The 144,179-nt window shown below is 32.5% G+C and overlaps 13 protein-coding genes, 1 long non-coding RNA gene and 1 pseudogene across 17 annotated transcripts; 10 read left to right on the top strand and 5 right to left on the bottom strand.

Annotated features, from left to right (window-relative positions):
- Positions 1-6,240: 6,240 nt before the first annotated feature.
- On the top strand, positions 6,241-18,239 carry LOC124849225 (Insulinase (Peptidase family M16) family protein). Of its 3 annotated transcripts, none has more exons than XM_047327134.2 (19): positions 6,241-6,818; positions 7,065-7,140; positions 7,499-7,545; positions 8,281-8,393; positions 8,968-9,041; positions 9,167-9,262; positions 9,377-9,496; positions 9,926-10,156; positions 10,675-10,823; positions 10,940-11,096; positions 13,334-13,486; positions 13,803-14,185; positions 15,061-15,210; positions 15,317-15,499; positions 15,965-16,168; positions 16,255-16,361; positions 16,707-16,860; positions 17,314-17,435; positions 17,735-18,239. In XM_047327134.2, the coding sequence occupies exons 1-19, from the start codon at positions 6,261-6,263 to the stop codon at positions 17,976-17,978; spliced, it is 3,321 nt and encodes a 1,106-aa protein (XP_047183090.1). In that variant the 5' UTR covers positions 6,241-6,260; the 3' UTR covers positions 17,979-18,239. The 3 variants fall into 3 exon arrangements, with proteins under 3 accessions (XP_047183090.1, XP_087972283.1, XP_087972284.1); XM_088116157.1 differs by lacking the exon at positions 6,241-6,818 and adding an exon at positions 6,934-6,991; XM_088116158.1 differs by lacking the exon at positions 6,241-6,818 and having other exon boundaries at positions 7,065-7,163.
- A 612-nt stretch (positions 18,240-18,851) lies between these two features.
- LOC124849228 (agamous-like MADS-box protein AGL80) lies at positions 18,852-20,025 on the bottom strand. The gene is made up of 2 exons (XM_047327136.2): positions 19,800-20,025; positions 18,852-19,537 (listed from the first exon to the last, which is right to left on the bottom strand). Exons 1-2 carry the CDS (start codon positions 19,876-19,878, stop codon positions 19,041-19,043), a joined length of 576 nt encoding a protein of 191 aa, XP_047183092.1. The 5' UTR covers positions 19,879-20,025; the 3' UTR covers positions 18,852-19,040.
- Positions 20,026-25,270: 5,245 nt separating this feature from the next.
- On the top strand, positions 25,271-28,183 carry LOC124849227 (SNARE-like superfamily protein). Its single transcript, XM_047327135.2, has 4 exons — positions 25,271-25,596; positions 26,079-26,158; positions 26,936-27,104; positions 27,826-28,183. The coding sequence occupies exons 2-4, from the start codon at positions 26,099-26,101 to the stop codon at positions 28,020-28,022; spliced, it is 426 nt and encodes a 141-aa protein (XP_047183091.1). The 5' UTR covers positions 25,271-25,596; positions 26,079-26,098; the 3' UTR covers positions 28,023-28,183.
- Positions 28,184-38,358: 10,175 nt separating this feature from the next.
- LOC124849226 (expansin-A8-like) lies at positions 38,359-40,709 on the top strand. The gene is made up of 3 exons (XM_088116221.1): positions 38,359-38,569; positions 39,276-39,588; positions 40,120-40,709. The coding sequence occupies exons 1-3, from the start codon at positions 38,440-38,442 to the stop codon at positions 40,421-40,423; spliced, it is 747 nt and encodes a 248-aa protein (XP_087972347.1). The 5' UTR covers positions 38,359-38,439; the 3' UTR covers positions 40,424-40,709.
- Positions 40,710-51,780: 11,071 nt separating this feature from the next.
- LOC124849223 (putative serine/threonine-protein kinase WNK4) lies at positions 51,781-57,418 on the top strand. The gene is made up of 7 exons (XM_047327130.2): positions 51,781-52,640; positions 53,958-54,223; positions 54,504-54,727; positions 54,817-54,974; positions 55,064-55,367; positions 55,547-55,879; positions 56,758-57,418. Exons 1-7 carry the CDS (start codon positions 52,557-52,559, stop codon positions 57,219-57,221), a joined length of 1,833 nt encoding a protein of 610 aa, XP_047183086.1. The 5' UTR covers positions 51,781-52,556; the 3' UTR covers positions 57,222-57,418.
- Positions 57,419-61,579: 4,161 nt separating this feature from the next.
- On the bottom strand, positions 61,580-62,955 carry LOC124849224 (transcription repressor OFP4-like). Its single transcript, XM_047327133.2, has one exon. It carries the CDS (start codon positions 62,851-62,853, stop codon positions 61,708-61,710), a length of 1,146 nt encoding a protein of 381 aa, XP_047183089.1. The 5' UTR covers positions 62,854-62,955; the 3' UTR covers positions 61,580-61,707.
- Positions 62,956-68,918: 5,963 nt separating this feature from the next.
- Positions 68,919-70,564, bottom strand: LOC124849229 (protein GRAVITROPIC IN THE LIGHT 1-like). The gene has a single exon (XM_047327137.2). It carries the CDS (start codon positions 70,335-70,337, stop codon positions 69,021-69,023), a length of 1,317 nt encoding a protein of 438 aa, XP_047183093.1. The 5' UTR covers positions 70,338-70,564; the 3' UTR covers positions 68,919-69,020.
- Positions 70,565-81,342: 10,778 nt separating this feature from the next.
- On the top strand, positions 81,343-82,428 carry LOC148198714 (EPIDERMAL PATTERNING FACTOR-like protein 6). The gene is made up of 3 exons (XM_088114929.1): positions 81,343-81,466; positions 81,565-81,611; positions 82,166-82,428. Exons 1-3 carry the CDS (start codon positions 81,367-81,369, stop codon positions 82,409-82,411), a joined length of 393 nt encoding a protein of 130 aa, XP_087971055.1. The 5' UTR covers positions 81,343-81,366; the 3' UTR covers positions 82,412-82,428.
- A 9,242-nt stretch (positions 82,429-91,670) lies between these two features.
- Positions 91,671-92,459, top strand: LOC148198713 (secreted RxLR effector protein 161 pseudogene; annotated as a pseudogene).
- Positions 92,460-100,475: 8,016 nt separating this feature from the next.
- LOC124822054 (CBL-interacting serine/threonine-protein kinase 11-like) lies at positions 100,476-103,157 on the top strand. Its single transcript, XM_047294015.2, has 2 exons — positions 100,476-101,404; positions 102,171-103,157. Exons 1-2 carry the CDS (start codon positions 100,828-100,830, stop codon positions 102,935-102,937), a joined length of 1,344 nt encoding a protein of 447 aa, XP_047149971.1. The 5' UTR covers positions 100,476-100,827; the 3' UTR covers positions 102,938-103,157.
- Positions 103,158-105,780: 2,623 nt separating this feature from the next.
- LOC148198712 (uncharacterized) lies at positions 105,781-111,733 on the bottom strand. The gene is made up of 2 exons (XR_015779961.1): positions 111,278-111,733; positions 105,781-106,082 (listed from the first exon to the last, which is right to left on the bottom strand). It is a non-coding gene; the product is annotated as an uncharacterized LOC148198712 (long non-coding RNA).
- Positions 111,734-113,567: 1,834 nt separating this feature from the next.
- LOC124835093 (P-loop containing nucleoside triphosphate hydrolases superfamily protein) lies at positions 113,568-121,336 on the top strand. Its single transcript, XM_088092081.1, has 11 exons — positions 113,568-114,617; positions 115,588-115,706; positions 115,819-115,938; positions 116,062-116,149; positions 116,519-116,610; positions 116,717-116,821; positions 120,038-120,147; positions 120,317-120,404; positions 120,491-120,526; positions 120,631-120,721; positions 120,948-121,336. Exons 1-10 carry the CDS (start codon positions 113,837-113,839, stop codon positions 120,715-120,717), a joined length of 1,626 nt encoding a protein of 541 aa, XP_087948207.1. The 5' UTR covers positions 113,568-113,836; the 3' UTR covers positions 120,718-120,721; positions 120,948-121,336.
- Positions 121,337-122,228: 892 nt separating this feature from the next.
- LOC124835086 (uncharacterized) lies at positions 122,229-122,969 on the top strand. The gene is made up of 2 exons (XM_047309962.2): positions 122,229-122,508; positions 122,589-122,969. The coding sequence occupies exons 1-2, from the start codon at positions 122,332-122,334 to the stop codon at positions 122,688-122,690; spliced, it is 279 nt and encodes a 92-aa protein (XP_047165918.1). The 5' UTR covers positions 122,229-122,331; the 3' UTR covers positions 122,691-122,969.
- A 7,510-nt stretch (positions 122,970-130,479) lies between these two features.
- Positions 130,480-132,886, top strand: LOC124835085 (Excinuclease ABC, C subunit, N-terminal). Its single transcript, XM_047309960.2, has 4 exons — positions 130,480-130,705; positions 131,109-131,247; positions 131,778-131,911; positions 132,016-132,886. The coding sequence occupies exons 1-4, from the start codon at positions 130,539-130,541 to the stop codon at positions 132,719-132,721; spliced, it is 1,146 nt and encodes a 381-aa protein (XP_047165916.2). The 5' UTR covers positions 130,480-130,538; the 3' UTR covers positions 132,722-132,886.
- A 6,306-nt stretch (positions 132,887-139,192) lies between these two features.
- LOC124835087 (SOS3-interacting protein 1) lies at positions 139,193-142,002 on the bottom strand. 2 transcript variants are annotated; one of them, XM_047309964.2, is made up of 2 exons: positions 141,919-142,002; positions 139,193-141,250 (listed from the first exon to the last, which is right to left on the bottom strand). In XM_047309964.2, exon 2 carries the CDS (start codon positions 140,827-140,829, stop codon positions 139,435-139,437), a length of 1,395 nt encoding a protein of 464 aa, XP_047165920.2. In that variant the 5' UTR covers positions 140,830-141,250; positions 141,919-142,002; the 3' UTR covers positions 139,193-139,434. The 2 variants fall into 2 exon arrangements, with proteins under 2 accessions (XP_047165920.2, XP_047165921.2); XM_047309965.2 differs by lacking the exon at positions 141,919-142,002 and adding an exon at positions 141,718-141,854.
- Positions 142,003-144,179: the final 2,177 nt, after the last annotated feature.

Here is a 144,179-nt window from a genome sequence, read left to right as displayed (position 1 = left end):
ACAAGTAGGGTGAGCTAACATGCAACAAATCATTTATAAAACATGTATAATTACCTTGATATAAACATCATATAATAATTATGTTCGACACCCTCATACCACAATTCCTATTAGATACTCGTCTCACAATACCCAATAGACACCCCAATACCCAATAGACACTCATCCGGATGATACGTTGATGAGCGGTCACGGGAGGTTATGCACTTGTAATGACTTCTACTTCTTTTTACAAATACACTTCCAAAATACTTCATACCATTCACAAGGTTAATCCCCTCACTATGTCCAAAACCGGCACATAGACCAGGACCTCCTGCTCCTCTCACCACATAATTCATCCCTCTCTACTTGAGACTAGATGATTATTAGAGTATCAGGATAACCTCCAACTACGGGACCCTCAACATCAACATATACACAAATACCATAATATTACTGAATCTCTCCACGAGACTCATGCCATACTCATATTCCTCAACTCACATTATACCCCTACAAAATCTCCCCATAATACTCATAACATGTTCAGATGCATAAATTCAAATGCAATATAATAAAATACAATCATCGCATAAATCACACAAACTCAATATATTGCATAATAATTTAACAGTACTCAATCTGTTCAATAGGATTTAAGTTAAAAACTTGTCGAGTAGACTTCCAGGAAAGAGAGGTGCGTCACAATGGACAACTTAAGTACCAAGTCTTTCCTTAGCCAAAGTGTTCCTCAACTAGTTTTTAACAAATTTCTTATTTACAGATTCAAAACAACAGCATATAATATTAACACTGAATTTCAATATAGATTAACATACAGTAAGCATTAACAGTATTCACACAGCGGAATTTCAATATATGAATAGTAATAAAACAATACTAAATCATAATATAAAAGCATAGAACTATTAAATCATAATATAAAAACATAGAAAGGTTAGCTCCCCTACCTCTATTCCAGACGTCTCTTGCTCTGAATTTATTTCTCCGAAACCTTTCAGAACCTCTACCCTTCTTGCAACTAAAAATTTCTCTCTAACTTTCTCTCACTTGATTTCTCTTCTCTTGGTGCAAAATACCCTTCCCTCCCATGGCTATTTATAGTAAAAAAATTTACTATTCATTAATATTTTAATATTATTTATTATTTTAATATTATTTAAAAATAATATTTCAATCCTTTTCTCACCAAATCTGATCCTAATTTCTACCTACTACTTTCTTCCATGCTAAGGAATCCAAATGCTGAAAATTTATTTTTACTATTCACTTTTTACTATTTACTATTTACTATTTACTTTTTACTATTCAATTAAAAAAAAATTTACTAAATAAGTTTACCAAAAATTTGCACCTCTCCTTCTAAAATTACTATAATTTTATATCCAAAATTTACATTTTTCTATCCATTAAAATTATTATTACTAACAAAATACTAAAATTTACCATAATTATTTTTCATGGATCTTACATTAAACCACCATCACAAAATCTTCTATCGCCACTAATAGACCACTATGTCATATCAAATATCCGTCATTGTTCTCCTTCATCTTCAAAAACATGCAGCACACACAAACATCGTGAGGAACATTGTGCCACCGCGAGAAAGAACCCTAAATCGTGAGATCTTCTCCACCACTTTATGAACCTCAATCTCCATCAACCTCAACGCACCTCCATATCCATTATCTTATTAGTTCGTTAATTAAATCCACAACCCAAATCAAAATACCATCATAGAAGCCACCAGGTTAGACCATCTCCAAATCAACCGCGAGTCACCCATCACCTAGCTTGTTCAAGAAAGCCAGACCAAATTGCAGAAACCCAACCTGTGAGAAACCAAAATCGAGAAAGCCCCAAACCGCGAGCTTCATCACGCCATGAAAACTCAATTGTGAGAAACCAAAATCAAGAAATCCTTACACTGCGAGCTTCATCATGCCATGGAAACCCAACCTGCAAAAATTGATTCCTTAATTTTGGGTGAAAGATGAAACTACCACGTGGTAGTCTTTCATTGAGCAATTACCACGTATGTCAAAAGACTTGCACCTCATTCAGTAATGGCTGACGTGGACACTAGGTCGTTAATGATTTAGACGTCATCACGGAAAAGGATCAAATTGAACATAAATTACAAAAATTTTGGACCACTTTGAATGTCGAAAAAAATCGTGGACCACTTTAAGAAAAACTAACGAAAATAGGTATATTAAGCCTTTTTTTTTCTTCTATTTACAACATTTGATATATTTCTTGCATGAGTATGACACATTCTCTAGTCAATGGACTAGTCTTGCTAAAAATGAATTTTACACTACTCATGCTTCTTATTCTTTTGTTAGACGTTTTAAGAGGTTTCTCTCTTGTAATCATGGATAATTTTACTTTTACTTATTTGGGTGTGCCAATTTTTACTGTGGCTCCTAAGGTACAAATTTTAAATATTTGGCTGATAAGATTCGTAATAATTCTAGGAAATTACTTAGTATGGGGGATAATTCAACTAGTAAATTCAATTATTGTTGGTTTGTTGTCTTATACCTTCTAGGTTTATAAATGACCTATTAAGTTTATTCTTAAGGTGGAACATTGGATTCAAAAATTTGTTTTGACTGCGAATACACAAAAACAGGGACAACTAATTGTTAAATGGTATATCTTGTTGAAATGATTGAAGATAGTTTTTCAGGATTTACAACTTTTCTATTTGGATTTAGTTGTTCAAATTTATGAAGTCTCTTTGTATTTCTTTGCTATAAGTGATTGAAGTTGTTGTCATTATTATGGTTATCTAGATTATTTGATGGATGAAAAATGATAGTAGATTTTAGGTTTCAATTCTGTTTACTCATGCTACTTTTCAAATAAAAGAGTTAATATATATGATTAAGAATAAATCTAAAAAACATGAGAGTTATACTATCTCTAATTTTATTTTTTTGTTGAAAATTTTCAATATTCAAACTAAGGAAGATAAAATAATTTTCATTTATGTTTTTCCAATTATTATTTTTCATGTTGGTTTGACAAGGGGTGTTTATTTTCAAGTAAATATTTAAGATTGAGTAAAAAATATGCCCCTAATAAATTCACTCACCATAAGTTTAATATAAATAAATGACTCGAATTCTAGATTTACTCTAATATGTATGTTTTAAAGATATTGTGTTTTATAGAATTAATTTAATCAAATTTATTATGACTTACACGTAACATTTTATAAACATTATTTTATTTTTTAAATTAAATCGCTACTTAAAAATTATAATTTATTATTATTATTTTAAATTTTAATCTAATTGATAAAACTAGTGCTATTAAAATGGGTTAGAATGTGCGGATCAACTTAACTCATAACAAGTTCGGACCGGGTTGGGTTTAAAAAAATGAAATTTTTTTTACGGACCAATTTTAAACTCGGCACACTTAGAACCCGGTTCACCCGGGGTGAACCCGTGGTTTGCTGGGTTGGCTCACCAACCCACCTAGTTTAATTTAATTATTTATTATTTTATGTTTCAATATTATTACTTAACATTTTTTTTATTGTATAGTAAATGATAATAAAAAAAAAGAGGTTTCAAGAGAGCAAAATATTATAAATTTATCCATTCAAGACTCAAATCTTATAAGTGACGAAAAAATTATCAATATTATAAACTTATTTATTCACTTATTGGGTTTTCTTTTGGATTATATTTGAGTTGTATGCTAATTTTTTTTATTTTGAATTGTCTTTGGCGTTTAACATCATTTTAGAGTAAAATTATTTAAATTTGAATTACAAAAAATTGTAATTTTTTAATTTTAAAAAAACTTGTAATTAAGTGAGTCAATCCGTTTGACGCATCAACTCGTGATGGGCTGTTGGGTTCGAAATTTTTTAGCTTGTTAATAAATGAGTCGGGTTGAATTGACTTAAGTAACCAATTCACGTGGTGGGCCAGGTGGTCCATTTTGACAACACTAAATAAAGAGTGTTGCTCCCTCCACCATCACGAAATACTCCATACACCACCCCATACCCAATTTACCCTTGCTATAAAACGGATGTCAACATCCGTTTCACCTTTAACGAATGTGGACATTCGTGAACGGATGTTGACATCCGTTTACATATTTTAACTTTTTTTATATTTTAGTTTATTGTTTTTATTTTAGATTTTATTTTAATAATATTTTTTTATTTACATAATATATTATAAAAAACAAAAAAAATTAAATACTTTATAAATTAATTTAAAATATAATAAAAATTTAAATAATATTTATATATTAATTTAAAATACAATAAATTAATAAACTAAAAACTAAATAAAAAACCTTAACGGGCCACGTCTGTTTAAGTATTTATATAAAAAATATTTAAACAATTAATTAGATAATAATACATAAATTAAATTAGTAATAATTATTTTATTAAATAAAATGAAATAAATTTATATATAATTAAAGGTTTCACCTTTAACAGATGTTGACATTCGTAAAAGAATGTTGACATCCGTTTACATATTTTAACTTTTTTTATATTTTAGTTTATTATTTTTATTTTAGATTTTATTTTAATAATATTTTATATTTACATAATATATTATTAAAAAAAATAAATACTTTATAAATTAATTTAAAATATAAAAAAAATAAATAATATTTATATATTAATTTAAAACACAATAAATTAATAAACTAAAAACTAAAAAGAAAAACCTTAACTGATGTGCCGTTTAAGTATTTATATAAAAAATATTTAAATAATTAATTAAATAATAATACATAAATTAAATTAATAATAATTATTTTATTAAATAAAATAAAATTAATTTATATATAATTACATAATAAATTAAAAAAATAATATTTATATATTAATTTAAAATAGAATAAACTAATAAACTAAAAACTAAAAAAATAAAACAAACCTTAACGGGTGACACATCCGTTTAAATAATTATATAAAAAATATTTAAATAATTAATTAAATAATAATACATAAATTAAATTAATAATAATTATTTTATTAAATAAAATTAATTTATATATAATTACGTAATAAATTAATTTATTTTATTTAATTAAATAACTATTATTAATTTAATTAAATTATAAATTTTTTTAATTAATTATAATAACGGATTGCCACATACGTGGCCACATCCATTTAAGTTTTGTTTTTTTAATTTTTAGTTTATTTAAATAATATATTTTAATTAATTTATAGATTATTATAATAAATTATATAAATTAATTTTATTTTATTTAATTAAATAATTATTATTAATACAATAAATTAATTAATTAAAAACTAACAAAAACATAAAACTTTAACGAACGTGGACACATCTGTTAACGAATGACATCCGTTGAAGAAAAGAAATGAGAGTGTAAGATTTTTTAAAATATAAATTTTAGTTTTGAAATTTTTAAAAAATATGAAAGTACAACAATCTGAAATGGTGGAGAGAGTAACCCTCATAGATAAACTTAAGAGTGAATTAAATTTAACATTAAAAGAATTACAAGAATCTCTCTTAACATCATCACCATAAGAAATAATTAGTGGAAACACATATGCATATATGTTTTTTTATGATAATAAAAATAATTTTTATAATTTTGTTACAAATTTAAATAATTTTTATAATTTTATTTTAAATAATTTTTATTTCCTTTTGGATAATTTTATAATTAAAATGATTAACTTTAAAAAATAGTTAAATTAAAAAAATAGTTACTGTAAAATTAATAAAATAATTATTTTAGTTTAAAAACATTTATTAAAAAGATAAAATTGAAAAATAAATATAGATATCAAAAGAAACAATATATATATATATATATATATATATATATATATATATAAGTATAGATAATTACATATTTTTAAAAATAAATGATTTTAAGAGACTTAAAATGAAATATTAAAACTTTTCCAGAAACATTTTGAACTTTTTTTTCAGTTTCGAAGATTAATAACATGACACCGAGACACAATTTTTTTAGATTAAATTGTCCATTTATTCTTTTATATGTTGGTTTTTACACAATAATAACACAAAATAGGTTTGTTCAAGGTTCGGAAATGAAAATCCAAAGCTATTTAATATTTTGGTTTTGAAGTTAAAATTTTGAAGATTTGTTTGATTTTACTTATTTTCATAAAATCAAGTGGATTGCGTATTTTGTTTTCCCTGAAAAGGTGGCCCAATTGATTTAGAAGCAGTTGGTGTGAATGGGGGTGCGTAGATGAGATGAGCAAAGAATCAAGATTGCTTCTTTATCCTCACCAAACTACAAGAACACTGGGCTTACTTCCTCCACACCCCTTCCTTCCTGCTCCAATCAAGACTACGCTTTCCCTTTCGCAGTTCACACTTACAAATAACGCTCACAATACATTCTTTGCTGCCAGACCACGCTCACTCTCACTTCATTCCCACTTTCTCTACAATCACAAGAGGAAGAAGCAACCTTTCATAATGGGAATGAACGGTGCTTCACACCACGACAACCTCGTTCTCAAGTCCCCAAATGACCGTCGTTTGTACCGCCTCCTCCATCTCCCCAACGGCCTCCGCGCTCTGCTCGTTCATGATCCCGAGATTTACCCAGAGGGGCCTCCCAAGCATGCTCCAGAGGAGGATGAGGTTGAGGAAGGAGAGGAAGATGAGGATGATGAAGAAGAGTATGATGATGATGATGATGATGATGATGAGGAGGAGGAGGAGGAGGAGGAAGGTGATGATGAGGGTGATGGGGGAAAGGATGGGGTCAAGGGTGGTGGTGGGGCTGCTGCCCAGAGCAAAAAGGTTGCTTTTTTATTGTGTTATGCTTATTTTGGGAATGCGCCTATTTCAATTTTAGCTTCGGTTTACAGTGTGCTGCTGTTGTGGCTTTGTTGGTTGGTTGTTCTGGTGTAGATGGGATCTGGGTTCTGTGCGGAAATGTGGGGATGTGAGCGGGGATTGGGAGCGGTTATGCTGTATGTGATTTGGTTTGTTGCTTTGGTGTTTTTCAATGTGAATGAATGAATTATGTATTTTTGTTTTTTGCAGGCTGCAGCAGCTATGTGTGTAGGAATGGGCAGCTTCTCTGACCCGAATGAAGCTCAGGGACTAGCACACTTTTTAGGTTTGGATATTTTCCTCATTTAGGTACTGTTTGGATAAACTTGTTCCTAAGTGCTTATATGAGAAGGAACTGGGAAGGTACAATGAATTAAAATGTTTTCATAAGTTAGAATCAACTTATGTATTGAGGCTTTTTATAAAAGTTCTCTCATCGAATACCTAAGCAAACTAAAGTGTATAAGTTGGCTTTTACTCAAGTTTAATTCATTTTACTTACTTGTTTTATTCTTTTATAAGTGTTTATTGGGAAGTTTATACAAATAGGACCTTAATTTGTTTTCCTATCTTGATTTATACTTGTGTGGCCTGTTTTAGATATCCTGGATTAAAATTGAGAATTTGACGTATTTGATTTGCAGAACACATGCTCTTCATGGGGAGTGAAGAATTTCCGGATGAGAATGAGGTATTTTTTGCTATGTGATGTGCGGATTATTCATGTCTGTTGGAAAATGATTGAATTCTTATGTACTATTGAGAAAACAATTTATCTATAACATGTTTGCTTTGGTTTAGAAGCATGGTGTAAACAAGTGAAAACCTGAACCTGAAGATGTGCTGTTATGTCATGATAGTACTTAGCATGCCTCTAATTGCTTTTTCCTTAGCATATGTGTGCCTGAATTCAACTTCAGGAATATTACCTGTCTTCAATAAAGAAAATTTTCACTATGTGAAGCCTTCGATGGAAATGTATTACATGTTTCCTGACTTCATGTTATGTTGGATTTTGTAGTTATGTGAGCATTCTTGCATTCTTTCACTGAATGCCACATTGCCACCGGAATGTCTTTCTTAAATTTTCAACTTTTTGTATAGCCACTGATAGGTTAAATGATAAATTTCTGTATCCTTTTACTATTATTAACTATCATAGTTGTAATATAAGTGGTTCTTCACTTCTTCTGTGTCAGATTCCACATTGTGGTTTTATACCCAGTTTAGTTAAGTTGTAATCCCAACTGATTCTCCATCCTATTCTCTGATGAAACTTAAAATTAATAAAGATAGATTAGATTAATTTCTTTGTATCCATGGTATGAATTCTCACTTTTCTGAGGTTGATTGTATTCCTGCTGTATGTGCTAGAAGCATAACATAAGTTAATTGGCGTAGTGTTTGACACTCTTTTTATTGTTAGTATGATAGCTATTTGTCCAAGCATGGTGGCTCATCAAATGCATACACAGAAACGGAATACACCTGCTACCATTTTGAAGTGAAACGAGAGTTTCTGAAGGGTGCCTTGAAAAGGTAAACTCTTCTGTTTGGTGGTTTTACACATTACTTATTACAGATAGGTTCTGCTTTCTACTTTTGCGTCTACATTGCATTTAACTTCAGACTTGTCTTTTGTCACTGGTTACTAATATAAATCTGTATAGTGTGTGATGATCATTCATATTTTGGAGCATTTTAGCTACTGCAGTTGAGTAGAAGTAATTTTTTTGAAAATATTTGTCTGTTCATCAGATTACTAGCCAGTAGCAATGTGTTATATTGTAAAACGTAAAACATAATTAGTATATGTTGTACAGCATAAAACAGTTTTTAGATTGTTAATCCAGCAAAATAGTCCCATCCTATGTCTTTGTTATGTTTAGTCATATTAGTTTTTGGTGAAATACAAGACCAATAGATCATTAATCCAGTCCAGTGTATTTGATTGTAAGTATTAATTATTTAATAATCTCAATATCTGTTAGGGAATCATGTATCATAAATGATCTGTTGGTAATATTTTAATTATCGGAGTTTGTTGTTGGCTAGATATCATTATTGTGCTATATTTCTGTTGAGCCTTTTTATTGGTTTCTTTCATCATCAGATTTTCTCAGTTCTTTATTTCACCTCTTGTAAAGATGGAGGCAATGGAGCGAGAAGTACTTGCAGTAGATTCAGGTAGATTTTTTATTTATTTATTTAAATAAAGAACTTTAGAAAGTGCTCCAACTTTCTTATCTTCTAGTTTGCTGATGAAATGTGCTTTTGGCTTACAATGATATACCATAATGGTGTGTTCATAGAATTCAACCAGGTTTTACAAAGTGATGCATGCCGTCTTCAACAACTTCAGTGCCACACTTCTTCTCATAATCATCCTTTAAATAGATTCTTTTGGGGTAAGTTGGATTTTGTCAATCCATTTGTTGATCAATTAGCTTTTCAGCTTATTTTGTTTGCTAAAGCTATTTGACAATAATAAACTATTTTATTTCCTTTTCACATACATGAAGGGAATAAAAAGAGCTTGGTTGATGCAATGGAGAATGGTATTAATTTGCGGGAGCAAATATTGAAATTATATGGGGATTATTACCACGGTGGATTGATGAAGCTTGTAGTTATTGGTGGAGGTGAGGTTCAATTTCACTATTTTTGTGTATTATTATTCTATTTATTTAGAACCAAGAAGTTCTACAAAGTTTATGATAGTAATATTTAGGTCCAAGCAATAGTGTGTCTACTGTTTCCTAAGGTAGCTTAACATGGGACGGTCTCTATCTTTTGTCACACATGTGGCTAATTTGAAAATAGAGCAAACTAACGAAAGGTTGTATTTAGGGCAGAGAAAAAAATGTACCCAGGACTTGTTCTAGTATAGCAAATACTAATAGGTGGGCAATACATTCGGAGAGTAGCTAGTCAAGTTGCATCCTGTTGAGGTTGATAACATTTTCTTTTATTTTTTGTTTTCTAATATTGAATAGTTGCACCTGTAGCCAGTGATTGTCAACTTAGTATTTAGAATGTAAATAAATTTTTTGATGCACTATTTGTAACAGAGTCTCTCGATGTGCTTGAGAGTTGGGTTGTGGAACTGTTTGGTGCTGTCAAAAAAGGTCAAGCAAACCCCGTGTTCTCAGTGGAAGGTCCTATCTGGAAATCTGGTAAAGTTTACCGCCTAGAAGCTGTCAAAGATGTCCATATCCTTGACTTATCATGGACGCTGCCCTGTCTACATCAAGAGTATTTAAAGAAGCCAGAGGATTATTTAGCTCATCTCCTTGGGCATGGTAAGATTTCTCATTCTGGATAAATCCTAAAGAGTTGAATGATAATTTTCATGTATCTATTATCATGCATTTTTATGCATCATATTGTATATCTCTTTTTCAAATTAATGTGATACATTTTCATGTCAATTGACATTGGAGAGTTTATCTTTAGCATTGCTGTCCATTGTTTTCTTTTGGTATTTCAAAATTTGTCTAAAGTTTCCTGCACGGTAACTGCCAGTTATCATGTTTTTTGTTGATAAAAATAACAAGATAGATTTTATTTCTCAAACAGCTACATGTTTTCTTCCCGCCTGCCTGCTGATTTTTTTTGTTTTTTAAATACTTTTGTCCCAACTTAAAATGCTTGATAAACTTCTGAAACATCATTTTGTATAGAATACTCTCTTTCACGGATAACAGTAATATACATTGTAGATTCATATGCACTAACTATTTCTCATTTAAATCTAAAATTTCAAGATTGAAAGTTTTATGTGGGATTTTCATTAACAATAGCTTAATTAACCTTTCAGAAGGCAGAGGAAGTTTGCTCTCCTTTCTCAAGAGCAGAGGGTGGGCTACTTCTCTATCTGCAGGTGTTGGGGATGATGGAATTTATCGGTCATCTATAGCTTATGTCTTTGTCATGTCCATACACCTCACTGACTCTGGTATAGAAAAGGTAATCTCATTTTGTTAGCTTCTAGAGGCACATCAGATGGAAAGTGTGTAACTTTGTGTTTATAGTGAGCCATCACTTGTCAAGTTGTAAAGTTAACTTTTATTCCACTTCCCCAGATCTTTGACATCATTGGCTTTGTCTATCAATACCTTAAGTTATTGCGTCAAGATTCACCCCAAGAATGGATATTTAAGGAACTTCAAAGTATTGGCAACATGGATTTCAGATTTGTGGAAGAGCAACCTCAGGATGATTATGCTGCTGAGCTTGCAGGTTTCTAAATTATTTTCTTGGTAGTATAGTCAAACTTTTTTTTCTGGTATGAATTTTTCTTAATGTTCGGGCCTTTTGAAAATCTTGGTGTTTGAAATGATGCAGTTTTGGTACCAGAACATACTTTAAAGAGTATATGCGAGGAAGATAGATTGAGAGATCATAACTTAGATATCCCTATTGATTCAGATTCACACACACACACACCTAAGGATAAATGTCTTGCAACAGAAGCTTAAGGAAAGAGAAAGAAATTTGCCTCAGGATTCTAGGTTACAAATAGATACAAAACAAACAGTTTTTTCTCAGAAGATAATATCAACTATTCTAACTTTTTCTCAGAAGATAATATCAACTATTCTAACTTTTTCTCTCAAGCTGGAACATACATTTATCTTTTGCAATCTTTGAACATATAAATCGAATCTGAGCTCCTCTTAGGGATTTTGTCAAAATGTCTACAAGTTCATCATTGGAGCCAACAAACTCAGGGTCAATTTCCCTGGACAACAACTTTTCTCTAGTAAAATGCATTCAATTTCTATAAGTTTTGTCCACTCATGAAACACATGGTTGGAAGCAATGTGAAGAGCTGCTTGATTATCACAATACATCCATATTTGTTGAATTTCACATGACCTCAAGTGATCTGAGCCATCTTTCAAAAAGATTTACATGTTTTGAATGCTTTGAGGGTCCCTAATATATTAGGTTCCATAGATTGCCAAAGCAAAGCACAAAGTTGGATGTCCAACTTATTCCCTTGTTCAACACTTGATGATATTTCACTATGATATTTTTCCAAGGGTTTATGAAAACTGTTAGGTTTCTGTAATTGAAAACCTAATTCCCTTCTCTCGCAAATCACAACAAGAACACAAAGGAGAAGAATGAATGAAACGTATTGATTTATTTGCACATTAACAGTATTGAAAGTCAATGTACAAGTATGGATGTAAGTATGGGCATAAGTATGGGTAACTACGGGAGCCTAATCCCCCTCCTCAGGCCAATGCCCTGACTGTACGAGTAAAAATATCCCCCCCTCCAACAGACTGACGATTATTCTATTTATAATAGGTTCTGTCCACCCAAAACCGTTAATACCGTTATGCTTTCCATTGTTCAACCGAATGTCTCTTGTTCCACCGAACGACTACTTCCCCCTCTCCCTTAGCCGTTCGGCATTCACCTTATGCTCCCACCTCGTTTGACCACTCGTTCCCTGTTGTTCCTCCTGCATTTGACCGATCGCTCCCTGCTGCTCCCCCTGCATGTGAACACTCGGTCCCTACTTTTCCCCCTGCAAATGACCGATCGGTCCCTGCTGCTTTTAACCGTTCGGCTCCTTCCCCGTCCCCCTTAGCAGTTCGTTTCTTTCTTCTCTCATAAACTTTCCAGCTCCTATCAAAAACCTTGGCCAAGAAACCAAAGTTCAATAGAAGCAGCCCAAGATAAATAATTTTTACCTTTAAGTTTTTCCAAAGTAATTGTTGGACTCAGAAACAAGTGGGCTGGTCCAATAGATACATGTTCCATAGCGCCAACAGAAACCAAAGTCCCATAAGAGGAGAAAAGCCCTCTAGGGATTAGATTGGAATAGGAATAGAAGAATTCGATGAAACTGCTAGTGATGGCATGATGGTGTTCCGGTGACAGGAAGGCAGCAAGTGGGCTAAGTGTGCCTAACTGAGCAGCCCAGAGAAGCAATGTGTGATGGAGCATGAGAGAACTAGCCTTTGTAACCAATCAGGTTGGGTGTCCCTTGGAGAGATGCTTCAAATTCAGTGGTTGCCGGAGAAAAAGGTGGAGTCCTGTGATGGTGGCAGAAGATGTTTTCTTGTCAGATAATACAGGCAGAGATCCAAATCATTGGTTTTTTGAGTGGAATATGATGTTAATTTATGTAGGATGATTCTTGTAAAAGGATAGAAACAATGTTTTTATATACATAGGAGTTAATTGAAGAACTCAATTGGTCTATAGTATTTTGATAATCATAAACATGAAAAAAGGCTAACATACCTAGAGATGAAAGGAATACTAGTCATTTAGAAACTGTAGCAAAAACTGAAGATCTATTTGTTATGCTCTCAACTCAATTATATGAAAGAGTCTGCTGGTCCTTTCATGTTCTGGCTGTTTCCCTTATGTAGGTATTATTGCTATTTAGAAATATGATATAATGTTTTTACAAATTTATTGCCCTTATTGATTTATTCATTTTAATTCTGCAGAAAATATGCATTTTTATCCACCTGAGCATGTCATTTATGGTGACTATGTGTACAAGACTTGGGATGAACAATTGTTAAAACAAGTTCTTGGTTTCTTCATTCCTGAAAACATGAGGGTGGATGTTGTTTCAAAGTCTTTCCTTAAGTCAGAAGGTGAGTTATTTCTTCTCCTTTATCTAATTGGCAATTGCTTGTTGGCTTTTTCTCTTTGCCTGAATCCTTGATAACATTGATTGGCATAGGTCTAGGCCATTGACTGTTGCCTATCATTATGCTTTTAAATAATCCTTATTCAATAATTGGGATTGAGGCTGGGGTTCTTTTCAATGATGTTTATTTTGTTTCTACTATATGTGCCTATTGCTTTGAAATATTAGAAGATAATGACCATTATTTCACTGCTCAAAGATTAGTTCTGGAAGTTATATTTTCACCAAGACAATTGGAAGTTTTGAATTTTTTTTTTCAGATTTCCAGAATGAACCTTGGTTTGGTTCACGTTACGGGGAAGAAGATATTTCTCAAAAGATGATGGAGTTGTGGAGAAATCCTCCAGAAATTGATGCCTCACTGCATCTTCCTTCCAAGAATGAGTTTATTCCAAGTGACTTTTCTATTCGTGCTGGTGACACATGTGCTGACGATTTTGCAAATTCAACTTCTCCTAGATGTATAGTTGATGAAGCATTGATAAAATTCTGGTACAAGCCTGATTGCACTTTCAAAGTTCCTCGTGCCAATACGTATTTTCGAATCAGCATGAAGGGTGGATATGCCGACGTGAAGAGTTGTGTATTATCTGAATTGTTCATTCACCTTCTGAAAGATGAGTTGAATGAAATCACATACCAGGTTAATTATCTATTTATTTACAAGAAACAACAGGCAATAAAGGAGGATGGAAAATTCACCTACAACATGATAGAAGTACAAAACTTAGAAACAAAAGACAACTTGGGCTTAGATACTGTTTTTCTATCAAGTATATACACATACACACACATACATATATGCATATTCATGTATATACATACATATATATTACAGAAAAATAAGCACATCTTAAAAAATGCTCTCATTTTTCGCTAGATTCTTCACCATATATAAATTATCCTTTCAAATGTTTCTGGAGATCTTCTTAAACTAATCATCAAACCAGATAACCATTAGCTGACTAAAAATGCTCCCATTAATATATTTGTGGAAACAAATGAGTATTCAAGAATACCTATATATGACATTCTAGAGCTCACTTTTTATTCTTTTCCTATTGATTGAAATTTGGTTTAATTTTCATTTTATTAAAGTATATTGCCCCAAGAAACTGGCCTGATATTACTTATAGAAAATAAATGACAAAATATCTTCATGAGATTTGAAGGTCCTTAAACCCTTGTGTAGTATCACCAATGTTGTGTTTGTCTTTCATTGTAATAATGTTAATAAATAAAGTACACAGTATAAAGCTTTAGTATTGAACACTAATTAAAACCCTTATTTAGTATTCCTTAAATAAAGTATGCATATACCACAAGTCATTCAATAGAGAACAGTACTTTACGGTTGGGGCTATTTACGCCCCCAACCAACTTCTTCAAATTGTAGTTTCCTTTATTGAATATTTGATTGCAATTTAGAAATTGCACTTATAAGTGATGCAGGTTATGCCAATAGTCCCATCCTATTTTAGATATTTTTTGTAAACAAGCTTTTGTATGTGGATGCAGGCTAGTGTTGCCAAGCTAGAAACTTATGTCAATTATGTTGGCGACATGCTTGAGCTGAAGGTCTATGGTTTCAACGAGAAGCTTCCTGTTCTGTTATCTAAATTCTTTTCAGTAGCTAAATCTTTCGTGCCAACTGATGATCGGTTCAAGGTATGTGATATGTTTCTTTTTATTTTTATTTTTTTCAGTGTTAACCATATTTTAATTTTTCTGTATTCTGTCTTTGCTTGTCATGAACCAATGATTATCTGAACAGGTCATAAAAGAAGATATGAAGAGAACTTTAAAGAACTCCAACATGAAGCCACTAAGCCATTCAACATATTTGAGATTGCAAGTTTTGTGTGAGAGCTTCTATGACGTTGATGAGAAGCTGCATTATCTAAATGATTTGTGTCTTGATGATCTGAAGGCATTTGTCCCTGGACTTCTCTCCCAGGTTGATATAAAATATATTTAGTATTAATATTAGTATTTTCTATTATACTTTTGTTCAGATTTTGTTGTCTTTTAAATTCCAATTATGATGGATGATGACGAGTGAGCAACATGCATCACTGCACCTGAATGTGTTGGGCCAACTACCAAGGGGTACATGATTGAGTAATTGTTATTGTGCTTATAACTTTATTATTTGTGCTACCAAAATTGCTCCCTATTTTGACCTTAATGTGCATGTAGAAGTCCCATGCCCTAGGTTGTAACACTAACAACTGCAAGAAAGCAACTACTCCTCCTTTATATTTGTCATATATTGTTGGTTTTTAGTTGATTTTTAAATGAGTTATATTGTGAATATGATAAGTCAACATAGGTTAATTGTAGGATTTTATGGTTTGTTGAGTTCTGTCTTTTGTAGTTGTGATGTTGGAGATTTATTCTTTTATATCTTAATCTGGTACAGTTATATGTGGAGGGCCTATGTCATGGAAATCTTTCGAAAGAAGAAGCAATTGGCATATCAAATATATTTAAGATGAATTTTCCTGTAAATCCACTCCCGACTGAGTTGAGGCATACTGAGCGGGTTATTTGCCTGCCATCTGGTGCCAATTTAGTTAGAGATGTCAGTGTGAAGAATAAGTCAGAAAAGAACTCTGTGGCTGAGGTAATTTTAGTTAGATTGGTTGTTTTTTTCAACTCTGTCCCTGATAAATTGTTTTTCTTCTTACTTCAGTTTTGGTTTTTATGCAGCTTTATTTTCAATTTGAGCAAGATTTTGGTTTGGGGTCAATCAAATTGAAAGCTTTGATTGATCTTTTTGAGGAAATCGTGGAGGAGCCATTTTTTAATCAGCTGAGGTGACAATCTATTGCTCAGTTTCGTGTATTTGACTTCTGATATTTATTAATGACCATAGGTCCTCTCTTCTCCTATTCTCTCGTGATTGACATTCCATGCCAAATAATACCTCTCAGAATGACAATTTGTTACCCATCTTCTCAGTGCAAAATGAACTTGTACTTGCATTTATGTGAGCAAGCTACTCTAATTGTTGATATCTCTTAAACTCAAATTGTTGTAAACTAGCTCAGAGCATAGGTTACTGACTATGCTTGTGTTGAGGTTGCTGTTTCTTTATCTTTCTTTTGCAATCCTGCCTATTTTGTCTCTTTGAGGACTAAAATTCATATATCTGGATACAGGACAAAAGAGCAGCTTGGTTATAATGTTGAGTGCAGCCCTAGAGTAACATACCGTGTCTTTGGGTTTTGTTTCTGCATTCAGTCATCTGAGTACAACCCAGTTTACTTGCAAGGTAGAATTGACAACTTCTTAAATGGCCTGGAAGAATTGTTGGTAAGAGTTCCTCATTCCTTCAACCTTCATGTTCTTAGGCTATCTGCTTCCTTGTGAGCTGCAATAAGGCTAACATGACTTGGGTTCTTAAGAAGTTATAATAGGCCAACCCTATTATTACTGAGAAAGAGGGAAAATGGATGCAAATAGTATAATGCTATGAATTTGTCATCAAAAACTTGTTCCAAACAGTTTTTAATAATGTCTAAGTAGTCTATTTTGGCAAGAGCTTTAAAATCCAAAATATAAACTATTAGCTGCTTCAATTTAACAGCACTGTTGGCCTGATATTAACAGGATAGCTCTTTTATTGCCATTTACATTGATGTACTTATTTTACCGCAGGGTTTTCTGTTTCTGACTTGATTTGTGGATTCTTGTCTAAATGATTTATCGAAGTGTTTATTTTCTGAATGAAGACTTATGTTTTGGAGAAATATATTGGGATTGCAGGATGGACTGGAGGGTGATTCCTTTGAGAATTACAAGAGCGGGTTAATGGCAAAGCTGCTAGAGAAAGATCCTTCACTCACATATGAAAGCAATAGATTATGGAACCAAATTGTTGATAAAAGGTACTTACATATTTTGTTGTCTAGATAGTGTTAGGCTTAGTTATTAAAGTTGTCACTTATTGAAGTCTGGTAACCAGCAGCCTCTTATTCCATGTGGCTCAGCTGTTTGATATCTTTTATGTACATATTTATGCTATGTCTTTTTACTACTGAATCCATCTTGGTACAGCAGGAGCAATTTCTGCCAAGTCATGATATAGTTTAAGGAGGAATAAAAGGGCTTATGGGAAATATCATTATTTGGTGCATTGTGTTGCTACAATGATGGTGTATGTGACTATAAACATTATGTTTTTCAGGTATATCTTCGATTTCTCAAAGAAGGAAGCAGAGGAATTGAAGAACATAACCAAGCATGATGTTGTTGAATGGTACAAGGCTTACTTTAAACCGTCATCTCCGAAGTGTCGGCGTCTACTCATTCGAGTATGGGGTTGCAACACAGACTTGAAAGTGGCTGAAGCACCACCAGAATCTGTGCAGGTCATTACAGATGCAGCAGCTTTTAAGAAGCAATCCAAGTTTTATCCAAGTTTTTGTTAACTTTAGAGTGTTCAACTGTTGGAAGTTAAAGCTTTACTAGAACAATAGAATCTTTATTTCTCATTTAGTGGTTGTAGACTCGAGGGGTGCCATTGATATACTTAAAATGAACTAAGTTTATGCAGAAGTTAAAAGGAGGAGGGGAATACAAAATGTGTTACTGGAATCAGATTTGTTTATGTAAATTACATTTATTTGAGAAAATATTAAATTATCAACAAGTTATTATAGTCCATTGGCTATAAATTTTTGTCCTTTGTATATTTGTTTACTTGCACTCTTTAAATGACTTTCTCTTAAAAGCCATTTTAAGGTTTAAACCAAAAGCTTTAGAAGTAGAAATTATTTGGTCACTTTTATTTCTTTTACCTTGAGAAACCAAGGGGAGTCGGAAGGGAGGAAGAGAGCAGAGAGCAGGGAAAGAGAGAATGGTGAGACAGACAATTTTTTTGTTTTTTCTGATAAATGGTATAATGACAAAAGGTAATAAAATATAGAAAATCTTACTCTGATGGGACACGATGTTGAGTAAAAGTTCCATGTTTGTTGAGTTAGTTCCTACATTTTAACAATAATGTGTATGACTTGTTCAAAAATTTTACTTATTGTGAAACTATGAACACATTATGAGTCATGGTTTTGAAAATCTTACTGTCTTTCTTTGAAACTATCTATGAATACAATATCTATATATCTCAGTTTGCAAAATGAATAGTCAAAAGTATGCTTACTTATAACCTTGCAAAACTTCTTCTATTACGTTTCAGACAAATCGAAAATAGTTTTGGTTTACAAAAGTAATTCGAACGTGTTAAAAATTGGTGATTCTTTTTGTTTTCAGAAATAATAAACTCAACCATCAAACGTGAAGATAATATGCATGCATTACTCAATTAAAAAAACATCCACTAAAGAAACCAAAATAAAAACATAGTACGAAGAAAGACATTAAGCTAAGAATTGCTAGTTCCAATGAGAAAAACCATAGAAACTCTCTTTAAAGGAGACATGGTTTTGGCCAAAGGCTTTTTAGACATTAACAACTGAAAAGGATTCCACGAATCAATATTGGTTCTGAATGGTGTCGGTCCTGTTCTCTAGCCCTTGAGCATGATGCATGTGTCCACGTTCTCCTCCATTTTCAGTCACTGGTGCCCCTTCTTGGATTTGGATCATAGTCATCTTCTTTTTTATTTCATTCAGGTTCTGATCAATCAGCCATGAGAGATCATTCAAATCTATCAAACTGGGATTGTCATAAACCCTCCCAACATTCAAGTACTGAAACATGAGATGAGTCATTTCTTTCTTCCTGTTGTCATTCCTTTGTCTTGTCAACTGCTGTTGGCCTTTGATGATTATTTGCTTCAACAAGCTCTCCTGATTCAACATCTTTCTGCATTGTTTCTGCTCAGACATTTCCATGAACTTGGAAAGCACCCTTTGTACTTCTGGCTCAGATGGCCAAACCTCTGGCTGAGGATCATTTGGAGAATAGATTATGGCACATGCCTCAATCCCACAAAGGGTGCTAATTTCATTCATTTTCTTGATCAAACCTGTCAATAAAACATAATGAAGAAATGAGAAGTGATCTGATGTTTGAAATTTTAATATAAGTGTGGATGTGTGTGTCTGTTTGTTTGAATTTCTCTGTGTGTATGTGTATGTGTATCATGTACATTTCCAGAAGAGAAATATATAAAACAATAAAATAAAATAAAACTCTATAAACTAATTTATAGAATATTTCTCATATAGATGATATAAAGTTAACAATAATAGTTTATGTCTGAAGAGAAATAGAAATCAAGCACTAACCATGTTTCCTTTTCTTTAAGGTTGTCTTTCTCTTTGAGTCATTGGTGATGTATGTCAGATCCAACTTCTTTCTGGCCATAACAGTGATCAGAAGAGAGTTTAGAAAATATTGTTAATGTGAAGTGCTTTTCTCAGTTTCACTCTTTTGCTGTTTATATAAGCATATTTTAAGATGCAAGTATATTCAAATTAGGGAAAGCTCACTAGGTGCATCAATAGAAAATCTCAATTACCAAATACATTTACGCAAAAAAAAAAAATCATAATTAAATTCCTGTACAATCAACAATTAGAGAAATTTCACAGATTAAAAAAGTGATTACAATGAATGTAATGATTATTTTTAAAAAGGTATAAACTAACTTATGTTTTTAAAAATACACTTTTAAAAACAACTAATTTTTATGATGAGTTATTAAAAGTAGTTTTAATAATCAAATTTTAGATTTAGGTTTTTTTTTAATAGCCGATACAAATTAATAAAAAAATAAAAGTAATTGTTTAATTATTTTTTTCTTGTATAAAAAAACTTCTAAATGGATCTAAAAAAGCTACCATTTTTGGATGATAAACAAAAATTGGGATTTTCATGTTTATATATTGAGGATAAGTGAAAAGAGTGGTCGTGTGTTAAAATTGTGGAGTGAAATTCTTGATATTTATAAATTATATTTGATAATAATTAATTGAAGTAGCCTTATTTAAAGGGAAAAAATCTTTTAACGTGATTTCTTTTTCATTATATAACTAAAACGTAAACCCATTATGAAAAGGAAAAAATGGTGAACCGTGTAAGACTGATTAAAACGTGTATATTAAAATAAGATTTAATACTATTTTCATCTTATTATTACAAAAACTTTCTCTGGTTGAAAGATACTTCAATAAATCATTTACTTTTTAGGTGTGCATTAAAATATTCTAAAAAAATCCATTCATGTATACAAAATTGGATAAATTATTATTTAAATATGAAGTAGCAATACTATAAATCTTAAGTCATCATTAATTATTTATTATAAAATGAAAATGTATCAATTATCTATTTATCCAATGCACTGAATATGTGTTATTCACTTTTAATTACATCTATATGGGAATTTCTCATACTATTGTTGGGTAGATCATCCACAGTATCAAGATGTCACCAACAAAACCGGTTTTTAGTTAAACCATTTAGTTCTTTTATTATTTTATTAATTGTGCTATTTATTAATTACAAATTTAATTATCATTATATTTTTAAATGGTAAGAAATATTTTAATTTAAGAAAAACTAAATTAATTAATAAAACATACTTGATATGATAATGTTTATTTGTATTTAGTTTGGTTTTAGTTTTTGAAATACTTAACAATCTATATGAAAAAATTTGATATGGAATTCAGGAGATAAGTAGAATATAATTATACCGTATGTACGTATGGTTTATGTCTGTGGACAGGAATAAACAAGACTCAACGGTTTGTAGTACTAAGCAACTTTAAGTACAACTTCTAATTAAGTTTATTCGTAAGTCTTATTTATTAGATGGTTTGTAGTACTAAGCAATTTTAAGTACAACTTCTAATTAAGTTTATTCGTAAGTTTTATTTATTAGATGTTGGACCGTGATTACGAGGTTGCTAATCATAAGTTTATCTAGAAGCTTATAAATACAGGTTAAAGGTAAAGAGGTAGGTGATTACATTTATTGCGAATTTAAGATTTTACTGTGACGCATGTTCAGTTAGACCATTGACTTAAGCGTCGAAGTGCCTTTGATAAGTACTCGCTCATACAGTTTGGAATTCAGACATTAAGAATTCATAGGAGTTTGACCAAGCGTGCTTGAGACAACGTAAATAGACAAGGAGAAAAGTGTGAAGGAGTGTTTGACAGAGATTCTCGAAGTAGACTCAATGATGACTATAAGAAACATGAACTTACACGACCTAACCGAAATGATCAAAGCGCTACAACGACAAATGTTGAAAATGCAACAACGATACGAGGAAGAACTGGCTACCGTAAAGATTGAGAACATGGCCATGGTCGCTTGAGAGGAAGACATGATCGTTCACGTGGAGCAGACGACACAACATTATGGCCCGATAGGAACAGACCAAACTATTGGCACTAAAATTAAAGATGGCTCGATAAGGACTGCACCGGGAGAAAGCACCACAATTAGCAAAGAGCGTCATCCAGTGAAAATGGAGCATATACCGTCGAGATGCTGCCGTTTGTCCCAACAATCATGGAAGCACACATCTCGGGACAATTTGTCCCACCCAGTTTCAAGATATATGATGGGTTGATTGATCCGGAGGAGCATCTCAAGATGTTCGTCAACCCCATTTTACACGGCAAGCGATGTCATTTGATGCAAGGCCTTCTCCTTATTCTTGGAGGAAGAAGCTCTAGAGTGGTTTAACTGTTTGCCATCCAACTTAGTGGAGAATTTCTTTAGCATAAGGAACATGTTCAGTCAGTAGTTTGTAGGTTGTCGAACTTAGGACTTGACTACTTTGGCTCTAGTGAGCCTCAAGCAAGAGAAGGAAGAACCCCCTGAAAACCTTCATGGACCGCTATCAGAAAACTATTCGACGGATTAAGAACCTTAACCCTGAGTTTGCCCTCCAGCATGTGGTGACCGCCGTTAAACCTAGGCCCTTCGCAGACAGTCTATGCCGAGTTCTTCTTCACCAGCTCCCCTTTCTCTCTGAGCAGCTCAGTGTTTTGGTCGGAGACTTCATCCAGAACGGTCTTTAGCCTCCGACACTCCTCAATAACTTTTTCGCTCTTCACTTGCAGCGACTTGGCCTTATCGACAATCTCCTTCGCCGCATAGTAAGCCTCTTCTAGAATTAACTTGGCATCATATTGATTTTCCTCACACTCTTTGTGCGTCACGGTTACCTCATTCTGTTCATCACGAAGACCGACGAGGGTCTTCTCAGCCTCTGCCAGTTTTGCCTGGACGTCCTCGATCACCTCCTATCTGCAAAATTGGCCAAGTACCAATTCAACATCGAGGCTCGTACCATCAACTCCAAAGTGGCGTTCACCATCTCCTTCTCATTCATTTGGTCCAAGAGATTTTGCTCATCTACATTCATATGAAAATTGATCATCCCATGAAGAGGCTGAGGTGTGCTCCATTCGCGACGACTCCTCTTGTGAGAAGACGACTTCTCCCCTCCCGATGTGATCATTTCTTTTCCTTGTCCATCGAGGGAGGGGGAGGAGCCATAGATACAAGGGAGGGTTGATTGAGCTCCACTACAGATAGAGTTGGATGAAGAGTCCCATCATGAGGGACGATTTGGAGAGGAACGAGATAGTTGGTCTTCTCAGAGATCTGGGCGGCTTGATTGGATGTGGCCGAACGAGGATCCAAAGTCTTTGGAGCCTCAATGCTCCTCTTCAACTTAGCTACAACAGCCATTTCTTTAAACACACTCCTCTTCTTTGTAGGTGGAAAGGCAACCATGATGCTTGAAAGAAAATAAAAAACTTCGCCAAATTAAGACCAAACGCCTAACAAGAATGAAAAAAAGGAAAGACATCATACTAAACGCCTCAACATTAAACTCCTCTGTACCGATGCACTCAATGAGTTAGCGTGCGGGAAGGCGAAGGGTTAAGCTGTCGATGACCCCGATCGCTTCAATCTCGGTCGGCGTCATATCGGCTCACAACCAAGAGGTCACCTTTCAAGGACTCTTTGTCCAATAAAGGAGGGATTTTGGACGCCTGACATTATAAAAAAAACTCTGACCGGCCATAATCTTTTATTATAATCTTAAAATACTTTGTCTTAAACCCTTTGAAAGAGTTTGAGAATGACTTAAACAACCATTTCTTCTCCATGGAAATTAGAGACACCCAACCTTGCTTGGCGATCGGGCGAACTTAGAAGTAATTGAGGAAGATGGTAGGAGTGAGAGTTAGTTCCAGGGTAGTGCATACCACCGTAAATGCTTGCATGCACGTTCAACCGTTTGGATTTAGCTAGGTGAGAGCCATGTTTAGCTCTCTCAGCACCGCCGCTTGAAAGTTGGTAAAGGGAACTCGAACGAACATCTAGACGAAGAGATAGGTGTATACAAAGAAAAAGTTCCCAACACTATCTCCCTTTCCATGATATACCAACTCATTTCCTTTACAGACTACCAACTTTATTGTAGTAGCTTCTTCCACGTTACGGAAAATGCATACTCGTTCGGCCCACTCCACTAGGTATTTCTTCAGACAAAAGCAAGTGACATATTCACCCACTTCACGAGACGACCAGTCGTAACCTAGGATAACCGGCAGAGTCTGTTGGAACTCGTTCCCCTTATCCTATCCATCGACCTCCACTCCCCTATAGTGAAAACCGATCTCTATGCTAGGAAATGCCTGATCACTATATATAGTGGTTGAATCGTTGACTAAGCTGTTATGCCGCTCTATTGTCTTGAAGATTGAAGAAGACACATAGCTTGAAGACTAAGACCGTGAGTCATCGCTAGCAAACCCCCCGTCGTCCCTTCCCATCGACTCCTTAGACGAAGACAAATGAATGATAAACATTTTATTATCTAAAATTATGAATAAAATCGTACAGTTGGTAGAGCGAGTGGAAGAAAATGGTGAAAATGAAAGTCAAACCCCACCCCATTTATAGGAAAAATCTTGCGTAACCGCCAGCGTTGATCCATCGTTGGATTTAGCCACGATTAACGGACTAGATGACGTGCATCTGCCACTCCCTCAAGGCACACATTTTTTCGCCATAACTACGATTCAAAATTAAACCGAACAACGCATCAACCGGTCGAATGAGAGGCAAATACCCCCACGATCACAAGCCATCATGAAGGGCCTAAAATAACAAACCTCAGCGTCAGGTAAACCTGGCTCGAGCTTGGGGGGCCTGTGTACCGTATGTCCATAGGGTCTATGCTTGTGGACAGTCAGACATAGGAAACGATGAGACCGAACGATTTGTAGTCCTAAGCAACCTTAAGTACAACCCCTAATCAAGTTTACTGGTAATCCTATTGAGCCGTGATTATGACTTTACTAATCATAAGCTCATCTTAAAACCTATAAATAAATGTCAAAGGTAAGGAGGTAGATGATTATATTTATTGCAAATTTAAGATTTCATTGTGATACCCATTCGTTTAAACTACTAACTTAAGCGTCAGAGTGTTTTTGACAAGTACATGCATGTACGATTTTGAGCTTGGACATTGAAAATTTAGAGGAGTTTAACCAAACATGCTTGAGTTAGCCTAAATAAACAAGGAAAAAAGTGGAAAGAAGTGTTTGACAAAGATTTTCAATCCTACACCCGAAACAATAATGAAAAAATATAATAAGAAATATTTAAACCAAAACTTTTAATTTATTAAATATTTAATTTAAAAAAATCATTAAATACTTAAAATTAAATACAACGATCTTACGGAGGTCGGGCATTTCAGCCCGATTAGGCTTTTCGAATAACCCGTAACCCGTAACACGTCACTCTCTCTGAAACTGCAAACAAGAAGGCAGAGCAGCAAACACAACTCAACCACAGGAACGAATCGCCTTCTCCCTCAAGCTCGCGGCGCAGCGGCGACCGGCAACCGGCAACCTAATCTCTCACGAGAAACGAATCTCATCTCCAATCTCTCTTCCCGCCGCCGCAATCTCATTTGATCTCCTCCGTCGAGTTCACGACGGCGACGGCGAGGCAAAGGCAAGGCACCTCACGCAGACGACGTTGACACTCCTGTCCTTCCCCTTTGTTAGGTTTTCAGGTTATCTTCCGTTAAGGTATGAGTTTTTTTCTTCTCTCCTCAAGGGTTTTCAGATGATAAGATATTTCTGGATCTGGTTCTGTGTTGTGATGAAATTATGTTCTGGATTTGTCTGCTAAATGAATGTTGATATCTGAATTTAGGTATAGTACCGGATTTTGTTCTGGACGCCGCGTCCCGTCCTCATCGCATTCATGCTTCGTTTGTCTAATGAATGTTTTTCTTTTGAAAGAAGTAAAAAGTTGGGGTTCTGAATTTTTTGTTGTGGTACTTGTAAATGTAATGGTATTGTTTGCTGAATGTCGTTGGCTGTTCTCTAGGAGCATTTGGATGCTGATACATGTTTTAATTATTTATTATCAATTATTTTCATTTAATGTTCACGATAATGTTAGTTTGTAACTGGTGCTGTAAATCGGAGACTATGTGATTGTGGTAAGTACAAGAGTTTAATTTTGAGAAGTTCGCTGTTAAATTCTGTCATCATCTTCGTTTCAGATTCTGGAAAAGTTTTTGGAATGGCAGCAATTTACAGTCTTTACATCATCAATAAGTCTGGTGGATTGATCTATTATAAGGTATGGTTGTCTTTACTTTCTGTTGCTCACTAATTCAAACTTCAAATTATTTATCTTGGGTTTCTAAGAGATTTATTGTCTATTCCCTTGATATTGATGGCATAAAGCTTATTTATTGCTTGTACAGTTTTTTTTTTTTTTTTCTAAAGTGACAGAAAGCTAAAATTTTAACGGGGAATAATTATTAAGTTATGTTAGTGTAATCAGTAGGACTCGGGAGTAGTGTGATGGGTCATCTCTTCTTATTGTACCTAGTTCTGTGTCTAGCAGTCTAGGACAGTCCCTTGATCTTTTATCTCCCTATTGTATCAGCTCTTCATCAATATAAATAGAAGAACATGAGAAGAGTCCTTAAAGCCCTCCAAAAATATATTTCTGTTTTTAATCTTAAGTACCTTATCATGGTTTCTTTTGCATTGTTAATTAAGTCTCGTATGTCTGATCAGCTTGTATATTGAGCTTCAGCCTCTAAATTCTGTTTATGAAATGACCAAGATACCTTTTACATTTCATTCCACTGGTTCCTCGGTACATATGTCTGATATTTGGAGTTTTGTTTCTTTCTTAGAATCTAGTATATTCAGTATGTTTAAGAAGTATGCTGAATCTTACTAATTTGGATATGGACTTGCTGGGAAGATGGTTAGCGACAATAGCTTAGTTTTCTTTCAACCTTTTGTTTTAAAAAATCAATTTCAATCTTTTAGTTAGAGTTTTAGTTAAGCTTTTCTTTTTACATGGAATCTATCAAAATTACGTTAATTCTTTTGCATTTAGGATTATGGGTCTGCTGGACGAATGGATACCAATGACAGCTTGCGGGTGGCAAGTTTATGGCACTCAATGCATGCTATCTCTCAGCAGTTATCACCTGTATTAGGCTGTTTTGGAATTGAACTTCTCCAAGCAGATACGTTTGATCTTCATTGCTTTCAGTCGCTGACAGGTAATTAGTCTTCAACCATTATTGCATTAGCTTTGCAATTTACTCGGTAAATAAAATTATTAGTTTGTCTGGTAGCTAGCCCCTTTTTTTTTCTTTTTCATGCATGCCTTTAAGGCCTTGAAGGTAGCTGTGGTTTGAGTATATCTGAAGCTCTAGATAGTTATTAGTAAACCTCATTATAAATAAACCCCATTATAAGGCGAAGTCCACTTAATACTTTGACACTTTGACAATGCTATTTATGTTGCAAACAGAAGTGAATTATTTTCTCGAGCACCTGATTTTTGGAGTAAAAAAACAGAATCGTTAAGTTGGAAGGCAGGTTGGGTTATTGTAGCAACAAATATAACTTTTTGGTGACATGACCCAGTATATTGACTGTAGTTGGTTTTTCTCAGCACTGTCATTTTTGTGCTAATAAACACCCACTACTCCATTTTCGATTCCTCTTGGTCACACCTGCATCTTCGGATTTGGATCAATGAACTTGAATTCTTGAGAGTAGACATTGTTCTAGATATTTGGCTCTTGTTTAGCTGTTTTCTTACCCTACTTTGGCATTTATGTTTTGCACTTGTTTTTTTATTGGAACTGTGTTTTTATTACTTAGCAGTTCTATATTCGGTTAAATGTCACTGGCAAAAATAAGCATGCTAGATTTCTCACTTTTATTTCTTCATAATATTGGTATTTACAAAAAAATGTTTCTTCTCCCTTGCAGGGACAAAGTTTTTTGTGGTGTGTGAGCCTGGAGCTCAACACATGGAAAATTTACTGAAATTTGTCTATGAATTGTACACGGACTACGTTTTGAAAAATCCGTTCTATGAGATGGAGATGCCTATACGTTGTGAGCTCTTTGATATGAACCTAACACAGGCAGTTCAAAAGGATCGTGTTGCATTTTTGGGCCGATAAATTTATATCTTACCGTTTTCACATTTTTACATTTTGGATGAGTACATAATCTAAATATTGTCATTCAATTGCTTGTAACGTATCGTACTACTGCTAGCCTTTGTTGCTTTTCAGGCACAGGCAAGAACTATGATTTCTGAGATAAGATAAATTTTCTGACATCCGAGATTCATTTTTTTCGAGCATTGCTTTACGTATGGGTAGTAGTTAGAAATTGCCTCTGCCTACACATTATTTCCTTGGCTGTGGTTTCAGGTTTGTAATGTGTGTGGAATTTATTTTCCCTGGGCGTTGGGTTCTTACGTGATTGGTTACTGCTGTAATGGGTCAATAGTCAGTTGCAATGTTTAGTGTTCTCAATCAGTTAACTGTTTGAGAACAGTAAACTGGATTCCTCTGGTTACTGGATTCCAATCAGTTTACTGTTCTCAATGATCCAAACATGCATAATACTAAACAGACACACATAAAGATCACGTAATATCCGAGCACTATTCGTTAATATCTGACCATAAATGGTTCCAGTTCGTGGGAACACTATAATTTTGATTTCGTTGCCTCATTTTATTGTGTAATTAAGTGAGATTATTAAGTGTTTGGCTAGAATCGTGAATGATGTTTTGGGGTTTGTATAAGGTGCTGCCCAAGTTTCCTCGTTGTAAGGAAAACTTCTGTATAATCTCTCCACAGTGCTTGCGTAGCTCTGGTGAGTGAGCTCCTCCTTCTGTCGTTCCCTGTGTGAAAGGGCAACGCAATTGCAGTTATAATCCCGCTCTCTCTTGCTTGTCTCCTTTTGCAGTTTTTCCTAGCAGGTTCACACTTTTGAGTTCCTTTACATATGGAAAGAGCACAAGGACTAAAGTAGAATCAACCAAGTTGTGTCGAAGGAAGATTTTGATAACTTACCTCATGCACATCATAAAACACAAGCCCAAGAAAACCGAAATTGTCCTGAAATCCAGGAATAGAGATATCACTGGTAATGTCCATAACAATGTCAGAAAGGTTAAGGTCAAACTTCCGGTCTTGTAGGATCAAATTAGTGTTGCCACTTTAAATTATCCTATCTCCTTGGAAAATCAAGAGCTTGAAGTTAGGTTTACGCCTAGTTATGCCTTCTGGGTTGAGAAGGCTTTTCGGAAAAAGAAATCTAGGATTCAATGGTTTGCTAACTGAGATAGAAATTCCAAGGTTTCTTTTGCAGTGTGGTGAAGTTCAAATATTATTCAATCAAATTTAATGCCTATGGATAGGGATAAGTTTCTAACTTTCCAATCAGACTTGGATGCTCATATCTTTTAGGTTACTTTTCTTCTCTCTATGATTAGGGAATGACTTCTCCGGACAATGACCTGGCCCAGAATGTTATTCCTCACTCCATGCTCCATGAAGATAATGTCGAATTCACCAAGCCTCCCTCCTTCGAAGTGGTCCAACAGGTCGTGTTCTCCCTAAATGGGCATAGTGCCCCTAACCTTGATGGTTGTGGTGGCTCCTTCTACCAAATTTTCTGGGATATATCATTGGGTTAGATGTCTATTACTTTGTCTCAATTCTTCCACTTTCATTAGGGTTAGATCCTTGACGTAAATTGGAACATTTTTTTCCTTATTCCTAAGTTCCAAGAGGCTGACCACATTAACAACTTTTGGACTAGTGTTAGCTTTAAAATTTAATAGACCATCTTTATTGCCTACAGGATTACATCTCCTTAACAAAGGCACTTCGTTAAAGATAGAAACATTACTGATGGAATTTATGTTGCCTCTTAAGTTGTTAATATGTTCAACCATCAAATTTGATATTAAGTGGGTCTAAGCTACGTTGGACTCAAACTTTCTTAATGTTAGTGCTCAAGGCTTTTGGTTTCAGTGACAGATTTTACTCCAGGATATCGGAGTTATTCTAAAAACTACTCAGCTTTCCTTTATCGTTAAAGGGCATATGCTGGATTATTTTTCCTTTTCGCTTAGCCGAAGAAGCTTTTAACTGATACATCTTTTAAAAAGACAAAAATCACATCTTTCTAAGAAAGATAACCAAAACCATAGTTCACCTTATTATTACTTGAAATTGAGTTAAACATAAATTTTAAAACTTTATTAATAAAATTGAGTTAAGCTTATTTTTTCTTTAATTTTATACTTTACCCTTTATGATGACATTATCGTTTTTTTCAGGCTACCTTCATAAGCTTAAATCACCTCATATGACCAAGTCATAACAAGTGATATTTTTATATTATTGTTGGAGATTTCACATGAATTAAAGACAAGTTTGAAGGTAAATATAATTTTACAAATTAGTTATATAAAATTAAGTTAAATTTATTTATTGTTTGTTAGACTTATATTATTTACTATTGTATTATTCATTAATTTATTAATATTGGAATGATTAAAAACAAAACGAGTCTATAGTATATAAAAAGATTTAAATTTTATATTACAAGTCAGCTTCTTTATAAGTTAAACTTAATTTCACTTACTAAAAAATGTGTTAATATCTCACCCTTATGTGATTCTCATGAAGCACCTCTAGGCTTTGAACATGGCTCCTTGACCTTCATGTACCTTGGTATCCATTTCTTTAAGGGTACTCCTCACACTCAAGCTAGTTTCATAAAATGGAAAACTACTCTCTGTAATGGGTATGGCCCTTTGTAGCCTTGAAATGTAGCCAGCTTGTCTCTTTAACTAAAGTTCTGGATATCTGGATCAAGAATTCAGTATGGTCTAAAGACATAATTACTGAAATCCAAAATTAGATTTAAATATTAACTTTAAGATTTAGTATATAACTTTTGTTCTTATTTATGTTTATATTTTGTTGCTTTGTATATTCTACATCTTTTGTTTGATACTTTTATAATCAATTTGATGTATTAATGCTAAAAAATTAATGTTTCTTTGTTAGAAGATGCTAACGTGACATCCAACTATAAAAATCAATTTTTATGATTAAAAGATATTGGGAGATATATATGAGATTGATTTTATGTTGTTTTAAAAAACAATTATAACCTGAAATTAAGTCATATATGAAAGCTCTAATTTATAGATAAGGTCATTATAAATTAAAAAAAAGTATTTTTTGTTTTAGAACATGTTATTTAAATAATTCACAATATAGTTTATTTAAACTCGATGAGGTTTGTTTCCATTTTAATTTTATTATAAGAGATTCTGATATTATTTTAAGATAAATATTAAAATTTAACTCATTAAATAATATAAGTAATTTGTTTTTTTAGTAAATCTAAGATTTTCGACACTGGTTTAAGTTTCCTTCAGGAAAGAATGATGTAATTTGGTTAATAATAATATTTTAATCTTGATTAAGTTATTCAATACATATTTTCTCTTGTCTAAAAATCTATGAAAACGACAACCAGATAATGTTTTTCCTTTTCTCAATGGATAATTGTTTTGAATTGTGAGATGTTACTTAAAAATAATCTATATCCAGTCTTTAATATGAAAACAATGTTAACCAAATATGAACTCAATTCTCCACAGATTCTTATCCAATGCGACAAATGGAAAAACTCTGCAGTCCAATTCATGATTGAAATTGATGGGTAGCTTCACAAACTTAATGAGTTGATAATTGTCTTACTTACCAACCATGCACAACATGTATTATTTTACATAAAAGAATAAACTTGCATGCATTCAAAATGTAAATAATTGTTGCAAAGTTATTACATATAATTTGTTGACTTTTATTTTAAAAACAATATTCTGATTAACTAATAGTATATTTTATTTTTCTGGCATATAAATATTAACTTCTTAAAATTATTATGTAACTATCTTGTAATCTTAATAAATATATTTAATCATGGGTTTAATTAAATTTTAAGTCTTTCATGAATTTATACATAGTTTCTAATAAATTTGTTTTGTTTATTGGGTACTTAAAATTTTATATTTTTTAATTAAATTTATGTTGATTAGTTTGTTTATTAATTATATAAAGTGACCTATGCCTTATCTTATATTTTACTTGTTTGTTTTTTAAGTTTTTTATGATTAATATAAAATAATAAATAATATTTTATTATTTTAATATTAGTTTATATTAATTACAAAAATTTTAATTAAAAATTAAAAAAATATAACAGGCATATAATAGTCATGTAATTCAAATAATAAAAACATTAAATATCAGGAACTTAATTTTAAAATATAAAAATCATGAATATAATTTTTTTTAATAAAACTCAATTAAAAGTAGACATATTTATGAACAATTTGAAAGTTAATTAAGTCTAAAATAAATACTAAATGAGTAAAACTGATATTTGATATTTTCAAGAAAAATGTATGTGAAGTTATAATACGTGTCTATTTTTATTTTTAGAGGATTATATATGCCTAATTTGAATGCTTACTTATACTTTGAATTAGTATTTTATAGGATTGAATGCACAATGGTTTTGTTTTGTTTTTTCTTTTATATTTCTATGTAATTTATAACCAATTTATACCTCACATGTGTCACATGGTATAATTCATTAATGACTTGATAAAAATATTGCTGTACTTTTTTGAGAAGGACCATTTCAAATGAATAAATATTTTGAATGTGAATATATTAAATTAAAAATGTTTGTATATTTTTAATAATAATTACAAGAGTGCATTACCATAATGTTAGTTTATTTATTTTTATTGATTGATTAAAAAATATAACAATATCAAACTAAACACATTAAATGCTACCTTGCTATATCTTAAAATTGATATATATTTTTGTCACCGTTGAGGTTTCCTTAAAGGAAAACAATTCTTTGATTTGTTATGTTTATTTGATAAATTTGAACCAATCATGGAAAAAACTCTACCACAAACATTTAACAGAAATTTGGCAAGAATTAATTCCAGATTTTTTACTAAATTTTTCTGATGATGCTGTCGGTTGAGTATTATAATAAATGATGTTAGTACTTTAAAACATTAAAACTATATAATAAAACTTGACAAACAAGAATTAATAGGAGTCTAAATTTTTTATTAATTTTTCTTGTGTTGTTGTCAGCTGAGAATTAACATATGTTAGTATTTTAAAAATCTTTTTAATATATTTTAAAAATCAACAAAAAAATATAAATTCAATCCAATCCATTTTCCCTCCCCTCTATGAGAAAAATGACTTTTTTTTTTCTTATTGCAGACATCTGGGTTACTAATTTGTGGACATAAATTATGTAAACTTTTGGATTTCATTTTCCCCAACCTAGACAAAAGCATATATACTTTTAAGCTCTTTTGTTAAATTTCATCGATGGCTTGACTATGACCCATATATTATTGCTACAATTTTCATAAGGTTAAAATGTATACACATTTTAAGTTTCCTCAGACCCCTACCCTTTGTACAAGTGGCCATTTTGGATCCTTATATGTGTTCATAATTCAACTGTCCTTCACAAAAACACTGCCTCCCAAGGTCATCCACAAGTTCCTTTGCCATAAAATTGGGACCAAATCAATTGGACAATCCCTTGTGAAGGGAACTTTCATTGGTCCCTAAACCAACAGCAGAAACCAAACAAATCTGGTATATCTTATACTCATCACTTTCCTTTTCAAAATAAATAAGAAAAACTTTCCTGTTTCATCACTTGTTTGGTTACTGAATTAGCCTACTTTTTCCCATGTTGGTTATCTTTTACATTCATTTTTTTGCACTTTCTCTTGTGGAAATTCCCCTTTATGTCTCAAAATTGTCCATTTCTATGCCTTACACTAGGACTAAGAATTAGCATTGAATCATCATAGAAGGTTCATTTCATATACTGATAGGCATGTGATTTTATGGTAAGCTCCATGCCTTTTCAAGTACTTTTACGCGTATGTACTCCTTAGGGAAGGTGTCAAACAAGATCCAAACCTATTAGAGAGGGTAGATTCCTTTGGGAGTGTGACAAAATTGGTTTTTTGAGATGGAAATTTAAAAAAGTTAGTAGTATTATTCTAACTGATAAGTGTAGTTCAGTTCACAACAACGTTTATTAGAAAAGAAAAGATTTTGTTCAATTCCTATATAGTACATCTTTATAAAGAGCCAAGTTTAAGTGTGAATAAGTTTCAGATAGAGGATTAATATAGTAATCTGTCTGAATGATTTGCAAAAAGCTCTCCTAGAAACTAGAGAATCTAATGGTGGTTAAGATAAAATATTACTTAGACTCCAAAGTTATGTTAGGAAGGATTCTTTCTCAAGTTCTTTTACATATGTACTAGTCATTAATTTATGATGGTATATGATTGATTGGTACATAAAATCTTAGAAGAAGATAAGAAAAGAAAAGGGAAAATGATAAAGAAAGACAGGGATTAAGATTTAAGAGAAAGCTCAACCGAAGCTTGCATGTGCTCCTAACATGGTAGGGTCAAGTATAATTTCATCAGCTACTGTGGCATTTTCTTTCTCTACTTTAGCTAGGAATAAAAATCACAATTAGCATGGTTTCTTCCCAATCTATTCTTAGCTAGACTTATAATAACAACATGACAAACTAATCTCTATCTGTTCTGTCACATAAAGTATACTATTTTATGGCTATTAATGATTATAAGCCAGAAAATGGTGACATGAAGATTTAATTGATAAAGGGCCTAAAAGGAATTTAGAAACCAAAAGTATAGAACAATAAAAGAACTAAAACACCAACATGGTTTTTATTGAAATTATAGTTTTCTATGAGATTTTAGGAGATTTGATCTTTATGTATGTAACAACAACAATACCTGAAATCTCATTGATAACAAGCATGGATCACTCAACTATGATTGTAAAGAATGGAAAAGAAATTGAAGTCACTTTTTGTTTTGAATTAATTAGTCTCCTTATCTCCTAAATTTAGCTTCTGTATTTTGACCAGTTCATTTAAAAGAAACTGGAGCCTTAATTCATTAATCACTTGGATTTATGAGATAGAAGTTGAAGTGGACCTTTTTTATTTGATTCATTTACTGAATAAGTAGATCATCACTTAGTTTTTATCATGTCGTAATTGCTATAACAAAAGTGAGAAAACTTTATGGGAATGTCCAAAATTCTGCAGAAATAGCTTGTAGGTTCACATTAAGGGAGTTTGGTTTCTAATTATACTTTCTTTACTGATTTCTGCAATTTAGAAGTTCATTAAAAGAAAGAGAAAAAGAAAAAGAAAAAAAAAAAAAGAAGCACGAGATGAATAGACTTTTGCTACTTGCATTGTTGATGAGTGTAAGCATCCATGTGAGATTAATTCACTTCTCTTCTGTCCTTGTCAAAGAAGGTTGTTACCTAGAAAATGATATGAAAATGAATAGACAAATATGTAAAAGGGTTCTCATATAGTCGGTCATAAGCTATTTTCTCTTTTATTTGATTTGAAAGGAAATATGACAGTCTCCAAAGCATTTTGTGCAATAATAGCCATTGCACTGTCCTTGTCAATGTCATTTAGAACAAGCAAGAAAGAATTATGCATCATACTTTATTTTCAAATATATCATGTGATCCTGCTCCCATATTTATAATAAATTTTGTAGCAGTTGAAAGTTTGAGACTTTGGTAATCAACATGGTTTACAAAATGGTTACCTCATTATTAGGTAAGTCATGCTAACTACTATTAGTAGCTTATTTTAGTTATGAACAGAATAGCACAGTTTAACCAATAAAATAACCGAATAAATGGATCAAACAAAAAAGAAAAAAATAACCCTTTTGAGATACACATGTTTTGTATTCTCAGAGGAAATTTCTAAACATAGTTTTTTTAAGAAAAATTACCCACTGGTACTTGGTCGGTCGTTTATTATATGTTATGAATTATTTTTGTATTTGTGTGAATAGTTACATGGTGTGAATACATAGGAAGTAGCTTGGAATGATCCTATTATTAACTCAAAATGTCCTGTAGAATATAATTAACTGAACTACCTAACTAATAATTGGAGAAGATGCGTTTGAACGGCAACAGTTAAATTATACAAGGTTATGGATTTGGATGTCTACTAGCTTTTCAACACTAAGGCAACAAAATTCCATTTTTTGAATCATTTATTTGTGTCATTTCTTTTTTGTCAGGTCAAAATAATGTTTTGATTTAAGCAATTTGAAAATTTTGGTTAAACCCAACAACAGAAGCACAAGCTAGTTTTAATATAAAGTGTATATGTGCTTTACAGGGTGAGAGAAAATTGCAGAAGAGAGTAAAGGAAAAAAATAACAGATTGTGTTGAAAACTGATAAATAATGAAAAAATAACAGTTTTTCTATTGATAAGCTTGTATTCTTTTGAAGCATGTTTCTAAGAAATTCTACAATACACCTTTAAGGGTGTGTCTATGCACCTTGAATGTGTTATGATTGAATATGAACAAAATAAGCACACATGCACCAATGATAGCATTCAAAGTTCATGGATGAACATACTTTCCCATGTAGAATCTTTTATTTTTCAAAACTCAAACACTCCTACTCACAGACATTGAACGTGAATCTTCCACAGAAGAGAAGAAACATTTGTTAAGCTATATTTAAAAAGAATATAAAATAAGAAAACAGATAATGGGACTGATATTAAAAATACCATGTTATCTTGGTTTGGTTTGAATCAATATTGCATTGGTAATGTATGCTTTCAAGTATTAACCATATACTCAATAGTCAATACTAGTTTTCTGACCATTGCATTGCATGTGATCAAAGCACCCACAAAAAGTCAGCAGAACATATCCACAATGTCTGTCTCATCCCATGTGTCAAATTATACATTTGATTCATCACTTTACTATGAACCCTCTAAGAAAATAAGGAAAATAAAAGAAAAAAATTTGTTGAGGACGAATAGCAAGAATCAAGATCCTTAAATATTCTTCATCTCTTGATTCCTATGTTAATTTAGTTTTCTCTCATTAAGAAATCACTGACACCAGATACGAGGGTTACACACTCGTGAAACAAGATCAAGAATACCTGCTCACAATATAATGATAAAATTTTGAAAGAGTCTAAATTCAATTTTCCTCCTCTGAAAGCATATATTAATGTTAATTTTGTTAATTATTAAACTTTTGTCCCCATGAAGGGAGAAAAGGAAACAGCAACATTAACTTTCAGAACATACTGTGGTTGCTAAAACAGCTATTAGTGTCGTTTATCACTTTTAACTACCCTTCTTCTTTTTTCCTCTTAATTTCATTGATTCCTATTCAGTAAATTCCTATGATGTATTTACACACATATATGACAACTTTTTTCAAGAAATACTTGTAAGACTCCACATAATGGTTTTGTCCACATGTTTTGTGTGTCAAACACCAGATCAATTAGTGAGTGTAATATATGCAGCACCTAATTTGGACATGATCTTCCACCAAATAGAAGCTCCTTCTTCAATGTAATTAAAAAAACTCTCAGAGGGAAGGGTCAAGTAGTTAACTTGCATTTGTATCTATGAAAGCACACCAGTTACCATGCACAGTTTGTCCAACTGTAAGCAAGGCTGTTTCTATTAAAGTATATACCAACTCTTTATCATATTCAAGAACTGAAAATACTAAATGCATCAATAAAATAAGGTAAAATAAAATAAAATGACCAGGCCCTTGAAATCATTCTTATGTGGTACATTCTGAAGCACAGAGAAGATACTATACCATCCCCCCTCTTGACCCTTGAATATAGGAAAAGGGGAGCTGCACCATACAAATGTCCTAAGTAGCTTCTCTTTTTGATTTTGCCCAGTTATACAGATACTTCTCCATGTGCTAAGATACTGTTCATTATTTCTCAAGACCCTACACATTTCAATTCAAAGTGCAAGTCTTTCATCATTGGGACTCTTCACACCATGCAAGAGCTATTCATACTTCAGCTCTTATCCATTTATCCATTACATAAAAGGCAAAAGAAATTCTGTCAGATATATAATTTGTTATCAGTTAAAATTTAATAAAGCTGCAATTTTGTTCTGGTTGTATGAAGTTGTATTTTCTAGATTTGAACAAGTCATAAAAATTGTAAGAAAGAATGACTTAAAATGTGTGCTGCTAAGGGGAAAAAAGGGAGAAATGCAGACTATACTATAGGCCACAGAAAAATATTATTGGTCTATAAAGTTGGGGAGAAAAGATAGTTGGGGTTGCATGTGCAGAGGTGTGGCCCACAATATTAGCGGTTGGGAACCCCAACCAGAACCAGCGCATGTGCACTTCATTTGTCACTTGTTCAGTGGCTTCCGGGAAAAATAACACTTTTGTGGAAGTTAGTAATAAGAGAAAAGAAAAAAGTAAAAAGATGTTACTTATAAATAGAGGCCCCCCTTGAAGCACTTGACCTCACAGCATAGCAAAAGAAAGTGCACATTCCTCTGTTTTGCTCCCCTGTTTAGGCCTTATCATAAGCTCACAATCATGCCTCTTCTCACTCTCATTGCTGTTCTCTTTCTTAACATCAATCTCCAAGGTGTTACTGCTGACTATGGTGGTTGGCAGGGTGGTCATGCCACTTTCTATGGTGGGGGTGATGCTTCTGGCACAATGGGTGAGTTTAGCCTACTTCTTCATATATGTATTTATCTTTTTTCTCTTTTTGTGACATCATACCATATATTATGTCTACAATTTTTTACTTTTCTCCATAATTATCAACTAGTATGGATGTTCATGCATATTTTCTGTTTTGATTTCAAATGCTAAAGATAATGGAATAAAATGAATGAAAAGAAATCAAGCAGATGAAATGAAGTTCTGACATTGCTATGATAAAATAAAAATAAAAAATAAAAAAGTGGTTTTGTCTTACACTTTTAAATTGCATGAAAGTATTGCCTCAAATTCTATTCCATGCATCTTACTTTAAAAAAGGCAAAAACACTGAAATCTATTGTCATTTTATTACATTTCACTCTATTCTATTTCTTTTCAAGGACCCGAATATTGGAATAGTGAAACTGTACACATATTTTGAGCAAAGCCCGTTTTTTTACTTAAGCTACTCTTTTAGCACTTTTTTGATGTGCCATGTTACCATTTACTCTTGCCGACACTAGCAATAGCAACACATTCATAACTAATACTATAATGTGCAAAACATGAAAACGTTGTCACATGACAGATTTCAGTTATGTGAAATTCCTTGAAACACTACTCTTTTTAACATGATCAAGAAACTCCTTTTAATTACTATCATTACTGTTATATTGAAAGTTGAGATGATGGGGTTTATACTTTTTATTTTATACATGTAGGTGGAGCATGTGGGTATGGAAATCTGTATAGCCAGGGTTATGGAACAGACACTGTGGCTCTAAGCACTGCTTTGTTCAACAATGGCTTAAGCTGTGGATCTTGCTATGAAATGAGATGTGATGATGACCCAAGATGGTGCAAACCTGGCTCTATTATCGTCACTGCTACTAACTTCTGTCCCCCAAATCCATCTTTGCCAAACAACAATGGTGGTTGGTGCAACCCACCTCTGCAACATTTTGATATGGCTGAACCTGCCTTCCTTCAAATTGCAGAATATAGAGCTGGAATTGTCCCAGTGGCCTTCAGAAGGTAAATGAAGCCATAAATTTGACAATGCTTTCAAGCTTAAAGGTCACATTTAATTCCTTAACAACTATATTACCTAATTTATGAATTTATGAATTTATTAAATGTTGAAAACGAATTACTCTCTCATTAAAAAGTCACATAAAGGTATAACACTTATTTTCATTTTAGTAAATGGCCCTTATTCATGAACGTGTGAAAATTGGTGTAGCCATTAACAAACCTCAACTTCTAGCTTTCATGTCAAACTGATCTCAAATTGAAAAGACTTGAATAACATAATTACCTTTATCTATGCTAACCATATTTCTTAAGCTTATAAAGTGAGTAAAGACAAAACTAGTAATCTCAGATGCTGATGAAAAACTCAAACAGCTGGTGTTCAAACACATTCATGATTTGTTCATGCAGTTAATTTTCTTATCTATGACTGATATTGCTTACTTTATCCTGTATGATGTTTATGGTTCAATTGGTCATATGTTTAACTAGTGCTAAACTAAAGTATACTGCAAATTTGGGTGATGATGGCAGGGTTCCTTGTGTGAAGAAGGGAGGAATAAGGTTCACTATCAATGGTCACTCTTACTTCAACCTAGTTTTGGTCACCAATGTGGCTGGTGCTGGGGATGTGCATTCAGTGTCCATCAAAGGGTCCAAAACTGGGTGGCAACCCATGTCAAGAAATTGGGGCCAAAACTGGCAGAGCAACTCCTACCTGAATGGACAAGCCCTTTCTTTTCAAGTCACCACCAGTGATGGCAGAACTGTGGCAAGCTACAATGTGGCACCAGGCAATTGGCAATTTGGGCAGACCTTCCAAGGAGGCCAATTCTAGAGACCTTATTGCAATGAGGGTAGAAAACAGTACAAAAAAAAGTTTGTATACCTACTATTGTTCACCTCACTGGAACAACCATAAAATGTCATAATAGGTATTGATCAATTCTTGTAACTGATTCTGAAAGGCCAGTGTTTTATTTTATTGGTCTAGAAAGTAGCTGAGGTGTTTATATGGCACCCGCTGGTCACTTCACATATAACATACATATATGGAGAGAGAGTTATGTATTATCTTGTGTGTTGTGCTGCTTTTCTTCAATCAAAGTTAATAATTATATTCATCAGAGAACTTTTATTTGCATGAAATATTTGTTTCACCTATCTCATAATGATCAGTTGTTAGATCATTAAATCAATTTAATTAGTGTTACTCTCTTGTTTCTTGTTTGATTCACAACTCACTCATTACTCTTTTTTAAGTATGATATATGACAGAACAATGTCTTTATTTTATTCAAAATGTATCAGTAACACAATTTATAACTTCATTTTCTCTGTACTTCACGCTTATCGGTTATCGATTCAAATTCATGTGTTCCGTTAGTTTGAAAATGAAGTCCATCTCATGGAGAACTACGCAAAATCCACATTTAAAGTGTCAGAAAAAAGTGTTGTTAGCTTTCAATGTAATTTGTAGAAAAGAAAAAATTGAAATTCGGTGTTCATGATTTGATGAATGATATTTTGTTTGAGAAAATTGAGTTTTCATGCAACAGGTGAAGCTTTACGACGTGTACATTTCAAGGCAAACAACTCTTTCAGTGATGAATTTGGCTTATTTCTGATCTGTGCTAATGGATTAATATGCAGAACATACCTCAACAACAGTTTCACATTTACTTATTTTCATATGACAGCTTGAACTTTTGGAATTTGCATGAAAAATAAAATCATGGATGAGTAATATCCTAAACAAATGCTGAAGCTGAAGTTGGTTTTAAGATGTTAAATCTTCAACAGAAGAGTCTTTGGTCAAATGATATGTTGAAGAAAAGGAAGGAAAGAAACATTATTTTCCAAGAAATATCTTCCTATTGTGATGTCTACATTGTTGATTGAAATTATAGGCAGAAGCCAAGGACCTGCTCCTTGTGTTAAGGGTTGTTTGTCTGTGGTTTCATGGTTTGTAGTATGCAGACAATATCATCATTTATGGAGGAAACTATGTGGGAAAGCTCCTTCTCCTAAACAAGTGTAAGCTATTCATTCATGTGGCAAATTTGTATTATGTTATATGCCTGCAAAATCTTGCATTGTGTCTATGTGATGATCATGTTCGTCCAATAATCTTGTCTTGTATCACTAGTTGAGATCTAACACAATTTATATACTTTTTCCTTCTCTTATTTATATAATTTTTCATCTTTGGTTTATTGGCTCAATTTCATAATCTTATTTCTATTAAACATTGTCATATCTTAACTATTTATTTAAACTTATATAGGTTAGCATTTTCAGATTAAAAGAGCACTTCCAGTAAAATGCGATTTAGTATTTGTTTTTATAAAATAGATTTAAAAGACATCTTGTTTCAATATTTGCGATTTGGTGGGAACATACTATTTTTATTGAAATTTTGAAATCAAATTTCAATTTTTTTTACTAAAATATTTTTTCAAAATCATTGTATGTATTTTCAATTTCAATTTTGTTTGTTTGATTAAAAATAATAAAGAATGTTGGTAGTTTATAATACAATTAATTCCTTTAATAATGATTAATAAAAGTAAAAGAAATCAAATAAATTAATTATTTTTCTTGGTATGTGTAATCTTATTCAAAATGTTTAGTAGACTAACATATAAGAAAAATACAGATAGAAGGAGAAATTAGATATTAACAAACTGAATATTTTGTATCAATAATATTAGCTTCAATTAATCAACGTTCGTTTCTAAAAAATATTGTGGAAGACGTTTGTTAGCATTTATTTTTCTTTGAATATGCTTTCAAACAAACAATGAATTGAACTTTCTCAATAAATTCAATTCAATTTATACATTATGGTATTTAAAAAAAAGCATAATTTTTTATAAAATTATATTTATAAACTAATGTTAACTTATAAAAATTATTTATTTATTTACTGTAATATAAACATACAGAGTGAGATAAATTTATTGAAACGAATAAACTATATTTTCTAAGAAACTGGAGTTCCATTGCGTAATTTAGAAAATTTTGTTGATCGAATCCCCTTCGTTTAGAGATGGAAAAAAAATGGATAGTATTCATGATTAATGGAAAAAGATTGCAACTAAATATAATATTTAAGAAAATCGACACATGATTCCGAATATAATTCTATCTATTTTTTATTTACCCTTTTTTAATAGCTAAAAAACAAGATATACCAAATTAAAGAATACAAGTTTTTGTTGCAAAACATACCAAAGTTAGGTCTCTTACACCAAACGTTTTGTTGTTCCACTTTGATGTTTATAAAACATTTTACTTTCCAAAAGGATACCTTTGTCTTTCAATAAAATGCATATTTGGTCTCATATATATGTTGGTAAGATAAACTATTTAAGAGCAAAAATATTATACCTAACATATGGATAAGGAATTTTAACAATTCTAAAAATTAAATATATTGTATTTGAATTATTTATAATTGAATTCTCTTTATTTTTTAAATAGATTTTTTGGAGTAATTTGAAATATATTGAATTTCATTTTTTATAAAGGAAATTAATTTCTCTTGAGGTAAAATTCCATTTTAAAAATATTTGGCTGGACTTTTAGATTAGATTGATTCGACTTGACGTTCGACCTAAGTTGACTTGTTTTAATCTTCAACTCAAGCCAACTCATTGAAACTCTCAATAATGGTCGAGTCTGCTCATATTCATCTTGGACTGAAACAACTATACCTTTAGTGTCGAAGGTTTAGTCAAGTTAGTATGAGTCGAGGGGTCGTGTCAAGTCAACTAAGGTAGAAGGTCAAGTTGAGATGGTTCTAGCCAAAAGTCAAGATTAGTCGATCCTAATCAAAAGTTGAGACCTCTCTACCCTAACCGAAGGTTAAGAATAGTTGATCATGACCAAAGGTTAAGACAAGTTCACCTTGACAAAAAATCAAGATGAGTTGACCATCAAGATGAATCACATTAGGATGAAGGTTGAGAAGAGTCGACACAGACTGAAGGTCAACCTGAGTAGGCCCAAGTTAAAGGTCGAGCATCAGGCTTAACAAAGTTGACTCGGGAAAAAGGTTTAGCCAAGTTTGCCCAACCGAAGGTTGAGACAAATCAACCCTGACCGAAGTTCAAGATGGGTAAGTTTTGGTCGAAGGTCGAGATGAGTTGGCCTTGGTCGAAACTTGTGATGAGTAAACCTGGTTTAAAGGTAGAGATGAGTCAATCCTGATCAAAGTTTAGAACTAGTCAGCATAGGCCAAAGGTGAGCTGAAAGTCAACCCGAGTTACTTGGACTGAAGTTTGAGCTATGTCGATTTGTGTCGAAGGCCGAATATAGTTGCCTAAGTCGAAGGATTGATCCAAGTCAACTCGAGCAAAAGGTCGAGCTAAGTCAACCCAACCAAAGCTAAATACAAGTTAACCATAATTGAAGGTAGAGACAAGTCGATCTTGGCCGAAGTTCGTGACAAGTCAACCTTGATTGAAGTCCAATACGAGTCAGCACGTGCCAAAGGTCGAGTCTAGTAGTCCCACACTAAAGTTCAAGTTGAATAAGATTGGACCAAAGATCGTGCCAAGTCACTCAAATCTCAAAGGTCGAGCCATGTAAGTCTAGGCCAAAAGTCAAGCCTAGTCAATCGGAGTCGAAGGGTCACACCGAGTTGACTCAGGCGAAAGTTTGAGCTGAGTCGACTTGACCAAAGGGCAAAACAAGTTGACCTTGGCTGAAAGTCAAGCTAAGTCGACGAGTCAATCATGGATGAAGTTTGAGATTATTTGACACTAGTCAAAGATCAAGTTAAGTCGAAGGTTGAGGCGAGTAAGCTCAGACTGAAGGTTAAGCTGAATAGGTTCGAAGTCGAGTCAAGTTAGTATGAGCTCATACTCGAAACGATTTAACTCAAACTAGATGTCGAAATGACTCAACCTGAGTTGAAAGTCGATTTGAGTTGACTTTTTCGACCTACGAACTTTTTTTATCCTAACCAATAAGAAACTTCACACATTGTGAAATTTCAATTTCTTTCTTTTCTATATGAATTCAAATTTTATTATTTTAGTTATTTGAAATACCTTCTTAAAATTACTAAAATTCAATTTTCTTTTAATTTCCTCATCCAAACAAGTCATTTTACTTAAAATAATTTCAAGTTCTCCACATAAATGAATTAGTCTCTCAAATTGCCTCATTTAAACACAACATAAGTTACTTTCCTCTTTTTTTAAGTTTTTATTTAGATTCATCAAAGGTGTAGAAATTTTTCTTTTTTTTCCTCTTTTTTACATGAGAGAGTATGTACTTGTATACACAAAGATCGTAATACAAACAAACGTGACTCTGTCCTTAATTATAATGAACAATATAAAAAAATAATTGATTTTGATGGCAACATATTAAAAAAAATCAAATCATATCATAATATTATATATATATATATATATATATATATATATATATATTAATTCTAATTATTACAAAAAATATTGTCTTTACTTATTGTACCGTCCGGTCCTCCCCATTCATGAACCGAACGTCCACCCGGGTCGAACACCGAGACTGACCGTCCAAGTTAACGCTGCCCGACCACACATGGACCAAGTGACCCTCCAAGGTCGGCCATTCATGAACCGAACGTCCACCCGGGTCGAACACCGAGACCGAGCGTCCAAGTTAATGTTGCCCGACCACACATGGACCGAGTGACCCTCCAAGGTCGGCCATTCATGAACCGAACGTCCACCCAGGTGGGCAATCAGGACCGAGCGTCCAGTGTGACCGGATAGCAGAACCAGGTGGCCGCCCACCCAGGTTGACATCCCTGGCCGACCATCCTTCCCAACCGACCCGCACTTGGTCGACTACACGGTTAAACGCTAATGACTCATTAAAGCCCTTAACGAACATTAAGGTATGATTGGGTCGTTATCAGGCCATGAAAGGTAAAAGCTCATTACAATCAGTATAAATAAAGGTTCCAGGTATGAGTTCTGGACAGATTGCTTACAATGCAACATATACATGCATTACAGACCACTTGGTCACGTTACTGACTTAAGCGTCAGAGTGCCTTTGACAGGTACACGACCGCCCGACTTGGAAAGCGAGGAGGGAGAGGACGAATACTACAACCAGGACTTGAAGACGAGAGCCCGTTCAGCCCTTTCCAGCGCGTCCAGCCCTCAGCCAAGAGCAAGTGAAAAGGCGTCCGTCCGATCCGTACCATGCGATATCATCCGTCCGCCAGTCTTTACCATTTGTGAGTGTTTTAATAGGGTCCCCAGATCCGTTCGAAACACTTATTAAAATCCTATATTTTCTAACTTATAATCCTGAAGTAGCATACCCATAAATCAAATTATAACTTAATATCAAACATATTGATTCTACTTATTATCATGGATATTGTTTTTTATTATGGAAGTTTTTGAATGAGGAGTATTGTGAGAGGTGTAAATAACAGGAGGGAGGTAAAGATAATCCTTGAACTAATGGTAAGGAATGTCAATTAAAAAAAGACATTTCTCTAATTAAAAAGACAAAAAGTTTCAAAATATCTTCTTATAACATGTCTTATATAAAGAGTATAATCAGATGTAATAAATATAAACTCTTAGAACTCATGATAAGGATTGTAATAATTAAAAACATATTGGACTATTCCTTTTCTTTTTTATGCTAAAATTAAATTTGAAAATCTAAAGAAACTTATTTAACCTTTATTTTTCACCTACCATTAATTAAAAACAAATTTATTTTCAATAGAACTATTTATAGCCTATTTCCTGTATGTTAAATTCTGTAGTAAAGTCATTATACTATCAATTTCCACTTTTTCTTCATGCACTTCTATAATTATTAATTGCAATCCCATAGTGCAAGTGAAAGGAGTAAAATATCGGTAACTTTAGTTACAAACTTAATTCTTAAAATCTAGTTTTAGAAAGTATTATGTATATTTTGAAAAAACTTGTTTCAGAAATTTTGCTTCATAATCTATTTCGTATATTCTTAAAATTTTGTTCTAATAAGTTTGGCTCTAAAAGTACATTTTGAAAAGCACTTCATGTTTCACAAACTTGTTCTTTAAATTTTGTTCTGGAAAACTTGTTTCATAATGTATTTTATGCGTTTAAAAAATTCTGTTTTAAAATAATGTTTTTTCTGAAAGATTTTCATAACAAGTAATTCGAAAGTCACCTTGATGAAGAATAAAATCATGATATTAAAAGGTATGTGGTGCTGTTAGAAATCATGGTGGTGTAGGGAGAAAAGGTCTCAATTGTATATTGGGCAAGAAGCCTAGCTCACGTCCAAGAAATATTAGCTCTTCACGTTGGATCAAAAGATCAAATTGTATAATCTGAAAAAGAAAACTTTCTAAAAAATATTACCAAATTACACAATTTGGAAACTTTTATTTTATGAAAAAATTATTTTCAAACTAGTTGAAAATTTATATTTTATTCAAAAAAATGATTTTGGAATTATAAAAAAAAAACAATTTCAGATTGAAAATAAAAGTCACATTTAATTATAAAGTGAGAAATTTTCCATTTAAGAAATTGCAGAAAAAATATATGGAAATGTGACAGTAGAGACCTAATTTCAATGCAACAGTAGAGACCTAATTTTAATTAAATTTCATATTATTAAGATAGAGTAGTTATTGAATTAAAAAACTTATTAATTTACGATTTTTTAATAATTGATTAAAATGTAATTTTTGTTTTTATAAGTACCATTACGTTTAAATTTATTCTTATTTTCTTATGTACGCCATTTAAAACTATTTTTTTTATTCGTTGTTAGTATTTAGGGATTATAAAATATAATATATTTGCTGGATTCATAAAACAATAGAGATATATAGATTAATGATTTCACCTACCAATTCATTTTTAATTTATTGAGCCTTTGTGTCAACATATTAATTTATTCATGAATTAATATTATGTGTGATGTATTGATAATTTTTTAAAGTATTTAATTTATTAAAAACTATTATTTCCTTTTGTTTGTGCACTAAAAAAAGTAATTTTATCATCAAGTATCATTTTAATATTTTATTTTATCTTTTGCTTGTTGAAATTGTAAAGATGAACACATTGAGATAAGTATTTAATGCAGTTTAATGAAATTATTTTCTAAGAATTAATGATTATTAAATAATTCATTTTTCTTGTTTTGACAGTGTCATAAATAAACCCATCAACTCCTGCAACAATCATGGTTGGAAAATGTTTAAAAGTGTGTTTGAACAGTCAATTATGCACTGTTCATTGAACTTCGAGAAGATTAAAAAAATGGTAAATTGACATCTAACAAAATACAAGCACCTACTGATTAATTCAGGGTTGTTCAATTAAAAATGCATTTGTTGTCAAAATTTCATTATGTATAATTAAATTGGATTAGTATTAATCAATCATTTATACGATATATTTAATTATTTTTTATTTATATGTTTTGTTTTAAGGTTGTGAAATATTATGAGACGGATTTCATGTCTAAAAACATGAGTAGTGAGTTGGGTCATTCAAATAAAAAGTTAATAGTTCATTTTCACTGTTGGGAGATTATGGCAATATCAATATTTGATAGTATTTTTGGAGATAAATGAAAAGTTTAGGGTTTTACATCAAAATGCTCAATATAATATATATTAAAATAAGGGTAAAGTATCTTTTTAATTTCTATCTTTATATGTGATATTGAAATTAGTCTCTATATAAAAATTCATATAAAACTTATTTATATAAACGAAATTAAAATTTAACTTTTTAAAAAATTCATATAAATTTATATTTGTATTTTAGTAATATATAATATACTCTCCAAAAAATATGTATTTTTTTTTTAAAATTACATGTGTGACATTTTAATCCTGTTAACATGACCGTTAAATATTAAAATTTAATGTTGTTGATTCTAAAAGACGTATTTCATACATTAATAAAATTAATAAAATATAAGATGAATTTTATATGAACAGTGGAATTTCAATTCATAAATACAAAACCTAAAAATATATTTAATTCTAAAATAATTTAGTCTCCACAATTATAAACAAAAACTTTTAATTTTATTAAAAAGATAAATTCTCCTTTATATCTTTAACCTTTTTTAAATATTGGACATAAAAAAACAATTTTGACTCCAAACATCTAGCAACAAGTTACAACAATAATATTTTTCACAAAAACATACCTAAACTACTTATATATAAACATTCATATTCCTAAATGAAGTCCCCCAAAAGCAATCTGTTGAAAATTAACAAGAGTTTATTTTCCATCATGTGTTCCATGAATGTGATTTATTCAAAGTCATTACTTTTTACTATGATACCCATTTTCCCATCATCTTTGATAATGTTAAAAAAAAATCCCACCACGCCACTACACTAACTAATGTTCATAGTATTTAACCGTTCATCCGCTTAAATATAAAAGACCTAACAAAATTTATAAATGTTTTTTAACATATTTGTTATTTTGGAGAATATAAGAAATACTAAAAATTTTAGAAAATGGAAATTTATATTTGCTATGAAAATCAAAAACATATTCGTGTTAGATTTTTATACAAGGAAGATGGACTTATATCACTTTCAACATAAAATTTTAAAATTTAATATTTATGGGTTTTATTTTTCTTATACATTATTTAATTTTTATTTTTTCTTAATGTGAAAACTTTTACTTTGCATTCCTAATAATTTGATTTTATATATATATATATATATATATATATATATATATATATATATATATATATATATAATAGTATCATAATTTTGTGAATTTTATAATTAAAGTTTGTTTCCTGCGTATTCGATAATGTTTTTCAAATTTCATATATTTAACTGATAATTAAGTGTGATAGTATTGACGTATTTTTATAAAACAGCGTCAATTTATTACAAGTTTTTTTAAAAACCTAGTTTTATTATCAAAATAATGAAAATATTATATATATATATATATATATATATATATATATATATATATATATATATATATATATATATATATCAAATGACTCCTTAATCTTGTTAACTATATTTTTTAAAAGACAAAGATATGATATTATTTGTCGAATACTTAATGTTAGGTAATTTGTAATTAATATAACTGATAGATAGACTATAGGTACTTTAGGAAGGATGAATCACTTAGTTGGATATTAAGGATTGACAACTAAATGAGTAAGATGTTGACTAACTAACTACTACGAATATCGGATACCGAGTATTATGTTTTTCATACTAAAACCTGCATTTATTATTTGATAATAAAGTTGCTCAACAAGTTAAGAAACGCCTACCGGTAGACTCTTGCATTGGATAACTTAACTAAGAAACATGTGGAGATTCTCACAAGTAAGCTAGTCATTGGATCCATAACTGTGGTCCATTCATATGTGGACCCATGGTCAACAAAATATACATATAAAAATTATTTTAACTGACTTTACATTTTTACATTAATCCAAAGAATGAAAGAAGCTTAGAAGATGAATACAAAATAGTAAAAAGTTGGTAGAGTAGAAAGAGATTTTATAAGGTACATTCAATTCCTTAATAATAAATATATAAAAATTTCTTTTCCAATTGACTTTTAACGTCGAACTCTTCCACTTTTTGACTTTCCGAGGTCAAACTCTTCATGAACATTCCTTTTCCAACTAACTTTTTTAAATGTTTAAAAAGAATATGATGTTAGTCCATGTATTATTGGACGTTATATGTGTACAAAAAATGTATTTTCAGTTAAGTTTTTTAACCATAAAAAAATTTATATAATGTTGGCACCCATATAATAAACATCTAAAGTATATATGACATCAATTACATGGATAGTCCGATGCCTAATTGTTCATTTTATTTACAAAAATATCATTTTTTACGTTGAGTTTTTTCTAAGTTAACGTTGAATGCTTGACGCTAAAAGCTCATCTCGTATCAGTGTTGGTTCTCAAACTTTAAAAATAAATAATATAATTTTTTAATCTAATTATGTTAATTTTTTATATGTTAATGTTTCGTGTTGAGATTTGAGTTCAACGTGTCAAATTGCATAAAAAATTTATAGAACTTAATTTGATACTTTAAAAAATGTTAATATTATTAAGTTAGAAAAGCTATATTAATTATTTTTAAAGTTTGGAAGTCAAAATATATTAATTAATCTCTTTATTTTAAAAATCATGCACGCCCAACAATATTTTAGAGCATTTTACACAGAAAGAAAAGCCGAAAGAATTGTAGAAATAATTTTGAAACAATTATATTTTCATGACGAAATCATTGAACCCTTTATATGTTTATATATAAAGCAAATACTTGTGAAACTAAAAGAGTATAGGAAGTTGTTTATATAAATAAATGAAATGAATTTTGTTCAAGTTCAAACACTCATACAAGACATGTGAGTCTGAAAAGTAAGAATAGATATTTGAAAACGATAGAGTGGTATTTCATTTGACCATCGATTAAACAATCTCCTGTGAAAGCATATCTAGATATGGTGGCCATAGACTCTTATTAAGATAATAGTTGAAAACTATTTTTGGCTACTAAACTATTCAATTAATCATTATCATCTTTTTCTTCATCTCTCACTTAGAAAACAACTGGCTGGCTCCTACCAGCCTTAGATTGTGCTTTCCTTTATGCCATAAAAAACACTACAACTCCATACCATCCATACCAAGCAATACATTCTCAAAAAATTATATATTTAGGGCATATTTCAGAGAAGGTTTAACTTTTATGATATATAAATGACCAATAATAAATCGGGCCAAAAGAGGTGAAATTGACCCGTTTTTTCACCATATAATTATACCTATTTATGAATGTATAATTATTGATGTTTACTTAGATGAAAATCTGTGTTTACTTGCACTGGGCACCAAATATGACCTATACATCTGAAGCCAAAATTTCCATAGACAACGTAAATAAAGGTCAAAGATCAGGATAAGCATAGAAAAATATCAAAGATTATCCACACCAAAAGAAGACAAAACGAAAAACAGTATCACGAAACAAGACAACCCAAAGTCAACCTCGTCATCCTTCAAATTCCAAAACACATGACACAATCACCAAGCCTAAAACGTTGCCACCTCATCTCAAACTGGGGTCCACACCCTGGCCCACACTATCACCACCACCTGATATACATACCCCCCACACATTCTAGTTTCACTCTGTTCTGAATTCTCTTTCTCAATCTTCTCCACTGTTTCCAAGTTCAATTCTTTTTATCTCTCCCAACTTTCTTCTTCTGTTTCCCTTTCTGGGTTTTGTTTTCTCTTTACTTTCTTTTCCACTGACGTTCTCAAATGGTTACACAAAAGTTTTGCCATAGATTCTTCAAGTTCCGTGTACTGTTTCTCATAACCACTTCCACTTGTGAATGGTCCCTGTGAATGGCCTAAACTGACCCTTACCAAAAGCCACGAGTATCTTATGCGCCTTCAAATTTTTTGACACACGAAGGGCAGTGACAGGAACATGTCGGTTTCATAGGAAAATTATTATCAGTTTATTCCCTTCTTCTCACCTGTCTTATCTTGTCAAATCTTGCAGCTCCACTCCCTCTCTCTATCTCTCTCTGCACTTTTCTGTTTTCAAAACGAACGAGCAAACTTAATCAAATGGTTGCTAAGGACTATGATCCCTTGACATGCGCGGTTGGTGTGAAAATGGGTAGGATAATGCAGTGTGTTGATCACTCGAGGCTTTTTTGGCTGTTTTTTGGGGTCTTCTCCCACGTTTACCACGAGGGGAAACCTCGGATTTAGGATTCTGCAAGTACCTTGGAGAATAGAACGAACCGCTTTTTTGTTTGTTTTTTGTTCTTGGCTTTTCAACTTTCTTTGCACTGAAGTTGTTGTCTGCAGACAATAGCTTTCGAAGTTTTGGTGATTGTTAGTTTAGTTACTTAGTTGGAGTGTATAGTTAAGAATTCAACATGTATTCCAATAAAGGGTATAGAGATGATCGCAAAGCTGAGCCTCGTTACATTGAAACCGACCCAAATGGTAGATATGCTCGGGTAAGTTCTGAATCATATAATTTTGTGGCTTTTCATTTGCAAATATGTTGCGAATATTTTAATCTTGTTCGAAATTGGATTGATTTTTTGTTATTTGAATGTTAAAAAGGTACTTTTTTTGTGTGTATAAAAGGGGAAACAACTTCCTGGTATTTCTTTGTCTCTAGTGAGCTCACTGAGCTGTGATACTGTGTTACTAGATTTTAGTGAAATCTTAGATAGCTGATGGAAAGAACTGATTCAAAAAATAACGTGGGTAATCAAATGCCAAATGATTAGACATCTCAGGACAAAACTTAGATGCTTTTGTTATTGTTTTCTAAATAGAATTTAAGTTTCACCTATCTGTATAAAAACTATAAATTCTGATTAGGAAATAGTATCAAAAGCGACTAAGGTCCTGCGTATAAATTTGTCAAGCTTGTTATTTCTTATGACTCATTATTTTGTCTCAATTTTCATAGCAGAATCCTCTGGAGTTGAACTTCTATTACTTTTGGGCAATCTGTTTGAGTGGTTGAATAACTTTACAGGATATTTGTACGTGTAGTGTGAGTCTACTTTAAATAGCCATCGTTCACTGCATGCTTACCCATTTACAGCAGATTTGTGGCATTTAAGGAAGGATATTTGTGTAAATTCAATATGCAAATGATTGTTTTTGAATGTGTGCAAGTGAAAGCATTGTCATCCTAAGAAATTTGATTTCTGCATCAAATATTCCCGGCTTAAATTACTGGGATTGTTTTGCACCAATCCTTTACTTGAGGCAGACAAATTAACAATTGAAAATGAATCTAGAATAAACCATATCCGTTTGTAGATTTCTTAAAAAAGGGATAGGCTTGTGGAATGCTATCTTAAAAAAAAATTGATCACTCACTTCCCTTTAATATCATCTGAATTTATCATAATTGTGAAAATATATTGCAAATGTGATATAACAGATATTGAATTACCAAAAATTGTGGATATATGGGACTATGTAGGACTGGAATTTTAAAAGTGGGACTTATATATGCATTAATTACTGAAAAAGGAAGTATTTAAATTTTCTTTTGATATTTGCAAGATTTATAAGCAGTGATGTCATGGACGTTATGCTGTAAAACTATGTGGTGTTGACTGAGATCATCATTTCAACAGTAATTTATTTTCTCCTTTTCCTGGTTTGAGCCAAGTCTAAACAATTTCTAAATTCTATTTCAAGGAGCTATGCATAGAATTTCTGTTAATTCTTTACTTCAAGTCTTATGGAAATTTGGATACCATCACAAAGATGATTTGATGTAAAAAAAGGTGTTTTTATGTGATTAGGTTGGAGATATTTTAGGAAAAGGGGCAATGAAGACAGTGTATAAAGCAATTGATGAGGTTCTTGGAACAGAGGTTGCATGGAGTCAGGTCAAACTGAATGATGCATTTCGAAAACCAGAGGACTTGGAGAGGCTTTATTTAGAGGTTCATCTCCTCAGCACCCTCAAGCACCAATCCATCATGAGATTCTACACCTCTTGGATTGATGTCAACAATAAGACCTTCAACTTCATCACAGAAATGTTTACTTCAGGGACTCTAAGAGAGTAACTTCCTTTCTGACTAAAATCACATTCCTCCTTTCGTTTAATCTTCACATTTTAGTATGATGGTGTTCAGAATCATTCTATGTTAATGTGTACATCGATGGAATACTATATATTAAACTCCATATGATAGGGATATGTAGTTTCATGACCAGCACATTTAGTATTGTTAGATTACTTGAATTATTTTAACTTTACATGATATCCATGCATGATTGCAGAATTAACCTTTAAATCACTATAAAAAGTACTATAACTGATTAGTTTGTGACTTATGCAGATACCGGAAGAAATATAAGCACATAGGTCTGAGAGCAATAAAGAGTTGGGCTCGGCAAATCTTACAGGGTCTTGTTTATCTGCATGAACATGATCCTCCAGTAATTCATAGGGACCTCAAATGTGACAATATATTTGTCAATGGCCATCTTGGACAAGTGAAAATTGGTGACCTGGGTCTAGCAGCAATTCTCCATGGTTCCCAACCAGCTCACAGTGTTATAGGTATTTATCTCTTTCCTGCCAATAAATGTTGAAAATATTGACTGCTGAAACTCTTCAATTGTTGTGTTGAATTTTTTCCACTGTCCTAGGCACTCCCGAGTTCATGGCACCAGAATTGTATGAGGAAGAATACAATGAACTAGTTGATGTGTACTCATTTGGCATGTGTGTTTTGGAAATGCTTACATCTGATTATCCATACAGTGAATGTACTAACCCTGCACAGATATACAAAAAAGTAACATCAGTAAGTTCTCATCGTGGTTTAAGGTTTGAAAATGTCAGTAGAGATATGTAGGATTTTATATATACGCAACTTTTCTGGCTTATGCTCAGGGGAAGCTACCAGCATCGTTTTTCAGGATTGAAGACACAGAAGCACAAAAGTTTATTGGCAAATGTCTAATAGCTGCAGCAGAGAGACCATCTGCAAAAGAATTGTTGCATGATCCATTTCTTTTGTCTAATGATGAATCATCCATGGCAAATATTAGAATTCAGAAGCCGTTTCTAAATTACAGCGAAATGGAAAAACTTCAACTGAGTGATGATTTACCAATGACTAAAATGTCAATAACTGGGAAGCTGAATTCACAAGATGACACTATCTTTCTCAAAGTGAAAATTTCTGAGAAGGATGGTATCGATATTTACTTGACTCTTGATATCCTCTTTCATTCGTTATAGAGAAAAATCTATTCTGAGCTTGTTTAAATACATGTCTGCAAGCACACTTTCACCTTAACATTTACTTTTGTTTGGTAAATGAACTTGATCGCTTAATTGAAGTAATGATAAAATCTTGTACAATTTTCACAGGTTCCTGTAGGAATGTATACTTTCCCTTTGACATTTACACAGACACCCCTGTTGATGTTGCAATAGAGATGGTGAAAGAGTTGGAAATCACAGATTTGGAGCCATCTGATATTGCACGTATGATTGAAGGAGAGATATCTGTGCTGCTGCCGAAATGGAGGAATAGTAACTGTCCAGAGAGCTGCCATACACACAGTTATAATGATGACAAGGACAATGAAGATCCTCAGCATCATTTCCACTCTATTTCTTCTTGCTCATCATCCCTAGAATCAATACTAGGCTCAGTCAACAGAGTGGATGACTTACTGAATGGATATCATTGGCTCAATGGTATGTCTCCATTGTCCCTACCCCCTACAACAATAGCTACTTGTGAAGTGTGCAAGTGTGAATAGGAAGTCAAACATTGAATAGAAATAATCAATTTGAGCAACATATAATTGAAAAGGACCTACAAATCTAACATGATTTGGAGTTGAATGTAGTGTGAAATTCATTTGTGTGATTCAATCTTGATCCACTGATCTAGTGTACCTAAATGAATTATATTACTTTATACTTTTCACAAGATTCATGTAATAAACAATGAAAACTAGAGTTTTTTTTCTTTACTTGCAGTTATTCACTCAAATTTCCAAGGATAAAATGGATAGATTGACCACCCCTGAGATATAAGTTGTCCATATAAGAGACCTAACACCAATTCCAACATAAAACCTTGAAGCTCAATGTTTATGGGTCCTTTTTTTTCTTATATACCACTCAACCATTCAATGAGACTTCCAACTCTGAGATATGAGTTGTCCATATAAGAGATCCGGCACCACTTCCAACATAAAATCTTAAAACTTAATGTTTATGGATCTTGTTTTTCTTTTATACCACTAAACTACTCAATGTGAGACTTTCAATTCATACTTGGATTCCTAACATTTTTATCTCTGGGGACTTAAATAGCAATGAGTTGTTAGAAACTTCACTTTGGGAAGGAGCAAAAGCAAGACTGTAGGCTTGGTGTCATGAAATCTTTCACGTAATTGAAAAGGGAACCATGATATCTTAGTTAAGTTTTATGGTGGGCATGAATTACTTAGGAAGTCCTGATGAAAATATAGTGTATTTTAGAACAATGACATTGAGGAAATGAACCATACTGTTTTTAACTAATTCTAGTTTCTGTGGTAACCTTGGTGTACTATTATTTGCAGGTGATATAGTTGATGATGGAAGTTCAATATGCTCTCCACATGGGATATGTTCGAACTCAAACATGTGTTCAATGGATGAGGAGGAGGAACATCATAAGGGTTCTAGAAGAAAAGATAAAGACCTCATCATAAAGAGTCACATGTGTACTAGATTTCACCCTAATGAAGACCACAAAATTCTGGCAGGACCACAAACACCTTCTACTGGCAAAAGTAACAGGATGATAGACAATCGCAGACTAACTAGGAACAAGTCATTAATTGATACGAGAAGCCAGCTACTGCACAGATCACTGGTTGAAGAGATAAACAAAAGAAGATTCAAGACAGTTGGAGCTGTGGAAAATATTGGATTTGTGACACCTTATCAGGTTACAAACAAAATTTCAAATCCAGCATGTGCTGCTTTCGATGTGAACTCTTCAAGTACGAAGGGAAAAAACTTGAGAGAAAAAAAAATTTGAAAGTGACTCTGTCTTCAGCTTTCAAATCAAATAAGAAAATATGGATAAATTCTGTGTCATGGATAAGAGCAAATGATATAGAGTCTGTTGGAATGATGGCTACAAACATCCACAAAATATGGTAATTTCAAGAAGTTAAATTATGAATTTGTTAATATAACTTGTAAATAATATAATGAATATAAACTATTTGGAAATTGTTTTGTATTGTAAAAATTACTAACAAATCTGCATCTCACTTTACTAACAAATATTAATAAAAAATATTCATTTAAAAGTATTTTAAAAAAACAACAAAAATAGTAGAGATTTCAAACGCATCATAAACTATAAAAAGATGTCTCTAATTATAAACAAACAATCAAGAAAATTTCCCAAGGCAAACTAAATAATAAATTAGCCATCATGGCAAACACGAGACAATTACTCTCAAATAAGATGTTAATTACATGAGATGATTGTGCATTAACTTATTTTCCTAATTACTAATTTCACACGTAAACTTTACTTACAATGTATGATTGAATCTTAAACAATATACAATTAGTTATTTATATACTTTAGTGTGTGATTGAATCTTAACCAATATACAAATAACTATTTATTGACTTTATATTCAACTCATTTTCACCTATCAAAACACCAAGAAACAATTTGCCATACTATTTAATTTATTATTTCAAGAAGAAGAAGAAAAAGTTACAAAACTCAAACTGTTAAGTTGATTAAATATGTTTGCTAAAATCTTCAGTTAGTTGATATAATCAATTAAATCATCTTTATAATCAATTAAGTTGTAATATAATTTACTAATAACTTATTTTAGTAAATTAAATGCACATTTAGTGCCTATAAATAAATTAATCCATTTTAATTTATTCTTTATTATTTAAAATGAAATAACATACATTTAATTATTGAGATGATATTTCATGTTCAAGGAAGACTTGTTAAAAAGTGATATAGATATATATATTTCTTTTTTTTTATCTACATATATTTTTAAAATTTATTCCCTAAATAAATGCTTTTTCAAACTAAAATAATTATTTTAAAAATTTTATTTGTTATTTTATTTGACCATTTATTTTAAATTTAACTATTTTATTATAAAATAAATAAAAACTATTTATAATAAAATTACAAAAAATGTTTTAATTTTTTTATTATAATGATAACCATAATAATAATAATTTTATTAATTTGTATTATCATAAAAAATGTAAAAACATGTATTCCATGTGTTTTTATCAGTATTTAACCTGGAGCATATCATTTAATAGGAAGGAAACTTTATCTTTTGTTTTTTTTTTTATAATTTTCATTTTAAAATGTTTAATAAATATTTGAGAAAATTTATTAGTTTAAATTTTTTATTAATAGGCACTAAACATATATTTTGTTTTTACTTTACTCTCTGTTTTAGAAAGAGAGTATTAATGAAGTTATAAAAGAAAGGAAAAAACAAAAAAAAAATAATAAAAATATGTCAATTGAAAATGAAAAAAGAGTATCATATTCATATTTGATGAAAATAATAATCGACTTTATCTAAAGTAGACTGGCATATATATTGACGCGAATCGTTTCATAATAAATAAAATTGTAAATATTTAAATGATTTGAAAACTGTTTCTCTCTATCTGTCAACAAATCGTAACAGGGATTGTGTGTTTAATTCTTATAAAAACAGATAAAAGACATTTTTTTTAGCGGAAAAATTATAAAAAAATGAAGATAAACGAAGAAAAATTTTCTGAATTTAACTTTATCTTCAATATAAATTAATTTTAACAACTAAAATTTTATGTTTTTTGTTTTTTTTTCTACTGAATTATTTGTAAATAGCTTTATCATGTACGATACTGTTTGGTTAAGAAGAAGCAAGTATTAAGCTTTTTTCAAAGACAACAACATCATAAAGCATATGAATTCATCATTGGCTTATTGAATTTGGATGTGATATAATTGCTAACTCAAGGTACACTTCCAAAATTAAGCCAATTACTTAATATTGAATCCAAGAAATACCATAAAAATTTGACCCTTTTGATCTACTCCAAGAATTCACTAATAGTAAAATGAGATTTATAGCAATGGACCCATTTACACCAGTGAATCCTTATCATGAAAGCTGTGGAATGACTCATTTGCTACATGCAACAACATACTATTTTGGCTATAATTGACATTCATGCTAAACTAAAATTATGACACACAAATCCCTTGTTGATGAAGTTTAATAATTTCAGTTGAACACATGTTGGAGTAGGCTAGGAAGTGAACAAATTTTCTATTTGAGGTTGGGGTTGAATGCAACTTTTTCTATGTTGACTAGTCATGAACTTGTCCCACAACACTAAAATTTGAGGCCATCTAAAATCCAAACTTTCTGTCTCTACTGGATTTTTGAAAGAAACATGACCTCAAACATTAGGGTGTGTGTAAAGAGACTGATCAACTTTTAGCAAAGAAAAGTAAATTAAAGAGAGTGATGAAATGTGCAATTATGATACATTTTTCACCTTATAACACTGTCTAGTTGGCTAAGTGGACTTTTTTGCTCACTCTAATGTGGTCCTCCCACACCTTTGATTATTTCTACTACAGCCTGTGTTGTCATGATTTTGTGGTCCTCATCTTCTGCTGCATTAACTTTTCTTCCTTTTTTTTCCCTTTATTTGCTTCAACACTTCCCATTTCTACACAACTCAACCCATGTTTACAGTTTTTACATCTTCCATTTTTCTCCATTGGCTCTGATTTTCATGACTAACGTTATCAGTACTAAAACAAAACGTAATTGATAATATGATTATGCTTCTAAGTTGTAGTTACCTTTCTCACTGTGATTGAAACAGTTTAAGTGAGTTGACAAAGTTTTATCTAAACTACAGTTTTTCTCATCGTCAACATGATTTACACAATCTTAAAGTTCACAACTAAAATTAAGAAGAAGAAAAATCCATAGTGTCGGCATGTGTGTATAAAAGAACAACATCCTTCTTGTGTCAATGTTACATACGGATATCAAAGGAGTGTCGGTGTTGGAAGCGACTACTTCAGGGGTTCATAAGACAATGTTTTCACCTCTGTTAATATTGCTTCTTAAGTTCTTTTAGATTGTTTGTGATTCATTTAGTTAGTGAAATGAGACTTCTGTAGTGTATAAAGTAACTAATAATTGTTATCATGTTCAAGTATAAAGTTATTATCCATCAATACGTGACAGATGAATAGTAGATTCATAGATAAATGTAAATGTCACAGATTCATCTTTATTCTCTGTTCCCCACCACAAACAATGCCATCAACATGTTATCTTCTTGCCCACATATTGATTCCAAATATTCCACATATTTATCCCAAAAAAAATCTAAATAGTTCAGCAAATATATAACTTGCATTCCAAAAATTGAACCAAAAGATGAAGAAATTTACAATATGGTAAAGTTCTGATCAGTTACATTTGTAATGAATTAATGGGACCTATTCAGTTCTCCCAATATGGTAAAGTTTTGATCAGTTACATTTTTTAGGAACTACCTATACTTGCACATGTATTTGTGGTAAATATTTGAGTCTACTAGGGTTGACTAGGAAAAGAGTTAAGGCTACTGGTACCAAACTACCAATCCAGCATAGTGTTTTTAGTTGGCCAAGGGCTAGTGATGATGTACTATTCAAAGTTTCATACCTTTGAGGATTGTTAGTAAGTTACTATAAAAGAAGAAATATGTTTGATGTTTTTTCTGGTGTTGTGTTCTTACAGGAACACTGGTAATAAATCTCATCATTTGACAGCAAACATTCACAAACGGACTAGTTAAGGGGAAATTCTTGAAAAATAGTGATTAGAATAAAAATCTGTTTCTTTGGTTGTTAATTTCTTTATTTTCTGAAGGAACACTTGGTCATGTTAATTCTAAGTAAATTCTGCTATTTATTTTGCAGAAGTAACATTTGTCTAATTGCACCAACTTTTCGGACACTGTGAGGGATACAAGAAAGATGACTGTTTTCTTTTCTTTTACCTTTTTTTTTTCTTTTGCAACTAGTAATTTAAAAAGACTTTAATATAGACACAATCAAGTCTTCAAAGGACATCTGATTGGAATTTGACATGATAGATGAACACAAGCAACTAGAACAACAAAACCCACATAAGGAAGTGGCAGGGCCATTCAGAAAGTATATTTATTTATTTATTTATTTTTGTTAGCAGATTGTTGCTCATCATGACATATGGGTAGAGAATGGATCACAAACTGGTGCTTTTATGATGTTATCAATCACAATTCATCCATAGCTAGTTGTGAAGTAAGTGAGCTGATAGCACACTCTTGAACTCAAATTCCTTTTGGCAACTACATTTTTTAATTTGTGAAAGATTGATACAGCATTATATGAGAGTTCAGAACAAAAGTTGGTCCAGAGAAGTGTTACTTACAAGACTATACACATGCATTGGATAATTCTAAAATCTTTACATTCCAAGTAGAGTCATGTCATACCAAATTTGCTCAAATGCTTTGACAATGAGATCATGGTATTCCCTTGAATTCAGTGAAAGATAGCATGCAAGCAAGTTCTCCAAATCTTTTGATGCTCGGATATTGTTCTCCACTATCATCTCCACCATTGATTCCCTGAAGTCTCTTTGTGGATCAAGTGAGGACTTAACAACAGCAAATCCCTCTGGAAACCCTGTATCCACTGAGGCCTTGCCTGCTTTGGATGAAACACTCCTTCTTGAATAGGCTTGAACTTTCTTGCTTGCAAGTTTGGGAGAATTGACTCTAAGTCTTATACCAGTAGAATTAGCAGAGGAAATTCTAGATATTGGACTGGTTTTTCTGTCTCTCTTAGTTCTACTGCTTTCCTCTTTGCTAACTTTAACAGCTTGAGATTGATGAGAATTTACCTCATCAAATTTAGTTGATCTTCTCAACTCAATGGTTTCAATGACCTTATCATCAAACTTCACTGGCTTTGTCAATATTGGAGGAAGGCCTAATTGTGAAATTGTGTCAAACCCATCAAGATTTTGAGAATTTCCAGTGAGTGGTTCATTTTTCATGTCAATGATGATGTCATTGGTGGAAGAGCTAATTCTACAACTGCATTCAGAGGCTACTCCATTAAGCAGGTCAGGAATAGTGAACTTGTCACACTCAGACTCAGATGAAACATATTCATGGAAGTTTGATTCATAAGAACTCTGGGAGGAGGAGAGGTAATAGTCAGAAGAGTGAGGTGGATTTGGCTTAATCCAATTTGTGGAATGAGAACTAAAACTTTCTATGACTGGTGAAGAGACAACTGTGGGAGAAGGCTTATAAATGGTTTTTCTCTTGGTTTTTCTTTTAGATGATCTTCTTGGTGAATCAATGAATATGTTGTCTGAGTGCTTAGTGTAAATAGGAGAGTTGTATAACTTACCAGCTATGTTCGGTTCAATGGAGAAACAATGAGAGTATCTCGGTTGTGACCTTTGGGAGGTTGTTGGTGAGGTAACTTTGTTCTTCGTAACATGAGGGCCATTTTTCTTCCTTGATTTGCTCATATCTTTGAGCTTATAGAACCATGCATTTGGCATCATATCAGACAATCTGAACCTGTTATTACCCATCAAGGATATGCAACAAGCACAGCCTTGCCTTCTCTCTTCTCTCACTGTTTCTTTATTGTGATACCTCAGAATTGTTCAACTTCATGAGAAATGAAAGATTAGAGAAGAAGAAAACATGGTTTATAATAGGAAAAAAATAAAGTTGGTGGTCCACTGCATAAGAAAAGTTCCAAAATAAAAGCAAGGGGACCAGGTATGTCCACCGAGTTACTTTTTCTCATCATTTCTTCCAGCAAACATGCACAGATCTATGTTGGTCTGTAGATTACAACAGCATTTAGCTTTTGCTTTTTTTCTTCATATCTACTACGTTCATCTCAGTTACAAAATCCATGGTAAAACAAGAAGATTCTGCCCAGAACAAACCTTTCCTAAACTTTATTCGTTTTATGCAAAGGTGATGCCTAAAGATATTTGGAATCTTAATTTCTGCATAGAAATTTACAAAAGAATGATAAACAAAACCAGCTCATTGTTTAAGAATTAACCATCAATCTAACAGCTCATGTCTAAATGGATTTCACTTTAAGTTGAGATAACATATTCAGAATCTCCATTCCAGATATTCCCTGTTTGAATATGAAACTCCTTTCACCATTTTATCATTTAAAAGATTAAAAAATATATAAATTTAAATTAACTTTAACCTGGAATCCAAAGTAAACTAGGACTATTGACTTCCTGTTATGTATAGCATTAGTTTAGATATTTTTCTGTCTATCTATATATTTGGTGATTAAATATTAGAATTTAATTTTAAAAAAATCACATATTTACACATAAAAATAGTTTTTTATTTATAAAAATCTAGCATTTTATTTTTTTTAGGTTTGAATATGTTTTTTTTCCTTAACTTTCATTGAAAAATAGATTTAGTTCCTCGTTGAAACTTTGGACTAATTTAGTCCCCAACAAATTATGAATTTAGTCTTTTTAACTTAATTTTATTAATTTTATTTTAAACGCATTTTTCAGTTAATATTAAAGCAAAAATGTGTCAAATGGTGTAAATAACTCAAATGCTATCATGAAACGCACTTGAAACATCAAATAAATCTAACAAAATTGATTTAAAAGGACTAAATTCACACATTTTCTAAAATTTGGGAACTAAATTAGGCCAAAGTTTTGAGGAGAGATTAATTTCAAATTTCACTTAAAGTTAAAGGATAAAAACATATTTAATTTTTTTTTATTGTGATCCTTTAATGCATTTGGTGTAATTTATTGTAGATTTTACTAAGTTAAATACATCAATGTGTTAATAATATAATGTTAAAAAGCTGCATGCTAAAAGCTTATATGGAGCATAGGCGTCTAAGTAGCTTGTAGGTTGAAGTCACTTTAAATATCCTAAAAGCAACATGATTACCGTCCATCACTACTTTTGAATTTCTTTTTAAGTTTTTTTTTTAATTTCATTTATCATTTTAGTTTCATCAATTTCATATCTCATTATTTTAAAAGTGACTAACACTTTTTAAACATTTAATCCATTTACGTTATATCGTAATTTTTTTTTAAATATTACATAATTTTACCCGTTTATTTTTTTTATCGGTACGAATTAAATAGATGTTTATATTCAGATAATATTCTAACTTTCATTCTGATTATTTAATATTAAATTTAAAATTAAAGGAGACTAAATAATTAAGATATTTTTTGAACATTTATGAGGTGTTGTGATTACGAACATTTTGTTGGTAGTTGAAGGATTGAAAGTCATAATCAGGTTCTCCACGCTTTGTTTGGACTATGCATGCATTCAAAATTAAACATGTAATAATGAATTTAGCAAACACTGGCCAATGCTGATTTCATTTATTCCCTAATTCCTGGCTTTAGGAATCATTACTTAATTTGCCTTTTTATCCATAAACATGTCTTAAACAATTGCATTCCTTTTATTTGCTTTTTCTTTTTTTATAATACTTATTATGTATCTGTCATCGCATCATGAAAATTTTATTACAGAAAAAAACAAAAAAAAAACAAAGACAAAAAGACCTAACAAAAGCAAACCCATATACAACAAATGAAAAAAATTCTCGAAAAGTCTATACAAATCTGAGAAGAAAAAAAACACTGGCAAGAAATTGAGAACATAAATTGAAACCAAAATTTCATATAAAAAGAAGTAAAGTTTTATTTTAACCTAGAATAAAATTTAATTGAATTTGTAACTATTTGAAAATTATTAAATACATAAATTTTTAGGTAAAATTGGAATTTATTTTAGTATCAAATTTTAATATATTTTGTTCTTCAAATTTTAAAAATAAATTAATATAGTATTTTTAATCTAATAATGTTAACCTTTTAAATATGTTATAGATTAACATTTGAGCATTTTATATAATTTAACACATTTAAACTTAAATGTCAATTTGAAATACTATTATATAATTTAACACATTTAAACTTAAATGTCAATTTGAAAAACGTGTAAAAAAATCAATATCTTTGAATTAAAGATTACATTTATTCATTTTTAAAGTTTGAGAATCAACATTGATGTGAAATGGACTTTAATGTCTAACATTCAACTTTAGCTCAGAAAAAAGTCGACATAAAAAATATAAGTGACAATTTTGTAAATAAAATGAACAATTGGACATCGGACCATCCACATAGCCGATGCCATATACACTTTAGACGTATGTTTTATGGGGTGCCAACGTCAAATGATTTTTAGATTATTAAAAAACTTAACTGAAAACACATGTTCTGTATCATATGACATCGAATAGTCTAGGAAATGACATTATATTCTTTTTAAACATTTAAAAAATTCAGTTGGGAAAGGAATGAAGAGTTTGATGTGAGAAAGTCAATACGTTGACGTCATAACCCACTAGACGTAAGATAGTCAAGTGACCGACGTCTAATGGTTTTTAAATCATTAAAAAACGTTTCCTGAAAACACCTAAACGTAAGATAGTCAATTGGCTTACGTTATAATGATAGTTAAACACTGAGTGAACCTTAGTTTTCGTTTGAGATTTAGTATAAATGATTCTTATAATCGTTTCTATTAAATCTCGAATTGTTCGATTAGACAATTCAGAATAATTATTTTTCATAATATGCTATAAAATGTACATTGAAGTTTATGCATAAATTTGATAAAATTTTAGTTGAGATCATTTTGTATTGTTCTCCGGGCATACTTGATTGTGGTTATGAGTAATCACTTTCATTTCATGTATTTTAGAGATCAATGCAAAATGCTGTCAAAACTTTATCAAAATAATGATGTTAAACTTCTTATGTGTTAGCAAATTATGAAAAATATTTTTTTCGAATAGGTAAGGTCTAACCTTGTGAGAGTTAAAAATTCAAGATTGATACAGTTTGTTACAAATATAGTATGGATCAAAGTTGGATGAATGAATGTCGCATCGGTGAAGAGTATGAAAAGAGAGTTTATGAGTTCTTGCAATATGTTCAAGAACACACAATCTCTATGAATATGACATATTTTTGTCCTTGTGTTCATTGTCGTAACAAATACATCAAGACTTGGGCAACATGTGTTTATTCATCTTCGGTATAATGAGGAGTTATATAGTTTGGACTTGGTATGGAGAAGTACTACACAAGCCTATAACCTCAGAAGGAACAAATTATATAGATGAATGAATTAGTGATCATTTAGAGGACATGATACATGATGTTGGTGAAAATCATTTTGGAAGAGCTCATTTTATCTAGAGAGTCTGGGGATAGGCATGTTTGTTTCTTAAATTTGTTTATAGCCACACGAGGTATTCATTTGTGATTTATAGTTGTAAATTTATACGGTGTGATGGGAGAAAAGGATGATAGCCCATTAAAGTCAAAAGATTAATGATGCACCACACGTATTCTCACGAAGTGGCTATGCATTATTAGAGAGACGAATGAGAAAGTCTCATGCAAAGACTTTAGGACTTGAGTCCCCTAACCTAATACTTGCACCTACTAGGTACGTGGTATGGAAGGCTGCTCAAACTAACTCTGACAGACATATGACATCACAATCAGCTTAATTAATATCTGAAAAAATTGTAAGCACAAACTTTAAACCTAAAGCCATATTTCATATTAAGTGCTTTATGTCACAAACTTGATTATGTGGTATAGGATGAGTTAGTTGAGCAAGATATGAATATTTCAATAATTCAACTATGATGCATGTTAGATTTTAGATTGACTTCCATATTTAAATCTTAGAATTGTGACTTTTTAATATATACTTAACTTTCTTGTTACATGTACATGGACACAATCATTGTGGACCAAGGTCGTGCTTTTATGTATGTATTTATTGAACCTCGGAGCATTTAACCTTCTAGAAATACACTTGATCACAAGCAAACATATTTGCAAACATGGATGTTTCATTAAAAAAGAGAGATGTACCTTGTGCCATATATTGATGAGTATGTGTTACTAAATGCAATATTTTCTAAAGGTTTACTTAATTAATCAAATAACTATTTGATTCATGATAGGACACACTGGCAACTAATGGTCATCATACCAAGACAATGCACAATTGTATGGTTTTTTTCCTTACACAAGAAGATGAAACTTGACTTGAAATCCATTTTACAAATGTAAGTGCTACTTTTTTCAATATCATATACTTAGTTATATTAATATTAGCCTGTGTTTCAAATTTAATTAGAGTTGTGGGTAAGCCTAAAACATATCAAATTCAAGTACTATATCTAAATGTTGGAATTCATTGATCTTTAAGTTATTAAATTTTGCATGTCAATTTATGACCTTGATATGTGATTATTTTCTTTATCAAGTTTAGTATAACAAGCAACTAGATTCATGGACATGTGGCTATTATGTCATGTCTTGGATCAAAACCATCATTCGAGCAGAAATTATAGATGATTAGGTTGAGATAATAATGTATATATTTCACATATTACAAATCACATTAAACTACACTAGTATGCATACATAATGAAGTTGCGTTATTTTTGCAGTGTTTCAAGAATGTATCACTTATAACAAATAACACAATGAAGAAGATATGATAAGAGTGAGCAACATATATTTTGGAATAATGGAGTTAAGACCCACAATAACAATTGTATTTTGCTTCAGGACTTTGATTAGTTTAATTTTGATAGTTTTATTTTTGATAACTTTAGTTTTAGTGTTAGTTTTGATTAGTTCATAGTTTTAGTTTTGAATATGTGCTAGAAACATTCAAAACTACTCTAGAAGTTTTTTGTTTTTTAGGTTTAGAAAAATTGTAAAACCAAAAAAATATTTAAAATAAAGGTCGCATTTGACATTTGTTAGTGCACTAAAAAACATCATTTAATGTCAAATTATACCATAACCGACATCAAATGTTTCCCATTTTTTGTTAGAGGTGGTGTCATTTAAACGTCATGTGTTGTGCTATTGGTCGTCAATTAATGTTGGACTCCTCTATGACTAACATCCTTCAACGTCAGTTTTTTAATTCTAACATCAATTTAACATCTTTGGCTAAGACATTAAAGTATCTTTTGACGTTAAATATCGAAAATAACGGATATCAAAAGTCGATTTTGAGATAATGCAAAACATATCAAATTTTGGGATAATAATAAATTCTAATTTTGCATTTAAGAATTAAAAATATACTAAATTCATAAATTTATAAAGTGTGTTTAACTGTAGCCTTTATAAACTTTAAAATAGTTTAGGACCATATTATTATTTGAGAATGTTAAATTAAGTATTTTGTATTTAACAAGTTTTAATTTAGTTACAAAGTTTTAAAGCATAGGAATAAACTTTTTTCCCTTAAAAAAGGTAAGGAGTAGAAATGTTCAAAAGGTTTGAGTTACACCAACACTGGTTTCAAGTTTCAACAAACACTCTTAAGGCCCAACACCTTCTTCGCTCTCCATCTAATGGTTGAGAACATGGTATTCTCATATGGATAACGTTCTGGTTTGTCTTATTACTAAACATACATATACAATTCATAGAGAAATTTAAACACTGGAGACAGTAAAAAAACTAATAGATAGATATATCAAGAGTTTTAAGAGGTACAAGATTACATGATTTAGGTTCTAAGTTCTAACATAAACTAGTAGTATTTGTTATCATGCCACCTAAAGAAAAAGCTCGTGTACAAAAATTTTAGTCCATAAACAGTATCACCGGTTAAAAGAACCACCATTTAGCTTTAAGCATGTTTTTGAGATATAAACTCTTGACTTCACCAATGCTTCTGCAACTTTAAAGCCAGGCATAACCATGAACTGAACTTTGTAGGAGGCTCTTTCTAAGTCTGACAAAACAGCATTCTTTCCTTCCTCCTCAACAGATTCCATATATAAACCAGAGAACATGCTTTCTCTGTTGACAGAAAACATGGTTGCATTGGCATCTATTGACACTGCAGAACCTAGTAAAACCCAAACCCATTTTGCCACTTTTGCGAATAACTGATAGAACTCAGTTCTAGGGTGCTTGCCACCCAATATCAAGGTTCGGTGATCTAAATTTCCAAAGAATGACTCTTCCATTGTGGGATGAACAACTAGAAGGTACTTTGTTCCACAAAATTTTGAAAAATCTGAGTTTGGATTCTCAATCAGTGCATCAATTGGATCATCAAACTTCACAATATCGCTCACATCATAAGATGTTAACGAAACCCCATGAAACATTCTCCGTGCAATATAGGCCTCAAAAGCATATTTCTTGTCACACCCTTTGGAATATACAGCTGCATTCTCAATGCATTTTGCTGCCATATCTAAGTCCCAACCCGAAGCTTTAATCAAGCTAATTAATGGTTTGGAAAAATCATGAATGGACTTTGCAGCAGCCTTGAAGAAATCCTCGAACTTAGCAGCACTCAAAACACTTGCTTCTCTCTTCTGACTTATCCTCTTGATCATCTTACGCAGATTTTTATTCCCCATTTCCAAATCCTGGAGTTCTTGCTGCAGCCTTAGAATCTGAGAGTCTTTAACACTGTTTAGAGAGTTTAACTTCCTGAAAAATGCTTCTTTGCGACCAATTTCAGATTGCAAGAGGTCAAAACACGAAGCCTTGGAATAAGACTTGGTTTTTCTATATCGCTTCTCCTTGTATGCATGCTTGAACTTGCAAAGCTTCTCAAGTTCTGCATCTACTCCTTGGTAAGAGGTAATAATCTTTTGTGGATCATAAGGGATATGAGCTTGCTGAAGCTGAAGATATGCAGATTTCAGAGCTGAAACAGTGTCAAATATCTTCATGATCTCCTCCCCAGAACAAGAACCCTCTCCTGTAACCATTTCAATGACCTTATTTGCAACATTTCTGTCTTCACTCGGAGAAGCACCAACGCAAATTGACTTGTGAAAGTGACGGAGATTGGGAACTTGAGAGGGTAACACCCCAATGGATTTCAAAGCACAGAACTTGCAAACAGTATCTGACATATTTGAATTGGATTTCAGGGTATTTGCAAATTCCATCATAAGCAAACATCAAACCTTCTATTCACGTCTATAACTTCTGACAATGATCCATGTTTCAACAAACAACTAAGTATATATTTTTTCTGTAGAAGGGACTAATTAGACATTTGCTAAAGTAACTGTCACAGTTAATGTTGTAGAAAGACACATTGTTAGATTGAAACCAAGGAAGATTTGGGAAAAGATAAGTGAGGTTGAGAACAAAAAGCAACAATGTATAGACAAAATCTAACGAGTAATGAAAGTGTAATGTGGGATGCATCGGTAGTTCTGAGCTCTGACAATTGAAAGGCTGAAACTTGTGAATGTGTTTCTCTATTTTGAGAACATAAACTTGTGAATGCGTCAGTGTCCTGTACTGAAACATTGTGAGATGAGACAAAAATGATTAAATGTCATTATTACATTGTTGCTGTTTTTGGAAATAAGAGCTGAACCGGGGAATCTCTCGTGTTTCAAAACTAAGATTCTCCTTTTCTTTCTTGTTCTTTGTAGTTATTAGGAATGACAAGGGATTAGATCGCTAAGTGTAACGTCTATTTGTTATTTCTTCTGTTAAAACATAGATATTTTTATATTTTAATTTTTAAAATTTTTAAATAAAGTCATTTAAAAATAATTTTTTAATAGATAAATTTAGATAAAAATAATAATTTTAAAATGTAATTCAAATCGAATTACTTATTAAAATATTATTACAAATAAAATCATTTTTTTAAATAGCTATTATAAATGGGTTGCACCAAAATATAATTTTAAAAATGATTTCAATTTCACAAATCTACATAAAAAAATATAAAGATATATAAAGTTAAATTAAAAAAACTCAATGATTAATATTCTTTTATCAATTAATTTTGAAATAAAATTCATTTATAATTATTAGTTAATAATCTGTATTCACCATTCAAAAATCATAATACAGCATCTCTCATAAGCGAATAATTAAATAGTCCAATCAATTTCTTACAAGTTTCTATTAAAAATATTTATTTACTATTTATCACAAATTTTATATGGATAAGTACACATTTTCTTTATCATTTCCAAAAATCTAATCACCCTATTATTTAGTTTAAGAACATTAGACAACGATACTTTTTTTTATCAAGGTTGAATAAATAATATGGAATAATTTAAAATATGCTACTCATAATATTTGAATAATTGAAATGTATAACATCTTATTATCCACAGTGATTTCAGATACAACTTACTTGTTTATGTAAAATTTTAAATATTGATTAAGAAAATTTAAGGTTGTAATATTTTCATCAATAGTGAAGCAAAAGTTCTTAGACCACTTTCTTGAAACCTCACTCAATTCTTGGATTAACATGTTGCTCAAATTCATGTCTCATTATAAATTACTTATGCTTTTACTATTTTAGTTAATTGAGGAGCTAGCCTTTGTGTCAATTATTCAATTAATTGTTCCACATTTCTTATAAGATATGTTTATCCAAGTCGAAAGATTTTTTCCTTGTGCTATCTTGCCAAGTAAATTGTCTAGTAGATGTTGTGCTTTCTTGGATCGGAACCATTAATTTGATCATGTTTTCTGTTAAGTATACCAATAGTCCATGCAAAACACCTTCTGTGTAGGTTATAGTAACCAACTGATACAAAAGTCAATGTTGACCAATATAGTCATGTTACGTGGCTATTGTAGATGTTTTGAATACCAGGAGAGACCAAGCTTAAAAATATTGATTTTAGATCATCATTTCTGGCTAGAAAATGAAAGAAAAAAACAGGCAAGAGAGTGTATTGAAAACATAGTTACCTATAAAAGACAAATTTACATGTTAGGTTATTGCAAATCATTATGTCACCAATCTAAAGAGAAAGAAAATAAGAATGTAATATAGTGAATTTTTTGACATTATGTTACACTCTAAACCAATTTAGCAAAAATACTTTAATAAAAGACATACTTGTTGTAAAATTCTAACAAAACAATCATGAACAAATATTTTTCAAGGTTGACCACCGAAACTCCAGCCATATGAACTTAGAGAGCCCAGCCATATGAGCTCGGCCACATGATCTTAATGAGATGAACTCGGTCAACATAAGAGACCTTTGTAATATAAATATAAAGACACAAGTTTTATAACAATACTTACACATATAAGTTTGGAACAACGTATACAGCAATGGTTATAATTTTCGTCATTTTCCAATCTAATACAAAAAAGAAAAGGAATGTCATCATTAGTGTGAGATCCAATACAAAAATTTGTCCCAACTCAAATACCTTGTTTTTAATATAAGTAATCACTTAGCATTAATTCAACTAGAAACATTTTAATAATGATAATTTATCAAAATTATCAAATTATAATTTAATGGAAACATTTTATTATGGAAGTACATGAACAATTAAATTTATGAAACTATTAACCAAAATACAATATAAAAGTAAGATAATTACCTTGCAAACGTGGCATTAACTCTTCGAATATGCCAAAGATGTAATAGATTTAAAACTAAAGATTCTTTGACACACCTAAATATTTAACATTCATTTGACATTATCCTTACTTACTTTTTATTCTCTTCTTTATTGAAACAATACAAAAGTTTACATTTTTTTGACCATTTTACCCTTGTAGCCTGTGTCAAATGAATGTCAAAGTGTGTCATGGTTTCATTACTCTAGATTTAAATTGTCATATATATTTGGTCACACACTCAGAATAATTTCAGGGGAGAGAGTGTAAATCATATCAATAACAAAACATCTTCATATATATTTAAAAGTAATGAAACATGGACAATACTCGAGTATGTGTCTTTTTATCCACGTAGACAACAAAAAAACGTGAGAATAATGTCAATGGCAAATAAATCAGTCACCATCATGTCCGTGATAGAAAGAGAACGCGGTGGTATATGAATAAACTCAAACTCAAAAAGAAATAATAAGGACAATGTAAAAAACTAAGAAAACTAAAAACGCATTCCATAATTCGTCACCGATTAAACATAAAAGTATGTTAACAAATAATACCCACATGCAAAATCATATATTCACTCACGTACAACCAAGTTACATTAAAGAAACTCAACTATTGGAACACAAACAAATTATACAAAGAAAAAAATACAACTAACACATTTAAACTTTGATACAAGAGACACATAATAAGTTTACTTCCCTGTAACACACTTTTCTCTTGTTGGAAAAGAAGGTAGACTCTTATTTCATAAATATATCGGGTATTGCAAGGGAAGGTGGCATTGAGTTGACTAGATTTGTGTCTAGCTAACGGATAAATCAAGTAACTTGACATTTTGAAAATCATTTAATAATTACAACATTATTTTTTAGTTTTACTTAAAACATGAAACATTTGAAAATGTTTAAGGATTTTATGAATAAAATTGAAAACTTTTGAAAACATAAAAATATTTTTAAAAAGGAATTTTAAAATAGGAAGCAAGTAAATTATTCTCGAAAATTATTTGCGAAATATGGAAATACACGTGTTGAATTTTTAAAATTCAGTAACTGATAGGATATAAAGTTTTTTCCGTCTTCAACAATTACTTATGAATTATGAAATTATAAGTAATTTTTAAATTTCATAATTTAAATTTTTTTACGTAGAAAATAAGATCATAAATTATGTAACTCAAAAAAACATTTCTCAATAATACTATCCGAAAGTTATTTTAATGAAAAAATGACTTTCTTAATTGTAAGTTAAAAACATTTTCGTGAAAAATAAAATCATTTCTCAATTGCATAGTACAAAAATAATCTTTTTTTTATAAACAGGAAGGTCAAAGTAGAGACTTCGGTACAGAAGGAAATTATTAGGGTGGAGAAAACAATTAGGAGGTGTAAAAAGATATTTACTTACTTTTTATTTCCAAACGTAGATATTGGGCATTTAGGGGCATTTTCGTAGGCCTGAAACACGTGAGATATGATAAACTACGTTTTTTCAATTTACACGCCCCTGAATTTCTGTATATGCAACCTTTTCCTAATTTTAACTTTTACTATAAAAACAAGTATAAACCCGAAACCCTATTCTTCACAATTTACTCTGGTTGAACTCTCAATCATATTTACTAGTTTTCTATACTTTTTCAATATGCAAATTTTGCCTCAATTTCATTTCAATTTATTAAATTTTTTTGTCCAAATAAAACATTTCACCAAATTCTTGATGCCGGGTACCATTCCAAACTCTTCGGTAAAGTTTTGAAAAATAATTTTTTAAAAATTTACTAGAAAAACATTTTTATACTTGTTTTAAAAAAAGATTTTTTATACTTGCTCTGGAACGGTAAAGAAGTATGGGTATAGAAAGTATTAACTTTTTATATCAGTTTTAGAACTAATGCCGAAAGTATCATTTTTTATATTAGTTAAAGATATAATTAGTATAGAAAAATTCAACCATAATTCATCTTCCTCTTTCACTAGCCAAACTCATCGAAACTCCTTTTTTCCTCGTTAAAGAAGGTACTTTCAAAGATTTGTCATCACGAAACAACATTGTTGAACCTGCATCACGTGCTAACAAACACAAGCATTCCCTTTACAGATTGCGCAAACCATAGCGACCCCAAGTTACATCTCCATTGCAAAGTAGATTGGATTTCCAAGATGCAAAACCACACGTAGCTACAAATTGTGTCTCTCTCCATTGCAAATCTGAAACCGCAAGCAAACTGAGCATCACTACATGTGTCACCTAAAAATGAAAAACCAGACTAGAAAAGTTCCAAATTCAAATAGTTTCTGTGACACCCGGGCACTGACGAGGGCGGGGAGTGACGCCGGTGCAGGGAGCATGGTGCAGGGGGCACAGACAAGGAGCGGCTCCTGGCAGCTTCGGGTGGAAGGGGTACATGGATGAATCGAACATACACCGGAATGAGAGGGATCTGGAGACTGTGTAGGTATGGGACTATACGGTTGAAGGATAGCTTAAAGGAATTGATTTGACTACTCATATCACCAAAATGCATTTACTTTTCGGTAGCCTGACTCATAAGAACTCCATGGTTAAGCGTGCTTAGCCTGGAGTAATTCTGGGATGGGTGACCTTCTGGGAAGTTTTCCCGGAAAGTGTGCGAGTGAGGACAAAGCACACTGGAAAGCCTGGTGGTGGTCTGTGGGGGCAGTCAACGGTCCCTGTGAGTTGCCGGGACGTTACAGATGGTATCAGAGCCTAGCCTCTCCCAGTACGGTGTGGTTCGAGGACGAACCATTCGGAAGTTGGTGGGCATGTGACACCCGGGCACTGACGAGGGCGGGGAGTGACGCCGGTGCAGGGAGCATGGTGCAGGGGGCACAGACAAGGAGCGGCTCCTGGCAGCTTCGGGTGGAAGGGGTACATGGATGAATCGAACATACACCGGAATGAGAGGGATCTGGAGACTGTGTAGGTATGGGACTATACGGTTGAAGGATAGCTTAAAGGAATTGATTTGACTACTCATATCACCAAAATGCATTTACTTTTCGGTAGCCTGACTCATAAGAACTCCATGGTTAAGCGTGCTTAGCCTGGAGTAATTCTGGGATGGGTGACCTTCTGGGAAGTTTTCCCGGAAAGTGTGCGAGTGAGGACAAAGCACACTGGAAAGCCTGGTGGTGGTCTGTGGGGGCAGTCAACGGTCCCTGTGAGTTGCCGGGACGTTACAGTTTCAGCGACGACGAGGGTGAATGATGGTCAGGCGTGACAACAAGAAGGGGAGAAACAATCGTCGGTGGTAATGTTGCTAGTGCATCGCAGTTTCGAAAGGAGAGTGCACAACCACAATGACGATCTAGGTCGCAACAGTCAACATTGGTGAAAGCGATGATCTTTAGTCAACACGTCTCTCTTACGTGGTGGTAGCAATGTCTCCTACGGAGCTAGGATTCTGATTTGTGGATGGAAGCGAGAGGGAGAAGAAAGGGTAATTTTGGATTGAAAATAGAAAACCCCTATAATGGATGAATTGGAAACCTACTGATTATAATTAAAACTGTTATAAAAAGTTTCTTGTTTTTACAAAAATGTAACCACGTCAAATTTTTATATCAATTATAATTAGAACCAATATATAAAGTTTTCTTATTTATTACAAAAATGTTATCACATTCACTTTCTAGGCTTTAATTATTTCTAGGCTTTAATTACAATCGGTATAAAAAACATTACCTTATTTATTACTGTCTCTTTTTATATATGATGAATTATAATAAGTATAAATAATTACTATAAAATATGTTTTTTTCTAGTGATTCTTGCATAGTAATTTTAGTTAAAGTACTTTTAGGAATTGGTTATAAAATTATTTTTCAGAAAATTTTCTTATAATTATACTTTGTTTATATTTTTTGGAAAAGAAAAGAAAAAGGTTTAGGAGAGATGGGTTGATTGGTTAATACAACTCTAATGTTGATAAGGGTGGAATCGTGGTCATTCATCTCTATTTGGAAGGGAACACTGAAAATGAGAAAAAGAAGAACATGTGAAGATAAGTATTTTAAAAAGAGGGACGAATTAAGAATAATGAGGCAATTTGACGTATGAAGGAAGAAAAAGGAATGAATTCAGCACGTATAGGTAATACAAATAGCAAGCCCAAAACTTTTCTAGGAACACCTATTGGGTAGAAGAGTTTCTTCAGATGCTATTGTTTCCTGCACCCCATAATTACTGACTGTACTCCTTTCATAACTGGAAAAGATTAGACCTCCTTCTCCGTTGCACCACACCACCATTATGATTTTTTGTTGTTGTCGTGGTTGCTATTGCATCATTGCAGAGAAAGAAGAAGAGAGGAAGAACGTTGCAAGGAAAAGAAGAGAGAAAATGCATAGAAGAACTCATTCTGGAAAGCTCTTTCTGAATTGCATTTCATGTGTTTCAGAAAACTTTTTCCTAAATATAATTCATGAAGAGGTATTTTAAAAAACTCATAATGAAAGGCATTATATGTGTTATGGAAAATTTATTCCGAAAATTCTATTCGAGAAAGCTTGTTCCGAAATGCATTTCACACATTTCGAAAATTTATTCCAAAAATTATGTTCTAGATATTTTATTCTAGAAAACTTTTCCTTGAAAGTTTCCATAACATATATTTCAAAAGTCAGTTTTATGAAATGTAAAATGGTCATTTTGAAAATTTTAAAAAGATGAAGTCATAATGATGATTTTTTTATAAATATGTTGAATCAAAATTATGACTTTGGTTCAATTGAAATGAGTCAATATGATGAATGATATTTTATAAATTGAAAGTTGTGATCACTTCTAATTACTTTCGTTAATTATATTTATAAAAAAAAATGTTATACCTTATGATAACTTTACTTTTTTTTTAATTGTAGTAAACTGTGATTGCAATTCAATTCCTTTTTCTGGCATTTATTTTTAATGTATTTCAATGATTTAAGCAACTTTGTTACCTTTATTACTACCTAAGAATTGCCACTAAACATTACCCTTCAATGTTTTAACTCATGGATACCCATGCAAGTGAACAAGATGGATAGTAACAATTTCCATCGACTAACGTAAGCATCCTATAATGTTTGAGTTAATGGTGTTAGATATGAACCAACCCGAAACAAAACAATTACATTAAGTTTCTATTATGACATGATTAAGCAAACAGAAATAAGAGTCAGTTCTTTTTATCGGGGAAGTAGAATTCAGTGATAGTTAGTGAGAAAGAAAGGTCATTATAGATCACACGTGAACTTCTGCATAAAGCACGAGAATCCATCACTGTCTTGCGGATTATACTTTTCCTCGAACGTGGAAAACTATAGCACACGATAAAGAAAGAGATCAGGCAAAGATATATCCATCTACCAAATTCAAATGAGTTAAGGAAAAAGGGTAAGGGAAAAAACAAAGAAAGAATAAAAAGTGTCAGCCAGCATTTATTCCAAGCTGGATAATTGAGAGAATGAGAACCTTATCAGGACACAGTTGCCTGCACATGTCACCATCACATTCCCACCATGCAAACTATGTGATTCGAAGGAAGCTGCTGGAGACATCATATCTTGCATATTATGACAGCCATTCAAGAAGCATGCATCAAAACAACAGCGTCTGAACAACCTATAACTCTCTAAGGTGGTCACTTTCCTTTTCACCAAATCCGTGATTCCTTCATCTCTTGCTCTACTTCTCACCAAATTCCATCATGCACAACAGTGCACACACAATAACAAAACAACTTACACATATAAAGCCTGCAGTATGTATTATTGTGCTTGTGTTGTGCTAAAAGTGCTCTACTTGTCCATTCAACACCATAACATGCGGGTCATGTTCTAGATTTACCTCCTTTGCTTCTTTGTCTCCATACTCATTTCCGTGGCCCTAATTCAAACTAGGCGAAGCTTTGGTACACTGTCAACCTGACATGAAATAAACTGCTTTCATAAGAGCTTTGTCAGAATCCTAGAGCTAGCTAATGTTTGATGTATATCATAACGTCAACCTAAAGCATTCTCGATTTCCTTAACCAAAAAGACACAAAGTATAAGAGAAGAGAGAGACCTGTAAATTTAAAAAGTGTTGTACAATGCAAGTTTATGTTAAAATAATTCATAGATATACTTTCAACTTTAGCATAACTTTCGTATCTTGAGTAAGCTGCGATACCCAAATACTATATGCTTTAGACTTATATTAGATTTTCATATTTGGATCATTAGGGCATAGATGTTGAATATACTGCAGCTTTTGCATATTGTAAGTAGAGTTGACAAAGTTCTTGGCTAGTGAATCTTATGCTAATTGTTAGCAAAAGGTAAAAAAAAAAGAAAAAAAAAACAGAAAACCCTAGTTTTAAAAAAGTTATAGATTTCAAATTGCTACCAAATGAAAGTTAGGGAACACTACATGTGATCTCTGAAAGACTGTGTAATAGAACCAGATAATGTGCTTCACTGGAAAACAAACATATGAACTTCTCAGCCTTTGGCTATGGTCAAACTCAATGTTAATTTTAAAGCTTGTTCTTCGACCTTGGCTACATACATTACATGTGTCTGAGTTCTCAAATTGTATAAAGTTATTAGTGGACTTAAAATCACAGTGATTCAAGAAATTTACTTGACACAATTTATATAACTAAGTCATCACTTACAGATATCACTTTCAACTGAATAATGAATATTACGACCAACAATTCATTTAATTTTAAAGTAAAAATATGACTCAAAGTGTAATTTCTGATCCATGGTTTAAGTTCTTGTTTTGCAATTTTAGCTTTCAAAATTAGAAAAAAGATAAATAATTTTAATCAAATTTTCTAATTTATACATGTTTCTTTTTTATTTTTATATTTAATATTTGTTTTTATATGATACCTTAAACACATGTTTATTTTAAGGTTCAATTAGATGAAAATAAAATAAATTATCTGTAAAATTAAAAATTGAGACAAAACTATGATTACTTTTTAAATTTGAAAACTGAAGTTACATGAAAAAGATACAGGACCGAAATTACAATTATTTAGATAAAAATATTTCATTATTTTTTCAATTATTTCAAAAATGGAGTTGTTAAATAGATTTTGCACAGGGAAAGGCATAGGGAAAAAAGAAAGTAAAAGTGAGGACAAAGATTATTGCTGTGAGAGCAGAAAGCAGCGGAAGAATGGAATGGTTCTTCCTTTCTGTGTGTTGGAAAAATAATAATAAATAACACACACAAAAAAAAAGCATGCAAGACAATCCTGTTACAAAAATCTCCAACTGGGCTTCTATTGATAAAGTCCTTTTACACTTTTTCATAAAAAAAAAATCTTTTAATACATGAAATGATTACCTCCACAAGTTGTCTCATCCAAATTTCATCACTGTCAAGGAAAGTAGATAATCTAGTCCATAAAAAAAGAACAAAATGTTTTCATGATGCTTATGTTTCCTTATACAAATGACATATTTGTAATTAAAAAAAAAAAAGAAAGCCAGGGAATACATTTTGATTTTACTCTAGTAATAAGATTGATACAAGGGTTAAAGAATTTAAAGTTAACTTTACTTTTTAATATTACATATTCATCATCTTTTGTAAAATCCTTCCCCAAATTTTCTAATTCCTAAAACATGAAAAGTTCCAGTAGTAATATTTTTTATTATATTAATACAAATCAATCATTATTAAAAAACAATTAACTTCATATTTTTAAGTGTAAATAATTCATATATACTTTTAATGATGTTTATTGAAATCCAAATTCTGTCACAAAAGATTGAAACTTTACACGATTTACTTAAGTAAAACGAGTGATTAATTATAGGGTGTGTGAGTGTTAGTGTTTGGTACAATATTATTTGAGTGTCTGGTTTGCCAAACATGGTATATAGCCTATGAAGCTATGATTGGCATAGATTGGGATGTTTTCTTACTAGTTTGCTTTTAATCTGTCATGTCTTGTGTAACGCAAACACCTCTGCCACAACCCACACCACCTCATTGCACAACCCTTTGTCACATTCGATCAATCCACCACTTTTTCTCTTCTTCTACTTCTCTCTCTCTCTACACCAACGTACGTCTGATGTCTACACTTCAACATTGTACCTATATCACCCTAATTCAGTAATTCACTACTGTCCAACACTCATTTTCAATATGCTTCCTTCAATCTTACATCTTTTACTTGTAAATTAAAACTAATCATTATGTTTAACAGACAATAACTTATCAGTTAGCTGTATATAGATATTAAATTTCAGTTTAACAGTCTTGTCTTTACATTGGTGTATTCTGTGTTAAATTACATCATGTCATGTATATATACATATATATGGTTTTTAAACCCTAGACAAATCAGACAAATGGTTTAAAGTGTTAGGTACTTAGGTGTTTGTTTAGCTTCACATTTGCATGGCACGTACATGTAAACCCTACAACCGTGGCTTGTAGTTTGAGAGTGGAGAGAGATTCTTTAAAGGTCAGAGAGAGTGTCAGGCATATTTTGCAACCTCTCCAACGAAGTCTTGTTCATCGATTCAGAGGTCTTTCTTCTTGTTGTAATGGAGACGAAGATATCATATGCCAACTTCTTCATAAACAAAACAAACTTCTTTTTCTTCATGCTGTCTCTCATCTTCAGCACCACCATTGCATGTTTAGGTATGCAAAACCACAATCTTTCTACTTTTCCCTCACCTTCTTTACTTTTCCTCAAATCAAACTAAATTCACTTCAACTTCCTTCCTTCTCCAATGCAGATGCAAGCAAGTGCCCCGTGTTGGCCAAAACTCATGCACATCATCAGGTATAAACCATCACCTACCATTAACGTTACCATATTGTCACAATAGAAGTCATGTTCCTTATTATAATGTTAAGTCCATCTAACTCCTCATTAGAGTTTTCTTAATGGGGATTAAGCTAGAATAGTGTAAGTCTAATTCTGTAAGTGAAAAAACTTGACAGCATTTTCTCAAGTGTCCAACATTTTACCCTCCCAAACACAGAAGATGTAATTAATGCAGCAAAAAATAGTTGCAGGGTGCAGGAACCTTTGCGAAATGTGAGCCGTCTGATACATGAGTCAACTGTGATTGAGTAACACAAGGGGCCAGTGGACCATGTGCTTCCTCATTGGGTCCACAGTGCACTGAATTGATCACTGACTATTCAGTATTCATGCATGCTAATAAGGATCATGCATCCTTCTGGTCCCACTTGCCACATCCACTAGAGATTAGAGAAAACACGTTACACTCAAATTTCTGTTTGTATGGTCCATGGTGTCTGTGTCCTTTTTTGTTGCAATTTTAGTAATTGAACACCAAGTAATTTCTGAGTAACTATGTTTTTGAACAGAAATATGAGGGGAGAATTTTTGGACATGGTACTGTGTTTGAAAGCAAAGCAAAGATTTCCTCGGATTGGTCAAGGAGGTTTCTGGTTGGACCTGGGTCATCACCACCGCTGTGCACCTCCAAGTGTGGCAACTGTACACCCTGCAGACCGGTGCATGTGACGGTGCCGCCGGGTACTCCGGTGACTGCAGAGTACTATCCAGAAGCGTGGAGGTGCAAGTGTGGTAACAAGTTGAACATGCCTTGAATTTTCCATGATTTTAGAAAGAGTCAGTAACTGTACGTTGATAAAAAAAAATAAAAATAATAGTTCATGTGTTCTTGAATTATCATGCATAATATCGACTATTAGCTTTGTTATCAAAATTTTAATTTACTTTATTTTCACTCTTTCAGTAACTGTTTACTTTAGTGCCTTGTATATCTAAGTACCTGATACGTAATGTTTATGTAATTCTGTGCAGGTTCTATTGACTTTATAATTTGGAAAATGACACTTGAACAACCATTTTTGACAACATTTAGACACGCGCACACGTGTCAAAATTTGAGTGGTCCAGTTGGAAAAATTAAATGAAAATGGACCACTCAGATTTTGACACGTGTGCGCGTGTCTAAATGTTGTCAAAAATGGTTGTTCAAGTATCATTTTCCTTATAATTTAAGGCATAGCAAATAAATAAACTTTAATTACTAATCGTTGATTCGTTTTTTATTTCTTTGGATAAATTGAGATTAATATGGTAGTTGTAAATGTCACATGTTAGTTTTTAATATTTTTATTTGTTTTTAAAATTTTTTGGATTTGTTTTTAAAAAAAAATGTATTAGAGTCGCATCACATGAAAGGATTAATATATGTGTCAGTGTCAACAGTTAGAATTAGCATCAATGTTATATATTGATATTTCTTGTATTTAATTTAATTTTTATATATTTATTTTTAATCATAAATTTGTTTAAAATTAAGCAATGTTGTTTTTATCCAAAATATATGATTTGTTCAATTTGTTCAAGTTAACTAGCCACTAACTTATTTAAGAATTAGTTGAATTATATTTACTTTATCAATAAAAATAAATAAATGACAAAATTTATAAAATTGATTTAATTATCCGAATTAAGTTAAAAGATATACAATATATTCATAATTTAGTTTAAATTTTATGTTTTTTAGTAATATTAGAAATTAAATTTATAAATAAGATAATAAAAGAAAAAAATAATAATTTTTTCAAACATTAAAATTTAAAAATACAATAAAAATTTTACTCTACATTTACAATTTTATAAAATAAATAATATTTTCTACCAAATTTTTGTAAAATATTTATTTATTATTTTTTATTAAAAAGTAAACTCAATTCAATTAATATTTAAGTTAGTGTAAGTTGATATTTAACAATTTCTATATTGTGGACATGATTAATATCGTACGATTTTAAATGAGATTGAGACTCAATCGAGTATAAATAAATAAATATAGAAACCAAATTAAATATAAAAAACTCATTGACACTAATACAAACACTAACACATGAAACTAATATTGATTTGTGGCACTAAGATTATCATGTGACACTAACACCGACTATATGTATTGTGGCACTGCCTTACCATGTATCAGTGACAATTGTGGTGATGGTCTCCAATGCAACGATGTTGGTAGGGTTGTTCTTGTGTTTTAGTTAGTATTTGTTTGTTTTATTGCTAATCTCTCTTTGAGTGTGTAAAATCAGAAAATAAGAACACAATTTTAGTGGAGGAAAACAAGTTGGAACTCAAGAAAGCATGACTGGACAAGAAAGAATTATTTTTAATTAAATACCCACTTTAGGGGCTCCAAAATTGCACCCATGGCTAAAAACATAAAAAAGACTCACTTGTAGGGTTATATTGCCATGGACCGCCCCAAACGACCAAAAAGTTACCATTGGGTGCAGACTGACTCATTGGGTTAGCTGGCTGGCCTGATGAATGAGTTTGATAGCATAAAATGTAATATTCGAGATGTTGGGTGAAAATATGGCTCATTCAACAAGTTACAAGTTAGAGAGGATCGATTTTTAGGCCCCACTAGGCGAGAATGAAGCCGGTTGAGGAGTTTACTAGCCCTGATAAGCGAAAGTTGATATGTAATCATGTTTTCACGAGTGTTTTCATAATTCCTCATTCTTACATGAATAGAATTATCTAGGGTGCTTATGTGAGGCTTTGGAGGCTGTTTGGAGTGTTAGGAAGCTCTTCCTCTCTTCCTTTGGTTTCCTCCTTCATCCATGGTGGTTTTTCCCCTTTTGGGGTTAAAGAGGAAGATGGACCACGAATTGGAGGTGTTGATGCAAATGGGAGGAACAATTAGAGCATGGAGCAGCTGTCAAGTACCTTGGGAGAGGGCTTGCATCTTTTCATTGGTTTCCATTTCTTCCATATCTCTTCAATTTGTCGAATCCTAAGTTCTCCACCATGGAAGGTTATTCTTATTTGTCGATATTAGTTGTAAAACATGAAACTCTCGTATAATTTTGTGTTGTTAATGATATATGTCTTTCTAATTCATGTTAGTATCTAATGTTCATGCTTAATGCTTGTTTTTGACTTGATTTATGGTTCTTGATATGTTAGGAAATATGATTGAATACCTAATGGAGCTTGTATCTAGGGATAGAACATGACTCATTAGTAATCTTAAGACTTTTAAACCTAATGCATGATTGTTTTATGAGAATTCAAGGGATTGGAACTTGATGAGTTATTGTAGGATCAAAGTCACTAGGTATAAGATTTGAGTATTTTGGTGAATTGATTTTGACTTGAATATGAAATTGAGGTGTTTGTTAATGTATGAGAATGAAGTGGATGAACTCTAATCTTAACAAAATGTAAATTCCTTATACACCAACTATTTAATGAAAATACCAAACAAATTTTTTTGTGATTATATGAACTTTGTGATCTAATTGAGTTACAATGGAGTGTGTACATGTCCTTTGAGAAATAATAATATTTTAAATTAGGATCTGTGCATTAGTTATTGGTTTTGCAACCAACATTATATCTCCTACAACATGAATCTCGTGGGCGGTTTCAACATATTTTAGACCCGTTAAAAGCAACCTCATCATTGGAAAGTTCGATGGATAGGTTGGACACCAATGTCCGTCTTTGAGGGTATTTAGTTGGGATATTAGAAGACGTTTTGGTAGTGGCAGGGAAGCTTCAAATGATTCAATTCAACGTATGTGACTAGAGCGATAATGGATGATGGCACCTCGTTTCTTTATTTTAATACAATTTTATATAATGATAAATGATTAATAAACATTGAAGAGGGAAGATAGTTAAAAAATTAAAGTTCATAATAATATATAGCATAATTTATTTAAAATATTTATCTTAAAGAAGTTAGACAATAAATCAAAAAAGTTGTTTCACTAAATAATATATTCTATCAACTTTATTCATTTTATAAGTATAAATTCATTTATATTATGAGATCAGAATTTGTATTCTAACTTGTTATGTCATTTATTGTAAGACTATTGATATATTATTCAGAAATATCTAATATACTAAAAATAACTATAATGTATACAGAAATATTACTATTACAATTTATAAGATTGTGTTAGATATAATAAAAAACCATGCTCAAATACAGTTTTTGCCTTGTTCTTTTGAAAAGCAACACGGCCATGATCATGTTCATGGTAGCTTCTGGGTTGAAACTTCTTCATTTGGACGGACGCTTGACAAAGACATTGTTTTGGATTAAGACAAAGACAAATGTATAAAACAAATAGTGTGCATGTCGGTCTTTCACTTTTTTTAGTTGCAACACGTGTATGTAGCAGTGCATGTGTAAAATCTCTTTTCAATAATGCCATCACTAATTGCTTGAAGGATTCATCAGCATCACCTATCTATTACTATAACTATATTCTTCATCTAATTGATTCGTGTACGTCTCTGAATATAACGTTAATTTGAGGTGCATTCTAAGTCAGGTTTTACTGGTGGACCTTATTCTTTCAGGAGTTGATTGTTAGACAACACTTAAATTATTGCTACAAAAACATTATCCGTAACCCATTCAACATGTTACCAGATAGAAATAGGTATTTGCAATGATAACAAAGTGAATAAAGTGAAAAAGGGAAAATGATGTGGAAATTAATTTAAATAAAATTAATTATACACTTACTTAGTTCAACAATTTCAGCCCTACGCGTCCATGAATGAGTTGAAAATGAAACTACTTTCAGAAAAAAGGAGAATACAAATGAAAATCGAAAACATTTTTAAGAAAAATGGGCACTAGCTTTTTTTTCTTATTTATTTGGGATAAAATTTTCACCCTATTATTTAAATGAAAAAAAAGAGAGTAAAACTAATTGTCTATCTACGTCCAAAGTTGTTTACTAATTTTGTAACATTTTCTACTTATGTATTAAGTAAATTGGAAAAACAACAATTCTACGAAAAGTGAACTATTTAAATATTTAGTATATATACACAATACAATATAATCATACAATACCATATAATCATGTTAAATTATATTAATAATTTACATTGGTTCATGTAATTTAAAGTATAACTTTGATGTAAGGATTCTAATGTGATGATTATTAGAATATAAGGTATTAAAGTTATTGGGATTATTTTAGAATTATTAAAATTAATCCCTCTCTTCTCACTCTAAAAGGGCATTTTGGTATTTTATTAAAGTTAATTAAAATATCATAAAAGAGGGAAAAGTTTTAGTTCTGTTGACACATTAAGTTTCTGAAGAGATATAGAGAACGTAACGTTCTCAGGAAAGAAGAGAAACTGACAGAGAAAACCATCCTACAACTTCTATATCATCCAGAAGGCATTAAAGAGGAGTAAGAGGAGAGAGAACATTTGACAGGAAGAGACAGGAAGAAGTGCACAATGAATCCAGGTTAGTTCTCTTTTACTGTGTATTATGGAAATTGTGAGTATCATGAAAATTCAAGATCCTGTGTGTGTTGTTTTCATTTAATTGAAAATTAAAGATTTGCTTACAAGTGGTATCAGAGCACAGTTCTGAATTTTATGATTCTTCTTGAATGGTAATATTTCCAAATTTTAAAACCCTAATTTTTGAATTATAAAATTTAGGGATTTTATATTTGTTGGCATGAAAATTAAATTCACTGTAATGTAATGTGTGAATCTCGGAAGCCGTAAGTTTTTAATTTGATTGTCAGTGAATTCGATCCGTGCAACTTTAAAAATGGCTTTATGCCGAGAAGTGAAAAAATTTTTGATGGAAGTGAATTGAATTCACTGTACGTGAATTATGAAATCTGCAAGCATTTGAATTCGCACCCTGAAAGCCAATTTTATTTATTTTTATACTTCCATTAAAGTATTGCACGTGATTTGATTGTATTGTGGAATTCTATTTGGAAGCAACTTTACTGTTGAACGTGAATTTCATTATGGAAGCAGCAAGTTATTTGATTATCACATTGATGTGATTTTGATCTGTGCATAAAATTAAAGTTCATTAAAGTTGCTTTATGCCAAAATTGAAATTTCGTGTGCAGTAACCAAATAAAACCTGCATAAAAGAAAATTCAATCCCTTGCAATTTTTTTATTTTATTCATTGTTGCATTAAAGCAACTTTATTGTTGCGGCAGTGTTCTTGTGCTCATGTATATTTTAACATTGTTATGCATTGAATGCAAATTAATTGTGAATTAAAAGTTTAAAGTTTCAAATACTTTTAATTTGAAAAGTACATTTACTGACATGCATGATATAATTTTGTTTTATGAATTATATGTTTTGGAAGAAGGAAATTCAATTATGTTGAATTTCGGAGAGTAATTAGTCATTGATGTAAGGATGTTATGGATTACCCAAAGGTGAACCATGGTTTATAATTGATGACATTAAAGTGAAACATTTCATGTACTTAGTATATGTTTGTATATCCAAAGATAGCATACATATAGTCTCAAGTATGATTGATTGTTTATTAAAGTATATATATGGAATTTGTCAGTTTAAGAATCACCCAAAGGTGAACTTAAATGAATGACTTTATTGACTACCTATCAGTTTAAGTGTCACCCAAAGGTGAACTTGAATGTATGACTAGTGTAGTAATTTGTTTGAATCCATTAAATTTAATCAAAGCATTAATGTATGAGCTTCTGTATTATTTCCAGCTTACATGAATTTAGCAGGTTTGAGCAACAATGTCGTCAAGTTTAATGGGCTCAATTATGCCGATTGGTCAGAACAAATCCAGTTCCAACTGGGTGTTCTAGACTTGGATATGGCTATTATGATGGATGAAATGCCCGCAGCCATTACAGAGACCAGTACAAGTGACGAAAAGTCTCTTTATGAGGCTTGGCATAGGTCTAACAGGTTGTCATTAAACTTGATGCGCATGTCTATGGCAGAGAACGTAAAGCCTTCCATGCCCAAAACGGAAAACGCAAAGGAATTCATGAAAATGATCAAGGAGTATTCACAATCAGACATAACTGACAAGTCTATTGTAGGAACTCTTATGAGCGAGCTGACTACCAAAAAGTTTGACTGGTCACAGCCCATACATGAACATGTAACTGGAATGGCTAATATAGCAGCAAGATTGAAGTCAATGGGAATGGAGGTGAATGAGTCTTTTCTAGTACAGTTCATCATGAACTCTCTTCCTCATGAATTTGGCCAGTTCCAAGTGAATTATAACACTATTAAGGATAAGTGGAACTTCCAAGAAATCAAAGCCATGTTGGTTCAAGAGGAAGGGAGATTAAAGAAAATGAGAGATCATTCTATCCATCTCACAACTCATGAAGGTGCTAGCTTCAGTAAAGGTAAATCAGGAAAGAAGAACAAGAAGGACAAAGCCCCAATGAAAGTGAATAAGGGCGGTATCCAGAAGGACCAGAAATGTTTCTTTTGCAAGAAAGTAGGTCACTTCAAGAAAGATTGTCCGAAAAGAAAATCTTGGTTCGAAAAGAAAGGTACTTTTTATGTTTCTGTAAGTTTTGAAGCAAATATAGTTGAAGTGCCTAATAATACCTGGTGGTTGGATTCTGGAGCTACTACTCATGTTTCTAATATTATGCAGGGATTCCTTTCAATCCAGCCCATAAAAGGAACTGAAAAGTATTTATATATGGGGAACAGAATGAAGGCACGAATAGAAGGAATTGGGACTTACAGATTGATTCTAGACACTGGCTATTGTCTGAATCTTGAAAAGTGTCTCTATGTTCCTGGTTGTGCTAGGAATTTGATTTCTGTTGCAAAGTTGGATTGTTTAGGTTTTAACTTTAGGATTGAAAATGGTATTTTTCATTTGTATAAACTTTCGTACTATTATGGTTCTGGTACATTATTGGATGGTTTATACCGTTTAAATCTTGATGTTAATTTTTCTGAATCCCTGTTTAATGTTGAACATGTTGTTGATAGAAATTCTAGTGCAGGAAAGGAATGTTCTGCTTTCTTATGGCATAAAAGATTGGGTCACATATCCAAAGAAAGGATGTTGAGGTTAGTAAAGAGTGAAATTTTACCTCAATTGGATTTTGATGACTGGGATGTATGTATTGATTGTATTAAGGGTAAACAAACAAAACACATATCAAAGAATCCCGCCACAAGAAGCAGTCAACTTCTTGAGTTAATACACACTGATATTTGTGGTCCTTTTGACATTAAATCCTGGAGTGGTGAAAAATATTTTATCTCCTTTATTGATGATTTCTCACGTTATTGTTATATATATCTATTACATGAAAAATCTCAATCAGTGAATGCCCTTGAGGTGTTCATAAATGAGGTGGAAAGGCAATTAGATAGAAAAGTAAAAGTGGTGAGATCTGATAGAGGTGGTGAATATTATGGTAAAACTGATGAGAGTGGACAATGTCCAGGTCCATTTGCAAAGTACCTTGAAAGTCGGGGTATATGTGCACAGTATACAATGCCCGGTACACCACAACAAAATGGTGTAGCAGAAAGGCGGAATCGTACTCTTATGGATATGGTTAGGAGTATGTTAAGTCATAGTAATATCCCTTTATCTTTGTGGATGTATTCATTAAAGACTGCTGTATATCTGGTTAACAGGGTTCCTAGCAAAGCAGTTTCTAAAACTCCTTATGAACTATGGACTGGAAGGAAACCCAGTTTAAGACATCTTCATGTTTGGGGTTGTCCAGCAGAAGTAAGGTTATACAATCCGCATGAAAAGAAACTTGATGCAAGAACCATTAGTGGTTACTTTATCGGTTATCCTGAAAAGTCAAAGGGATATAGATTTTATTGCCCTAACCATAGTACAAGAATAGTTGAGTCTGGAAATGCTCGGTTCATTGAAAATGGTCAATTTAGTGGGAGTGAGGAATCACGAATAGTGGACATTCAAGAGCATACTGATAGTGTTTCTACGTCTAATGTCTCTTCTGAAGTTGTTATCCCTCTTGTTGTATCACAGTCACACAACAAGCAGAGACAACAAATTAATGTTCCAATCCCACAAAATGAACGTATAAATGTTGAGCCAGTTGACAATGAGCAAGTCATAAATGAGCAATTGATAGAGGAACCACAAGAAGCAGCATTAAGAAGGTCTGTAAGGGAGAAGAGACCTGCTATTTCGAATGATTATGTGGTTTACTCTGTTGATCATGAATGTGACTTAAGCATTGATGAGGATCCAGTCTCTTTCAGACAAGCCATGGAAAGTAATAATTCAGAGAATTGGTTGAATGCTATGAAAGAAGAGTTGAAATCAATGGATGACAATAAAGTATGGGATCTAGTTGAATTGCCTAAGGGTTCAAAAAGAGTCGGTTGTAAATGGGTCTTTAAGACTAAACATGACTCAAAAGGCAATATTGAAAGGTATAAAGCTAGATTAGTCGCCAAAGGTTTCACTCAAAAGGAAGGCATTGACTACAAAGAGACCTTCTCTCCTGTTTCTAAGAAGGACTCTTTGAGAATTGTTTTGGCTTTGGTGGCTCATTATGATTTAGAGCTTCACCAAATGGATGTAAAGACCGCCTTTCTGAATGGTGACTTAGAAGAGGAAGTTTATATGGACCAACCAGAAGGTTTCACCATAACAGGAAAAGAAGATCTAGTGTGTAAATTAAAGAAATCAATATATGGACTAAAACAAGCTTCCCGTCAATGGTATCTAAAATTTAATGATATCATAACTTCATATGGTTTTGTAGAGAACACCGTTGACCGGTGTATATATATGAAGATCAGTGGGAGTAAGTTTGTAATATTGGTTCTATATGTTGATGACATTCTTCTTGCTACTAATGATATTGGTATGTTACATGATGTAAAGAAGTTTCTCTCTAACAACTTTGAAATGAAAGATATGAATGAGGCATCTTATGTGATAGGAATAGAAATATTCCGTGATAGATCACAAGGATTGTTAAGTTTGTCTCAAAAAGGCTATATTAATAAAGTGTTAGAGAGATTCAGAATGGAAAAATGTTCTCCTGGAATAGTTCCAATTCAGAAAGGAGACAAGTTTAGTCAAATGCAATGTCCCAAGAATGATTTGGAACGAAAGGCCATGGAGTCTATTCCTTATGCGTCAGTGGTTGGGAGTTTGATGTATGCTCAAACTTGTACTCGGCCAGATATCAGTTTTGCTGTTGGAATGTTAGGCCGATATCAAAGTAATCCCGGAATGGATCACTGGAAAGCTGCAAAGAAAGTTCTTAGGTACTTACAAGGTACCAAAGAATACATGCTCACTTATAGAAAGTCAGATCATCTCGAAGTGATTGGCTATTCGGATTCAGACTATGCTGGGTGTGTGGATTCAAGAAAATCCACATTTGGGTATGTCTATCTTTTGGCTGGAGGAGCAATTTCTTGGAAAAGTGCAAAACAATCAGTCATTGCTACTTCCACCATGGAGGCTGAATTCGTGGCATGCTTTGAGGCCACAGTTCATGCTTTGTGGTTGCGGAACTTTGTATCGAGGCTTGGTATTATTGACAGTATAGCTAGGCCGATAAGGATTTATTGTGATAATTCCGCAGCCGTCTTCTTCTCTAAAAATGATAAGTACTCAAAGGGTGCTAAACACATGGATTTGAAGTACTTGTCGGTCAAAGAAGAAGTGCAGAAACATAGAGTGTTGATTGAGCATATTGGTACGGATTTGATGATAGCAGATCCGTTAACTAAAGGACTACCGCCCAAAACTTTTATTGGCCATGTTGAAAGTATGGGCATTATGGATAAGTCAATGTTAACATGATGTTGTTATCTATCTATATAGATATGTATAGTTATATGCTTGTACTGTCATGACACTTGTGAATTCAATTAAAGTTATGTTTCTCTTTATTCTATTGTTATCCACATTAAATTATATACATGTATTATTGATTGTGGTGACATGATAGGTCTCCTTTAGAGACATGAAAGTTATAAGATTGATTAAAGTTATGTTGAGTTGTTTTGATTATGTGATACATGGAAGGAATCTTGTCGATCATGACTTTTGCCCGCCATGATCCGATTATTTCAATTCATATAAGGATGATGACTTGATAATTCTAATGAATAGTGCGCACTTAAAGTTTATTTTAGATCTTCAAGTCATCACATGAACCAAGTGGGAGAATGTTAAATTATATTAATAATTTACATTGGTTCATGTAATTTAAAGTATAACTTTGATGTAAGGATTCTAATGTGATGATTATTAGAATATAAGGTATTAAAGTTATTGGGATTATTTTAGAATTATTAAAATTAATCCCTCTCTTCTCACTCTAAAAGGGCATTTTGGTATTTTATTAAAGTTAATTAAAATATCATAAAAGAGGGAAAAGTTTTAGTTCTGTTGACACATTAAGTTTCTGAAGAGATATAGAGAACGTAACGTTCTCAGGAAAGAAGAGAAACTGACAGAGAAAACCATCCTACAACTTCTATATCATCCAGAAGGCATTAAAGAGGAGTAAGAGGAGAGAGAACATTTGACAGGAAGAGACAGGAAGAAGTGCACAATGAATCCAGGTTAGTTCTCTTTTACTGTGTATTATGGAAATTGTGAGTATCATGAAAATTCAAGATCCTGTGTGTGTTGTTTTCATTTAATTGAAAATTAAAGATTTGCTTACAAATATTCAGATTAATCAAATTTCATTTGGATCAATCATAAATGGATATAAAGTAATGAGCAATAAATAAACGTTTTTTAAAATAATTGCATTAAGCATCTTTTCATATAAACCGTCTTGACTCATTTTAATCATGCAAAGAAAATTATTTATAAAAAATATAAATTACATATAGTATTAAAAGGTCTTATAGAGTTATCATCTAGCGTTAGCAACTGTTGTTCAACGCCACAAAGTCATGGACTTATTATTTCGCCCGTGTTCGATAGTATTCAAGTGTCACCCAACTAGGTATCATCCAACAGTAAGATTCTTTTGACACCTTTGTTTGCAAATTTTTAAAGTAATATCTGACGAAGCTTACTTAGCGCTCAAAGGTGATGCAACAAAAAACTAGTTTTAGTGCAAATTAAGTGTCTTATCTAACTTTAGATCATTTTTATCTCCCTAACCATTAACTACCATTTACACAATTCCTAAAACAATATGTCTTTCAAAATACATTCTACATACCAATCAAGTTTTACTTAAATTTGTTTATGCTCTTAATCTCCTTAGGCTATAAGTATAAAAAAATATATAATGATTGTAAGTACAATTGCAATGCACATTAAAGATATACAAATAATTCAAACCCAAGATCATCGATTTATTACATCATCATCAAGATCACACTCATTCAACAATTTCTATAAGTCATCTCTCTTATAAGAACATTTATACAAATTTCATATGGGTAACAATTTCATATACAATATCCATTCAATACTTTCATCTATACTAAAGTACTATTTATCAATTGTACATCATCATTTGCAAAGGAATTAATTTAAATTATTCAACATATCAAATCTCATCGATTCTCATTCTAATGTATGTTTCTCATATTGTTTGATCAAGGTCTACTTTTAAAGTTGTGGTTTGACCATAGTGGCATTTGAATGTCTCATTATTCTCAAATTTCCCCCATGGTGAAACATGACTTCAATGTCTGAGTTGGCCATATTATCTAATATAAAAATTGTTCACAGTTAATTTGTGTTTAACCCTTAACCCAAATGTTATCTAAGCAAAAAACAAATCATAAATATACCACTATACAGACCATAAACAAGTCAAACAAAGCAAAAGAACATTTACCACAATAAACAAAGCAAATGGCGCAACACAATACCACACACTATCAAGGGGGACCACAACCACAATGTCGCAACAGAAACAAAGCAAATGCACCGAAAATGGGGGACACTAAAAAGACATACCATACAAAAATCAAAATTTATGGGGGGACCACACCGAAAGCAACCAAACATTAAACAAAACCTACCATAAATGCACCTTCGAATGCTGTTTTTCGTAATTTACCCCACCAACACGATCTCCGCGAATGCGCGTCCAAATCCCCTCTAGAACGATGTCTACACGATCTCTGTCTTCACGTTAATGATTCTCGCGATAACAACTCTCTCTTCTTTCGCACAAACCAAAATGCCCTAATCTGCCACAATTCACCCCTAAATCAATTTATCCCCAATTTCTAATAAAACTCAATTTCTCTAATTCACCGACACGTAAGCACGCACACAATTACATTTTGACACGTAACCACGCCACATTATCATCCCATTAACTCCGTTTGCTTATATTTAACGGAAGGGACTAACTTGACTCACAAATTTCCAAGTAAGGATTTATTTCAATTACTTTTCTAACGAGAGACTAAATTGAGATTTCCCAAACAAATTGAAGACAAAATTGGGTATTAAACCTAAAATGTGTCACTCTATTTCAATCTTATATAAAATTGACTTGTATGATGATATTTGCATTCTGTTATATATAAATTTGTTTTATTTATAATGATGTGAGATCTCTAACGAAATCTATCCTACATCACATTTTTACATAATTATTACAAGTTAAATTACATATTTAAATTATTTTTGTAACACTAAATCCACTTAGTAATAAAATTAAAAATTCTAAATTTTTCGATGCATGCATGTTCTCCAAATTAATTGACATTATTAACGAGTAGCTGTCTTAATTTGCTTGATTTACGCCAATTGCATTTGCATGCACTGTGCTGCTTCATGCTTGTCTGCTAATTAGCAAGCACAATGTATTCATGCATCTACCTTTCATTCAAATAGGGCAACATAAACAACAATTATTGTAGCAAAGAAAATCCTAAAATCATTAGCTATATATGCAAGTGGCACATAAGCAAAGTGAAATCAAATTAGAAATAAAAAATGGACAAAGTTTTAAAAGAACAACAATCAAATGTAAAAAATTTCGAAGTAACCAATATATATATATATATATATATATATATATATATATATATATATATATATATATATATATATATTTTACCCCATGCGTTATTAGTTTAGTTTATAAGTTAGTAAAATATATTACTTGCTATCTTATTAACCTTAAAAGCAAGCTATGTAGTTATTATTCCTTTTTCACATAAATTAAACAGAGTGTTACAGATATAGTGTGACTTTAATAATCAAGATGCACATCATAGAATTAAGATCTGATCGGTTTTGGTATACCAGATTTGCTTGCTAATAATTACAATATGAATCATTAATGATTAAATTAGTTGATTTAAATATTAATGACAATCTAGCTAGGAGTCGCAAAGTTTGATATTATGTATGATAATTACTTTTAAATCAAAAACAAAAATTTTAAATTATTAACGAAATGAAAAAAAAAAGAGAGAGTCATATTTAAATTAACTTTATCCATAAATTAATGTTAAAATATTTACATTTGTCAAAAGGTGTAAACAAAAATATCCGAAAATCGAGAAACATATAAAAGTAAAACAAATTATGAGAAAGAGGAGATTATAATGATCCAAATTATGAAGTGTACGAAAACCATGTTATTAGGTTTAAAGCAACGTGTTTCCCCGTCCTCAGACAAAATTTGAAGACTCATTGATGTTCCTATGAGTCAGTAGTAAGTTGACGAAAATGACAGCAGTATTTTCGCACGTAGACAGCGGTTTTTGAATCGATGTATACACAGGCGAGGTAAAAAAGGATAGGCTTTTGACATCGATTCATAACCGAGGCAAAAAAAGGGTAGGATTTCGCCTCAGTTCACAGTTAACCGAATCAGTAGGTTTTTTTTTTAAAGGATTTTTCGCCTTGGTTCCTTCTGAACCGAGGCAGTAGAGTGGCTACTTTTTTTTGGATTTTCTCTCTGAAAAGTTGTTTCTCACGCTGTTCAGTTCTCCGGTCAGTAAGCAAGGTAGCACTTTTCCCTTCTTCCTTCGATGGCACTTCACCCTCAAACCCAAACCCTCAAACCCAAATCCCAAGCTCAAAGAACTCCGCCGAAAACACCGTCGCAACTTTTTCCGCTGGATCCCCCTCCCTGCCCTCGACGGGAACCGTAAGAAGGCCAAATCCAACGCCCTCAAGAACCGCAAGGAGCCTCTCAAGATCCGCAACGCCTCTCATGAACCAGTAGCAAAACTCTGAAAAGGCCAATGAAAATTCTAATCCAGCAAAACACATAATAATCCAATCATTCATACACAGTCCAAGTAAAAAAAAATTGAACAAGGAGAGACGAGAACGAGGAAGCGGTGCCAATTCGACTGAGGGGACGGAGCGAGATCGCGTCCGGTGGCGGAGTGAGATCGCGTCCGATGGCGGTTCCGACTGGTCCTGGGTTTAATGGATCGAATTGGGTGGCGATTTGTGGTGGGGTTGGGGTTGCGGGGTGGGAGGCGTGACGGGTTTGGGGGTGGGACGGGTCAAGATGAGGATGCAGCCATGGGCTTTGGGGGCGAAGACAGAGGAATAGGCTTCCACGGGAGTAGGTTGGATGCATCCATGGACTTTGGGCGACTATAACGGAGTGGCGGCGTTGAAGGAGAGGTTGGATGCAGAACCTTCCCTTCGTCTAGGTTTTAGGTTACGTCGACGGAGGCGAAGGTGGAGGCGCGACGACGGAGGCAGAGGGCTGCGAGGGAGCGCAACAGCAATGGCGTCGAGGCAGCACGTCGGCAACGATGAGGAGGGAGCGTGACGGCGAGGCAACGAAGCGGTTGCGCGAGAAGCAGGAGACGACGCAGCGGGAGGCAATGTGAGGCTGAATCTTGCGCGAGAACAACGACAGAGTGGTGGCGACGGAGAGGCGGAGCAGCGGAGTGGTGGCTATTTTAGGGTGATTGGAGAACAGTGAAGGCAAAGAGATTTGAGCGAGAAAAAAGAAGAGGAACATTGAGAAGGAGATTTGAGCGAGAGAGAAGAAGAGGAACAATGAGAAGGGTACCGTGAAAGCAAAGAGATCTATGAGGTTATAAAACGCTATACTACCTCGGTTACAGATTTACCTGAGGTAATAGAGGCATACTGCCTCCGTTTCAAGCATACCCGATGCCTAAAGTGTTAGAAAATAATTAAAATTTGAAAACATACACGTCATATGTCTCGGTTGGTGCGTAACAGATGCTGGAAAATTTTTCTGCTTCGGTTCTACTGATACCCAAAGCAGTAGACCTTATTCAAAAATTATGTTAGCTTCTATCACGTGATTTAAGTACGTGCTGGTACCACTTTATGCCTCGGTCTCTAAAACTACAAAAATATCACCGCACTTTTATACGCTTCGGTTTCAGTAAAACCGGGATATAGCACGTTAAAAAGTTTTTTTTTTTTCCTAGTGAGTATTCAATCTATTGATGATAAAATTTATAGATCATACATAAGTCTCGTTTTTAGACAAATAAATGTCAGGCCATTGAATTAATATGTATTTAATTTATTTTTATTTGATTAATATAACATTATATAAAACGTTTAGTTATCATGGTCTATAAATAACTATAATAATTCAGGAGACAACAAGTATTTAGGTCACCAGACCCAAATCTATCCAAATAAAAAAATCTTTAAATTATTATAAATAATATATTTTACTAGATTAATTGATTATGTTTTTCATTAATTACCTATTTATTATTTGCTTACTTTAAGAAACTGACTTATATTTTTTGTAAGCATAATTCTTTTCCATCTTAAGAAAAATGAAAACACATAAATTTAAGATTAAAAACATTTGAAGTGATTATTTTAATTGTTCAAAATAAACCACTTAGAAAAATGCTAATGATTCAAAGTATTCTGATTTTGTTGATAATATAACTTTATTCAATTAGACTATATAATAAATACACGGTAAAATATTATTGTATTTTTATAAGTGTTTTTAATTTATAAGTGTTTTTAATTTAATCAATACTTAGAAGTATATTTATTATTGTATTAATTTTAGTATTTAATCTATGTTACACCTTTGTCGTTGTTTAATTTTTGTACAGCCTCTTCTTCAAAGTGTGTTGTTTAATTATAGGGTGTACATTGTTTTTAAGTTTTACATATTTATGTCTTACATGTTAGTTTTCATTTTACAAATGTAGCTTCAGTTGGCTTCTTCTAATATTGTGTGACTATGTATTACTATGACTTCAACTTCTATTTCAGTTTCAATTTTAATTAGTAGGCTTATTTGTATGGTAAAAATTATAATCAAATTATGATTTGTAATTATTCATATTTTAATGTTATATCCATGATTAGTGTTGTGAAAATGAATAATTCAGTACGATCCATCATAGACCTAGTCTACCACAGGTTGTGGAAATAACTAGTTGACTTACTGATTTACTTAATTACATTTTTTCAAATAAAAAAAATTACAATTTTCAAATCTAAATAAATTTCAGTCTAAAATAATGTTAAACTTCAAAGACAATTTAAAATAAAAAAATATCATACAATTCAAATGTAATTAAAAAACAAACACAAAAAGTGAACAAATAAGTTTCTACAATTGATCATTTTTGTGTCACTTATCCATTTATAATATTAGAATCTTGAATAGATAAATCCATAATATTTTCTTCTCTGAAAATTTATTTTTCTTTATTCTCATCTACAACATAATAAAAAAAGTGTTAACTAATAATATTGAAATACAAAATAATAAATAATTAAATTAAATTAGGTAAGCTGGTGAACGAACTTGACTCGTCACGAGTTCAACTCAGATAAGTTGGATTTTTTTTTTCAAACTCAACTCAACTCAAAACCATGATAGACGGGTTGAGCTAACACTATCTATAACTACCTAGCTTTTATAAACTTATATATATTATAATTTTGATACTTTAACTATGATTCAATGAAACATGAATATAATTAAATTATATGTTGATTGTAATTGTAATGAATTCTGAATGGATTAAATGAGATGTTGAATAATTATATATAAATATTATGTATATAATTTAAGCAGAGGAAATGTGAGTTATTAAAAACAATCAAATTGGTCGTGTATGGTATATGTTATTAACAACAACTATAGCTCACACTTTCTCTAATTTTTTCTTTTTATTTATCTTAGCATCTGCTAGTCCACGCTTCCTCTACAATTATTTTATTTTTTATACGTCGACCTACCCTACGCTTCACGCGACTTCAGAAAGTGTCCACAGTTGGCCGACACTATTCCCTTACATTCTTGCAATATCATGTTCAATATATTTGTTTAAGTATAGAACATATGTATTTTTATCTATTTGTTGATAGTTGTGTTCTAATATTCTTTATTAGTCGTATGCGACATGATTTAATTCAAGATATATCACTGTATAGCTTCTAAATTTTTAATAATAAAACTTTTTTTAATAGAAATCCAAATTAATAATGTATTGTGAAAGCCGCTGGCGCTATATTTTTCAGTAACTGTTACTACATTATTATCTTTCAAGCAAACACGTTTTTCAATTTACCATTTGGCGGCAATGTTTTTGGAACTCCATTTTGTGGTTTGGAAAATTTCAGGTTCCATTTGCATTATTGACCTACCTGCACATTCAAACCTTAGAATTTATTTGACTCTCAAGATTATTGACCACATTATTTTGAAAAAAAAATGTGTATAATAAATCATGCAAACTGAGATGGTCAATTTTAACTGTTAGTTAATCTTATTATATCACTGCAACATGCAACAATAAAATGAAGTACAATGGTAAATTCTAAATTGAAAAGATGAAAAAGTACGTAGAAAGCATATTATTTTATTCCTTTTTTATTTTTCAAAATACAAAATCCAACGGCTAACAATAACTCAGCACATTACACCCGCTGGGCAGTGGTTGGGACACGTGTCAAAATTACATTACACTGTGTTGAAGCACGTGTGTCCCACAACACCTTACAATCCTCTGTCTTCTCGGAACTCCTCCTAACCCACAATCAAAAAACTGAAAATCCTTATCATATTTCCCCCAAAATCGCCCCATTTGCATTTACCCACGAAAATCGAATTCTGCGATTGACCCATTTCAATTCGTCCCTCTGATCGGGTAACGCGTCCTTCAATTTTTCTTCCAGTGGTTTCCCCCGTCGTTCAGAGCTAGGGTTCGATCTCTGGTGCTGCACCGCCGGCGCAACCATGCCGGAGATCGAGCAGGTGGCGATGGAGGACACTGCCTTGTTCGGAAAGTACGAGCTCGGGCGCGTTATCGGGTGCGGCGCCTTCGCGAAGGTGCACTATGCGCGCAACGTGCAGACGGGACAGAGCGTGGCCGTGAAAATCATCAACAAGAAGAAGATACACGGAACGGGTCTCGCCGGAAACGTGAAGCGTGAAATCACTATCATGAGCAGGCTCCACCACCCCAACATCGTGCGCCTCCACGAGGTTCTCGCTACCAAAAACAAAATTTTCTTCATCATGGACTTCGTCCGCGGCGGAGAGCTCTTCGGGAAGATCTCGAAGGGTCGCTTCTCGGAGGATCTCAGCCGGAAGTACTTCCACCAGCTCATCTCCGCCGTCGGCTACTGCCACTCGCGCGGTGTCTTCCACCGCGACCTCAAGCCCGAGAACCTCCTCCTCGATGAGAACGGCGATTTACGGGTCACCGATTTCGGGTTGAGTGCCGTCAGGGACCAGATCCGACCCGACGGGTTGCTCCACACGCTTTGCGGAACCCCTGCCTACGTGGCACCCGAGATTTTAAGCAAAAAAGGTTACATGCATAAAAATTTATATAAACAACTCCTTCAAAATAAACAAATTAAGTTTTTGTGATGATTTCTTGATTCTTCCCCGCGTAGTTTTGAAAACTAGTCCTTTCACGATATTAATGTGTGTTTTGAATTATTAATATTTTTTAAATGTTTGCTTTAATAGTTATATCATATATTATATTATATTATTGATAAGTTGTCACTAAATTTTATACAACTTTTTATTTCAGAGATTTGTATCAAAGACTTTCTAGTTAAAAAGTTCTTTTCCAAGAATTTCAGATCACAAGCTTTTTTTCTTTTTCTTTCAATTTGTATTAAGGATTTAAGCAATTGTAACCACTTAATTAAGGTTTATTTGTTTACTAACCAAAAACCACTTTCACAATGTTGGCCACAATATTATTTAACGTTTTCTACCAACATTTTGAATTATAGTCACAGTAGTAGTTTATTGCAATGACCACGATTTTTAAAATTTTACATCATTTGTAGCGTTTTACAAATCTCTTAGATGTTCCAATCTTGCTACTACAACCCCAATTTCATCTTCAAAGTATTTTATAATCATAATAAATAGAAAAAATATACAACCTCAAATGGTCAACAAAATTCTCTATTGTCAAAAATCAACAAAATTATATCATGGGTATTTTTGCAACATGGATTTACACAGAATTATTTTAAATTTTTATTTTTTCTCTTCATTTATTATTTTTATTTTCGTAGTTCTAAAAGTGTTTGTTCAAAATCACATTTTTTCAGGTTACGATGGTGCCAAGATTGATGTTTGGTCATGCGGGGTCGTTTTGTTCGTTCTCTCAGCGGGTTACTTACCGTTTAACGATCCGAACTTGATGGTAATGTATAAGAAGATTTACAAGGGAGAGTTCCGGTGCCCGCGGTGGATGTCCCCGGAGCTCCGGCGCTTTTTGGCGAAGCTGCTGGACACCAACCCGGAAACGAGGATTACGGTGGACGGCATGCTCCGTGACCCGTGGTTCAAAAAAGGGTACAAAGAGATCAAATTTCACGAGGAGGATTACGTGTCTGGGTCGGGTATCGGGTACGGGCCGAAAGACGAGAGGATAATGAATTTGAACGCTTTTGACATTATAAGTTTCTCTGCCGGTTTGGATTTGTCGGGGCTGTTCGGGGACGCCGGCGAGGGTGACCGGTTGGTTACGCAGGAGTCGCCGGAAAAGGTTCTGGAGATGGCGGAGGAGGTGGGGGCGGCGGCGGATATGACCGTGCGGTGGAAGAAGGAGTGCGGGGTGGAGTTAGAAGAGTTCAATGGAAGGTTCGGGTTTGAGGTGGAGGTTTACCGGCTGACGGCGGAGCTGACGGTTGTGGAAGCCCGGAAGAGGTGCGGCGACGGCGTGACGTTTAAAAGCGTTTGGGAGGAGAAGTTGAAGCCTTTGTTGCTTGGAGGTGCGACGACGTCGTATAACAGCGAAGATGAAGAACAAATAGATGAACAGCAAAATCAAGAACTACAACAACCTGAGTCGCAGCAGGTTGCCGGTGACTGAAAAAAAAATGGAATTGGTGGGTTAAAAAAATTAAAAAAAGAAAATGAAAATGTACAAAAGTGAAGAAAAAAAAGACAACATTATTGTGTTAGAGAAGATGGAGTTGGAAGGTGCAACTAGCCATCTTAACAGGTAGTGATTAAGTATTTTTTTTTCTGTTTTGTATATTATCATTGTTATTATTAATGAATAAAAAAGGAGTGAACTATTTTTTAATTTATTTTAGTGGAAGGGACTCCAATTAGCTCCTTATTTTAAGGGTATATGGAATTGAATTTAAGTGATGAAAAAGCATTGTCCACGATAATTTGTTTGAACTTTGTTGTTTGACATTGTAACAACTATGTTTCCTCTTTACCTCACATAGTTTTGTTTGGTTTATGATTTTTGTTATTGCAACTTAGTGGCCACTTTTATTCCCATCCATACTTCTAGAACTTACATGGGATCTCCTGTTTAATTGATTAAATTATTTCACAAAATTTTACAATAAAAAAACTGTTTTTCACATATTAAAATACTTTATATTATAGGTTCAATATCATCTTTTGAAAATTAATAATTTTTATGAAGTCATTTATACATACTCTTGGTTTTAATTTCTTTTTACTAAATAATAGTTTCTTATACAGAATTATGCAAGTTTGTTTTTCACATTTAAACTCAAATTTAAATAATTTACTTTACATCATCACACATGCATTATGTAAACCAACAATAGACTATGAATCAAAATAAAGTATTGGTTAATTGTTAGAGGATACCCTAAATAATTTTTGTAGTATCCATCGAAAAGCATTACGACTCCGTCACTATTTGTGTTTTATTTTCTATTTTCACTCTTTAATTGCAAACTGATATGTTTTTAACATGTTTCCTGTTTTCAAACACTCATATAAGAATTACAAAAACAATATTTGTTGTTTTTAATTTCTACAAAAATATTTGAATATATATATATATATATTATAACTTTATAATAATAAGGAAAAATAGAGAAAAAAAATTAAGATATGAAAAAGTTGAAAGTAAATCAAAGATGACAAAACCGTCAGTTCGTCCTGTTTTAACCCGCTAAATTCAAGCAGAGCCAAGTCACAGCTCACATGACAAAATTTTCATTAGGTTGAAAAGTTAAATTTTTTTCGCAATTTTTCATTTTGTTTTCTCTGTAATTTTGTTTGGCCAGTTTTCAACTTCCAGCTTTATGAAGAGTAAAATCTATTCATGCGAACAAAGCCTTAAAGATGAAGAATGGGAGAACACAATCTTAGGTTTAACTATTTACGGATTAGTAGGTTAGGTTACTTCTTCTCACCTATAATTTAAGGTTTTTTTTTTCTCTATTTTCAACCATTTTTCCTTGTACTTTCAATTTTTTTTTTAAAATTTTAATATTTTTTTAATTCAAAAAGTTTTGCATTTAATTTTTTGTATTTTAACGAATTTCAAATTTTATTAAAATAATTTTTCTTTTATAGATTTAGAAATTTGTTGAAAGATTTTTCAAGACTTTAATGAATTTTAAAATTTGTTGAAGGAAAAATTATTCAACACATTTCGAAACCCTTCAAAATTCGTTGAAAAAATATAACCTTTGAAGCTATTTTTGAAAATTGGAAGAGTATGATGAAATGTTTGGAAGTGCAGGAAGAAACAACCTCATGTTGACCACACTATTTTAGGATAACAAGTTTAAAAATCTAATCTAGTCCATTTTATTATAGTTGGACTCGTAGGTGACCCATCAAACTCAACCTATTTTGGACTATTTTTTCCTGCGTCTTTTCACATTTCTTCCTACACCTCCACATCTTTTTAAAATTTCAAAACTATCCCTTGCATTTCAAAACATCTTACACCTCATTTTCTTTTTATTTCAAAACCTGTTGAGAGATTTTTTTTTCAACGAATTTTGAAATCTGCTGAAGAAAAAAATCTTTTAACAGATTTTGAAATTTGTTGAAGAAAAACATAATTCTGAGGTTATTTTTGGAATGTGGAGGTGCACGGAGAAACACTCCCTATTTTGTCACTTTAAATTAAATGGGTAAAATATTGAGAATGGTCCAAAATCAAAATGAAAGCCCATAATTTAAGAGAAAATACAACCTTTATTTTTTGGCTGTTTCACCCTACACCTCCAATGATTTAATCCTACACCTTTAATTTCGAAAAATAACTTTACATTTTTCTTCATCGAATTTCAAAATTTGATGAAGCATTGGAAAATCCTTCATCGAATTTCAAAATCCGATGAAAAAAATAATTTCATCGAATTTTGAAATATGATGAAGAACATATAGAGATTTTTGCATCATAAAAACAATTTAGAAATTTAAAAAAAGTTTAAAGATGTAGGATGAATAGATTGGAATACAGGATAAAACAACTTTTTTTTTCTTACATTTATAAAGGTAATCTATAAGGGTGTTGAAAAAGTTGAATCTACCTTGGTTGAACAAAGTGTGTAATTCGAAAAGCTATTATGATTTCTGCAAGTTAAAATTCTGAATTTTACATTACATAGTGTATAAACATATTATAGATTTTAGAGTTTAGAATATATTTTCAAACTTTATAAAAATTATTCTACATGATATAATTTAAAAATTTAAAAATTTAAAAATATATTATGAATATATATAATTCTAATATGAAAACACATATTTTAAATCTCATAGTTTAAAATATAGTCTCTAATTATGTAATCTGAAAATCCAAAAATATATTTTGAATACACATTTTAAAATGCATTTTTATATTAAAATTATAAATGTATTTTAGATTATTTAATTTGAAATATCCTTTTGGGTTACATAATTTAAAAACGTGTACATGTATTATAAAAACGTGTAGTATGAATTATATAATAGAAAATGTATTTCCAACTCTCACAATGTTAGACATTTCCATGGCCAAACGAAGGTACAAGAAGAAACTCAGAAAGTGCAAAAAGTAATCGGTTATCCGATACACTGTGAAATTCGAGCCTTCAGAGATCTAATCAAAGCCCTTGTGATGCCCGCAAACCATTCTCTTTCATTTCCTCAAGTAGTCTTACTTGCACATCACATTCTAGTTTTGCTAAACTTCCTCTAAGATCTCCTTCGATGTGCAATATACCCTCAATGGGTGCCAATAACTGTAGTAGAGAATGAACAACATTGCGTTAGATTCAATGATCTGAACTACAGTTGGAAAATTCAAGACTGCAAAATGGAGGTTAGTTCCTATTGAATGTATCCGGTGTTACTGTTTCTGGTTTACTGTTCCTGTGAACAGTATTTTCGGTTTCTAGGTTTTCTAATTTGGGGGTTTTGCTATTTTCTGTTAGTTAGTTAGTTTGGCTGTTTTTGCTGTCTTACTGGAATCATATATAAAGGTTTCCAGCCTCTGTAAACAAACAACACATATATTCATGCACATACGTTTTCTCTCTTTTTCCCTTATCTCTATTCAGTTTAAGGAGCTTACCTCCGTCGCGAGTCGGTCCCACCGTCGTCCTTTTTCCGATCCACCACCGTCGTGGTGCTCCTGCTGGAGGAACATGGAGATCCCATTTCTCTCCTCTTTTCGCATCTGGCTCACCAACGCTTCTCTGACTGTCGAAGACTTCCAGTGAGACTTTTGTCTCACGTTGCTGGGCCTCAAGTTGTGGGCCTCTGTTTTCCTGCTGGGCCACTGGTTTCTCTTTATGGTACCAGAGCAGGTCTTGGACCTGTTCTACCACTGATTCCGCTGCACATCCTTCTTCTTCTTGATCTTTCTTTGGTTCTTTGATTTGTTTTTTTTCTTGCTAAATATGGAAAAACTGGACCAGACCAATAACCCAGTCAGTCCCTACTACTTACACCCAGGGGAGAACCCAGGCACCTCCCTCATATCTCAGGTCTTGAATGAAACCAACTATACTTCTTGGAGTAGAAACATGAGAAGGGCTCTCTTATCCAAGAACAAACTAAAATTCATAGATGGTGGCATCACAAGACCCGAAAGAAGTGACAGTTTGTTTGATTCTTGGGAAAGAAACAACATGATGGTGCTATCTTGGATCATCAAAACCCTCTCACCCCAAATAGCTGAGAGTGTGATATACGTAGAGAATGCACAAGAACTGTGGGAAGAATTGAAGGAAAGATTTTCTAAAGGAGATCACTTCAAATTCTCAGATTTACTCCAAGAAATTCACTCCATCAAGCAAGGTGAAAGGAGTGTGACCCAGTATTTTACAGATTTGAAAATCTTGTGGGAAGAACTTGAATTTCTAAGACCTATTCCCATTTGCAGTTGCAAAATTCCATGCAAATGTGATCTGTCCAAAGCATCACAGAAATACAGGGACATGGAGCATGTCATATGTTTCCTAAAGGGCCTAAATGAATGCTATGATACTGTTAAAACCCAGATATTGCTTATGGAGCCTCTACCCAACATTAATCGTGTATTTTCCCTCATCATACAGCAAGAAAGACAAGGGAAAAATGATTCTAATCAGAATGACAACAAGGTTCTTGCAAGTGCCAATGAAAAGCAAAATCAATGGAAGAACAATCAAGGTTGGAAGACTTATGGATGTGGAAATCCTCCCAGAAATCAAGGAAGAGGGAGAGGGAGAAACCCCAACTACGGAAAACAGTGTTCCTACTGTCATAAGATGAACCACACCATTGATGAGTGTTATTCCAAGCATGGATACCCACCTTGGTACAAAAGGAATGACAACAGTAATGAAAACAACACTGGACAGAGTGAATGGGGGGCAGCTAATGTATGTTCTACATCTACTGAAGTGCAGACAAGTCAGCAAAATGTCACTCAAAATTCTTTCACTCATGAACAGATGCAAAAGATACTGCAAATGCTGGAGAAAGTTGACACACCATCTCACAGCATCAGTCAAATCCAGAAAGACAACACAGAGAATGCACCAGGTACATTTTCATGGATCATAGACACAGGGGCAACAGATCATGTGACCCATGATAAAAACCAGTTTACAACTTTCTATAAAATCAGTCCTATATCAGTGAAATTACCCAATAGTTCTACTGTCACTGCTCATTATGCTGGAACCATACATTTCTCTAAAGAATTTGTGATTTTTAACGTTTTATATATACCAGAATTCACCTTTAATCTCATATCTGTTCAAAGCCTCACTAGGGATATAAATTGTACACTGACTTTCTCTTCTAAGATGTGTGAAATTCAGGACAACTCAACATTGAGGATGATTGGATATGCTAGTGTGTGCAAGGGACTCTATCATTTACAATCTTTTGGAAGGAATTTAGCTCCTAGTTTTGCCTTTTCGTATGAACATGACAATGTAAATATTTGGCATTTTAGACTTGGTCATCCTGGACATAAAACTCTTGATAAGATGTGTAAAGTTTTCCCTTATATTCAAACTGTTAGTGATAATGACGCTTGTGATATCTGTCACTTTGCCAAACAGCATAAATTGCCTTTTTCTAAAAGCACTTCTTTATCTGATGACTGTTTTGACATGATTCACTGTGATATTTGGGGTCCCATATCTACCCCCTCTGTACATGGTCATAGGTATTTTTTAACTGTTGTTGATGACTACAGTAGGCATACTTGGATTTTTCTTATGCATAATAAGGGCCAAACTAGAGAACTGTTGCAGAGCTTTATTGCTAAGGTTAAGACACAACATAATAAGGCTATTAAAGTAATAAGAACCGATAATGGACCTGAATTTAATTGCTCTAGTGTCTATAATTCATATGGAATTGAACATCAAAGAAGTTGTGTTGAGACTCCACAACAAAATTCTGTTGTGGAAAGGAAACACCAACATATATTGAATGTAACCCGCAGCTTGAACTTCCAATCTAATATCCCTCACATATATTGGTCCTATGCTCTATCCCAAGCTGTTTATCTGATCAATAGACTTCCCTCTCCTATCATTAAAGACAAAACCCCTTATGAACTCTTACACGGTAAATCACCCACCTATCTTGACTTAAAGATTTTTGGTTGTCTATGTTTTGCCTCTACCTTAGAAAGTAACAGAAGTAAGCTTGATCCTAGAGCTAGAAAGGGTATTTTTCTAGGATACAAGAGTGGGATAAAAGGATATATAGTTCTTGACATTAATAGTAGAGAAATATTCATAAATGGGAATGTTATCTTCTATGAAAATATTTTCCCATATAAAGACAAACAAGCAGGAAGCAGTAATCATGATAAAGATAAAAGAGACATATTTTTTCTTGATGACATTACTTACAGCCATGAACAAGGTTCTACTGAGAATGAGAGATTTACTGAAGAGGAAGCTGCCACCGAGAATGACAATCCTATAGATCAAGAACTTGGAAATGCACAGAGAAAATCCAGCAGAATGAGAAGGACTCCAGAATACTTAAAAGATTACATACAACAAAGTGATCACTCTCCATCCACTCAACTGTGTGCCAAAAATGGTTTGATTACTCCCTATCCCATTAAAAAATTTTTGTCTTATAAATCTCTTTCAGATAAGCATTTGAAATACACTCTTGCCATAACTGTGAATAAAGAGCCCAATTCCTATGAAGAAGCTAGAAATAGCCCTGAATGGGTTGATGCTATGAGGAAGGAAATACATGCTCTACAGATGAATAAAACCTGGTATTTGACCCAACTTCCTCCAGGAAAGAGATCTATCGGATGCAGATGGGTCTATAAGGTGAAACATAAGGCTGATGGTACGGTTGAGAGATATAAAGCCAGATTGGTAGCCAAAGGCACTCAACAAGAGGGAATAGATTTTTTGGATACTTTTTCCCCAGTTGCTAAACTCACTTCTGTTAGACTTTTGTTGGCTCTTGCAGCCTCTAAAGGCTGGTTCCTACATCAACTTGATGTGGACAATGCCTTCCTTCATGGAGATTTGAATGAAGATGTTTATATGGATCTTCCTCCAGGATTAAATGTTGATGATAAAGGACTGGTGTGTAAACTAACCAAATCCTTATATGGGCTGAGACAAGCTAGCAGACAGTGGTTTGACAAGCTTTCATCTTTTCTTATTTCTTCAGGATATACCCAATCTAAATCTGACCATTCCCTGTTTGTTAAAAGAACCCCTTCGGATTTCACAGCCTTACTTATATATGTTGATGACATTGTCTTGACAGGGAATTCAATGAAAGAAATTAATCTCATGAAAACCCTTTTGGATAATCAATTTCAGATCAAGGATTTAGGAGAACTCAAGTATTTTCTTGGGTTTGAAGTGGCTAGATCGAAGAAAGGGATACACTTGTGCCAAAGGAAATATGCCTTGGATATCCTAGAAGAAACAGGAATGCTAGGGAGTAAACCTAGTTTCACACCCTATTTGAGCAATACTAGCAGTCTGTACAAAAAGGAGGATTATATGGAGAATCCTAGTGATTATAGGAAATTAATAGGAAAATTATTCTATCTTACTAACACTAGGCCTGATTTATGTTTCACTGTCAATCTCTTAAGTCAGTTCATGCAGGAACCAACTAAGCACCACTATCAGGCCTTACAACATGTACTTAGGTATGTCAAATCAAGTCCAGCTGAAGGACTTTTCTTTGCTGCTGATTCTAATCCTCAGATAAAGGGCTTCAGTGATTCAGATTGGGCCACATGTCCTAATACAAGAAGGTCTACTACTGGATACTGCATTTTCTTAGGCAACTCTCTTATCTCGTGGAGGTCAAAGAAACAGAGTGCGGTGTCAAGGTCTTCCACGGAGGCTGAATACAGGGCTCTTGCAGCTACAGTGTGTGAGATGCAGTGGTTACACTATCTTCTTCAAGATTTACACATTGAGCCAACAACTACTGCTGTCCTTTATTGTGATAACAACTCAGCAAGGCATATTGCTCACAATCAAAGCTATCATGAGCGAACCAAGCACATAGAGTTGGATTGTCACGTTGTTCGTGAGAAAATACAAGCTAAGCTCCTACATCTGCTTCCCATTCGATCAGAAGGGCAACTTGCAGATATAATTACTAAGTTTCCTCACTGGACTAGGTTCAAATCTACTATTCCCAAGCTTGGAATGATGAATATCCATCATCCAGCTTGAGGGGAGGCTATTGAATGTATCCGGTGTTACTGTTTCTGGTTTACTGTTCCTGTGAACAATATTTTCGGTTTCTAGGTTTTCTAATTTGGGGGTTTTGCTATTTTCTGTTAGTTAGTTAGTTTGGCTGTTTTTGCTGTCTTACTGGAACCATATATAAAGGTTTCCAGCCTCTGTAAACAAACAACACATATATTCATGCACATACGTTTTTTCTCTTTTTCCCTTATCTCTATTCAGTTTAAGGAGCTTACCTCCGTCGCGAGTCGGTCCCACCGTCGTCCTTTTTCCGATCCACCACCGTCGCGGTGCTCCTGCCGGAGGAACATGGAGATCCCATTTCTCTCCTCTTTTCGCATCTGGCTCACCAACGCTTCTCTGACTGTCGAAGACTTCCAGTGAGACTTTTGTCTCACGTTGCTGGGCCTCAAGCTGTGGGCCTCTGTTTTCCTGCTGGGCCACTGGTTTCTCTTTAGTTCCATCTGCATGGATAAGAATTTTATAAAGGTACATGCCCTCATCATTACTGTAAGTACCCACTCCCAATCCTCTCCATGAAAATCAAATTCTGCTGGGTGTCTCCATTTCCCCCACCGCTAGCATGAAGAGATCGCAGTTTTGTTGACAGAGAAGGTGGCCTTATAAAAATCTTAATGTCTGGTCTTATTGCTTCTTTCTTTTTGCAAAGTATTAATATAGTACCAGCCTAATGTAATTAAGTATCACTCTTATTACTCATTTATCATCTTAACATTATAATTAACAATATTTAACAAGTTTGATTTATAATAAATTAAATAAAACCAGCATTTATGTTAACTTAATTTTTTGTAATTATTTAATTTTGTTAATATAAAAAATACATTTTAAATGTTTAAGTTTTATGATATAAAAAATGCATTTTTGTAATTATTTAAATTATTTTTAAGTTTATTAGATTATTTAGAAATGTTTAATTTATTATATTAGTTTATGATTTTATAATGGAGGAAAAAAAGTCCAACGAAGAAGAGAAGAAAGATGTGTCTGTTTGCCTAAAAAAGAGCAAAGGGGAAGGAAAAGTGTTTTATTCTACGGCTCCATGATCTCTTTTTCACTTCCAAAATTTTATTTTTAATTTTCTGACATTTTATCTTGTATCTTTAATTTTATAAAAAATTTTATTTTAATTTTAATAAATATATTTTTATTTTCTTTTTTTTAAAAAAATACTTTACACCATCGTAATAATAATTAAATTTAAAATTTAAATATTATTTAATATAATTTTATATTTTAATAATTATTAAAATATGATTTATATTATAATAATAGTTATATTAAAAATATAAAAATAAAATAATTAAAATAAAAATAAAAACAAAAAAGTAAAATTATATTAAATAAAATATTTAATATATTCAAATATATTAAATTATATTAAAATATTAAATTAAATAATTATTAAAATTTAAATAATAAACAATATTTTAAAACGATTATTTATCAAATAACAAATAAAATTACATTAAATAAAATATTTAAATATACTAAATTATATTAAAATTTTAAATTAAATTAAATAATTATTAAAATTTATATATAAAATAAAATTTTAAAAATCATTATCGGATATCCGATTCATAACTTATCACATATCTATATCCAATCGAAATTTTGTTTTTTTAAAATTTTAATAATTATTAAATTTAATTTAATATATTAATATAATTTAATATATTTAAATATATTAAATATGATTTTAAGTATTATTTTTATTTTTATTTTTATTCTTATTTTAATTATTATTTTTCAATTTTCTTAATAAAACTATTTTAAAAATATAAAATATATTTTATTAATTATTAAAATATAAAAATATAATAAGTAATATTATAATTTTTATTTAAGTTTAATATTCACTAAATTTTAAATAAAAAGCAAAAGTATTAACATATTTTATAGGTTTTAATATATAAATAAGTTTTATAAAATTTTCATTTCTATTTAAAATTTAATAATTATTTAATTTATTTTAATATTTTATTATAATTTAATATATTTGAATATATTGAATCAAATTTATTATTATTATTATTATTATTATTTTATTTTTATGTTTTTAATATAACTATTATTATAATATAAATTATATTTTAATAATTATTAAAATACAAAATTATTTTAAATAATATTTAAATTTTAAAATAAATTAAATTAAATTATTATTAAGGTAGTGAAGATTGTTTTTAATAAAAAAGAAAATAAAATGAAAAAGTATTTATTAAAATTAAAAATAAAATTTTGAAGAAGTGTAGGATGAGATCTAGGAGGTATAGGATGAAACACTCTCCGAAAATGTGAGAGAAACGGTTGAAGAATCTTTTACTAGATTTTTTTAGTTTTTTACAAATTAAAAACGTTTTTAATTAGGGGTGAAATAGGAATTATCTTAACTTTTGGAGGTGCGGGAAGAAAACCTTAAAGGTGCAGGGTGAAACCCCCTGTTGGTAGTGATAACAAGCCCATGACAAATACAATTCTAAACCCAATTTAACCTTGCGCTCCCCCTCCGATGTTCGAAGGTCACTGCCTCCCCGTTCCACTGCAACACTGAAAGCTCCTAAAACCCAGCAGGAATCCAAATCCCTCAAATATTCACCAAAGTTCTCAACTTTCGAACATTACATGACAAGGTTATGGTTCTAAACCTTATTTTCTGGGAACTTAAACTGTTTCTGACCCTGTTATTTGATTTGAAGAACACAAAATTCACGTGGGGTGTTGATTTTTGTCTGTTGAGAAGAGTGTAAGCGAGTGTACCATTGTTCAATATGCCTTCTGAGGACAGTTTAAGACAGAAGCTTAAAAAGAGGACTAAACATGTAGTAAGCATTCCAAGAAACACTTTGAGAACTAAGAAGGATGAAATTTCTTTTGAGAGAAATGGGGTTTTTGGCAGAGGAAACGAGACCGAGGGAAAGTTGAAGAAAAGGGTGAACTTCAAGGGAAAGCATTTAAGTGAAGAAATTGAGGAGAGAGGGCAGTTGAGGATTTTAGATTCTTCTGCGAAGAAGAAAGGGGTATATGCGAAGGAGGGGAGGGATAAAAATGGGAAGTTAGAGAAGGGTGTGGCGACATCCAAGAAGAGAACTTTATTTGAGAAAGGCGAGAAGAAAGTGAAACATGGTCCTGTTGAAGGGAACACTGACCATCGTACAATGTGGGTTCCTGGTAAGTTAAGGAATGTTGGTTCCAAGGTGAAGCGTTTGACTCACACGATGAAGGAAAGGAAGCAAAATGTCGTTTTGGCTACTGCTAAACCGAAAGTCAGGGGAAAGGAGGAGGGTAAAATGGGATTTTTTGGGGAAGATGATCTACGAAATGGTTTGGTGAAGAGAAGTAGAGAGAAGAAATCTGAATTGGGCAAAAGAAAAAGTAATGACGTTGTGTCTCCTTCAAGTTTTGTCCATAAAAAAGCCAGAGATAAAATGGGATTGGACCATGATGATGCTGAGACACTAGATGAGCGCCCAAAGAAGAAGAAAAGGGTGATAAAACTTGATCCTTATGATATCTCAAACAAGAGACTAGATGATGGCATTGGGGTTAATGGTAGGTAGTTTATCTTCCTATCTATGCATTTTTTATCGGTGCTGTTTGAAAAAATCTTCTGTCTTTGTTTTTATGCTAACATCTGTTTTAGAATCTTTAAAAAGTATTATGAAATCATACTTGTGATAATAAAAACTTTGTTAATGATTGAATGTTTTAATAAGTGGCAATTATATGTCCTTTAATTCTGAATAATAAAACAATATCAATCATTCACCCTTATCTATTAGTTTACGATATGAAAATGGTGGTGGCTGTGAGGTGAGTTTTAGACCTGTACTGAGATGATGAATTGCTTTTATGTAATGAAGACAAACAATTATGAACTTTGTTATTCTGTCATTTAATTCCCAACACTGCTAGGCACAGTATGAAAATGGTGTAATTTTTAGTTTTATGAACAAATAACAGTGAGATAAAAAACTTCTTTGATGTTGTTCATGAACACAAACAATAAGATTGAATTCCACTCGAACACTTTGACTTTTCCTGCAGTCTTCTTAGTCTTGATATTAAACACCTTTGAGCATCTACTCTATTGTTTTTATGTTCAGAAAATATCAGTATCAAGTATATATTTGACCGAATTACATTTGCATACTTCTACAAACAGCACTTTAGGAATTTGCTGATCCCGGAAAACTGATTATATACAATATTTGTTGAAGTTGCTGGTTGAGGTCACATGCTTGACCTCTGTTTATCTGTCGTCTGTATTTTCCATTTAGAAGTTAGTAAAAAAGATGCACAAGATGTGCTGTTCATCTATGAGATAGAATCACCGGATAACTGTCCTCCCCTAAACAATCAAGTTTTCTCTTTAAAGTTCAAATGCTGACTGTCTCTCCGTACTGTTTGTCTGTGACATACCAAATGTTTGTGCTTTATTTTGAATGTGATGTGATGTTTTTTACTGTTTATACCAATACCTTGTGAATTTCTTCCCTTTGATTCCCTAAGTTTGTTTCAGGAGGTGAAGAGGAGAAGGAAAAGGAGAAAGAGCCTGAGAAAGAACCTAAAATGTCCAAGAATGCCCAGTTTCGTGCAATTCAGCCCAGCCCTTCAATACTTTCCTTTGTGGAAAAAAATGTAATTTGTATGAGTAGGGACTTTTGATTGTTGTGTTGATTATGTTGTTCCGTTGTTATTGTGAATGCAAACTGTGTGTTGACTTCCACTTTACTATGGTTATTATTTACAGCTTTTGGGTAGGAGGCGCACCATTGACCTAAGAAGGGCAGGTTACAATATAGATCTTTCTGCACCGTTAGATAATATTCCCTTCTCTAGCAGTTCAGAACGAGAGAAAATAGAAGAAAATGTACGTTCTTGTTTAAGGCAATAAAAACAATAATATATACTCAGAATAATAATGGTTTTATGTTTAAGTATTGTTACTAAGCCTCTGTTAATATTGGCATTCTGGTCTGATTAACTGTGACAGGTTTTTAGGAATAAATTGGAATTTTTTGCTTCGGCAAAGGTCTCATCATCATTTCCACCTCCTAGTCTTCCAGAGATTGCATTTGCTGGTAAGGTTTTAAGCCGCCATTGTTTAATGCCTATTCCTTTGTCATTTTGTTTTTTTGGTTTTTGTATATTGTGGCATTGTTTCATTTATTTGGTTAGAGGTTTATATTTGATCATTTTTACCTTGTTCCTGGTTTCATTATCTTTAGCTGTTCCCATTGCCGTTATCCAAAAATTAGCATTAAACTTCAAAGAAGAATTTTGCTGTTCTTGTTGAGCCCTCGATACCACAATATGTGAGGAATGTTGATACATTCTAGGACATAATTTGCAGATAGTAAACTTAAGAACCAGTGGGAATTTAGACAAACATATAACAGAGGGGTGTGTAGGGTGCATGATGATATTTCTGATTGTCTTCTGGCTTTTAGGTAGGTCAAATGTCGGGAAGTCATCTCTTCTTAATGCCCTCACTAGACAGTGGGGAGTTGTGCGGACATCAGAGAAGCCTGGCCTTACTCAGGTAACCTTAGTTCTTAAAAGTTGGTAGATGTAGATATTTGAAAGATAAAAGTGTTGATAGATGAAATATGATTTGGTAACATTGACATATGACAAATACTCTGTAGACAATTAACTTCTTCAAGATGGGAACAAAACTCTGCTTAGTTGATTTGCCAGGATACGGATTTGCTTATGCAAAAGAAGAAGTGAAAGAATCTTGGGAGGAGCTTGTAAGTATGCAAATTATATTCAATTCTCAATGATCAGGTTGTTCTTGAATGTTTGGTTTAGCGTCTGAAGTATTATATTGTAGCAGAGGTGGTAGTGTTCCCATGCTTGAATGTTTGGTTTTTGACTTGTCGTGTTCTACCAATTCAGAAAGATTGTACTAGTGGGGCAAGAAAGAGGCCCTGGGGCTGCAGGGACATTAATTCAGTTCTGGATTGTGTTGTTAACCTGTCAAGATGAAAATAATTGTGGTAGCTGATTTTGTGTTCACTAAACTAGTTGAGTTGTGTTGGAAGTCTTACATCGACTAGAGATAAGGTCATTTCGTAGTTTATAAGTGGATGCAAACCTTACCCTATAAGCCAGTTTTGTGTGGTTGAGTTAGGCTTAAAGTCCACTTCTAACATAGTATCAGAGCCATGGTTAGAGACTATCCTAGCGATATTTGTTGTTTGCTGGGCATATTGTTCCACTCGCTATCAGGCTGCTATCGGACCACCCATTAAAAATGTCTAATCCCACGCCCGAGATGTATATACCTCGGCGTGAGGGGGTGTGTTGGAAGTCCCACATCGACTAGAGATAAGGTCATTTCGTAGTTTATAAGTGGGTGCAAACCTCACCCTACAAGCCGGTTTTGTGTGGTTGAGTTAGGCTTAAAATCCACTTCTAACAAGTTATCTCCTGGAATTCAATTTTCCATTTAAAAGCCATTTGTTGCTTCCGGTTTTACACTTCAAGGCATAGTCATGAATGACTGAAATCATGTTAGAAAATTTTCAATTTTTTTTTTTTTTGAGAAAATTAATAAACTTTCATCTAGATTGAGAATACAGATTACAAGAAGTTTTGAGGAAAATCTATCATCTTTGGTGACTAGATCAAAACATGCTGATATAGACTTTAGCACTGACCAACTCTTCAAAGCTTGGTTTAATGTTGATGTTAGACTTAAGGGGCCCACCTGCAAATTTTTGTGTAGAAAACATGTCATTTACTAAGCTAAGCATTCTTTCATTCATTGGGGGTCTGTTATTCACAAGATCATACCAATAATTAATGAGGAGAATAAGGTTTGGAGGGTTTAATCTGGTATGAATAATCTGTAGCTAATGTGTTTGGAATCATGAGTAAGTTATTACAGTTAGTTTAACAAGTTACTTTTAAATTTATTTGGAGGTTAATGAATTTGGGGTGGGGTTGTAAAGGAAGAAAATTATGCAAACTGATAACTCTCAGTGCAAGAGGAGACGTCCCTTGTAAGAGGATTCTGCCTCTTGAGTTTCTTTCTGTTTATGTGAATAACAAGAACCCATGTTTTCATATATCCCTTCCGTCTTTGCTTATTTTCTCTATCATGCGAGTCAGTGGGAAACAGAAAATCTATTAATGCTTGGTCAATCATGAATATGTTAAAATTTTAGTTGTCGCTTATTTGTCCAAAAACATTTTACTAATGCCTATTGGCAGCTGATTAATTTAGTGGAAGCTAGACATGACTTGGTTTTAGTTGAGCTATATAAACTTTTCATTGTTTTGTCTATCTTTTCTGTTGTAAAAATGCTCACAATAATAAAAAATAAAAACACCTGTCCTTAAAAACTTATCCGTGATGTATTGCACAAGTCTTCAAGATACAACAGGAACTTTGAAATTTTTTTTGAAGATATCAAAACTAGCAAAGAACTCTAAGAGGAGTAAGAAATTAAACCCAGGATAATATAATAAAGAAAATAGAAAAGAAAGAGAATAAGAGAATAAGGGAATGAGAGAAAGTTGTGTGTTTTGGAGAAAACATCACACTCTATTTATAGAGTTTGAAGAGAGACTTGAACTAGTCCAAGGTCCATGATTTGCAGAAGAGTCCCACATTGCTACTGGTGAAGACGGTTTCAAAAAATGTACGTTGGAAGAAAACCATGCCTTGCAAATGAATATGTTGGAAGCAAATCGGCTTTGCGGACGAAGTTGATGGCAACGTTCATCAACCAATGTCCATCCGCATTTAAAGGTGCTAACTTTCTTGTTTTTAGTTATAACTATTGCTAATGGGCAAACACATTGTATTGACATCGATGGAGTTGATTTCATTCTAATGGAATGTTCGCTTTCTAAAAGCTGTATTTATATTGCAAAAGTCAGCACCTTTAAATGCGGATGAATGTTGTTTGATGAATGTTGGCATTAGCTTTGTCCACAAGGCATGGGTTGCTTCCGATGTCTTCGTCTTCAAGGCATGGTTTGCTTCCAACGTCCTTTTTGTTGAATCCGTCTTCACCCGCAGCCATATACCAAACTCTTCTGCAAATCATGGACCTTGGGCTGGTTCATGTCTCTCTTTAAATTCTATAAATAGAGTGCAATGCTTTCTTCAAAACACACAACTTTCTCTCATTCCCTTATTCTCTTATTCTCTTCCTTTTCTATTTTCTTTCTTATATTATATTGGGTTTAATTTTTTACTCCTCTTAGAGTTTCTTGCTAGTTCTCATATCCTCATAAATTTTTGGGAAGTTCTTGTTGTTTCCTGAGATATTTGTACAACACATCGCGGATAAGTCTTTAAAGACAATAGATTTACTCGCCTCGGGAAATCTTTGTTTGTGGTTTTCATTTTTTATTATTGTCAGCATTTTTACAACAATCTTAATGACTTAATTGATTAAAATCAGAAAAATAATACTTGGATCCTAGTAAATTTGCCTAAAGGAGCAAAACCCATTGGTTGTAAGTGGATCTTTAAGAAAAAGTATAACCTTGATGGATCTATAGAGAAGTATAGGTTAGTAGCAAAAGGCTTTACTCAAAAACCCAACTTATATTATTTTGATACCTTCGCCCCTGGGACTTGGATTTCCTTCATTCAAGTGTTGTTAGCCTTAGCGGTGATACACCAAATAGATGTTAAAACTGTCTTTTTGAATGGCGATTTGGAGGAGAAAGTTTATATGACTCAACTTGAAGGGTGTGTTGCATCTAGTTAAGAGAATAAAGTATGCAAACTCTTAAAATCTTTCTTAAAATCTTTGTATGGGTTAAAACAAGCACCAAAACAAGGACGTTTTCTATCTTCGCTCTTGGATCGCATATGGAGTCATATCCGTTAGGATTTTCCATTTTCCCTCACTTTATTGTAGAAATTTTCATGGAGTGGATTATTGTTGCGTTATTATGTTAACCACTGGTCAACTGTATTTATGGAAAACCTCACATTGTAGGTGAAGGAGTATGTTTCCACAAGAGCTGGCCTCAAACGAGTATGCCTTCTGATTGATACAAAGTGGGGTATGAAGCCAAGAGATCATGAACTAATTGAATTAATGGAAAGGTAAATCATGCATGAGCAATTGGTGTCATGCATTGTTGTGCTATATTTTTGCAATTGTGTTGTGCTCCTTTGTTCTTTTCAAATACAAGTGTGACTTAAATTCTGATCATGTAAAGTCAAATTGGAGAGTCCTACCTAAATTTTTTTGACGAGTGATATCAATTTGCAGATCAAAAACTAAATATCAGATTGTATTAACCAAGACAGATGTGGTCTTTCCAATTGACGTGGCTCGACGAGCCATGCAAATTGAAGATGTAAGCACTGGTTATCCGAATGAACTGTGTCTGAAATTTAACTTTCTATTTTAGAGATTAACAAGTTTCTGCATGCATGATCACAGAGTCTGTTGCAGAACAAGTCTGTTGTTAAGCCTCTGGTATGATGATTCTTTTAGCAGTTTGTTCATACTATTCTATTTTTCATTTTTTTTTACTATTCTTGGGATTAATCTTTGGATTTCTTGTGATGTGTCTATTGCAGATGATGGTAAGCTCAAAATCTGGAGCAGGAATCCGAAGCTTGAGAACTGCTCTTGCCAACATTACTCGATTTGCCAAAAGATTGTAATAAGGTGTTCATATCTTGTTTGTTTCTTCTTTTTACTGCAAGTTATTTTGCTTATAGCCCCACCATGTGTACATAACATTTTTCTAACTTGCTACAACATTTGTTCCATGATCAATCATATTTTTCACTAGTAAAGCATAAATAGTCAAGAGTAGTAATGTCTACTTGCTTCAAACAGCATCATGTGTTTCATTTATTCAAACCTTAACAATGCTTTCTTTCTGGTGCAGATGTGTTACATATTCAAGACAGCACATCTGCATGGTGAGCTGAACTCGTTTGTTTGAAGTTCAAACTTCATTTTCCACAGGACAGGCCAAACCTATTTTATTTTTGGCTCTCACTGTCTAATTTTCAGTGGCATTGCAAGAAATTTTTGTGACTCTTTTTAGGTTCCCTTTTGTTTAGAAATCATTATTTTATATGGTCAAAAAGAATGAGTGTATGCATGTCAGGTAACCACTTAGTTTTCAAAGGATATCTATTCCCTCAGCCGCCCCACACTTGATTTAAAGGTTATTTTCATTTATTATTTTCCATGAGGGGATGAATGCCACTATCTTGTGTACAAGTTTAAATAATATATTGAAATTTAATGCTGATGGTGGCTATTCTGAAAGTTCCATTTTACCTACAAAAATAGTTCAAATATTTAGACATCTGGACACCATGACTAATCCAATTGTTATTAAAGACAAATTTAGTTTTTTTTATTTAAAAATAATAATCATGCAGGCTAAAGATAAATTATTTTTTAAAAGGGTAAGTAAACAAATTTTGTTGGTGATTCAGTGTGATATAGTCCAAAAGTTAATCTTTGCTTTAGGGTGATTTTCATGTCGTGTTAAAATTAGTTTAAAGATATGTTCTCTGATTATGTTTTAGTAGTAATGGTGGTAAAAGATAAATTTACTAATGTTGATAATAGCAAACATCCTAATTAATAATAATGGTAATGGAAATAGATATACTTTTTTCTTTCTATTATGTAATACGGTTATTTGACCTTATGAAGAACATTTAATTTTCTTTTTCAGTGTAATTTCGAACACGTTATGTATACTATTTCTCAGTTTTTTTTCTTTAAACAATTTTTAATGCATAACAAAAATAGAAATAGGGGTCACAATTGGTTGGATACATAATAAAATAATATTTCAAAGTAGAAATTTGTTCAAGCAAATACACCGTACTAAATTATCACTACACCCCTTCACATTCTCCTAGAACAACCTTGTAGAAGTTGTATAAATTAGTAATAAATGTGTATGGCGTCATCACTGCAGAATTAAAAAACCAAAGCATCTTCAAAATTTCAACCAGTGTGCATAGAAGTGCTCAAATTAAAGTTTGGCAAGTGTCATTATCATAATCATTTTTCCATGAATTTGACTTCCTAATCTGATCTAAACCCACCAACCACATGCACTCTTCCCACTCGGTGTTCAGTACAATAAATTATTAAATTATTAAATAATTAAAATAATTAAACTAACACGAATGAGTTTTATCTTAAAGGGATTAATCATCGCCTTTGTTTCTTGGGTCCAAGAGTGTGCACCACACACGCGCGCGATCTTCAATCACATTCTTCTTTCTTCTTCAGAGAGCAAAATGTGTCCTCTCAGATTCATTCTCGTATTCTTGTCCGCAACCCTCGCCGGTTTCTTCGTCCTCCGGAACCTCAGATCTCAGCCTCCGACCACCGAAGACGACGGCGACACGGTAGCTGTTCCATCCAACCCCAAAATCTCAGACTCCTCCGATGCTTCCTCCAACGCCACTTCCAAGGTTCACCCACTTCCCCCTTTTGCCTCAATTTCGCAAAAGCTTTGTCTTTTTAATGTAACCCTAAATTTGTGTGGGTCCAGGTTCGCGCTCTGGTAGTGTCTGGGTTCTGGACCTTCGTGGATATGGCTAGTGGGCGATATCTATGGAGGCATTTGGTCTCTAACTCTTCCAAGAGATCGTGACGTGTGTTGTTGCACTTGTTCGGTTCCATGATCTCTTGGGCCCAAAATGGGTGATTCAACGCTGCCTCTGATGTTGTAATTTTTGGGCGAATTTGGATGTTGTGTATCATATAGCTGTTGTTCATAGTGTTGGTGTTTTTTGTTGTTTGTTTTTGATTGGTGAAAACTTCATAACTGCCATTATAATGATAATAGGCCATTATAATGATAATAGTGAAGATGAAGCCTATGCTTTTGGTATATCATCGTATATGAAGCGTGTGCTCTTTTCAGCTTTTACTGTTTCTGTTCTGGGTTGCTGGGTTCTTTCTTTTACAAATGTAAAACTGTTAGAATAAACCATCGATTTAGTTTTGAAGTAGTGTATTTTACGAACGTTCAAGGACTAATTTGAAGGATCTTTCTATACTTAGAGGCACTATTTAGTTTGATTTCAAAGTATGAATTTTCACGAGTAGTGTTTATGCTCTCCTCTTGTTGGATTCAATGAGATTTAGTTGCATGCATTGCCATCGTTTAGCAACACAAGGAGTCTGGTGGTGTATATGCATATATGCAGGAATCTCTATACAACTCAATGCAGTGGAACATAGTACACGTTTGAAATGACATGAGTAGTGTTCCCTAACTGGATCCGAATGCTCCCTTTAGTAGTCACTTCCAATGTAGTATCATTACCAAGCTTCACACTTTTATGGAGTCCTTCCTCATCTATTTTAGTAAACCAAAATTTATTACCAGTCATATGATTGTTACAACCTAAGTCGAGAAACCAATCTTCTATTTGTATCGAATGTGTCACCTCTTCATATGCAACCAACAAAACTTCATCCTTAATGGTTGTTGCTTCTTCAAATGTCACGTAATGAGCTTGTTTTGCTACTCTAGGACACTCGTATTGGAAATGGCCCAGCTTGTGGCAATGAAAACACTCAATGAGTGCTCTATTGAAAGGTTGTCGTCCACATTCTCTCCCTCGTTCTCGACCTCCTCTACCACTGGCATGGCCACAATCACGACTTGCCCAATCATATTGTGTGTAACTTGCAGTACCTTTTCTTTTGGTGGTTGAGAATCTTACATTCGTTGTTCATGCACAAGCAGACTCTCATGAAGTTTATCAAGACTCAAGGTACTTAGGTCATTGGCTTCCTCGATGGAACATACCACATAGTTGAATTTTGAGGTTAAAGACCTAAGAATTTTGCTAACCACTATATTATAGTCAATTGATTCACCGTTGGCTCTCATTTTATTTACAACACTAAGTGTGCGCCCAATGTAGCTGTCGACTTTCTCATCGTCCTTCATTGTTAGGAGTTCAAACTCACGGCGAAGTGTCTGAAGCTGATCACGTTTAACCCTTATTGAACCTTGATACTTCTTTTGCATGGACTTCCATATTGCCTGTGATGTACTTTTGTCCAGAATTGTTTCCAGAATTTCTCGGTCAATGGCCTGAAACAAAAAAAATTTCACTTTTAGATCCTTAAGATGCGCATCTTCTACAACTTTCCTTTGAGCCCCGATTAATGTCAAAGTTAGCACTGAAATTCCATGTTCTACAAGTTGCCATAGTTCTTTGCTACGTAAGAAAGTTTCCATAGCCATGGACCAGAAGTCATAGTGTCCATCGAAGTGTGGGATAACTGGTTGAACGAATTTTTTTGAGATAGACATGACTCTTCACACTGTTTTCTCACTATGTATCACTGCGTATCAGGCCCCTTATGGAGCTCTGATACCAATTGTTAAGGCTATAAGAGAATATGCTGATGCAATTTGTTGGAGCAATCGATACTGATTTTGCACGCGGAAATATTAAAATAGAGTACGATATAGATTATTTAAAAGCGAAGAGCTTGTTCCGTCACTTTAAAAAATGGTTCTTTTAATTTTCTCTTAAACGTTTTATCGAACAGTTGATGAGCAGAAAATATAAAGAGTGTAGGGAGTACAAAAAATCACACAAATGATTTTTATTCTAGTTCGAATCAAAAGATTTTACGTCCAGTCGTTAATGACTATGAATAATGATTAACTTTTTCACTAAAAACAGTTTTACATATTACAATGAAAGTGAATAGAAAATAACAGTAACAAAAAACACTTTCCTTCGACAAACGAACCGGAAGAGTACAACAAAAACCTTCCTTTGACAAACGAACCAGAAGCAGCAACTCTACCAACTTGAAGAGAACCGCTCTGACCTTTGACACACAAAGCACGAGCTTCTCCTATTCACAAGACTTGACAAGAGCAGGAACTTGCACTTGTGAACTTCCTCAAATTTCATTGTATTCTCAAATTCGCAAAAGTTCCCTTCTAAAGTGTTTGGCAAAGGTATATATATATATATATATATATATATATATATATATATATATTTATATATATATATATATATATATATATATATCCTACTGGTCTGAAACTAAAAAGACGCATTATAACTGCTAGTGATAATCGATTATCTGCAGACTTGGAATAATTTAGAATATTTATTCTTCAACCGATCGGTTCCAGTTCTTCACCTCCTTCTACCATTCAGTTTGAGCCCTAATTGCCTTATGCTGTTCGGTTTGAGTTTGAAACCGTTCGGTCTTCAACTTGTGTTCGGTCAGTATTCATCTTGTGTTCGGCATTGAACTGTTATACACCGTCCAACCTTCAACTATTACATATCGTTCGATCTTGATTGATAGTGACCGTTCGGTCTTGGTCATGTCTTCTACCGTTCGGTATTAACTGTTTGGTCCTGGTGTCTTTTCTTACACATAAATGCTTTTAAACTCATACAACATAGGTCTTCTTATTCTTCACTTTGTAACATCATCAAAATCATTATCTTCAAGACACCAATGCTCCTCGTTGGTAATAATCTCCCCTTTTTGATGATGATAAAAAATGCCTTGTTTAAAAACATCTTTGTGTATCTGCATAGAATACAAACTTACAAATAGGTTAGTAGTAACTGCTAGAAGTTTGTTCAGTTTGTTCTTCTCCCCCTTTTTTATCATAAGCAAAAGGCAAGTAGAAGTACTCCCCCTCAAAATGTTCTCCCCCTCAACAAATCAATTTATGCAAGAAATGATGACACGAAGAAGAAGAAAAAAAATTTAATGTACCATATGAACCATCCGGTTTAATTAAAAGAAGGATAACCCAATTACTGTGTACTTCTTAAACTCGTTCGATAACTGACGTACTTCTCCCCTCTTCATCCCGTTCGGCATGCCTCTATCACCGCTCGGTGTCTAATTGATATCGTTCGGTTACCTATGTTGTCGTTCGGTTACTATTCCAGACCCCAACAATCCTATCCTCCTATATCTTAACAAAATCAATATTGATTGCAAGCCATGATAATCGATTATTCCATGTAATAATTGATTATTTGCGAACCTAAACTTTTTCTTAAAGCTTAGAATAATCGATTATATCCTTATGATAATCGATTAAAGACGCTGGAAGTACGAAAAACTTGAAAAAATCAGAAATCGTAATTCTAATACATATCTATTACCCCTAAAACTCTTTTAAGATCATCCTTTTTAGAATTGAGCTTGCACTGGTCTTTCAACTTTTTAGAATGATTTAAAAGTGACTTTTGAATTGTTTATTTTAGATATCACACATGTACCAAGCTTTTGGTGCAATTTTAAACAAATATAGATGCATCATACAGACCTCAGAAATAAACAATTTAAACCAGCAACTTGTTATCAGCAAACGACCTAAAAATGGTTTGGTGAGTGAAAACACATAAGGCTGTTAAAACTCAAGATTCTTTACCATGAATATGTTTAAATCAATGAAGTGAACTTGTGATTACAGCTGATTAATGCTAAACAACAGTGTTTCTAAGATTCACTTATCCAAATCCAATTATGTGTCAATTCAAACAACTCCACCAATCAATTTTAGATATAATGAGTCAAATAATTTTTGGACACCAAATTGGTCTCAAGGACAGTTTAGAAAACTTGAATAAGGCACTATGAAATGATTGCAAGATGTTCAACATTGAACTAGTGGTAAACCAGAATTGGAAACTGGAAAATTTACTCAAACAAGGAAATTTTGTTAGACAGCAATCCCGTACGAAATCCCATAGTACCAGGAACCATGTTATCCAAAGATGACGAGGGAACTCTAATAAATGCCACAAAGTTTAAGCAAGTCATCGGTTGCCTCATGTATTTAACAATCACACGTCCATACTTAATGTTTGGAACAAGCTTAATCAGTAGATACATGGCCAATCTGAAGGAATCTCACTAGTCCGCAGTTAAAAGGCTTCTCAGATATCTTAAAGGCATAATTCAATATGGTCTCTTCTATAAAAAAGGAAGTTGGAACTTACATTGTCTGTCTAAAGACTGGTCGAGGAGGGGAGTTCACATCTAAAGCATTCTCAGAATTCTGTGACCAGCAAGGCATTTCCAGGCAACTCACAGTTGCTTACACTCCTCAACAAAATGGAGTTGCATAGCACAAGAACAGAACAATTATGAATGTAGTAAGAGTCGTACTTTATGAAAAATAGGTTCCCAAGACCTTCTGGCCTGAAGCAGTAAAATGGTACATTCATATCCAAAATAGGAGTCCCACAACTACAATTGAATACAAGACACCTGAAGAGACCTTTTGGAGTGATACTAAAAACAAATCTATGAAGATTTGACCCAAAACGGACAATATCTTACTAGTATGGAGATATTTATATGTTAAACCTTCCTAACATTACGAAACATTGCTTGAGCTTATTATTGGGAAAATTTCTATCATCATTTATCCATCTGTGGAGGGCAGTGCCATGTCAATGTTATATCATCTTGCACTGATTGTCACAAATCACAATCAAGATGAGAATTTGTCTTGGTTATGATAGGTTCCAGAATTACAAATTTATGTAACATTTGGAACATTTGAGTTTTTCCACTTAAGGCCTATACAAGAAAAGTGCTGGATGGTTAAAAGATTGTCGGCATATTACCAACCCTGTTGAAAAGAAAATATTATTTGATTGATCCATGGTACACTTTTTACCCTTGTTATCATGTTCTTTTAAACTGAAACTTAAGAATAGAAGGAACTTGGGTATATTTAGGGTTTATAATTGTGACCAAAATGTGTCTGATTTTCCTAGAGAAAATAACTAAAGGAGTATTTTAAAATATTAACAACTATTATTACTTTTTAGTATTTGAAAAATTAAATTGATGATTTGCTCTGAACTAAACCTATATGAATGTGAATATCTTATTTAGTTACAATTTTGTTTTTCTCAAATTATTGTTGTTTAGTTATAGTCAAATATAACTAACAATAGAAAATCTACATCTTCATTACTTTACAGTTATAATTATTTTCAAGTACTTCTTCTCCCTTTTTTTTTTTATTACAATTTTTTCTAATAAAGTTTTGGAATTATAATGGATTATTCATTATAATTTAAAACATTTTATATATTTATAAATTATTTCAAACGCCTTCGTTATTATTTTTGTTAGTATTTTTTTTCATCTTAACGAAAAAATAAAAAAGAGAAAATATGTACTTGACATGGTTAATATGTTAAGGGTTAAATATTTTTTTCGTCCCTTAAGTATCACACGATTTTAGGTTTAGTCCCTATTTGAAACTTTGATTGCTTTTAGTCTTTATAGTTTTGAAACTATTATTATTAGTCCTTAAAATTGAATGGTGTTAACTTTTGTTTCATGTGGCAAACCGTTTTATGCCAGCTTGCCTCTTCACTCTCTGCCACATTGCTTTTCTTTTTATCTGGCCAATAAGAATTTGACACGTGTCAGCCCCTTCCACCCTAAATTAAGGTTTACCAGATTGGGGAAACTTGCCCCTGCACCTGTGCCACGATTTTGCTCTTTTATTTTACGCCGTCATGAGCCAAGAACGCGAGAAAGGAAGGGTTGCTCTCTTGCAGGTGGCGAATGGAGTTTCTGTTGTGCTTTTGGATTTGCAGGTCTGTTGCAGGTGATGGCGCATCTGGATGACGGTGATGATGCGAGGGAGGATGTCGCGGCTTGCAAGGATTTTGCGTGTTGAAGGTGGCGTTGATGGAGGATGGCGTCGCTACAGGGGAGCTTGCAAGATGAAGGCGCAATGGCGGAGAGGCTTAGGCGATTTAGGGTTCGTCGCAGCACTCACGATTTGGGATTTTGCTTGGCCGTGGTTCTCAATTGGTCGGAACGAACTCGGTGTGCGTCTTCCGGCACGGTGCGATTTGCGATTGGGGTTGCTCGCGTTTTCTGGATTTGTCTTAGTGTCATGTGATTTTGAGAATGCCATGGATGACTCACGAGGAAGAAGAAAGGGCTCCGCTGGTTGAATTCTTTGTAGGTGAAGAATGAAGATGCTTGCTTGATCTGCAGCTTGGGCTGTTGCATGATTGGGGTGATGGTGCACGAGAAGCGAAATCGTGGTTGCTCTGCCGAAGAAGATGAACAAAGTTCTCAAGCAAAAGCAACGTGGCAGAGAGTGAAGAGGCAAGCTGGCATAAGACGTGGCCTCGCCGTTTGCCACATCAAACAAAAGTTAACGTCGTTCAATTTTAAAGACTAATAGTAATAGTTTCAAAACTATAAAGACTAAAAACAATCAAAATTTCGAGTAGAGACTAAACCCAAAATCGTGTGATACTTAAGAGACGAAAAAGATATTTAACGCATACGTTAATAATGTTAATGGCTATAACTTCTATATTGTCCTCTATTAAAACACTTTTTTACATGACTTTCAGTATATGCTTTAATTTTGCTGCGTATCTCCTATTTGAATTTGATTTTGTCGAGGTTGATCTTAACATAGAAAACTTCTGATAAGGCATAAAAGGATTTATAGAAACAATAGTTTTAAGGAAAATTTTACATGGATGTCTCTTAATTTATGTACACCCTTCCAACATCAATAAAAAGTAATATTTTTTCCTTTTTTTAATTGGTCTGTCTTAAATTATTTTATATTTTAATATAAAACTATTATTTTGTAGATGTTAAATAGGGTCTGGGAAAAATATAAATGTTAATGTATCACCATCCTAATTAAAAAAGTTAGTTTAATAATTACACATTTTTTATTGATCATCATGCTGCCTTTTTTTTTTCAAATCAAACTTTCGGGACACAATTTTTTTTTTGAAAAGGTATTTTTCTTTCTAACACATTTTATATGTCACTTAGGAATAAAAAAAAATACTAAAATTGAAGAAATTTTAAGTAAATTTGAAAATCAGGTTAAATTTAAATAAGCAAATAATGTTAAATAAATACAATTAAGTAAAATGAATAATTCTAATCAAGTTTAAATAATATATATTAAAACTTTATACTCTCGAATTTATATTTTAATATTTTAATATTTTAATATTTAAAAATATATTTTATATTTTATTTTTAATATGATATTATTTTGTTAAAATTAGTTTAAATTATATAAAATTATAATTCATTATAATAATATTTATTAAAATTATACATTTAATTTTTATAGTTAAATATTCATTATATTTATATAATTTATTCTTAATAAAAATAATTTTTTAAAAAGAATTAATTTAATATAAATTTATAATCTATAAATTCAATCAAATTAATCTATAACTCGAATCCGATTAATTTAATAAATTAAAAAAATAATAAAATATTAATTTTAAAACATTAAATTCGAGTTATCCATCTTATGCTCATGTCTATGCATAATTTATAATTTCATTTTAACAATTTATCTATTAAATTATACCACTTAATATCTTTGGCACCTTATGCGATATCCGCAGATCCAACATTTGCCAACGGTCATATTTGATTCATTAGAGAGAGAAAGATGCGGAAGAGAAGGGTTGCATCTGTGACAGCAGCAGCAGAAGAAGAAACTTTGCAAAACCATGGCAATAACCCAAACGAAAAAGAGAATAGTGAAGGAAATGGGTTCTTTGCTTGCTACCTTTTAACCTCTCTCAGCCCTCGCTACAAAGGCCACACATACATCGGGTTCATCTCTTATTTTCACTTCTAAAAGATCAAATTGTGATTACTAAGATTTACTCAATTCATAAATCACACACACCCCTTTTGATTTTTACTTTATACAAATTTTGGGTTTGTGCCAATTTCTTTGGTTTCTGTTCATTTGAAGTTGGTGTCTTTATGATCTGATGGTCTGTTGGTCCCCATCTGCTGCTAGTTCCTCTGAAAAAAATCAATTCTAGTTTGGTAGAAATGCTGGGTGTTTAACAATTGTTTTAAAATGTTTCTGCTTCATCTTGTTTTTTTGGTTGGAAATTTTTGAATTTTTCTGAGATAAACAATGGGTATTTACCTATTTTTTAAAAAAGGTTTACGATTCGACTTTTTAAAAAAGTCTGTGTTTATGTTTCCGTGTTTGCAATTTCAGATTTACGGTGAATCCAAGGCGCCGGATCAGGCAACATAATGGGGAAATTCGGTGTGGAGCTTATAGAACGAAGAAGAGGAGGCCATGGGAGATGGTTTTATGTATCTATGGCTTCCCAACAAATGTCTCTGCTCTTCAGGTTTGACTCTGATATTGCTTTCTAGGCCATGTCTTTGTTGGCTAAAAAATGTTCAAAGTTAGGTGATTTGTTGGTTGCTTGAGCAAGTTAAATTCATATAGTGCTAAGCATTAAGATATATTGTATGAATGCTATAGAATTACTGATTACTAAGCATGCATGGATCTTGTCTATCTTTGATGTAGTATCCAACAGGACTGATTTGCTGCTAGATGTACTTGCCAACTGGCATCCCTCTTTTTTAAATTCTCTCAATTTTGTGGTTAACCTAAGCAATCACTTGTTTGAGAATGTGGAAAATATGGATACTAAGCTCAGATTTCAACACTGTTCGTTTTGGTTTCTTCGATTTCCCTGTTTTATTCTTTTTAAATTTAATTTGTTGGGCTTTACATGGCATAGATGAGTTTGGTCTGGTTGCTTGAGAAGTTTGGCATGATTGGATCAAGTAGAAAGCAAGTATATTATGCTATCTAAATGCCAAATTTTAAGAAAATGCTTTATATGTTAATTTGATTCGGGATTTGCAGTTTGAATGGGCTTGGCAGCACCCTGTTGAATCGTTGGCTGTAAGGAAAGCAGCAGTGGAATTTAAATCCCTCTCAGGAATTGCCAACAAGATTAAACTTGCATACACAATGCTCACCCTTCCATCATGGCAAAGGTATTGTCTCTTCTATCTCTACAGAAGTAGGATTTGACATTCTTTTTTGCTGGAATGGTCCTAGGATTTGGTTTTTGATGCTGACATGATATAAATCATCACAGCATGAATATCACTGTGAACTTCTTCTCCACTAAGTACATGAAACACTGTGGTGGTTGTCCGAGCTTGCCAGCGCACATGAAGACCAAAACTGGCTCACTGGATGAACTTCCATGCTATAGTATCTATGGTTTGTCAGAGAATGAAGATGATAATGTTGATGATGTAGAATTTGATGATGATAATAATAATACTAGTGCTAGTGGTTCTGTTCCAGATGTGAGTGATGACTTAGACTCTCCTGATTCACCAAAAAATCAAATCCACGGGGAGAAGATTAGTGAAGCATTTGAGTGGGTTAAAGAATCTGAAGTCCCAGAAGCATCAAGTAATTCATTGTCTTCACAAGAGCAGCGCCTACCGATTAGTTCTACAACACCACTGACGATGAAATCATCATCATCATCAACAACAACAACTACTTTATTACAAAGAATAGAGATCATTGAAGAAGCTGATTTTATGAATGTGGTGAATAAAAGCGATTCTGGTTTGATTGAACCAGCACAATCGGATGCTGCATTGGCAGCCAATACAAATCGAACTGTTGTCAGGACATTTGTTGTGCCTCATGAAGCTGAGATTGTTGATTTGTCCACCCCTTCTCCTAGTTGCAGAAGTGTTCTGGACAGGAAAAAGAGAAGAGTTTCTTCATCTGTTACTGATTTTATTGACTTAACAAACTCCCCTAACTTTGTTCAGTTGTAAGCTTCTGTATGGTGAGAAAAGATTATTTGTTAAATAATTTGCTGTGTCACACCTCGTTATCTTTCTCTGATACGGGTCACACAAAGCAGTTATTGACCACAGACCATGACAGTGTAAGAATGGAGAAATCTGAACGAATAAATATAATGTTGTTTGTTTGCTCAAGTTTTGATTACTGCCAAAATTTCTTTCTGCCATATCTGTGTTCTTACCAGAGGAGTTTGTTTGTTTCCAGTAATTGAACATATTCTAAAAAAGTTAGTAATTATTCGCATGAAAAATGTTTTGGAAACCTTCGTTTGTTGTCCACCTTTAAAACTACCACTTTTTTAATACCCAAATGAATTTTATTAGGCCAGGCGAATTTAGATTTCAATTGGACAGAACTCAGAAGAGTCAATTGAAACTTTTGAGTGTATTATAACCACAAACTATTATGGTTTCAAACAAACAAAGAACCCTTTCTTCCTGTACATTTTTTCTTATACCTCCGAGTTTTTTTAAAATTCCAAAACTATCATCTGTAATTTAAAATATCTTACACTTCATTCTTTTTTTAATTTAATAGATTTTGAAATCTGTTAAAAAATTTCTGAAATTTTTAATGAATTTGAAATTTAATGAAATCTTTAATAGATTTTGAAATCTATAAAAGGATTTTTATGAATTTCAAAATATGTTAGAAAGATTTTTTTTAATGAATTTTAAAATTATTACAAAATTCTTTTGAAAGTTTCAACAAATTTTAAAATCTGTTAAAAAAAATTACTCAACAAAGTTTAAAATGTGTTAAAAAAAATGTAATCTTAAAACTATATTTTCAATATAAAGATATAGGAAAAAATGTGTGAAGATACATAAAGAAACCGCAAAAAAAAATATTGTCTTGTATAATTTGAAAATATTTTTGAATTTTCAGATTATACAATTTAAAACTTTTTTTTTTAATGAAAAGTAGTATACAGATTGTAAATTAAAAAAAAATCATGCAAAAAATATTTCTAAATTATGTAATTCAAAAGTTGATAATTTTCCCTATGAAATATACTACTATAAAGAGAGAAAAAAAAAGGATAAAAACAAGTGTGTATTTATAATAGATACAAGGCTTAATTAGTTGGATAATTCCATTTTGATGCTAGTGTGTCATATTGGTTTTCGTTTCTAAACGAATTTCAATTATATCATAACTTTTTAAAAACTATCTCAATTAGATTTTTTTAAATAAAAATTACTAGCAATGTTAACGATATGCACATATGTGACTTTTAATTTTTTTAAATTTTTTTTAAATTTTTTTTAACATTTTTATAACTTAAAAAAAAAGAATTGTTAACATTAAGAACTTGATAAGTTGATAACAAATTTTTTTACAGAAAACATTATTTTTTTAAAATAAATTAAAAAAAATCACATATTAACACGTGATATACTTTTAATGTCCTTAATAATTTTTGTTAAAAAAACTTAATTAAAATACATTTTTAAAATTATGATGTAATTGAAACGTTTTTAACAACGAAAACTAGAATGGAGAGATCCAGCTATATATATAACTAAGTTATGTGATAGTATTTTTAAAACAATTTTGTCTAAAAACATAGTCTCAATCTCTGCATGTAACATAAAACTATCACTAAACACTCTTCTAATAGTAGGTTTGTTCATACAGACAAAGTGAATAAATAAATAAAAATAAAAGACTCTTTGTCTTTAAAGTTTTTTCAAAATTAAAAATTTACAAAGTAATCTTGCTAAATATACTTGGCAGTTTCTATGTATGGCAGTTGGATGGAAAAATCCATCTCTAGGTTAGGTACGTGGCTGGGAAGCATTCATAGGTTGGCCAAATGCATTACTTGCATGATTTGGCAAAATCAAATATGGTATGTTGCATGTTTAGTTTCCAACATTTTCTATGACTTAATATGTGTTGAAGGCAACATTCCAAGTTATAAAAGGAAATATTGTTTTTTATCGTTTAAACTATATACTTTTGATTCACCTTTAATGTTGTCGTTGATTTAGAACAAAATACTATAATAGGATATTGTAACAAATTAGATAATGACCTTGTCACCACTTTTTATGTTCCAAATGAACTTGATTCTGTTTACAAAAGATTTTCACTAAATAATTTCAAGATTTCACATGCAAGCTCATAATGATAAATACCTCTTCATCTTATGATTTAAGAGAAAATATAATTGATAAGCTAAAATAGGATATTTTGTAAAGGAGATATTAGAAGATTGTACATATCTTTTAGTAATAATTACTTTAAAGATACAATTCTCTACATATAAAAGCAGATGTAATATATTTCAAAAATAATCCAATTAAAATATTTTCTCATTCACTTTAATCTTTTCCAAGTTTTTGCAAAATTCATGCTTACAGATCCTAACATTTCAATTCCTCTCATCCAAGTAAAATCTGATGGGATTTTTAAGAGTTTTAGAAATCTGATAGATATAAGGAATTTGATATATAGAGGAGTTTGTTATTTTATTTATTTATATATTCAATATATTTATATATATATATATATATATATAAAGAAAATTATGATAGGATATCAAATATTTACAATATCTCAATCTTAATTTTTTTTTAATTTAAATAACTAAATGTATTTTTTTATCTGAAAAATTTATTAAAAATTAATTTAAAATGAAAAAATGATTAAGTAAATATTTTCAATCCAAGTCATCCTTGGAATGTTGCCTTCAACCTTTGACTGAAGACATTACTTTAACATCATTAATATAAAGGAGTTGTGTTACGTGAAAATATTAAATCCAAAATAATATTATTAAATGTAGCTAATAACAATAGCCCTTGAATTTTATTTTTATTTTTTTGGCTTCATATACGATAACTCAAGGTTATTGAGTTATCTTACTCCATGTAGAACTTGAAAAATAATTAGAAAGTTGATGAGGTAATTAGTTTAATAAAATCATAACTTTGCATTTAAAAGTTCATTTTCAGACATCGTGGTTCATTAACCCAACTTTATTCTCTCTTTAAAAACTCATCTCTTCCTTTTCCTCTGCCTTCTCTCTACAACCTCTGTCTTCTCTCTTCCATTTCTCCTCTCTGAGCCACTGGTTTTCCGTTTAGGTGACGCCAAAACGTCCGCAGCGTAGAGAGCTTCAAAACCATCCGATTAGTTTTGGGTTTTAAGCTAGGAAGTCCCTCCATGCAACCTCTTCTTTGTTCTTGAACCTAGCACATGCAATCTCTGTTATTTGCATGTGTCTTGTGCTTTCATTTTCTTCAATTTTCCACTCCATTTTAGCTCTAAGAGCTGTTTTCTACAATCAATGTGGTGGTTTGTAGGGTTTGGTCAGGTCCTTGCTGTGTGAGGTACTGTTGGGGCATTCCAGTGAGTTGTACTATTCAACTCCAAGGTAAGGGGAGCTAGATACTTTTCTATGGGTTGTATGAACAATGCATGTGATGAAATCTGTAATATTCTACTACTTGGATTATATTTTAAGTTTTGAGTATATGGAATGATACGTATTGTCATGTTCATATGTGAATCCATGAAACGGTGTTGTGATGTTTGGAATTGATTTGGATGGGTTTGAACTGTGATAATTGACCAATTTGAAGTGAGTGAAGTGTGAAATCTGTTGTAACTTTGGTTAGATAGAAAAATGGGTATTCTGTTAGGGTTTTGGGTTACTTGAGAGGAAGTGAGGTAGGGATTTTGGGAAGTAGGAGTTCTGGACACATTTGGGCTGTTGGGACATCTTAGGCAAGTCATTTGTGACTTGTTAGGATCATAAAACTGGCCTAAAACCTGTTAGAAATGGTAAAATTGAAATTGGGTTTTTAAGTTGTAGGAATTGATGTTTTAAAAGATAAAACTTGATCTTAATCACTTTAGATTAGTAATGGGGAGGGTTAGGATCATCTAGGCAAGTTTAATTGAGCTTAATACACGAATTGGAGGTTTAGAAGTTGGTCAAGAGGCCTATAAATGGTAAGGGCTGGTGTGAGTGTGTGATTCTGCAAAATTTGCGTTCTGCAGAATTTGCGTTCTACAGATGATGCAGAGTCGCTATGCGAGCTGTCTCGCATAGCAGACCCTGTAGAGGGTGCTCACTGTCTGAGTCATTCGTTGTGCGAGCTGGTGCGTTGTGCGAATGATCAGAGGGTGTTGCTCTCTGTTTGTGGATTCGCCTGGCGAATCCTGTTGCTATGCGACTGGTGGTGGTCTGGAACCACTGCCTTTTTAATTCGAAGAGCGAGATGGACGCAAAGCGAGGGGGTTTGGGGGTGTGGTCTCTGTCTAGGCTCTCGCATAGCGACCTGGGTGCGCTTTGCGAGAGGTTGAAAGCCTGATGCATGCTGCGAGTTAATTCGCATAGCGAATTAGGGGGTGCACTGTGCGAGACCATCCTGTCTCGCCTTGCGAATAGGGTGCGCTATGCAAATCCTTTGAGTCCAGTCTTCTCTTTTGCTCTCTTTTCGGTTGAATCAAGTGTATGGAATGTCTGTAATTCATAGTATGATGTGGTAATGTGATTATATTGAAAGTATGCGAGTGTATGAAACATTGTTTAGTGATTGAAAGTATGTGGTTTTAAAAGTATGGTTGATGGACGTAATTCCATGGATCTCTAAGGAGGTTACACGGTGGTGCCTTGTGTTATTGAACGTAATTCCATGAATCTCAAAGGGAGGTTACATGGTGGTGTCCTATGTTATTGGACGTAATTCCATTATCTTCAAGGAGAAGATTCATGGTGGTGCCCTTAGTGTTTAGAATGATTTGCATGGTAGCTCAGTCTTGGGGGTTATCCTGAAACTACAATGGTTGATCATTCTCAGGTAGAGAGGATTGAATCATGTCGTAAGTAGTAGCAGGAGGTCCTAGTCTTGGGTGCTTCCAGTATGGCCCAAGGTGAGTGATAACGGACTAACCTCGTGAGTGTAGTAGGGTGAAACCCATTGGCAATGGCTTTGCAAAGCAGTAGAGGCCACCACGAGTGCATGACCCATCATAGATCGACAATCATTCTAAAAGTCCGGACGAGTCAAGTTTAAGTGCAACAAATCATGTTTGTATAGTCTAATATATTTGTCCTTATTTGAATATTGTGTGTGAATGTCATAACATGATTTTTATATCTAATTCACCCTTGCTTCTGTGTTTGTGTTTTGCTTGGGTATGCTTTTCTTTTGCATCCACTTGGATGTGAGCAGAGATGGATGAGGTGCCTCTGGAGCAGGCTTTGGAGGAAGACGATGCTGCTGCTTAGTTTCGTTAGGACTCTTAGTTGTCCTTACTATTTTGAAATACTTTAGCATGTTTAAGTTTTAAATTATGACTCAATTTGGGATGACTGTAAGCTTAACAATTTTATTTAGAGTCTACTCTAACCGTTCTCTTTTATTAAAATGTGGACTTACTATATTATATGCTTCTATATAATCATATAATCTGGAATGTTACACTCTGCACTTCAGTAGCAAACACAGTAAAGATAACCTCGATTTGCAATGATAATTCTGGGAATATATAATACAGTAAAGATAACCTAGATTTTGGCTTTTGGCACATGGGACATTGCCTTCGATTTAAAGTGTTTTTGAAAAGGATTAAGCACAATTAGTGCCATATGTCATTGAATAATAGCATGTCACCAATAATAAGAAAAGCATTTGCAACTAATACATGGTGGAAGGTTCAACCACCAACCTTGGTACAACACACCATAAAAGCTAATGGTTGTAGTTCAAGAGTCCAGGGTCATGTAAACTGCACAGTACAGTCATATATTCCTAACAAAAACTAATATAAGAACTTACTAATCATTGATGAACTTGTCTAAAAAAAACTTCAAAAGTGATTATGTTGTCAGATGCTAATAGACAAAGTTCTAATCCATTATGTGCAGACAATAAAAAGAGACAAAGGTCCTTGGAAGTATCATGAAAAGAGGAAGTTTCGTGAAAAGAGGAAGTTTCCTCCAGACAATACTTTTAGGCCAGCACCACCCTCTCACTATTGAGTTTTCCATTTCTTTGAATTATGAGCAGATACAAACTATTTTTGTCTATCACAACCAAACATGGATTGAGATATTCTGCCGTTACACTTTTTACCTGCACAACTCTTCACCTTTCAAATGATTTGGTTTTGTATAAAATTGAAATACGAAAGTTCCTTCTGCAAATTAATTACCATCAGATTTAGAACTGCTCCTCATGCAATTCAATTATCAACTGTGGGGATCTAATTTCACCAGTATCTTCTGACACAAATGTGCTTGATCCTCAGGTGATCCTCATGGATTTGAGCATTCATAGATAATTTGGAGTAACAATACTGGTTTGAGTGGATTGGCTCCACAAAATGTTGGTATAAGGGGGTTTAGTTCTTCTAGAGTAAAAGTAAGGTTATTAATCTCCTGAGACATATTTGGATTCTACTATGGTTTGAACTAACACTGGAAAAAAGTTTCTAAGGTTCATATTGTACAGAAAATTTGAGAAACGGTGTACAACTTTGCAAAAAATTTGAGACGAGATATGCTACAACAAGATGAAACAACTAAAAATGAGGAATAAGTGTTACAGAGAGGTCAAAGCATCGTGAAATGCAAGATATGCAAAAGCAAAATTTGGAAAAAATAAAAAAGAAAGAACTGGGATTGCCATGAAATGCAGTAAGCATGAAATCTCAAAACAGGCTATGACTGTGATTGTTGTTGCTGCTGATCATCTGTCTGTTGCAGTTCTTGCTCTGACGGTTGTGATTGCAGTTGTTGGTCACTTTGCCAGACCCAAACAATGTCCTGAAGAGCAGGCCTGATATCCTCTTTCAATATTTTCTGATACTCCAATGTGTCTCCATTTGATTTTTTTACCTCCACCAAATGGAAACAAGGTGTAACTTCAAAGATCTCTGCATCAATGGTTAAAACCCCCTTCCTACCTTCCTCCAAGCCCTCTAATTTCAACAAACCCGCAGCCTTTTTCTTTATTTTCATCCTCAGTTGCTTAGCAATGTCTTCCAGCTTGGAGATGATGACATTTGCAGGTAACCTTGAACTAAATCTTGCTTCCTTTATCCGGAAACTGTCATCAAAGAATCTAGAAAGATCAAAACCCGGAGAACGGGAGATAATATCAAAGGCATTTATACTTAAGGGAGCAACTGACTCTCCGTTTGCTTCTGCTGCTAAACCATCACAGCAATCAGTTTGATCAGGAAGAACAGTACCTGAAGAAGAGACAGTATTGTTTTCCACTACAGGTCTTTTGTTTTTAACGTTAGGTTCTTTCTTAAACCAACAATGTTCCCTAATGATAGATATGGGAATCCTAGCGTCAGGATTTGGATCCAACATCATGCCCAATAGCTTGCATACATCAGGTGGGAACCAATTAGGGCATTTTAATTCTGCTTTGCTTATCTTCCTATACATCTCTATCAAATTTGGGTCATGAAAAGGGAGATAACCTGCTAACAAGACAAACAGAACTATTCCACAAGACCATATATCAGCTTTTGTGCCATCATATCCCTTCCTTTTAATGACTTCAGGAGCAACATAAGCAGGTGTGCCACAAGGGGTATGTAGTAAACCATCTTGCCTCTTGGATTCAACAAGAGCACTTAATCCGAAATCAGAGACCTTTAGATTTCCATTTTCATCCAATAGAATGTTCTCAGGCTTTATGTCTCTGTGGAACACACCTCTACTGTGACAATAATCCACAGCATTAATTAGCTGCTTAAAATACTTGTGTGCCACATCTTCCTTCAGTTTTCCTTTGGCCACCTTGTTGAAGAGCTCACCACCTTTGGCATACTCCATAACAAAATAAATCTTACTCTTGTTAGCCATAACCTCAAACAGCTGAATAATATTGGGGTGTCTAGTCAATCTCATAACAGATATTTCACGCCTGATTTGTTCAACTTGCCCCGTTCTCATAATCTTATCTTTGTCAATCATTTTAATAGCCACACTCTGGTTAGTTATTGCACTTCTACCATAGTAAACTTTTCCAAAGGTTCCCTGACCGAGTAATCTTCCTAACTCATATCTTTGCATTAAGATATTTGGTTTACTCTCCATACGAACTTTTACACAACTTCCCCAGCCCACTTAAACTCTATATCATTTGCTATTATGAAGTGTATGTTTAACTAAAACTATATACACATGGCAGAAAGTTGTCTCAACCGTCTTCACACGGATCAAGTATCAGCAGAACAGGCACTGAAAAAAAACTTGTGTGCCTATTGTCCTTCAAGGAATAGCTAATGAATGAGCTACAAACTTGTGGTCCACTCTTAGCAAGCATGAAGTGGGGCATTAAGAGCAAGGGCATCACCTTATGAATCTCAGCCACATATCTGCAATCAACAAGACACATCTTTTTGGCATGCCCAGTGTCTCTGTCAACCACAACAGACAATATGTGCCGGAAACCGTGAATCGATGAACTTCAGCATCAAACTTGAATTTTCGGCAGATGAGCATTTATAAGAGGAACCTGAGAAACAAAACAGGAACAAATCTCAGTTAAATAACTGTCAAGATCTACATAGAAACAAAAGGGGAAACATATATTAAGATGATGAACACAGATCAAATGCTGATCTTGAAACACAGAAGATGAATTGGTAAAAATGGTCACCACATGCTTATTAATCAGTTTCCAGGTAAATATAAATAATAAAGAAGATACCTGTTTTGAAGTTAAATTTGAAAATAAATGGAAAGGAACAGAAAGTAAACCCACTGAATTTTTACAGATATGATCTTTAAATGATTGCATAAATGGAAATTGAATCAAAGAAACAATCTGTACTACCGAATAAATTTAGAAACTTTATCACTCTTTCTTTCAACAAGAATCCAAAAGGGTGCAGAGGGCAGAGATGAAAGTGTGGCATACAAATAAGAACCTGAGAATCTTAGTTACAGTGTCAGTGTATGATGATTGTTTGCAGGAAATACCATGACTAAATTTTTCTTTGCAGTAAGACAAAGCTTTTATGATTAGTCTGGAAGTGGGAAGAACCGACCCAAATTCATACATACAGCGATTGGCGATGGTATCATCTCGATGATTCAGGAACATGTTCAACTTGTACACATAAATTGAAACAGAGAATTTTTCCAGATTTAAAAAATTAAAACAGAAAAATAATGGACTACCTTGAGGATCAGGACTAGCACATGTTGGTACACATTGAAGATGCAACACAAAACGAGGAACAGATGTCTCTGTTTGTAGGTTTATGTTTATAATATATATGTATATGTATGTATATATGTGAAGATTTCCACGAAGGAAATCAAAGTGAATTGATTGATAAATGAATTATTTGATTAATTATTATAGTAAAAGTTTGACTCAGTTAAAACAAATCTAAAACATTTTTCACTTTAATTGTTTATCTAATAAGTTCCAAATTTAGGAAGAAGTTTCACACTTTAAAAAATCTTTAATTGTGAGTTATTTTTATGAACTCGATTAATAATGGATAAAACATTTAATGTCTTATATTTAATCTCTTTAAGAATCTAATTTTGTCTTCTATAAAAAATACATATTAAAATTAAAAATTATAAGTAAAATTATTTTCTCCAATGTTATATATATATATATATATATATATATATATATATATATGTATATATATATATATATTATCATAACAATGAAGAGAATAAACGAATTATAAAAAAAAGATACATTTCTTTAATGTTAGAAAATAAGTTTAAAAGACATGAATTTAAGAAGAATCATTATTATCAAACAAAATTAACTAGAATCCGTTAATTAGTTTTTATTAAAATTAATTTTAAACTCATGCCTAGATGTTTGTTTGTATGTTTATTAAAAGATATTTAAAGATTTATGAAAGTAATAATAAATATTTTAGTTTATATTTAAGTTTTAAATAGAATCAACTTGAAAAATGATTTATAGGTTTAAAAGGTTGATATATACCTATAACAATATAAACAATAGAGTATGTAAAAATAAAAAGGATAAAAAATGTGCAAAAATAAAATAGACTTTTTAAACATATAAAAGATAAATAAAATTATGTAGAGTAAACTCGTTAAAAATACAAATTAATGCATAAACATATTTGTCTAATGTCTATTGTAGACTTATCTAATTAATGCATTACCAAATTTGTGTAATATGTGTTATTATACTCGTATAATCATTATATGGACACATTCATCTAATGTGTTTTGTTAAACTTGTTTAATCAATATATGAACAAATTTGTCTAGTATATATTGCAAAAATCGTATAATTAAAGAATGGATAAAGTTGGCTAATGTGTATATATAATAGATTCGTCTAACATGTGTGTGAACATATTCTCTTAACATATATTGCTAAACTCCTATAATTACTATAGGAACAACCTTATCTAATATATGTTGTAAGACTTGTTTCATCAGTTATGAACATACTTGTCGAACATGTATTCTTAAAGTCATCTATCCAATTTATGAAATGACTCATTTAATGTTTTTTTGCTATATTGATCTAATTAGCAAGCGGACAAACTCGTCCAATGTGTATTGTTGGACTTGTTTAATGTTTTTCGTTATACTCATCTAATCAATGTGTGAAATCAATGTATTTTTATACTTGCCTAACTAATGTATGGAATGACTCATCTAATGTATTTTTTTATACTCATATAATTAATGATGGATATACTTTATAGTGTGTATTGCTAAACTCGTCTATTGATTTGTTGTTATACTTGTTTAATTAATGTATGTATAAACTCATATAATGCATATATTGTTGGACTCATCTAATGTTTTTTGTTATATTTGTCTAGTGTGTTAGTAAATTTGTTTAATCAATGCATGCCAGATATATATCTGTAGACTCTAGTAATGACAATATAAATATTAGTAGCATATTTTAAAACAATTACTTTGATAGTTTTTACTTTTTGTTTTAGTCTTACTAAAGTCTTACTGTCTACAATTTCAAGATGAAAATAATAAAATGTTAATTCAAAGAATATAAAACAAAATTTAAAATATTAAAAGTATGATTCTTTTTAATTATAAATATGAAATTTAAACCTTTGAAATGAAATCTTGTAACATCCCAAAAATACAGTATAAACCATACCATAGAATATTCACATATTAACAATATTACAGTTCAGTTCTGAAACCAAAGGGGTACGTTCATGGCCGAACGACCTTACAAAAATACTACAAAATTTAAGATTTACAAAGCTAACTACTATACCGAACGGTTCCCAACACTACGCTTATACCGATCGGTTACACAAAATAGAACCATCCCTAACGACCGAACGGTCCTATGGTTCAACTTTCACTTCCACTTCTACCAGAGCCTCTTCCAACAACTCTTCTCCTTCTGCTCACATCCATAGGATGATCATTGCGACAGGAAAAGACGA

Source organism: Vigna umbellata, chromosome 5, assembly GCF_029865625.1.
Source record: "Vigna umbellata cultivar VRB3 chromosome 5, Vumbellata_1.0, whole genome shotgun sequence".
Taxonomy (NCBI): Eukaryota; Viridiplantae; Streptophyta; class Magnoliopsida; order Fabales; family Fabaceae; genus Vigna; species Vigna umbellata.
This window is presented reverse-complemented; position numbering and strand designations above follow the sequence as displayed.

Excerpts from the sequence above, each read along its gene's own strand:
- LOC124849225 (XM_047327134.2), top strand. The coding sequence starts at position 6,261 with ATGAGCAAAGAATCAAGATTGCTTCTTTATCCTCACCAAACTACAAGA. Across the intron at positions 14,186-15,060 it reads TGAATGAAATCACATACCAG|GCTAGTGTTGCCAAGCTAGA; the intron begins GTTAATTATCTA and ends ATGTGGATGCAG. Across the intron at positions 17,436-17,734 it reads AACCAAATTGTTGATAAAAG|GTATATCTTCGATTTCTCAA; the intron begins GTACTTACATAT and ends TATGTTTTTCAG.
- LOC124849228 (XM_047327136.2), bottom strand. The coding sequence starts at position 19,878 with ATGGCCAGAAAGAAGTTGGATCTGACATACATCACCAATGACTCAAAG. Across the intron at positions 19,538-19,799 it reads CTTAAAGAAAAGGAAACATG|GTTTGATCAAGAAAATGAAT; the intron begins GTTAGTGCTTGA and ends TTTTATTGACAG.
- LOC124849227 (XM_047327135.2), top strand. The coding sequence starts at position 26,099 with ATGGCAGCAATTTACAGTCTTTACATCATCAATAAGTCTGGTGGATTG. Across the intron at positions 26,159-26,935 it reads GTGGATTGATCTATTATAAG|GATTATGGGTCTGCTGGACG; the intron begins GTATGGTTGTCT and ends TTTTGCATTTAG. Across the intron at positions 27,105-27,825 it reads TTGCTTTCAGTCGCTGACAG|GGACAAAGTTTTTTGTGGTG; the intron begins GTAATTAGTCTT and ends TCTCCCTTGCAG.
- LOC124849226 (XM_088116221.1), top strand. The coding sequence starts at position 38,440 with ATGCCTCTTCTCACTCTCATTGCTGTTCTCTTTCTTAACATCAATCTC. Across the intron at positions 38,570-39,275 it reads TGATGCTTCTGGCACAATGG|GTGGAGCATGTGGGTATGGA; the intron begins GTGAGTTTAGCC and ends TTATACATGTAG. Across the intron at positions 39,589-40,119 it reads GTCCCAGTGGCCTTCAGAAG|GGTTCCTTGTGTGAAGAAGG; the intron begins GTAAATGAAGCC and ends TGATGATGGCAG.
- LOC124849223 (XM_047327130.2), top strand. The coding sequence starts at position 52,557 with ATGTATTCCAATAAAGGGTATAGAGATGATCGCAAAGCTGAGCCTCGT. Across the intron at positions 52,641-53,957 it reads CAAATGGTAGATATGCTCGG|GTTGGAGATATTTTAGGAAA; the intron begins GTAAGTTCTGAA and ends TTATGTGATTAG. Across the intron at positions 54,975-55,063 it reads TATACAAAAAAGTAACATCA|GGGAAGCTACCAGCATCGTT; the intron begins GTAAGTTCTCAT and ends GCTTATGCTCAG.
- LOC124849224 (XM_047327133.2), bottom strand. The coding sequence starts at position 62,853 with ATGGGTAATAACAGGTTCAGATTGTCTGATATGATGCCAAATGCATGG.
- LOC124849229 (XM_047327137.2), bottom strand. The coding sequence starts at position 70,337 with ATGATGGAATTTGCAAATACCCTGAAATCCAATTCAAATATGTCAGAT.
- LOC148198714 (XM_088114929.1), top strand. The coding sequence starts at position 81,367 with ATGGAGACGAAGATATCATATGCCAACTTCTTCATAAACAAAACAAAC. Across the intron at positions 81,467-81,564 it reads CACCACCATTGCATGTTTAG|ATGCAAGCAAGTGCCCCGTG; the intron begins GTATGCAAAACC and ends TCTCCAATGCAG. Across the intron at positions 81,612-82,165 it reads AAACTCATGCACATCATCAG|AAATATGAGGGGAGAATTTT; the intron begins GTATAAACCATC and ends GTTTTTGAACAG.
- LOC124822054 (XM_047294015.2), top strand. The coding sequence starts at position 100,828 with ATGCCGGAGATCGAGCAGGTGGCGATGGAGGACACTGCCTTGTTCGGA. Across the intron at positions 101,405-102,170 it reads CGAGATTTTAAGCAAAAAAG|GTTACGATGGTGCCAAGATT; the intron begins GTTACATGCATA and ends ACATTTTTTCAG.
- LOC124835093 (XM_088092081.1), top strand. The coding sequence starts at position 113,837 with ATGCCTTCTGAGGACAGTTTAAGACAGAAGCTTAAAAAGAGGACTAAA. Across the intron at positions 116,822-120,037 it reads AAGAATCTTGGGAGGAGCTT|GTGAAGGAGTATGTTTCCAC; the intron begins GTAAGTATGCAA and ends CTCACATTGTAG. Across the intron at positions 120,148-120,316 it reads CTAATTGAATTAATGGAAAG|ATCAAAAACTAAATATCAGA; the intron begins GTAAATCATGCA and ends ATCAATTTGCAG.
- LOC124835086 (XM_047309962.2), top strand. The coding sequence starts at position 122,332 with ATGTGTCCTCTCAGATTCATTCTCGTATTCTTGTCCGCAACCCTCGCC. Across the intron at positions 122,509-122,588 it reads CCTCCAACGCCACTTCCAAG|GTTCGCGCTCTGGTAGTGTC; the intron begins GTTCACCCACTT and ends GTGTGGGTCCAG.
- LOC124835085 (XM_047309960.2), top strand. The coding sequence starts at position 130,539 with ATGCGGAAGAGAAGGGTTGCATCTGTGACAGCAGCAGCAGAAGAAGAA. Across the intron at positions 130,706-131,108 it reads AAAGGCCACACATACATCGG|ATTTACGGTGAATCCAAGGC; the intron begins GTTCATCTCTTA and ends TTGCAATTTCAG. Across the intron at positions 131,912-132,015 it reads ACCCTTCCATCATGGCAAAG|CATGAATATCACTGTGAACT; the intron begins GTATTGTCTCTT and ends AAATCATCACAG.
- LOC124835087 (XM_047309964.2), bottom strand. The coding sequence starts at position 140,829 with ATGGAGAGTAAACCAAATATCTTAATGCAAAGATATGAGTTAGGAAGA.